Source organism: Gallinula chloropus (genome assembly GCF_964237585.1).
Source record: "Gallinula chloropus genome assembly, chromosome: 1".
NCBI classification, from domain to species: domain Eukaryota; kingdom Metazoa; phylum Chordata; class Aves; order Gruiformes; family Rallidae; genus Gallinula; species Gallinula chloropus.
This window is the reverse complement of record NC_140085.1, coordinates 47,458,246-47,602,424: the sequence shown is the minus strand read 5'-3', so window position 1 is coordinate 47,602,424 and position 144,179 is coordinate 47,458,246. Positions and strand designations below refer to the sequence as shown.

At 39.5% G+C, this 144,179-nt stretch overlaps 1 protein-coding gene across 1 annotated transcript; it reads right to left on the bottom strand.

Annotated features, from left to right (window-relative positions):
- Positions 1-66,146: 66,146 nt before the first annotated feature.
- Positions 66,147-126,376, bottom strand: BRD1 (bromodomain containing 1). Its single transcript, XM_084276375.1, has 13 exons — positions 126,293-126,376; positions 120,743-122,123; positions 107,305-107,461; positions 101,259-101,390; positions 99,216-99,344; positions 98,154-98,466; positions 97,171-97,431; positions 93,515-94,003; positions 78,428-78,563; positions 77,137-77,264; positions 72,407-72,516; positions 70,434-70,588; positions 66,147-67,532 (listed from the first exon to the last, which is right to left on the bottom strand). Exons 2-13 carry the CDS (start codon positions 122,107-122,109, stop codon positions 67,349-67,351), a joined length of 3,561 nt encoding a protein of 1,186 aa, XP_084132501.1. The 5' UTR covers positions 122,110-122,123; positions 126,293-126,376; the 3' UTR covers positions 66,147-67,348.
- Positions 126,377-144,179: the final 17,803 nt, after the last annotated feature.

The following is a 144,179-nucleotide window of genomic DNA, read 5'->3' as shown; positions in this document are numbered from 1 at the left end:
GCAGCTTACTTCCTGATTCTGCCCAAATAAAGTATAAATACATACTGTGGGTGGAGATAAGACACCTGTAGTGCTCATGGAGAAGTGGATGGAGAAGGCTGTGTGGATTACCTCTCAGGGGAAAAGGCAAATCCATTTGTGAGACTGGCTTTGCTCAAGGATCTGGGTGTACTTGGTGGTTAATGAGGAAGGATGTGCCTCAATGAGACTGAGGGGAGAAATAATCTGTGATGTGAGTTGTACATTGTAGGAAGTAATGCAGGAGGAATGACCTGAACTGACAAAGAGTGAGTTCCACAAGGAACCAGATGAGTGCAACAATTACCCAAACCAAGTGTTGGTGCCCAGCGATTGAACGTACTGCTTCTCCTGTCCTGAACGTGCATCTTGACAGGTGAAGCTCAAGTCATAACCGATTTGTGAACATCTGGAGGAGAACAGGAAACTCATGGAACAGGAGAGTAGCATCTACCTGTTAAAGGACAAGGGATAGTAGTTAATGTGAATGCATACATCTGTATGTTGGATATAAAGATGATTTAAGCACGTAGTTGAAGTGTTGGTAAGAAAGGATTTCAGTAATGAGAATACAATGGAATGGCTAGAAGATATATATGTATGTATTGTATTATATGGGACCTGAACATGCCACAAACGGTATCGAATAAGGATTGGAGATTGTATTTGGTCTGGGTGAGATGGACTTTTTAAATAGCAGCCCTCATAGTGCTGTGCTGCATCTTGGTAGCCAGCAAGGTGTTAGTAACACACCTGTGCTTTGGCTATTGCTGAGCAGCACTGGCACAGCATGAAGGCTCTCTCCAATAGTCCCCCCCACCAATAGGCTGTGTGTAAGCAAGATCTTGAGAGGGGACACAGCCAGGACAGCTGATTCAAACTGACCAGAGGGATATTCCATACCATGTGTCATCTGCTCAGCAACAAAGCTAAGAGAAAGGATGAGGAAGTGCAGGGCATTCATTATTTATGGTATTTGTCTTCCAGAGCCACCACTATACATATAGAAGCCCTGCTTCAGGGAACTTGCTGGACTTGCCTGCTGATGGGAAGGAGAGAATAAATCTTTTGGTTTTCCTTTGCTTCTATGTGATGTCTTTTGCTTTTGCTTCATTAAAGTGTCTTTATCTTGACCCAAGAGGTTTCTTCCATCTTATCTTTCTCCTCTCCCTTTCCTGTTGAGGAGGGGAGTGATAGAACAGCTTGGTAGACACCTGACATCCAGCCAAGGTCAACCAACCACATCCCTGCAAAATCCAACTATTTTTACTCGTAGTCAAATCATTGCCATTTAATTATTAGAGAAACACTTTGTTTCACCAGAGAGACTTTATTTAGAATGAGAACTCCCAGGGCTTTGTTTTATATCTCATGGAAATGGAAAATGTGCTCTGGGCTTTGATTCAAATACAATCCATGGCTTACAAAACATATCGCTGTTTAACAATGAGTAATGTGATGGAAAACATGATGTTCTCTAACCAATATCGGTGAATTACAAGATAAGGAAACAGTGATATATGAATCCTCCTTAATCTTATGGAAAACTACAGCTTGATAGAGAAGGATTACATGACAAAAACACGTTATCTGACATTTACCTCTGGTTTATCATAAAATATTTGCCCCTTTTAAACAGCAAGAGTTGAACCAACCTACAGCTGAACAAGAAAGGAGGGAATGAGAGTAGTTCCTTCACTCTCATGTTCAACACAGATATTAAAAGCAGAACATTACTTAAATGGTTTAATTTAAAGTTACTAGTGTCACTGCTTTAAGGGTTGCATTGCGTGTGAAATGCACACAAAATCTTTAATGGCACTTACTGACATTCACAAGTGTAAACGAGTAAATCAAAAAATTTTGTAACAAACACTAAAACTACAGAAGACTATTATTTCATATAGCTATTCTAGAGAAATCTTGTGTTGTATCCCCCACCCTTCATTTGTAAAGATAATTGATAAAAATCTAGCTTTCGCATTTTCCACGGACTTGAACCATTTGTAGTTTAGACCTGTTCTTTGTCTTCTCTGTGATTAATTTAACAGCTAGCAGTTTCTATAACAGCTGTATTAAAAGATTCTGTTGTTCTTCTTATTATGCTTGCTGTCATGAATAAGAAAATTATAATAATAATCCACGGTTAGGGGTAACTCCTCGATATAGAATGGATGACTCCCATTCTTAGATTTGACCATTACATCAAATAACCTGATGGAAAAGGAGGGAGAAGGAAATGCATACAAAAAAAAGTTGGAATTGAGGCTCACTCTGGGGTAATTACAGGAAATAAAACTACTTGCCTGATTTATCAATATGCCCTAGAAAATGCAGGAAAAAAGCATACAATCTAATTCAGTCTCCATTAAATAATAATTTAAGTTGTGTAAAGTTGTGAATACAGTTCCAATATGGCAGAAAATAATTCACCTATGAATTTAGATAGTTTATTTGAAAAAGGTATAATTAAAATTATTAATCAGATTTATAGGTAGTCAGGTAACACTGATGGAGAATTCATTTATTGATAATAATTCTTGCCTTTTAAATCCCGTTTATGTATTTGCCTGACTTGGAACAGTTGTGCTTTTCCAGAATGTGCTTATTACTTAGAAAGGCAAAGATAAAATTACAATGTTATATTGTGTCATTTCTAATTAAAATATGTCAGAAATGCATCATCATGGACTTCATAATACTCAAATATTAATTAATGGCAGAACTTGTGTTGATTACAATGTCCTAGAAAAAGAACTTAGGATGAAATTCAAGTGCTTTAAATGTATTCCCAGGCTAAAGGGTCTATCTAAGCATATGTATTCATTTCTATCTAAAAATAGAGGGAGAAAAGCAATAAAGAGTACAGAATAGATTATCTAGTAATGTCACTGCTATATTTGTATGTTAGTTTTTTTCCCAATTTTATCTGTGGAATTGGTCTGAATATTCACACCAACGTCAGATGGGACTTACTGTAAATGAGGGGATGTGTAATTGGGTTGACTCTTGGTAAATCTCAAATTCAAATAGTTTGTCGTACCTCTTACATGGTATCTTGAGCCTCTGCAATCTGTACTATAAGCTCCTCGAGCGAATGCCTGCTAGTCTGTGTACAGCATCTGGAACAAAGAAACCTCTGTTGGCTCTTGGGTGTTACTATAACATGAATAATAACAATAATATTACATAGAAGGTATCAGCTGTGCTGTGGAATCACTTAGTGCCTGTGGAAGTGAGGTAAAAACCACATGTACGCAATCTTTTCACTGAGGTCAATCAATAAATCTGATTTTTAAAAATGTATTGTGCAATGTGTGCCTGTTTTGATAGAAGAGGGACACTGTCAAGGCAGGAATAACAGAATCAGGTACAGAAGCACTACAGCAAGCACTTTGTACCAACATACAGAAGGATTCAGCAGTAGCTGTTAAGCACACCACAGCAGCACCAAAAAGCCAGCTTGTATTTTCCATACCCAGTGCGCCCAAAACCATGATCACCTACTGCAACTCTGTAAGAACTAATTTGTTCAGGGCATGTCAAATGCAGCTGCAGAGTCAATCAATTCTACTTGCAACTGAAGCTTAAGCTGTATTAAATTCCACCAACACATTTGAAGGCAAAATTTTTTTTTAAAAAAAGAAAAGAAAAAAAAAGGAAAGAAGTATTTTCATTGTAAATTAATGGTAATCTATTCCTGATGCATCTAAAATTGCCACAACAGTCAAGGGAGCAGTGAAGGAAGCCTAGCTCTAATGACAGGTGAGTGATTAAGGTACTTAGAACACTTCTCTGCCAGGAAAGAGTGACCTGACTTCAGTCACTCTACCTACAAGTGTAATTTGAACCTGGGTCTTCCAAGTGTGGGAAGACTGTGCTCCATGCTATTGGGTGAAATTGTCAGGTACATTTTCTGTGGAATGGCAGATCATATTGGGTACCTCTAGGTAAGAGATTGTAATTAAAAAGCAGACATAGGCTCCTAAATCCCTGAGTAATGGAGTTTATACCACACAGCCATAGCCCAGGATTTTGCAGTGGTTAGCTACATTGCACTGTGTATTTTTGGGTACTGAACTTTGATTCCCATGCACTGCATTGTGAACACAAAAATAGAAGCTGTTTCTACTAAACTGCAGAGTTCCTACAATTCTTTACATTGTACTAATAAGTCTTCATGTGTATCTTACCCTGACATTCTCTGAGGATGAACTCACTTTCTTTTTACAATGTTTAACAAATTTACTTTGAATGCATTTGAAACTAAGTGAACTCATCAAGTACTGAATTAAGCAGATTTCATTTTTTTTCCTCACTTGTACTTGTTTCAGCAGAGAAGAGAGTTAATTTTCTTCATAGTAACTCATATGGTGCTGTTTTGGATTTCTGGCCAGATGACCATTGACAACATACCAGTGTTGTCATTATTGCTGAGCAGTGCTCAGGCAGCCTCAAGATCTTTTCTGTTTTTCACACCACCCCACCAGAGAGTAGGCTGTGGGTGCACAAGAAGTTGAGAGGGGACACAGCTGGGACAGCTGACCCCAACTGCCCAAGGGATATCTCGCACTACAGGACATCATGTTCAGCATATAAAGCTGGGGGAAAAGGAGGAAGGAGGGAATGTGCACAGTCACAGCATTTGTCTTCCCAAGTAACTGTTAAACATGATGGAACCCTGTTCCTGGAGATGGCTGAACACCTGCTTGCCCATGGGAAGTGGGGAGTGAATTCCTTCTTTTGCTTTGCTTATATGTGCGGCTTTTGCTTTCCTGTTAAAGTTTTAGCCTTCTGATTCTCTCCTCCATCCCACTGGGGAGGAGAGACTGAGTAGTTGGCGGGGGGCGGGGGGGTAGCCACAGACACATTAAAAGCCACAGACTCATTAGAAGCCAAACTTGAAAACATTACTTCTTGCAGCGGGTTAACATTGACCAGCTGCCAGATGCTCAACCCCCCACTCTTCCTTACCAACAGAATAGGGGAGAAAATAAGATGAAATATCTCATGGGTCAAAATAAAGACCAGGGGGAAATTAATTTGTTCCCAACTAAAATGAATTCAGGTATCAAGAAGCAAAACCAAAAATATGAAACAAAAATTTCTTCCAACTCCCCTTCTTCCTTAACTCAACTTGAAACCTCCATTCTTGACTCTTCAGCCACTGCCCCTCCTGAGAGGTTTCAGGAGGGTGGGGAATGAGGTGTGGTACTCGGTCCATAACAGCTCTGCTTTGCCACGATCTCCCTCTCACACTTCTCCCTTACTGCTGCATGGCTTCTTCCATGAGCTCTTCAGGATAAACCTGCTCCAATGTGGTGAGGACTCCATGAGCTGTTGGTAAGTCTCTGCTCTAGAGCCCAAACCACCTCCTCTCCTTCTCTGACCTTGATACCTCCATGGCTGTTGCACATGTTCCCAATCCCCTCTCAGTGCTGCTGCACAGCTGGTTTTACCCTTTCCTAAACATATTACCACAGAGGTGCTGCCACCTTGTCTGCAGGGTTGAGCTGAAACCTGTAGTGGGTGAGTTGGAGCCGGCTGAAACCAGCTGTGTCTGGCATGGGGCAGCCCCGGCCTCTCCTCCCAGAGGCCGCCCTGCAGCCCTGCTGCCAGTCCTTGGGCACCGACACCCAGCACACTTCCCACTCTAAATTTACCAATGTGGGGTTCTTAGTTTCATCATATTTCATGGTAAAAGCCAAGTGTCCTATTAAATACCAACTTAATTTAAGATTGTTCACTAGTTAAGTGCTAATTTTTTGCCTTTCAAATTTCAGGGACGCAAACTAATATTGAAGAGCACAGCTAAAATTCATTTCATACATGAATTTCTATGTACAGTAATATTTTAATTGATAGTCTTAACTAGAAATACTTTTTTTATGAAACATTTTTATGATTACACTTCAAGAAGTGGTATTTATCAAAAAAAAATTTGTGAGGAAGAAATTAATCCAATGTCAGACCCTGTGGTTCTCTGGAGTAGTATTTAAGGCTCCATTTTGGATGTGGCAGCAGGTTCACAAACATTCACAGTGGCTTTCAGAAAGAGACACATGCTATCTCAGATACACATGAACACAAAATACCTCTTCCCCCTACCCTCCCCAGAGCAGAATGCAGCCCTTAGGCTCTTAACCATTGAACCTTTATCTGGATGGCTTTCGGGAGGCTCAGTTGGAATAGAAAGAGATATCCAAGACTGCCCAGTTCACGTGTGCTATCAATCAGGGTAAAGAAAAAGGGAAAAAGAAATCAGAATATAAAATCAGCCCCATGGGGTTGGGCTAGACAGGTTCCTAAAAGTGGCAGTTACAAAAAACTAGCAATGTTCAAGGTCAAAAAATATTTGCAGTTTGTACCCAATCAAGCAGGTTTATCTTTTTTATACTGCATTTTTCTGCTGTGGGCATATTAAAGTAAAATATTTTCACACTAGTTGAACACTGGCCAGATGCTGATATCCTTATTCACCCGTGAGATACAGACCTATGTTCTAAAAGAGTTCACAGCAGCACTAGGATTAGTGGGCAGAAGTATGACTTAAGATAAGCGTGAGTATCAAAATCCAGTCTGCAAATGTCCTTAACCTCTTTTTGTGTTCTCTCCTAATTTTGCCATTTAAGAAAAAAATCTGTAAGCATACCCTTTATTCAATTTTTGCTAAAAGCAGCGTGCTGTCTCAAAAGGAGGAGATGAGAGAGTTTAAATGGTTCCATGTAGAGGAGCTTATTCAAAACAGAATTTTAAAACCCTGCTTTTCTCAGGATAATAAACTTAAGTGATATTTATTTGTATCATTCTGTAAGCAAAAACATATGTATCAAATTGCCTTGCAGTATGAGCTTCTTATGTGAAAATGATAGGGATATACATCATAAAATAACTACAGGCAGATGAAAGGAGTCTTTTTAAATACTTTTTTTTTCCCTGTAACACTGATACATAGCTGACTTTAGCAAGCAGCAGGTGTTTTCTTATCTTTCCAGGATAATCAGTAAATTGCTTGGATGGTGTATCTGTCAGCTTTGCCATGACTCTTTCAATGTCTGTTGCTATTTCATACACTCTGGAGGTCTTTACTGTAGTTCAGTGTCCTGACAGCTATTGCAACCTCTTCTCATCACCTCTACTTTAGCAGTTTTCAAAAACATGGGAGTCAGACCTTTTATTTAAACACAATCCTCTTTAGGAGAATTAATATTTTTTTTCTTCAGAAGATTAGAAACTACTGGCAAAGAGTGATGCATCATTTAGTTTTAGGACTTGTTTGGGTATTTATTTATTTTTTATGTTGTAAAACCATTATGACATTATAACTAAAAGTGTTCATTTCTTCTAACAAAAGAAACAACACCAAGCCAGGAGCACAGTAGCACTAAGTGCTCATACATGTTGGGATGCTAAAGAGTAAGGGAAGAATTACATTCCCTTGAAAGGAAAGAGAGGCTTCCATGTAATTGCACAATTTTGCCTCACCACAGGTCCAGGTTAGAAGTGCCCCAAATCAGTGCTGAATGACCAAGCAAGCCCAGAACAAGGCTGAACACCAACCCTAACACAAGGTGGGACTATAGGTCACTTTTACAACTTAAGCCAATCTATGATTTAGTTTCTTGCTCTCTCTCAATACCATCCCTTCCACTCCTGAAATCTTACCCTGACCTGCTTTATCCTACAGGCCCTTCACACTTTCCAGCCACCTTTCTTCACCCTCTTTTAGCCCAAAGGGTTACCATGCAACTAACTTCCCAGCAGCTCTTTCTGTCGCTTCAAACAATCACATCACAAGCAGGAATCTTCTAAGCAATACCTAAACAATTTTTGTTGTTTTTTGTAAACTGCAGCAGATGAGTGGCAAGGTGAGCCTAAACATCCAGCTAAACATTCTTAATGCTAATCATTCATCCCTGTAGCAGCTTACACCAACAATGAAAGCTACATTGTTCACATACAGTGTCTGCAGGAGCAAACGGCTGAGCGTATCTTACTTGGGTAACTGAAGTGTAGTATCTCCTACTGTGAACAAGTTTCTGTCTGTTGCAGCCATGGTGTGTGCCATTAAATTAAATAGTGACGAAACCTATAACTGGAAACAGTTTTGAGTAATGTGGGATTAGAGATACATGATATCGATTATTGGTTTAAAATTATTTGCTACAGAAGATTAATAGCAGTATCCAACAAAGCCAAATACTGTAACGATTATTGCAGGACACCAATATTTACAATCAGAAAATCCGTATCTGCCTGTATCTCACCCAGCAACAGACAACGTGAAGTAGGGCACAAAGTGATAATTTCTTCTGAAAAGTGGGTGCTCACTCTGATGAATGGATAACTGCTCAATTAGAAGAAAAACAGTCTTTTCCTTCTACAGTCTATATCAAATCTTCTTCTTGGCTTTCACAGTGAACCTCCTTCCATACTCCTTCCTTTCAGCCTATTAGCCCTAGTTCAGTTTTCATATTTTTGGTTTGACTACCATTCTGGCTCCACCTCCACTGCCCGTGAGGACTGAGATGAAAGCCAGCAAACACAGGTTCTCTCTGCATGTTTGTGGCAGACACCAGAGCAAGGATGGTTCAGTTACTGGGGCATTAGCCTGCTCTACTCTGAACTCTCTGGAGCCTTGTCAAGATGACAGCAAAAATACACTTTTCTGACTGCCCTGTCATCTTGGTGAGGTGGATGCCCAGACTGAAGGAAATGTTGGAGCGCATCAGTCTTCCAGCCCTTGTGCTGGCTTTTCTTTCCTATATGGGACAGCAGGATCTAAGTGCAGTGGAAGCGTGGGGTTGTGTGCCTGCACCCTGAAATGTGCTCATGAGGGGCCCTTGCCTGGAAGGTCAATTCTTCCTGGAATTCTGCAGATCCATGGGCATAGAATGGGCTTTGTTCTTGACTGACTTTAAAACACACACATGAGGGAGCTGGGATTGTTCAGCCTGGAGAAGAGGAGGCTCAGGGGAGACCTTATAGCTCTCTATAGCTTCCTGAAGGGAGGTTGTAGTGAGCTGGGTGTCGGCCTCTTCTCCCGTGTAGACAGCAACAGAACTAGAGGGAATGGCATCAAGCTGCGCCAGGGGAGATTCAGGCTGGACATTAGGAAGCACTACTTCTCTGAAAGGGTAGTCAGGCACTGGAATGCACTGCCCAGGGAGGTGGTGGAGTCACCGACCCTGGGGGTGTTCAAGGAAAGACTAGATGTTGTATTGAGGGACATGGTTTAGTGGGAGCTAGTAGTAATAGGTGAATGGTTGGACTAGATGATCTTTTAGGTCTTTTCCAACCTTGATAATTACGTGATTCTAATCTGATTTCTAGCAACAATTATGTCCCATGGAACTTCAATGGGAAAGGGTGCTTTAAAATATCCAGAAAGGAAGAAAAATCCAGAGATACATAGCAAGTGTGATGCTGTGCGTGATTCAGTTTAGACTAAATAATAGCTGTTCTTATTTCAAACCTTTGCTAACATATATATATGTCTTCTGCAAGTGATTTTCATACACATTTTTCTAATAAAATACGGTTAAATAGTAAACTAAGATGTTAACCAAAGTAATTTAAAAAATATCTTCATACATTTTTGCATGCATTCATAAGAGAAAAATACACTGAAGTGCTTATATGTATATTATATATATATATCACTGTATAATATTTGTTGATAATTTTTCAGTAATTTATATTACTTCCCAGATAAGCAATCAGTAGAAATACATTTTAGATGCGTGGAACTTTTCATTCCAATGGCTTACAGTCTTTTAAAAAACAAGGAACTGCTTCTTGCATTTCATATTTTTCAAAGGGAAGATCTCTCCAAAGCAGGTGTGCATAGCAGTATCTGAGATTTTTGGACACCCATCACCTTGAGGTTATGAACCTTGTAAGTAGCTGTGTCCACATCCAACCTTCAGTATTTTGCTTTAGTAAATAATGACTGGATAAATAATGTAAAGGGCTCAAACAATGGAAATGCATTACTTTTTCTTAATACCGACTTGTGGTTCCAACAGTTCCACTGTGCTTCTCACTGAGATGCTTTACAAATTTGTGTGTCCTCAACACAGCAAAGATTTTTCTAGCACCATTAAACTTCACCCACTTTTCAAACCTCAGTCTTCTTCTTTCAGTATGTTCAGTAAGCAGCAGGATGTAGTTATGATGTTAATATTAAGTTCCACATTAGTTTCATTCATTTAAATGAAACATCTGCCTTACTAGTTAAATAAAGTTCTAATCAGAATTTCTTGCACTAAAATGTTTTCCCAATCTCCTGCAAATCTGAATATCGGACATAAGGTAGTGGAAAGCTCAACTTTCTTTTAGAAATATAAGACACAAAGACAAGTTAGGCTCTCATCTGCTTTTAGGGAAATGATCAAATGTTTTTGAGATGACAAGCAGAGATAACAATGGAAAGTAATTGTAATTTCCAGCTTTAAAATTATTAAACCATTTCAAATATTATTTAAAATACCAGAGAATTATTTTTCTTTCATAGGTACCCTTTTTGCTGAAACAAAAACTAGCTTAAACTACAATGGTGCTGTAATTTATAACCATGGCTGGATCATTAGGCAAAAAGATTGCCTTGATGAATTCTTACAGGCAGTGAAGTAGTCCCCAATTACTCCTAGAACCTGTTTTATTCCACCTAAATGAGCAGATTTTTAGGGGTTGTTTTTTTTTAAAAAAAAAAGTCTACTACTACTTTTTTTCCTGAACATTAAGCATCTGTTTATGGAAGTGGTTGAGACGTCAATGCCTTTCAAATGGTGCAACTGGTCATCTAGAATATATTCAGGTGAGGGGTATCTTTTACATATGCTTGTGGAGGTTAAAATCTTTGTCTACTTGTGTCCAGATTTGGCATTTTAATGGCAGTTGAAGCATGGACATAAGCAGGAGCATTTCTGATACTACTTTTTAAAAGCTATAAAATGTTCAGAAGACCAGACTCAGAACCAATGCAATTGCTTTTTTTTTTCCCCCAGATAATTATTTTAGAACAAATCTGATCTATGAAATTTATTAAGGTGCATCACTTACATTATATGATCTCATAATAATTAATTTTTATTGTACTGGACAGTGATTTAAAGTTTAAAAAAAAAATATCTCCTGAAACAAAAGGAGCAAAATTTATCAGCAATATTATTTTTCCTTTCATCAAAGGTTCAAGCCCTCCATTAGACACTGATTTTTGTTATATCATATGGTATTGTTAGAGGATTCTCCTGGAATAGACTTGTTTAATTAGGTGCAGTCCCCTTGTATTCTTGGGATAGCCTACTAACATTGTGTTGCCACGAGATTGTAAAGCTTCGTAAGACATGAATAATTGGTATGTTCCATTTCTGCACAAATACTTCCAGGTGAAGAAAAATTTACTTCTCTATGTGACTTGAGTCAACGCACAAAAAATTGTGCTCTGCTAAAATGTATGTGCACTCCTCATGATTTATTCCCCTACTCGACTAGCATCTTTTTCTTAATCTCCAATATCTATTAAAATAACTGAGATTTAGTTCATTCCACCAAGAACTCTGTGCAAAGGGATGTACAGACCAGAAATGGAAAAGCCTTGGCAAGAGAAGCTGGTATATATCTTAATCCTCCAGTTCCCGCACAGGGAACTGTAAATACCCAAGGATGTGCATGCGATCAAAAACCAATTGGGCAAGCCAGGAGGTAGCCTTGAGGCAAAGCAAGACTTGTAGCATCTCATTACCTGTCTCACAGGAAAAGAGTAGTGCTTTCTTCCCATTTGCACCTCAGTGTCTTTTTAAAACCTTTTGAGACTCCAGGTCTTGGAGCCAGCTGGCGTTACCAAGCAAGAACAGTTCGACTAACACTCTACTGACAGAGAGCAAAAGACACTCGGTAGACAGAGAAAACGTGAAGCCAAAGGGATGCCCTGGCCTCCTGACAGCTTTCAGAGTTCTTGGAGGCAGTCCCTGTAATTGTTCTCCACCAGAACAAACCTCTTTTAATTTCTGAAGGAACGACATACATAAAAGCTCCCCAAGAGGAAATTTGCAGGGACAGTTTCCACTTTGCATTGTCTTCCAAATTTTCCTCACAATAGCGAACATTTGTCCCCGAGTTTCCCAAATACCTCAAACCTGAAAGAAAATAATCACTAAAGTTGTTGTCACATTGTTTTTCCATTATCGGAAGGGAGAATCTTAGTGGTGCATGATGTGTTTTAAGATAGACATTTACAGAGCTAGCTTCCTACATCCATTATCTCCTCCAAAGTGCTGCTTAGCTCCTCTAAAATGGATGAGTACATTTAGCGATCTTAGGTATATTCATTAGGATTTGAAATCACAGAAATTGAACAACTGTAGTTTTTAAAGCCAGGGAACTCAGGCAAATTATTTAATATGGCTATATGTTGGCTGCTTTGAAAATTCAGCTGTGGAATCCAACTCACCAAAATGCTGAGACGAGTGGGAATAAATGACACAGCACAAACAGAATTAATATTGCAAAACATATGTTCAACAAGTCGCTGTCTAGCTTTAGATTTTGCCATAACAATCAAGAATTCATGACTGGTATGCAAATTTTTCTATAATAGAATCCCACTTACACACAAAATAACTCCTTAATGTACTTTTTACTCAACAGCATTGTTATATATTGAAGGACAGATGAATCATCTCATTGCTTCACAATTGTTCTGCGTCATTTTTTTTTTCTTTTTATTTGTTATACTCCAAATTGCAAGTCTGGTAATATATATCTAGCAAATTCTTATTCTAATATTCCTACAAAAGCTGAATTAGGTTTTAGTCAGAACAAAATCCAATGGATTTGCCTGGACTAGTTCCAACAGCATTTCTGGATTTATCTGATCTTAAACTAGTGCAAGAGCTAGACAAGTTAGCCTTTAATTTGCTTTAAATAATCATAGTCAATTCATCTGTAAGTACTGGCAATCCCACAGGAGGTAGTCATCATTCTTAAGACCTCAAAGGAAGTGATAAATGGAATATGAAAGGAGTGTGTAACAACGTGGAATCCTCTAGGTTATAACAAAAGAAGAATCAAACTTCTTGCTCTCCAAAAGTCTGCTCTTACCAGAAACCATGTAATATGAAGGAAGGAACACCCAGGCAGCCTGGTATAACCATAAGAAGTCTTGATGGGATATAGAGACCCTCTGGAATAAAGGTATAGCCCACCAACCAGATTGGTACATTGACTCCCACTGCTGAAACAATACAGGCTAAAATAAGTATGTTTCTATCAAGCTTTCTAAAACAAAGGTTCTTCAATAAGCAGTAATGTCCTTCTGAATGCTAGTGATGTAGGAATCAGTCTCAGAATGGTTTATCAACAATCCAACAGTGCCATCTATCAGATTTCGCTAGAATGATGTTTTTTCCGTACAGAACACCAATGTGTAATTTTCTGATGCTGAACAACTGAAAGGTTTGAACTATAGAAAGTGTACAAAAGACCAAACCCTGATCATTCATACATTAAATTAAGGCACACGGATTTCTAGCTAATCATAAAGCTATAAGGATGGATGGGGGGAAAAGAAGAAGAAGAAAAACGGGCAAGATTAACTTACCATTTTAAAAAATGTTACTTCTGTTTATTAGAAAACATCAGTTAAATTATTTTTTCAGCAATTTTTTATCTTCTCACGTGACTGCCAAGTGTTTTTCTGGATTTAAAAGTTTGAAATCCTCCTTGACATTTACCAACTAGCAGTCTTACATATATAGTTTGTATCTTCTAAAATAATGAGATGAGGTAACTCCATGAACACACCTTTGTAAACATATTATCTGAAAAATTATCATTAGCAAAAATGTGTCTTCTTTTGTCCTGAAAATGAAGCAGACAGGATAAATAAAAAGGAATCCTGCCACTAAAGTCCCAAAACTCACATAGAATGCAAGTAGAACTCCAGAATGAAAATACAGCTGTGTAGTACTTGACATTCAATTTAACAAGTAAGTTTTCATTTCCTCTTCTTCCTCCAATGAATAAAACTACATTGTGTAAACTCAAAATAATTTATAGAAAGGAAAAGTGCAGGTGAGTCAGGGTACAGGCAATACTCCCAACACAGAAGGGTCAGGTAGGTAGAGATAATGTCATCATAAATAATTTTTTTTCCTTCTTAAACTACCTCAGGGAATGGTGCAATGATACTTTTCAGAAGTCAAGTGGAACTGCTTTCTATTAATCCAGTCTTGGAACTGACCTGTCATAGTGTAGCAGTAAACATAAAAGAGGGTAAAAATCTCCTGTTTAATAAGTACCTAAGTTCTATGGTGCTCAAGGGAAAAGCAAGTAGATTCCACTCCTCTTGATGACATCTATACAACTTGCAACTGGTTGCAACTGTCCATTACTGTACAAGGATGGTCCTATCCCCAGACCTGTAAGCAGTGCAGATGTATAACAAATAGATATGCAGACGTAAGTCCTTCTGTGATGAAGTGGGGTGAAAAATTAGATGTGATTAGTTTTATTCCAGCCCACAGCTCTCAGTGAGCAAATCATATTAAATACTACTCGACAAGTTCTATGAAATTCATTACATAAATTATTCAGTAATAGTTTTCTTACTTTTGCCAAATTTGTAGAGAACAATTAGTAAATTATTAAGAGATAGATGGATCTCTTTTCCAGTTCATTGGCACTTCAACATTCTAGATTGCATGCAGAATATTATCTTTATTAGCAAAATATCCAAAGTTACTTGTAATTTAAACCAACATCTGAAACTTCTGATGAATCATCTATGTTTAAATTGACAGTACTATAAAGGAGATCTCTGCAACTTTAAATGTCGACTATCAAAATAAGAAATCCTTCTTTTAAAATTAGTAGTAAATTTAACTCTCTCATCAAATATTTAATAATAAATGGTGTCATCTGTTCTTTGTTGGGCAATCTCAGCAGGAATCTTGAATAGTCTACTGGCTGGTCTTCACTTGAACACCTGATTTTTAGGCATTTAATACTGGGTGAGAATAGTTTCAACACATACTTTGAAATCACTGAGATGCACAAACTCATAGTTAAATCAATAGTCTTCATTATGAATAATCCAATAGTTTCTTAAAAATCCATATAAAGTGAGATTTTCAAAAGCCCACGGTACTGGCCTAACTCTGCCCCCATTAAAGTCAATGGGAGTTTTATCACTGATTTACAGGAACACTAAAGAAGTAGAAAGAGGGTAATTTGCAAACATCTGATGTGGCAAACTTGGCAACATTAGCTCAGGACTGACTACTTAAAAAAAAGTCATACCCTCTATCTTAAATCCTTTAATGCAAATTTGTTCTTAGCTATTTGCATGCATTTCCAAAGTATGAAAGTGAGTTGCAGAGGCAAAACTACTTTGGACCTATATGTTGCAGTTTGAAAGAGATACAAGCTAAATAAGGAAGCCAAAGTTTTTTTTTTTTTCCCCCAATAATGTCTATACAAGGAACTGTTTGTTGGAACAAGTTTTAAAATCTCTGACAACATTATATTTCACCATATATTTTAGCTGATATCAGAACTTACGTCTTGCAGACAAACTTCAGCTAACACGTGTGCTTTAGCAGTGGTTTAACATCACTGTGAGCCTGTGTTGAGAGCAGAAGGTACCTTGCCATTTGCTTCTTGTGCAGTTGGTTTATGTTATCTGAAATGAAGGACATTGTGGTCACAGAAGGTATTGTTAAATCCAAGAAATACATCTTGAGTGGAAACATTTTCTGCTAGAACTGGAAATGTTCATGAATTCTACCATGTGATTTTGTCATATTCTCTCATATGACATGTTCTTTCATAACAAGCATGAATTCTGTCATCTTTGGGGAGACCACAGCATGGGATTTCAAACTCTCTTACAATTCCTGTATTCAAATTTAGCATAATAGGCATGTACCCAATATGTATGTATATTGGATACATATATGACACTAAACTGAGAGGAAGTGTTGATCTGCCTGAGGGTAGGGATGCTCTTCAGAGGGATCTGAACAGGCTGGACCGATGGGATGAAGTTTAACAAGGCCAAGTGTAGGGTGCTGCACATGGGACATAACAACCCCATGCAGCACTACAGGACTGGGGGAGACTGCCTGGAGAACTGTCAGGCAGAGAAGGACCTGGGGGTGTTGGTTGACTGCAGGCTGAATACGAGTCAGCAGTGTGCCCAGGTGGCCAGGAAGGCAAACAGCATCTTGGTTTGTGTCAGAAATAGTGTGGCCAGTAAGTCTAGGGAAGTAATTGTGCCCCTGTACTCAGCATTGGTGAGGCCACACCTTGAGTACTGTGTCCAGTTCTGGGCTCCTCACTACAAGAAGGACACTGAGGTCCTTGAGCAAGTCCAGAGAAGGGCAACCAGGCTGGTGAAGGGGTTGGAGGGAAAATCATATGAGGAGCGGCTGAGGGAGCTGGGGCTGTTTAGCCTGGAGAAGAGGAGGCTGAGGGGAGACCTTATCAGTGCCTAGAACTACCTGACAGGAGGCTGTAGAGAAGTGGGAGATGGTCTCTTCAGCCAGGTGACAGGAGATAGGGCAAGGGGACATGGCATGAAGCTGTGCCAGGGCAGGTTCAGATTAGATATTAGAAAAAAATTTTTCACTGAAAGAGTTGTCAGGGCCTGGATCAGACTGCCCAGGGACGGGGTTGAGTCACCATCCCTGGATGAGTTTAACAAAAGGGTAGATGAGGTACTTAGGGATATGGTTTAGCTTAGGACGGGATATATACATATATATAACCAGAAATGAGCCTTCTTTGTTAGTCTGTTTTCAAAAAAGACCAACCAAAAGAAAAAACCCAGCCCCCCCAAAAACCTACTAGCTCTGCAGAGACAATTGATAAAAAGAGAGTACTCTCTTAAATGATCTAAATGAAAAATCCCCCTGCAAATGCAAATCCGGAACAACTACAGTGCCAGCACAGTGTAGCAGTCCCATGTTTATAACCAAACACATTGACATTCAATAAACAGCGCTGCATAAAATTTCATCTCCCTGTGGGGAAAATTTAAACTTACTTTATTATTCCTTTGGAATATTTTAAATGAGAAAAAAATGAAGATAAACTGCAGTTGACCCTAGGCATTATAAATGCCATTAAGGCTCTCGCTCTGTTAGGCCCATCTGTTGCTTTTCAGGCCAGCTATTCATTAACCTTATTAGCACCAGCCCCTATAGCCTTGAGTTGACATTTCCCTGGTTAATATGGAAAGCCCATTTCCTAGCACACATGAAGAGGCTGATTAAAGAATTTGTATGAATTGTCTAATAGATGCAGCACGATAGAGAAACAGCTAATCTCTTTTTTTACCAGATCCAACATGAAATTCCTTTCTGTGCGCTTCCAGGGGACTTCAGTGTCCTTATATATTAATATGTAGCTTTGCACAGCTACTGTCCTAATCAAATCAGCAGAAAATCAGTCTTCTTGGCATCAGTAATAATCTCTATCTGCTGCAGCAATATAAATCCAACTGCTATACTATCAGATTTTGTACTAGATTTACTGATGAGCTGAGAAAACAACAGCAAATGCATTCATGCGGTTGACATACCCAGCAGCTTTAAAATGGTGTGAATACAGAAACTGTTTATCACGTTTAACCTATTGATACGAAGGTGACTTGTTTGGCGTTTAGTCCCAGCGCTTCTTCACGCTGGGCATTGGTACAGTTTTTTTACACCCACAGAGAATATTGTGAGCAGTTTAATTTGCAGAGCGAGTTTAGAGGAAGTGTTTTTCCTCTCTCCATTTTAAATTAGGCATTGCAGGCGCAAACAAAATTACATGTATTTCTAAACCTGCCCGCACTAAAACAAACATTTCAGAAAGAAAACAATACGAATTCCTTCCATGTTGATGGTGGCAACAGCTGACATTTCACACACTAAAAAGGAATGATGGACTCCTTTTCTGTGAAGAGGTTGTTTTAAGCTTTTTTTCTGAAAAGCCTGAAAGTAAATGCACTAATGGGTTAAACTAGGGAGGGACAGTTCAGCAGCCTTTCTCAGTATCCCTTTGGCACTTCTGATTCTTCTTGTATCTGTGGCAATACAAGGTAATTTCCAGATAATTTTTCCCCATAAGTGGAATGTCAGGATAATTTATAGAGGTGCCCTATTCTTTCTGACCGGTTTATTTAGTTAGGAGTAAGCCTTTTAGGATTTTAAGGCTAAAATTAAGACTGTCCTTCCTAAAAACACCCAATTCAGCAATTCCACAGTGTAATTAATTAAAAATAAGGTCTGACCTACAGAAACGACTACAATTACTGTAGGTAGAAAGTACTGGAAGACATATAGTTTCCCAAATCTCTTTCACTTTAAGGATGTATTCATCAAGTATTCTACCTCTGTTAATCATTGTGTGTCTTCTCTTGTGAAGTTATCTGTCTCTACCATACCTGTCCTACACCTGTGTAAGGCACAGCTTTTCTTTTCACGTTTGGGCCTTTTTCAACCATCAATAACCCAGCATTAATTGATATGGGAGCAGGAGGGGAAGAATAATAGATTTAAATGGTATAGATCTTATTCAGAACCTAGTGAAATAAATGGAAAGCAATTTTTATTGGAATTTCTACTAATAATGGATAAATCTTAAAGATGCAGTTCAAGTTTGATAAGCACCTTGAAGTTTGGATGCCCATCTCAAAGTTATTGAGTAAATAATCTGAATGATTTTCATCTGCTCAGTTTAGCTAGGAAGCCTAGGAAAAGAGTCTGTTTCTTGAGGCATGGCTAACAGATACAACTGAGGGCAGTCATAGATAATCATTGAGTGTATGGTCTGAAAAAAGAAAAAGAAGAAAAATAACATATTTACTTCACATTCGGTTCAGGATATAAGTTAAGAAATGGATTGAATCTTGTTTTATTTCTGTCATCACTTTTAGTTGTTAATATTATTTTAGTTGTTAATAGTGGGGAAAAGAACCTACAGCATGTTAAAAGGCTTGGTTAGCATTTCAGTGAGACACAGGGGGAGACAAAAAGAACAGTTTCTGTCTGTTCCTCTGCCTTCACTCCTCTGCAACGTGATGAGCTGTAAGCTGAAGCTCTGTAATAGAAAAACTTTCCCAGTTCTGGTGCAACAGATGTTTTCGCAAGTGCTTCGACTCCCAGAGAAGCAAGGCTGGAGATAACTTTATATGCATCCTCATCCTAACAGAACAGCACATTACCCAGCAATCAAGAAGCAGCCTTTATGTGAGATTTCATATAAAAATATAAGATGCCAAAAAAAGAAGTTTCACATCTAGGAAGCTACCATCTTTTTTTCTATGTAATTATTTCCTTTTTTTTCCCCCTGCATATGCAGCTCTTTCAGCTTATGCAGCCCTGACAGTACATTTATCAATTTGCTGGCATGAAGTTTGTGCTTTCCTTTAACTTACATAATGCCACCTCACAATTCAGTTCCTAATACCAAACTTTTTTTATATATAAAACCCTGTACATAGAGAAGAAAAGCCTCCATGCCTTATTCTGTATAAGTGAGCAAAGATAAAATGTAGAAAGACTGAGGAAAAAATACATGCATATTCCCATTTTCAGATGGAATTTTATTCTCCTTCTTCTGCATGCAGTCCTTTGTTCTCCAGCACAGTGAGGCTGAACACGAAATACCACCCAACCAATTCTTGTTAGTGCTGTTAAGAATTACCTGGTTAAGTACTAAAGAAGAATATTGAATAATCTGCTAATTTCTACCAACAAATGAAAGAAAAACACAGAGATCAGGTTTCCACTTCAAAGGAATTGTACACAGAGCTTTGACTTTATTGGAATGTAAATATTTTGGGGGGGGGCATTGGAAGTTCATCTCATATCAGCAGAATGTAATACATGTTTCTGTAATAATCCCTTTGAATGCGTATTACTCAAATACCAGAAAAGCTCGTTCATCGAGAAAAAGAGGAGGGCATGTCTCTCAATCTTAGAGGAATTGAAGAGATGGACTGTCAAGGTTTTACATGTGCAGGGAGCAGGTGAGTTTGTACTGCTGATAGCAAAAAAGCAACCCAATAACAACCATAAAGCTCTTCTCGTGAGCTAAGTTATGTAAATTGAAGAATGCCCTCACTGTCAGCAGGTATATTATTTCGAAGAAGACAGACAACTGTGTTAATCTCCCTTCTGCTTAATCCCTGTCTCTCCACAAATCATCGTGTCGACAGTTTAAACAGATTTAGATGTGACTGAAATCAAGAAAAGGGGATAGTCTGAGGATGCTGGGGCTGATGCAGGCCTCCAAGAGGTAATTTTGTTTGTGGTAGAGAGAGAGCGCAGGAGAGAGAGTAAATCTAACAAATCTAACAAAGCAGCCCTCTGGCCCTGCCCTGAGGATCAAATCCAATTCTACCAAGATACACATTAAGCCCTGTCTATCACAGCTTTGCCCTTGAAAAGACAAATAATGATGAGATTCACCTCGTTGTGCTTGTCTCTGGAGAGAGGAGAAGACAGACATTTAAGGAACCTGCGCTATTGCTCATTTTGAATACCTTTTAATTCTTATTATCTTAGAGCGGGGGTTAAGAAAGAAGTTAACTCTGTTAGTTTAACCACTTGCTGTCCCTTAAGTAAGAAGCAGTAGTCACTAGGGTAATAGAAGCAGTGAATAATTGAAGAAGTGGTGGTCAGCCGAACAGTGGCTCATACATTATGCATCATGACCAAATTATTTGTCAAACTGCAGCTTTTGTATGTCTTCTTTTAGGTGAAAAGGACCAATCTCTACTTACTGCTCTACTGAAAATCGTTGTGGAGAATGTTCTCAAAAGATGGCTGTGAACTGAAAATACCACTAGTACAACTTTGAATATTTAATTTAATCATTTTCTGATGGTATAAAAGTTAGATTCACTCCTATCCCTTCTGTGCCTAGAATCTCTCAAAAGCAGTCCTTTAGCTCTATTTTCTTTACTTGATAGTCAAGTTTTAGATGAAAGAAGTCCTTTTTCAGTAAGGATTACTAGCATGCCACTCTCAAAGCTTTTAAAGCAGAAAATCTATCATTTAATCACTTCAGCTTTAACTCTTATCTGATCAAATTAGCATTTGCAAGACTACACCTAAAGTAACAAAAATAGTCTTTGGAATAATCTTCAATATGAAGAAAATGATAATTACCTAGGTGGTCTGCCTGATCACAGCTTGCAATTCTGTGTCTTAGAAGAAAACCAGAAAATTAATTAGTTAATATTAGTGATACTCTTTGAAGATGAATGGCTATATGAAAGTGCTGAGAATTATTACAGTTATTAGATAGCACAATTAACTGCTACTCATAATTAAAAAATGGAAGTAATTTATCTGAACTAAAGTGGATGCCACCATTTGCAATTCCTTAGGCCAGATCCCCAGGATCTAGATGGTGGGTTGAGGGGAGCACAAAAGAAAATCAGGGCAGATGGTCAGTGCACAAGACTGCAGGGCCCTCTGGAAATGACCAAAAAGGGTACAGGCTTGTACATCCATCAGTGGACAGGAGCCACTTGTCAGCTGGGGACTGTGAGAGCAAAATCCTCTCTGTCTCCTTCTCTCTGTCCCCTTCTGCCAACAAGTCCTGCTTCCCTTACCATCCCTCACCTCCCTTACTGTCTCTCGCCTGAAGAAAGGGAAGAGGTGGGGACACTTGACATAATGGAAACTAGAGCTTGAGTTTGTATTCTCTTTAGAACATTTGCAGTCTCCTCTTAAACCTTCCTACTCAACTTCAGCCAAAATTATTACTGAGAAAGACTTCTGGGTTTGACAAATTAACTTTTTAATGTCAGAAAAAGACTTTGTCAAAAACGGCTCTGACCTATTCTAGATGCAGTAGTTCACTCCCTGGACCTTGAAGGTGCCTCTTTTGGCAGGCACTGCTATGCTGTATTTTAGTATTTTTATCTGTTTGTAGCTATCCATGCTTTGTGTCCTTTGGAATATGTTTTCGTGTTATTCAAACATGGCACTGTGTCGCAATTGCCACCTAGAGATTTATTTTATGTGGCTTAAATTGAGTTTACAACATCTGCTGTAGATTTCATTCTCAGACAAGTTTCTTTACTTCACGAAATATAATTTTTTAATTTCTTAAATGCTTTTGGATCAGAGGGATGAAAGGGCTAAGGAAGTTAATATATATTATAATATTCAAATTACATATAATAATATTAGCATATAATTCAGTGAGAATGAATTGACAAATTTAGATTCCCCTTCTACATTGTGAGCTACCTTTCCTGGAACTATTCATAATTCAGACACATTAGAAGAGTCCTTAACTGTGGTATTTTATGGACTGTTGAATATTCATAATTTAAACTATACATTTTCTTAAGATTGCTCAAAGGAGCTACATAGCGAAATTTCTATTCACTGATTGCTTCATTGTTCATGAAGAATTGCCTGTGTTTGCAAAATCAGGAATGAGCTTCTACTAGTACTTTCTCATCACTTTTAAAATTTGCTTCGTGAAAACGCGTTATTCAGCGAACTGCTTTGCCCATGTATCTGCAAAAACACTCTAACATTATTGTGCAGGTGAAAAGAAATTCCTGATGGCAAGTTTAATTCATTTTCATGGCCACCTTGGACTTTTACTGGTGGGTTGTTTGGGGTTTTTTAGGTTTTTGGGTTGGTTGTTTTTTTTTTTTTTGGTGACAATAAATAACAGAAGTTTATAGGGTTTTAATTTGATTTCTTTCAAAAAGTGTGAAATTTATGAGTGATTGTGTGTTTGTGTTTAGTGACTCAATGTTTCGGTCACTGCACAAATGGCATTGAAAGTCAGCAACAAGCAAAGATGCAGACTCCTTAAAATGACAAAAAGAAATCACCCTGGCAAGGGGACTGGGGTTTGCAAAGATCTGGAAAATTTAGTGAAAATTAAACACCGTAAGAGGAATAGTCTCAAAGGTAATTACGTAACTGGAAACACAGGAGAAAACTGTGAGCGCCCTGTTGCTCTGAGCTATTTCTCTGAAAGAATCTCTGCAGTGCTCGGTACTGTCCTGGGGAGTGGTTGAGGGCAGGGGCCATCTCCTGTTGCCTGTGGTAAATGCAACTCCTTTGGAGACAAGAACAGAGAGGTGGATGTCTGCAGTGGCTGAACCATCATGAGCATTATAGCATCAAACTGCTATGCTTTATAATGGTAGTGCTAGGCAAGCACTACCTTCTGGGGTCATTAGCTACCTTGTGTGCCCAGATGCTCCATTTATAACTGGATGCTGGGGGTGAAAAGATTAATAATGCATCTTTCCAAATGCAAATAATAAAGGAGCTGTCTCTAGCTCAGGACCCAAGTGCAAAAACACAGCTTTGTCACAAAATCTGTTCAGTCACTGGTCATGCTGCCTGCTCAGCCCTGAAAATTGGTCTTCAGGAGAGTCAGCACATGTGACAAGGGGAAGGTGTCCACTCAGCATTACCTCCTGGCACAGCTGGGCCTGTTCCATGCAGCAATGAGAGATTCTGAACTCTTCTGCTACCCTTTATGCCAGGCTAACAAAGTGCTGCATTGAAGCAGGAGGATCAGAAGGAAATGGCCCAAAAGGAAAAAAAACATTAAAGAACACCTTGCTTAAATATGGTTAATATTCACATTACCCATGTCTGATCACAACCAAGTAATGCATTTGTCACCATCTTCATTTCATTCCTCTGCAACATTAGATATTCCAGTGCAATTCTAGCCTGACAGGTAAGAACAAATAGAAACAATAAGCTGGGTATTGGGATATCAAGCCTTGCAGTTAAATTCCTTTACTATTGCCCTTGCCTGGCACTGCCTTCTCTGGGACAGCTGTATTTTATGTACTAAGTGCAATTATGTGCTAGCTAAAATACAGCTTCTAATGCCTTGAGGCTGGATTGCTTTATATCTTAAGTAAAATGTTAATTTCTTAGTGAATATGTTCTTTAATTTTTTAATTAAATGTTTTCCTAGGAAAATTTTTATTCTAACAAGGTACCATGTATGGAACCATTTAAATAAACTCCTTTATCAAAAAAAAAATACTGTCTTCCTTGCCGTTCCCCTTTTCTCATATTTCTAAATTTTATTCCTGTGTTCTGGTATTTAGATAGTGCTGATGAACAAAAAGAAACATCTTAAGGTTTTTCTGTTCAGTCAGATCTGTGGCTGAACTTTATTATGATGTTTGCATTGTTCATTCTTTTTCCGGTTATGCAAATATCTTCATATAGGCAAATTTTAATGAAAGCAAGCCTGTTTCCAGTAACTCCGAGAAGTCTTCCTGCTTTTATTCATTACACCATAGTGTTTGAGAGACAAAGAAAAGAAAGTCATCTAGAAAGCCAAGAACAGAGTGTAATCAGCATGCCACAACTTACTGTGGAGACTCTTCTGGTTTTAAGAAGTGTAACAACTCATTGTAAAGTGCAGGACCCTCTTCACTTCAACCAAAGTCCAGGTGTTTCACTTGAACAATTCAAACTTCAGAGAAGTCATTACTGCTGTCAAGCTGGACAAGCAGATGTACCAAACTACACACATGTGCTCCAGGAAGATATTTGGTGCTGCACGTTTCTTTGGTTTTTACAAGTCTCACCCTCCCAAGGTTATGTACACAAACCATCATCCTGAGAAGTCAACTTATGTTACAGACAGGAAAAATAATGCCAGCATGTTCCTATGCAATAACATTCTCCGAAAGAAACATGACCTGAGTGGAAGACAAATAAGATGACTTGCACTGTAAAGAATGCTCAGGGTAGGAACTGTCAAGTTTGCTTTGCCTGATCCTTCCAGCAGCTCTCAAGCACTGCACTGAAAAATTTGTTCACTGGCATGTCACAGAAATGGGAAAGGAGGCTGACATCCCGAGATCATCCCATTACCTCAGCAACAAGAGCCCAGTACAGTTTCTTAGGGTTAATGAGATTAAGGAGAAAGTGTTGTGTGCGATAGCAAACTTAATATTATCATGATCGCATTGTAGGTCTTAATAAAGTGATAGAAGTAATCGGAGCTGATTTGTGTTCTTGAAGTAATGCTCTTAGACAATTGTAAGACCTTTGATTACAAAATTAGAGCAACACAAAGCCAATATGAAACCTATCAAAGGATTAAAACTGGCTGATAGTTTCATAAATGGGTATGCTCAACTCCCACCTTCAGGAATCTACCTTACCTGCTAGTTTTTTGGTTCCTTGAGTTCTTTCTATAAGCAGCAGAGACAAGGAGAGAGAAACTTCTTCAGAGGTCAAAAATGTAAGTGGCATGCTCAGACATAACCTTAAGAAGAACCCGCTAACATAAATCTGTAAGGAACTTCTGGAGGCTGGTAACTGAAACAACTAAAGTTGCAATCCCCTCCAAACAGAAAAGGCAAAATAAATATCATCATTTGCACCCAAAGTGGACAGCAGTTAGATTTTTAACAGACCCTGTAAGATGGATCCGTGATTACACAGATGCAAGTACTTCCAGAGGACATAAAGTACTTTACTTCTAGTGAACATAAAACTATATGTAAAAGACAAACAATAACAACAGATTACTAATACTGAGGTTGGATATGCTTGCTAAAATGAGCACCGGTGTAAACACTCGGTATGGCTGTGAGTAATTTTTAATGCCTTAGTATGGCCAGAAATGCAGCCACACTTACAGAACAGAAGAATCTTGTTTCCTATTGCTCCCCTGAGGACATGGGCATTAGGACACCTCATCAGCTAAACACAACCTCCAAATGAAATGAAAATGTAACAGTGTGTTCAAAACCAGTCACAGAAACCTTGTTTGAATAAACAGGGTGTTTATTGGGAATAGATAAGGTACCTGTATTTCTGTGCTTGCACTTGGCGGTGGTGCAAACACGTATTGGGATATAGTATTGTCCAGCTCCAAGACCTGCGATATTAGACGGGTGTTAATAATGTAGAAAATGTTTAAAAAAGATCTATTGATCAAAAAATGCTTCTCACAATACACCTTCTTCAGTAACTAGTTTGTTCAGTCTGCCTCAATAAAGGGAGGGTAAGGGGGTCGCATGCCCCAAGTCTCTGTACCTGCATGACAAACAGGCACTTCATAATAGAAGATTCATCAGTCCGGCAGGTAATTCTGTAATGAGATCGAATGATCTAGATGAAGCAAGCCAAATTCAGATTGACTGTAAAGCACTAATGTTAAAGACTAATAAAACATTAAAATAATTTGGTACTGATTATGGCAGACCTATCTCTGGAAACACTTTCAACAAGATTGGTTATTTTTCTAAATGAAACACTCTCGTTCATATGGGAATTAATTCAGAAATTTCTGATGGACTCTGTTATGCAGGAGGTCACAGTAAATGATCACAATGGTTCCTTCTGGCTTTTATAATCTATATGAATCTCTGAACTTGGTTCAATAAAATGAGTACAGGTGCCTAGCTGCAGGCACACTGGATAACAGACTAAGCTTTCTCCTCTTCCCATCAATGTTACATACATTCACAATCAAAACTCACAGCAAAAAATCCATTAAAGTAAATTCATTTTCCTCTTGATACAAAAGGCTGGTGCATCACTCTGAAATATCTGTGTTGACTGTTTTATGTTCGGGCATCTTGGACCAGAAATAAAAGAAAATTTAAGAACATAGAAGAGGCAGCCTTCAGGGATAGGACATAGCTCATCAATTACTGGTACTCAGTTCCAAACCAAGAAATTAACATAAACTTTCTCTCTAAACAGGCAAGAGATGTGAGCACCCCAGTGAGATGACCACAAATCCCAAACTAGGTGTCCAGTCCGGTTGGGATGGATCACTACTTGGTGGTGCCTTTCTTCCTTGCTGACTATTGCATACCATAAGTACCTTGCACAGATTAGGCGTGCAACTTTCAGGTAACTGGGTGGACTAAATGTCATAGGATGTGGTTAACGGTAGGATCCTAATTCTCATCCTCAATGGCTGCCTAACTGGTGTTTCAACTAAAAATACATGTATACACAAGCCAGAAACTTAGAAATCATTGTGACAGAAACATTTAAAAGACTGATGAACCAGGCCAGTTTCAAACTTCAAAATGACACTTAACTAGATTGCCACTCACTAACACACATTCCCAGTGGTTACTCCTTATTCACTATCAATCCTTATCAGTACGTATTCAAAACGTTCAGTCCTTAACAATCATATACTAAATTAGTTGTGACTACACAGTGCCACTGAACTGACACAACACTGTGATTTTAAGTTTTACTCCTGCTATACTCAGAATACCCATATGAGCAAAAATGAGACATCCCTCATATGTGGAGCCAGGAATTTATTTTTAGGCTAAATTACCTGAAACAATTTTTACAATAATTACAATTACCTGAAAGGAGGTTGTAGAAAGGTCAACATCGGGGTGTTGATGACTCGCTATGATAACCTAGTGCCAAGTGGCCTTATGAGCCGGAGGACACTGGGAGAGCGAGCACAGCACCGGCACAGATGGGCAGACATTAGAAAGGTGGGGTTTTCTTAATAACACTTTTAAGGTTATTAACATTGAGACATTTTGGGTTTAATTTTGATTTTTAGTGATAACATTATTGTAACTGGCTTAATGACAACTGTTAAGATTTTAATTAAGCTAAAACATAATTATTGGCTCTACATTTGAGGTGCATCTCATTTCTGCTAATAAGAGAATTTTGAGTTTAGCACTTCTGTCAAAGCACAAATGTCTTCAACTACAGATTAATGAAGAAAGATATGATTCCTCAATGAAATAATGTAAATAATGAAAAAGAGTAGTGAAAAGTCACCCTGTTTATCAGTTACCATAAGTGAACTGTCCTGTAAACCAGCCATGATTAAAAAAAATACCAGTTTTGTAATATGACTAAATGAGCATCAGATCATAGCATCTACGTAGCTCTCATCAAGTTATTCCTCTCTTGTGTGGTTTTTAGATAAATTAATTTACACTGAAAATCTAAATTCATCTGCTAGTGGTCTACAGCCTATTTAAACAGTAGAAGACTTTCTACTGACTTCATTTACCTTTCAATTACTTCTTAGGTCTTAACTCTGTGTACAAAGGGCACCAAAACCAAGCGGTTATTTAAACAGACTTTCCCACTTTCAGCAGTTACTACATGGTATTGCTTTATACTGAACCAGGCAAGCAAAAGCTTTCCAAATAGATGGTGTACACATGCCAGCACAGGCATTATCACCAACCCATTCCCACTCATCTAAAGATCTGGCTGTAGGGATTAAATTCCTCCGAGATACAGTTTGGCTGTCAGTATTCACAACAGCTCTTCCACTGAACAGAAGGATGTCTCATTTCTGCAATGCATGTGAGAGTCAGAGAGAACATAAACCTTGGAGAGCAATGAATGCTGTGGTATACCGAGCACCTTAAGTTCAAAACCATAAAACTCAAGTTTATCCAGTATGTTCTGACATGTCCCTGCAGTGATCAAATGAGAAATCAAGAATCACTAATGGGTCTTTGAAGGCTGTAGAAGGACAAGAGTGTATGAGTACAGATGTGTACTTTTCTGCTAAGTTAGAAGATAATTGTTCACTGGCATGATGAAGGAAACAAATAGCCAGGTGAACTAGAGGAAAGGGAGGAATCCACTCAGCATTTAACATATCAGCATCACAATGACAGATGATGCTGATGAAGATGGAATCAAGACAAACAGCAAAGCATCTGTTCATCACAAGAAAGAAGGCATAAGACAAGATAAGGAATGTGGTAAAGACACGTCCTCCCAAGAATGGTGTATCTTAACTGGTAATCTTGAAGTTCGGTTTTGAGTACAAATAACCTGAGCAATAATAGAAACATTTTAGCAACCAGTCAAAGAAACAACATCTGAGCACTAATTGGAAATGTAAATAACATCCAGGTTGACCAAATCCTTTCAGTTTTAATAACTTTTCACAGACTTAGTTAAAAAGGGAGCAGAATCAACTTTTCACGTCCATTTCCCTAATGATCTTGGATCACTGATGAGAACATGTAAAAGCTGAAAGCTGCAAAGCCTATTGCTTTTCCCATACCGTAAGAAACTGCTGTTTAAACTGGATGAGGGATCGGATGGGTGGGTGGATGGATGAATGGATGGAAGGATGGAAAGAGAAAGAAAGGCGGTATGTGTGCGCATATGCTTACATAGACACAGAACTGCCATGTGCGTAGAAGTGTGAACATGTGTGTATTTATATCAAAAAATGTATTCACTACAGACAAAGCTTAGTTCAGGCTGACCCCCAGGGAATGCACTCAAAAAGGAAAAGGGGGGGAAAAAAATACCCTTTTCCAATGAGAAAGCTTTTGAGCACTCTGAAGTTAGCTGACAAACATCCATTTCAAACAGATTCAAACACTGTGGCATGCCGGAGTAGTAGGCAGTTGTGGAAAACAGGGCAGTTTGCAGTAGCATTAGAAAATCCGATGCTGTGCAGTAGCTACAGTAACATTTTTGAATTTAAGAATCAAAATAAAGAACTTTAAAAAAACCCAAGCAAACAGAAATTAAGTAGATGCAGTACAGCAGCATACACAGCTTATTAAGTCAGTCACGTTTCTGTTTTATGCTGCTATTTTAACCACAGACTTCTGATTTTTAAACAAAGCTCCTGATCTCATGCAGGGTTAGCCTGGATTTTAAATTCTGATAGAAGCAGTTTCATATGTTAGAGAAAACTCAATAGATGGAAAATAGATTGTTTTTCTTCAGTGATTATTTTATTCCACAGATCACGGAGTTGCTAAAGGCAGTGGGACGCTCCCCTGTGGTGCTTTTTGCTTGGTATTTGTCAAGTGAGTTGCAGAATTGTTCATCCGGTACTAATAAACAATCTCATTAATGCTGTCTGAGCCCTGCTGCCTGCTCCAGCAAATCTGTCCAAACCTTCATAGACTAGTCACCTTCACTGCAACACACGCTCTCCTTTGTGTGCAGGGAGAAATCCTCCTCCCTGCCGCATTCCTTATCTCCAGCTATCTCTTCACGGTCCCAGTCATTAAATTAACACAAAAAGAATGATGTATAGAAGCTAGTATACCAGTTCAACAGGTGTATATGGCTTTCACAGATTACAATATACTAAGCAATACAAACAATACAATCAAGGGGACTGATAATTTTTTCTTCCCATATTACTCATGGAGCTTTATTTTTATTCCATTAAAACTGGAGAGAAAGCTGATTTTCAAGCAAAATTTCACATCTCGTTTAAGGGTACCTCAGATCTCAATCCTTTAGGAAAATCACATTAGTTTGCTCTTCTAGAGCTTAGAGCCCCTCCAAAAGCAAATTAGTCTCAGGACTTATTCCTATTTCCTGATTTGACACCCCTCAACCTGGCAAAACCTTGCCCATGTGGACACCACTTGCATGGTGGGTCCCCAGGAATTTCCACTCCAGGTAGAAGGTGAGATAATTAATACTTTTCTGGAGAAGGTTCTTTAACTACAGAAGCATCTAAGGATTTTTCTATCTCTAAATATAAAGGTAGGTAGATAACCAGCTCTGTTTTTTCTAGGAGAAAACTTTTTGCTTTGAAAGTTTAAAACTTTACTTTGACCTTTTTTTTTATTCAGCTATTGTTTTCATTTGTGTAGAGTCTTTATATGTTTGTGCAATAGGCTTATGGTTCAAAAAGATATTTATCTGAGTTATGAGAAGAGGAATCATTAATGACAAAATGACAAGCCAGACTACTCTTATAAAAGAATGTCTGCAGATACAACAGTATTGAAAAAAGTTTTCAGAACATCTGTCCAATGCAAATATAAGATCTGAAGGCTCTGAACCCTCTAGAGTGAACAAACTCAATAAAAGAAACATGAAAATAACAAGAGGTCATTACAGAGAATGTTTCTGCACAGCCAGAAATCTCAGTTCCTGTTTTGAGAGCTGACCTACACACAAAGCATCCAGGTGACAGATTTCTTTGGGATCAGGGGAAGGCATTCAGGTGTGTACATGTCACATCTTCCCTCCGCTCAGCCCAGTCAGACACTGAAATTTCAGGATTCTTCTCTTACAAAATCGTGATGACAGAGTCACTTCTTTCTGACTGAGCTAGAGTGAATTCACAAAAGGTGATAGTTCTTTCTGAAGGAATAGGAAAATAACTGCTTAATGAGGAGCTGGGTAGTATAGTTTTCCCTTCAAACCTTGCTCACAGCATCCAGGGCATCTGGATTTTTGCAGTCTGGCCCGGAATTATTCATGCACATGAAGAAATCTCATCTATTTTATTCTTTGTAAAATACACTTGGCAATTTACTAATGCCAGAAGGGGCTAAGGAAGATGATTCTTTACCATCAGATTCAGGTGCTGCTTCAGAACTGAAAAGTAGAGATTTAAAAGTGGGCTAAGTTTCACTAATGCCATTTCATAAACTTTCCTACCCAATTCTCACCTGAAACTCTGCATCCTGCCCGGCACAGCAAACCAAACAGCTGTCATATGAGAGTGACACTCAGTCACTGCCAGGCCTAGATCCACCATTCAAGGAAGGTGAAATAGGAAAGGCCTTATATTCTGCTATCCCTGCTTTCTAATATCAATTTTTAATTAAAAATGCATAAACCATAATATTTTTGATATAGTTATGTTTTAGAGGAGTAACCACAAGAGTAAATGCTTTCAGTAATTAGTTCTTAATGAATATATGTCTTCTTGAGATAGGAGAGAAAAATTTTAGTGAAATCTGAAATAGCTCTTCAATGCCTAAAATGCACCATGAGATGAATTCACATGCATAAAAAGCCCATGAAGCACTTGATGAACCCCTAGAAAGCAATCCAGTGCAGCCCACATTCTTAACTGAATCAGGTACTTCTGGTGTAATTTGGTCATTACCTGACCGCCTCTTTTATTACACGTGTGCATCACTGAATCATGGAACACAATGATCACGGCACCCTCAGCTACAAGGGGCACTATCTATAGGGAAAACAGTGAATATTTATTTTAAAAGTTTGCTTTTTAACTGTCTCTATCTGCAAAAAAGACCGCTGCAGAAGGGATGAATGGAACACAGGGTTGCTTTTCATTTTATGTAATTGTTAGGCATCAAAGTAAAATAATCCAAATGCATGATTACACTGAGTAACCAGGTAGTCGGCCAGGCTGTTCCAATATAGGGTAGTCCATAACACTCTCCCTAAAGGAGACAGAAATTAAGAAGCCAACTTATCATCAAATAAAACCAATTTATTCCTCACACAGTTTTCTTGTTATTGCCATTGCCCATTTTTGTCTCTCATCATTCCTGCTCATTTTGCCAAATCTAAATGTGCTTTATTTGATCTCTTCTCCTTTTCCCATGTTCTGTCCTTTCTAGTTATTTTCACTCTTTTTATAATATCATCTCTATTCCCTTTTCTTTTTTTTTCTTTGTAATTACAGTCTGAAGGACTTTCTGTGCTCTTCATCTCTTTTCTATATAGTGATTTGTTTGGTTTCTGCAATCTCCTGTCTAAATTTTCTACCCAATCCTGTATTCTGAACATGCACTTCAAGTATTTATTTTTCCTTTTTTTTCTCTGAATTACATTCACCCATGTTCACGCTACAGTGTTCTGCTTCCTAATTTTTAATTCCAATAGACATTAGGAATGTATCACGAATTTGTTGTTAAGACTTCAACCATTTCCTAATAAAAAGGGAAAAAAATATCAGATAAGGAAGTCAAATGCATGACTGAGCAACTGAGGGGAGGATCTCAAATGTACCCTATTAAATATCAGCAATTTAGAAAAAGATTGTACTCTTTACTTATATGCATGTGCAACTGCTTGCATTTCATTCAGTTCTAGATTTGCACATATACAACCTTGATAGCTTTCAAAGCTTCATGTCTGCACTGCATATCAGAGCCCAACACATAGCTCCCTGGTTTTGCAGTGACTGACACGTTTCAATGAGGTGACTCACAGGCAAAACAGCTCAGATCTGGAAGCAGTAAAACTACTGGGCACTGGTGCATTTGTCTAAATAAGCCCCTTCTCCCTTGCACGGTTGAGCCACAGAATAACAGAGCTACCTTTTAGGCACCTTTAGGATGCACACCCCCCCCCCCAGTCTCTCTGACACTGCCCAAAGGTCTACCTAAGCAGCGTGTCTCTATACTCACGATATTTAAAGGTTGAATGAAGTAGAGCTGTTCAGCCTTGAGAAAAAAAGATTAAGAGGGGATCTTTATAATGTTTATAAATATCTTAAGTGTGGGACACAGAGAGAAATAGTCAGCCTTTTTTCAGTGGTCTGTGGGGACAAGACAAGGGGTAATGGCTTCAGGTTGGAGCATAGGAAGTTCCTCATCAATATGCAAAGGAACTTTTTCAGAATAAGGGTGCCAGAGCCCCAGGACAGGCTGCCCTGGGGGTGTGGAGTCTCCTTCTCTGCAGATACTCAAGACCCATCTGAACACCTCCCTGTGTGATCTGTCCTAAGGAACCTGCTTTGTCAGGGGGGTTGGACCTGATGATTTCTTGAGGTCCCTTCCAACCACTGTGATTCTGTGATTCTTCAGCAGCATGGTTGATGGGCTTTTGTAACCTGAAAAGAAGCAAATTTGAACCATACCAACATGATTGTTGTAATTTTTCAGAAGTTTAATAGCATTTATTTTAGTGTTAAGTGTACAGTGAGATTGGTTTATTTGCTTATTTACTAATGCTATGTAACATAAATTTCCAGGGTCCCTGAGAAATATGTGAATCTTAAAATAAGGATGTCTGGGTAACAAGAAATGTATCAAAACTGTACTGAATTCCATCTGGAAAAATATCACTGAGGTACCAAGGCTTAGAAAATGTCTTAAAGAGCCTGTAGCTGAAGAAAATTCACTGTTATTTATCAGGATACCTGAAAAAGTTTAGTTGCCTGTGAAAGTTTATCCAAAGACAAGCAGCCCATCACGTTAATGCAAGCAGGAATCTTTGAAAGCAGTAACAGCTAGCCATTCTGACAGCAGAGGTGGAAACACTGAGCTATATATGCAGGATGAAAAAAACACTGCAGAAACGTGTGGAGAGCCCTTTTGTTCAAGAACTGTGTGGCGCAGCATCGTACTGCTGCGTATGCCGAGTACTGGCTTATCATGAAAGGGAAATGTAATTCTCGTATGTGGTCTCCACTTTACATTCAGTCAGTCTGGTTATCTCTGCTTGAGGTTTAGTTGTAAAATTTTGATGCAGAAGACTGATCCCTTTCTGGAAAATATTCAAACTTCTGCGCCTCAACGTCAAGACTCATCAACCCCATCCGAGGGAGGCGGCATTATTTGCAACATCCTTCTATGTCAGGAAGCTAATCTAGCACATCAAACACAGGACTACCTCCCACACTTGTGCTCCACCACAGTGCTGACTATCATGTAGTGCCTACCCGAGCATAGTATATATGTTATGTCAACACATCACTGCCCCACAGGACAGGAGAATGTCCCTAATTCAGTACTGGCTCGCATAACAGCTGTCTCCTTCTTCACACCAAAGCAGCACAATCACGGAAACACTTCTGTGTGTGGCAGACAGCATGCAGCCCTGATGCTTAAGTATCTCTGAGAATCTACCATTCCTGTAATTACAGTACTTTGCTACCTCTGTGGCATTTTTCTGGTGGATTGACTTTGGTGGCCTGCCAGACACCCATCCAGCTGTTCTCTCACTCCCCTTCGTCAACAGAATGATGGAGAAAATAAAATTAAAATGTCTATGGGCTGAGACAAACACAGGGAGATGCCTTATCTATTACTGTCATGGGTGAAACAGACTCATTTTGGGGAAAATTTATTTTTTTTATGGCCAACTCAAATATGTTTGGATGGTGAGAAACAAATTAAAATAACACATTCCCCCCAGCTCCAAGCATTTTCTCCCAGGCTCAAATCCATGTCTTCATTGCCAACTCTTCTACCCATCACCCTAGCCTTCAAGTGGCACAAGGATGATGGTGGCAGGAGGTTGTGGTCAGTTCAGAACAGCTCGTCCTTGCTGCTCCTTCCTCACACTTTTCCCCTACACCAGAGTGGGTTCTTCCATGGGTTATGGTCCTTCAGGACAAACCTGCTCCGGTGTCTCACTCTCCACTGCTCTGAGAACTGCAGAAGAGTCTCTGCTCTGGAGCCTCCTGCAATCTTCCTTAGACCTGGGTGTCCCCGGGCTGTTTCTCACACTTTTTTCCTCACTCTTCTCTGCCATGCAGCGTACTGCACTTTCTTAACCTTGTTTTCCTAGAGGCGCTGCCATGGTGGTCTGGGGGCTGAGCCGTGCATGGGTTGGAGCTGGCTGGAACCGGTTGTGTCGGGCACGGGGCAGCCCCATCCTCTCCTCACAGAGGCCACCCTGCAGACCCACTGCCGACACCTCCCCATGGACACCCCAGCACAATTTTTTTCATCACAGGAGCAGCGTGGGGGAGGAACGTGCTTGTTTGCCAATGTCTGGATTTGGAAACAAAGACGCGGACAGGTTAAGCGAGCTGCCCCAGAGCTTAACTTCAGATTGTGACAGAGCAACCTCAGCAGGTGATTATAACCCTCTGCCAGCCAAGAATTGCTGTAGGGTCTCTCAGATGGTCTGATTTATGCCAGCTACGGCTGTAGCAGCCACATTACTTCAGGGTTATGCACAAACACAGCTGAGCAAAATTTTCTTGACATTTATTTAAGCATCTTTAGATGTTTTTGTCATTTTGTCCACAACCACAGACAGATATTACTTGAAATGTTGCATTTCATACATTTTCATCCCTTTGATATGTTTAGCTCACTACGAGGTCAGTAGGATGTTGTAGCTCAGTCCTGTTTCTTAGACAAAAAATGCACCACAGCATATTCTGACAAATGTACAACCAAAATTCTTGCAGCTTTCCTTACTGTAATGTCCAAATGCCTTACAGTAGTAAGATGGCATTTACATTACTTTATGTTTTTATATAAACCGTACAGTTTTATATGCTTTTAGCAGTATTTTAGGAACTGTAATTATGTAAATCCCAAAGGAGTTGGATCTGTAGACCTTAAGAGGTGTCTGTAGTGGGCCTGTGCTTATCAATGCATTCTTCAACAGCTCTGACTTCAGTAAAAGCTTCGAACTCAGGTGAAATAATAAGTCAAAGACAAAAAAGGAAAAAAAAAAACATTTAGCTTAGTTGAAGAGAAAATGAGGGGACAGAGGAAAGGAGAGGAAATACAAAAGACCTGCTGACTGTGTTGGTAATTTATACAGGAAGAAGAGAAGAACTGAAATGCCCACTTACCCAACCAGAAGAAATTCCCCAGTTATAGCAAAATCAGCTATATATATATAAAAATATATATATAATATATCATTATTTATATTTACACCTGTTGAATATAGGTGTATCAGGTGGAAATGTGCATTAGGCATGCAACAGAACATCAGAGTTACCCCTACTCTTCACTGAAAGAGGAGAGACAAGGAAGGCTTCAGACCCCCACCAGCCTTCTACACCAATGGCTGCCACAGGGACACAGAGAAGTTAGTACAATGTAAAGCAATTTTACTCCTAATTTGCACCACTTTGTACCAGCCCATCCTCTGGATTGTAGGACCAGCCAGGTAACTGTATCCCTTCTATATAGTCTCTTTGTACTCCACCAGGTCACCTCTGCCACAGCAAATGCTTAGGTACTCACATAACAGAGCATTTTGTCCCTTTGAACTGCTCTGAGAAAAGATCAAAAGCTCATCTAGACTATTCAAAAAACTTATATTTGCTTGCCCTCTGAAACTAGCATCAGTCACGATGCACAGAGAGATATTTGCACAGTACTAGAGCGGTTCAGAAATGTAATGTGGTTGAAATAAGTCTTAAACTCCTGGTGTTTGAATATGTTCAAGAAGATGTACTACAGATTCTTCGGTGGACTTCAATGATCTTGAATGTATAAACTATAATGTTCTGCAGCTATGCAGCTGCCATTTCAAGTATTTTAGCTTGTTTTCCTCATCTAAGATTTACACAAAGCATCCAAAAAAACCCAAATAGAATCCTTGAGTAGTTTTTCCACTGATTAAGTTCTTTGACTAAATCTACATATCGGATAAGATGCCAGTCACTGCCAGAGGACTACAAAAGGTCCTCTCTGACTATAAGCAACCTTCAAATGTCTGTATAATTCTTAAACTGCCCTTAATTGAGTAGCTGGACTGAACTAATTATCACAAACATCAAAAGGTTTCCAGAAATACGGTCATTAAATATTTTTCCTTTTCCCAGCATTAAAAAGGAACTCCTGGCTTTATTAGCATAAGTTTTCTCTTTAATTGGGTACTAATGATGGTGCTTTTTCAAGAATTTTCATAGCTAGTACCTTGGGGTAAGTAAACATATAAATAGGTCTGGCAAGCTTTGGGGCTGAAATCTCAGGTTAACAGCATTATTATAAAGAGGATATACAATTACAACATTAAGTATTTCCTTAAATTAGCTTTGGTGCTTTACATTTCAAAATGACTCATAACATGACCAAAGTCATTAATATATGCACACCATTAAAAAAAAAAGTTTTTTTCTTACTCCTTGAGTCAACCTCTGAACAACCATTTACTGAATTTCAGTGATACATTATTTAAAAATATCCATGTTAATTTATTATTTTTTGCTTTAAAGTGAACTCAAAATGGGGAAGACTCCTCCAGCAGCAGGATGACACCCCTCAAACAACTGGAATGTGGAGAACTCAGAGCAACACACTTAATACAAATTTTGGTTTTCCAGATATTTAATTAAAGGACATTTGATCGCTGTAGTCACAGCTGATGTTTATTGGTACCTTGAGTCCTTCTACACGCTACTTTGCACCCAAAGATTTCAGTGAGGTGATCAAGCTTCTGTCCTTATTCGTGACTTCAATAGGTTCAAACTAGATCTCTTTATCTTTTCATTCTGGTAATGCAGGAGGATATGGAGGAGTGAGGGCTGGTGCTGATGATTTCTGAGGCATGAGGTTTGTTAGTGATGGAGCGCCATAAGCCCTGGTCCTATGCTCTTCCTCAATCTAATGGCAACACAAGTCATTATTCTTTAGAAAGTCTGTGACAGCCTGCTGTCACCAACATTCACAGTGCAAAAGCACAGTCTTACATCAGAGACTACCTCTATTCATGTTCTCAAAACATAATGGCTTCTGCTTTGAGATTCCAGGAAAAGAACTGTTGTCATTTTGCCTGGCTGGGTTCTAGGAGAGGGGGGCTGCAGGGGTGACTTCTGCAAGAAGCAGCCAGAAGCTCTCTGCAGGCCCGACAGAGCAAACACCAGCTGGCTCAAGGCCAGAGTTGCTGCTGACCAAGGTTGAGCCCATCAGTGATGGTCACAGCGCCTCTGGGAATCACATTTAGGGAAAAAAAATCCAAGCAGTGGCTTTTTGCCACCACAGAAGGGAGTGAGAAGATGTAAGAAATGGTGCAGACACCAAGGCCAGTGAAGGGGGAAAGGAGGCACCCCAGGTGCCAGAGAGAAAGATGCCCCTGCAGCCTGTGGAGAAACCCATGGTGGAGCGCGTGTCCCCTCCGCAGCCTGTGGAAAAGGCCGAGCCCCCACCTATGGCCCATGGAGAGGACCCACGCTGGAGCAGTTGGAGACATACAGAAGATGCTGTGAACCACGTTGGATCAAGCCCCTGCCAGCACTTACAGCCCATGGAGAGAGACAGACACAGAGATGAGAGGGAGAGAGAGAGAGATCCACGCCACAGTAGGTTTGCTGGGGGGGAGGCTTGTAACTCTGTGGAGGACCAGGCTGGAACAGTCTGGGCCTGAGAGACCAAGAGACATTCTATGATTTATGACTGCACCCCATAGCTGTAACCCACACCAGGGCAGCTGGTGAAGAGCTGAAGCCCCATGGGAAAGGACTCACATTGGAGAAGTTCGTGGAGGATTGTCTCCCCTCTGTGGGACCCCACATTGCAGCAGCAGAAGAGTGTGAACAGAGTTAATACTGACTAAGTTTATCTTCAAAGCTTATATCTCTTTATGGTGTTTTATTTTACAGGCTACTTAAAATACGTAAAATTTTCTTCATGTAGTGAAAAATTCAAGATGATTCTTCTTGCATTTCTCATCAAAAACTTCACTGAAAGAAGAAAGTTCATCTGAAACATCTAAGAAATGACTGTTGTCTCAACACATCATTAGCTGTTCAGATGCAGAGTGTACACAGACTGATAAAGGTACCCTTCATCAGAAAAAATACAATGAGACTTTCTTTGCAGTGTGGCGTCTCGGCATCTCCAAGGCCACTGCAGACTATTTCCTATGCTATTGGATCACAGGAATGGTAGGCAGAGTTATTCCCTGTCCTATGCAACCTTTACCCCCTCAGCCATGTAAATTTAGATTCTGAACATAACTCTTTTAGGTCATTTTCCTAACATTCCTGTGGAGTTCTTGTTACTACAAACAGCATTACTTTGCAATGATGAAAATTATTCCATTCTAATAAATTTTTACAGACAAAAAAAAAATCACAAATTCTAATGAACTTGCTAAACAAATTCACTTTGAGCTTTTTCACTTTTTTTCTTTTTTTTTGTCTTGAAAAATGTCAACACTTTATTATGACTGAAAAAATCTACTTTAATCAACTTCTTTCTACCTTTGAATAAGGTGCAGCTGTAACAGCTCGATAGACCAGTCTAAGACCTGGAGCTTATTCTTTATAACCAAAAAGTTTGCTCACTGGTGTCTTTGCATCACCTTCTTTAACAATGCCCTCTGGTCAGCTGGCGTTCTGCAGTAGGCATCCAGCTCCAGACAGATGTGGGGAATATTAATCATGCCAGTGTTTTACCTCCTACTGCCCTGACCTTCACCGGGGAAAGCGGAGATCTCAGAAATAGAGTATCTGAAAGAACAGATTAATTTCTGATGAGTCCTCTTCATTTTGGGCCAGATCCCAAGCCAGAATCAATCTAAACACTTTGCTGAAGCCAACAGAATTATGTTATTGAAACCAGTTGAACATCTTTTGCCACAGCAGACTTGCACCCCTCAGGAGTTGATTATAGGCTGCCTGAAATATTAAAAACACTAAACCAGTATATCCATATTCTGTGTAAATGGTAAACTTTAGATCCTTTAGGAGTGAAATTAAAACTGTCATGATTGGCACCCTGGTAATTTCTCTGTAAATAATATTAATTTCATTCTTGCAGGGTATTGATGGATCCTTTTAGCACCTTACTGGTATAGTATTTTGCATACATGAAAATATCCAATCTTAACTTCTTATTTTCAAGGAAGGTTCTACCTTTTAGATCTACAGCAAAAAGCACAAAATATGTCTCTAATACATCAATGACATAAATGTTTACATAATAAATTAAAAACAAATAAACAAACAAAAAAAGCCTCCAAACAATGCACAACAACACACACGCACACACTCAAAACCTCTAAAAATTAGAAATGGGCAATATTCTGGAACACTCTTCAATGTATTTCAGCTTCTGACACTGGCAATGCAAGTATTAGTTCACAGATGAAGAAAATGAAGTTTAGTTTTGGATGAAATGGGGTGAGCTGCTTTTGAAAATGAGCTAAGTGTTAGGGTTCAGGGGCAGCAGGGAGCACTAAGGTTCCCAAATGCCCCAGGTGAAAGCTCAGACTGTATTCATCTACCTGTTAGACTGTAACATCACATAATGAGCTGACACCTCAGAGGAAACTAATCAATCCTTGTCCTTTCAGGATGATCATAGTGACAGGCTCAGTTTTGGAAAGCCACAGACCCCAGCTCCAAACCTTCATGCAATTCTCCAGGCTGGGTAACCCAGTGTGATATCATAGCAACATTTGATTAGCCAAATTTGTATGAAAGGAATACAATTTATTCCAGTGTAAATAATGTAACAGATCCTCACCGATTATTTAAGTAAGCATGATACTGGCAGTCAGCAAGAAGCATTTCTGACAGGGACAAAAAAACCCTTTTAATTAGAAAGTGTACAAGTGGCCTCTATTTTTAACAAGGAATGATCATGAGAGCTATCAGGTCAATAATTCATAATGTCCTCCAAAAGCAGCCACAGCTGGGGCAGGGGCTGGACAAGACGTCCCACTGATGAGCCCGAGCCTTGTTTTGAAGGAGTAGCACTGTCAAAGACAGGAGATCAATAAAACTTTGATGTACAGGACAGGAGAGGGCTGCATGACCAACCAACCAAAGTCACTTCTCAGGACGGACGAGCACCTACCCTCAAGGGAAAACTCATGCACTGGCACCAGTTAACACCTGCCATTAGAGAGTCTCTGCTGTGCCATGAGCCCATGGTCCAGGAGCAGCTCCCACAGTACTTGGGAGTAAAAAAGTGACAGCTTCTACACCCTCTGTTTGCTGACACCCTGTCACCAGATCCCAACTCAGTTGTGGTCCTGAAAGGGGGCTGCTCCACCGTTTCCATGTGGTGAACACATCAGATGAGACCAACATTTACACTCTCCAGGGTGTGCAGATTATTAGAAGCAAGAACACCAAAATTCCTTCTGCAGGGGTAGCTCAGCTCTGCAGAATGACATGAACTGCAGGAAAGGTTTGGAAGCCAGGAGTACCGCAGCCCCCTCTCCCCAGAGTCATTTTGCTGCTGTGGTTGCCACCACCGGAGCTGATGGCTCCCCAGCGAAAGCCGCTCTCAGGATGGCACAAGAGCAGGTTCCCTGTGGGCTCAGCCATGGCCCCGGCTGGAAGTCGCAGTGGGGGCAAACACGTGGGCAGCACGCCTGCTCCACACCAGGCACACCATTTCAACGACTGTGCAACACCCACCTGACCAGCACAAACAAGTCCTGCACCACCAAGGCTTTTGGGCACAGCCTAAGAAAGTCATTGTCACTTATCACCATATTCTCCTTTGTCTTCCTTTGTCAGCACAAAGGCAATAAGTGTCGAGAGAACAAAAGAGATGACTAAAAGTCCTTTTTGTCCCCTTTTCCCTTGCCCACCATTTAACAGTGGGAACCAAGGTTCCATAGGGAAGAACTCCCAAGAGATGTCTTGGAGCAGCAGTATGAACATCCCACTGCATCCAACTCTTGCTTCCCTCAATGTAAAACAAAGTGGTGCTACGGTTTGGGTTTAGAAGAACAAATGCTTTACATGCTGTTCTTATACAAACCTCAGTTTGCAATACAATATTTTTACACAGTAATTAATTTTAGAACAGCTTTTTTCTTTTTTTTTTTTTTAATTATAATTATAATACTTTCTATAATAGCATTTGTGGTACCCTACAAATCCAAACAGCAAGTTAGAAAGTTCATGCCCTCAGAAGTGATCTCTCTTTTAATGCATTTTTATTTTAAGGATAATTTATCTTAATACTGCTCAGTTTATGCAATAAATAAAAAGAGAATATTGATCATGCATGTGTTTACCACAGAGAAATGTTACTCCTTTAATTGTTCTGCAAATAATACAGCTTAGCATGTAGATATACAGACGAGCAGAGTACACAAGGTTATCAGAAATGGGAAGAGAAGAACACTGTAATGTATCTTCAGGCAGTTTAGACTAAAAAAAAGAGCTGCAAATAAAAGCAATTAACACAAATAACTGTTGACTCTTCACATTTTCAAGACCTGAGCTCACGCTCTTATTAAAAAGCAACTGAAAACCTGCTCATTACATAACACCACTTAGGTGAGACCTTTAATTTTTCTGTCAACTTTCTACACTGCTAGGTCTAGTGATGTTTGGCTAGACAGCTGTCAGGCAGAAAAGGACCTGGGGGTGTTGGTTGACTGCAGGCTGAATACGAGTCAGCAGTGTGCCCAGGTGGCCAGGAAGGCAAACAGCATCTTGGGTTGTATCAGAAATAGTGTGGCCAGTAGGTCTAGGGAGGTAATTGTGCCCCTGTACTCAGCATTGGTGAGGCTGCACCTCGAGTAGTGTGTCCAGTTATGGTCTCCTCACTACAAGAAGGACACTGAGGCCCTTGAGTGAGTACAGAGAAGGGCAACCAGGCTGGTGAAGGGGCTGGAGGGAAAATCATATGAGGAACGGCTGAGGGAGCTGGGGATGTTTAGCCTGGAGAAGAGGAGGCTGAGGGGAGACCTTATCAGTGCCTAGAACTACCTGAAGGGAGGTTGTACAGAGGTGGGAGATGGTCTCTTCAGCCAGGTGACAGGAGATGGGACAAGGGGAAATGGCACAAAGCTGCACCAGGGCAGGTTCAGATTAGATGTTAGGAAAAAAATTTTCACTGGAAGAGTTGTCAGGGCCTGGAACAGGCTGCCCAGGGAGGGGGTTGAGTCACCGTCCCTGGATGTGTTTAAAAAAAGGATAGATGAGGTACTTAGGGATATGGTTTAGCATAGGACAGGAATGGTTGGACGTGATGATCTTAAAGATATTTTCCCACCTAGTGATTCTGTAAATCTGTGTGTTGAGTTTTTGCTGGCAGTAGAGATAAAATGAGAAATTACATGGGTAGGTTTTCCTCATGTTTAGATTACCTTTTTTATTAGCTTTATGCACAGTTGTGAGGATCAGGTCTAACCTTCCTACTGGTAGTTCTGAATCAGACCTTTCTTTCATAAGCATGAGATACCAGGGGAGAGTTATTATAGACTATGCTAACTTGATTTCACAACCATCTCTGCCAGTGAAACACGCTGTAATTCAGTAATGCTGCATTCTGGTAAGCTCCTCTTTTTTTTCTTCTTCTTTTTTTTTTCTTTTTTTCCAGAAATACTGGCTGAAATGTGCAAAATATGTTTTTTTCTTATACATGCATAATAAAAAAAAAACCCCAAAACAACCCAAAAAACTGCAGGTGATGTATAGAGGTGAGATAGATTTATTAAAACACTTTGTGCAACGTTTCATAAAACCTTAATGTTCCACAAATGAATTTCAATTGGGATAGTAATAAAGACAATCGTACAAAGTGGAAACTGTCTGAACAGCCATAAATACACATCAGTGATAAACATAAAAGTTTTGATTTGTGGGCAAAATTATTGAAAATCCAGTTTTGTTTAAAATTTCCCTGTCAGACCTGGAAAGTAGGAGTAAAACATGGTGCTAATAGAATGAAGTTTGGGAAAGAGAAATGAGAAATGTGCTATCAGAAAGTGGTACAGCTTAAGGAAATACAGTCTCATACCCCTGAGTAAGCCTAATGTAGATCAAAATTTGAAAGGAGAAGGAACCAGGAAAGCAATTACATCAGAGGGGTGTCAGGCTGATGGCTGTTTGTGATAGCAGTGACTCCTGCCAGGCTGCCTGAGCCATCCTTGTCTGGAGAAAGCCCAGACTACAGCTGCCCAGATGAGCTTTTTTGTTCATTTACACTGAGGATGAGCGTAGGGTCAAAGGAAGGCCTCAGCTAATACAGTTCTGCTTCCTTAGTTTTTGTCCCCTTGTCTGAAGGAGGTGGAGGAGCAAGCTGGATTTCCTCATTTTGGTCCCCCCATCTTTGTTCTTTTAACTAAGCCTGGTGAGAAAAAAAGGTCATGACGGTCTCTGTATATGTTATGCTTTAAAGGAAGCACCTCATTTTGATCCTCAGAAGCTTTCAGTAACTCAAAAAATATAAACAAAAAATAGAAAAAAAAAAGAAAAGAGGAAATTTTTCATCTTATTTTTGTTCCCCTTCTTGCAGATAATTTCTTTTTTATACTTAATTCTGGACTTCTGTTATTTCCATAACCTGAATTCAAGCCTTGGCAAGTTGAGGTGCCCTAAACAGGAGTGAGTAGGCATGGTTTAGTCATTGAATGAATGCAAGTAAATTACAAAATTATATATCTATATATATTTTTTTTTTTCCCCACTAAGGCTAGCAAATGGGGGGTTGTCATTGCCCGGGACTTGAAATCACACTTTAAGCTGGAGGAAACAGCAAGACAACAAGAACTACAGGGCCAAAACATATCTGTGACACTCATGCTCTGCATGGCCTCCTCCGAGCACCTTCTCAGGGACTCCTGCTGCCCATTTGTGAAATCATCTGCAGGAAGACTGAACTATCCCCTAGGACTACACTACCAAGTACACCGTGTTAAACAGCCTGAGTCTTAAAATCGGCATCATGCCTTTATCTTTCATCAGTGCCCCATGAGACAGATGAGCCACTCATTCCCGGCTGCACACCATGGCGATGATGCTGACTCCAATGAAGCCACACCAGTTCTCAAAGGTGAGAAGCTGCGACTGTGACAGCTCTGCTGCAGGTTCTTACAACTCTAGTCAGTCCAAAAGTCCATCCTAAGTGAAGCTTTGGTGGGATCTAGACCCATGCATCTTTTAACCCTGTATCCTAGTGCTTGAAAGCATTACATACCTAACAGCTGTGGGCAACCATGCTGCTGTTATACGCTGCAGAGCTGCACCCAGTGCAGAGCCACTTGAGGGATAGAGCAGTCTGCAGTATAAAATTACTGAAGTGGTGCTTCTGCCTCCTCTTCAGCCATATCCACAAGACCAGAGGAAGGGCTACGTACCACGAGGGGAGTGACTCATCAGGTGCTTCCTACCTTACATCCTTGGAGAAACATGGCTGGACCAGTGGACCTGTATATGATGAAAGTCTGCAAGAAACCTCTGTCCTTTTGGATTTCTTCTAAGTGAGAAAGACCATGTGTAAATAGAAGCAACAGCACTTACAACTCAATAAGTTGCTGAGAGATGTTTTTTAAAAGGTTGTCAGAGGTTTTAATGCTGTGGCAGGGACAGGCTAACATTAACATCCTGCCGTATATAGTTTTGTTCGAGACTTTTGTTTGCTAATAATCTACAGAAGCCATTTAAGAGGTATTCATACTACTAAACAGCCTCTATTCTTTCAAACAGTTTATTTCAAAACTGTCTGCTCAAGTTAAGAGCATCACTGGAAATCATAGAATCACAGAATGGTCTGGGTTGGAAGGGACCCCAAGGATCACAGAGTTCCAACCCCCCTGCCACAGGCAGGGACACCAACCTCCAGGCCTGGATCCACACAAGGCTGCCCAAGGCTCCATCCAACCTGGCCTTGAACACCTTTAGGGATGGGGCATCCACCACCTCTCTGGTCAGCCTTTTCAGCACCTCACCACTCTCTCTGTAAAAAACTTCCCCCTAATATCTAATCTAAACCTTCCCTCCTTTAGCTGTAGTCCATTCCCCCTTGTCTTCCCCTTATCTACTCTTTTAAAAAGTTGATTCCCCTCCCGTTTCTCTGCTCCCTTCAGGTACTGGAAGGCTGTATTGAGGTCCCCCCCCCCACAGCCTTCTATTCTCTAGGGTGAACAAGCCCACCTCCCTCAGCCTCTCTTCGTAGGGGAGGTGCTCCAGCCCTTTAATCATCTTTGTGGGAAAGGAGCATTTTTTTGCATTAATTGAGTTGCCAGCTTTAAGTGTGCCAGGATCCACCCGAAAGTGCCTCGGAGTTGCTTGTGGTGCAGCCCCAGCCACCAGCGCATCACGCCGTGCTTCAAACCTGGTCCCAAGGTTGGAAACAGCAGCGAGAACTATTAAGAGAATAATTTGTGGTGCCACTCTCGGTCCAAGATTGCCATCTTGTGGACTGGGATTGCAGGAGAAAATTTTTTACAGCCTAGGCTTGCTGTCCTGTGATCAGTGGCGAAGACAAATGTTGTGTCTCCTTTACTGCACTCCAAAAAAAAAAAATTGATTATTTTTTTAAAGACTCTTTAATGAATCTTTAAGAGCAAAGTAGGGATGTTAAGTACTCCTGAAACAATCAGAGAAATTGCAGTTTACAAAAAAATTAATAATATCTAATAATAAATATTTTACAGCTGCAATGTTTTACAATTACAGGGAACAGTTTTATGTGCGAGAATTTTCAATATAATTTAATGGTTTATAAATTCAGACATAAAAATTTAATTAAATCTTCTAGAGAGAGAGTGGCTTGGTAAAGAATCTGCTCTCCCAACAGACATTAGCTAGGAGAGCAGCTTTAATACAGGAAAACTGCTCTCCTACTGAGTTACCCAGACAAGTGTGGATTCTTTGAAGAGGGTAGTGAGCACAAAGTATTTTATTTACTCAATGCTTTGATCTAAAATATTTTAATATATTTGCATCCTAGCTTAAAATCTTTTAGAAAGTTGGGGGTTTTTACAAAAAAAAAACCAAAACACAAAACCCACAAAACAATCCCAGAAAACCCAAAACCATTTGATGTTGAAGGAAAGAACGAGTGCAACAAGGGAGAATTTTAAGCACCCTTACCTGGATCAGATAGCCTGTATCCAACATACATATGTGATGCAGCATTGTGTGTAGGGTTTACATAGTTTTACTGTTGCTGCCCTTTTTCAAACTTCCTGCTTTGTAAGTAGACTGTCCTGGATTCTGATTGGCAGGCTTGGAAATCTCAGTTAATCAGATGCTCCCAACAGCAGGACACATCTGGAGAATGTGGGTTCATTATGGGGAACGACGAGCCCTGCTCCCTGCTCTGTCATCTGCTATCAAGGAGACTATTTAATCCAAAGATAAAAGCTAAGAGCATGGGTTTGTGTTGTCCAAGGCCCTATAGTATGTGCAGCTCCTGCTTTGTGCTGTTAATGCATAGCTTACAATGAGACCTCAAGATGCCAAATTTATTTGAGAACCCAATGAGCAGGTGTTGGAAGGGCCATTTGATCAATATGAACAGTACATTGGGGATACATGATACAGAGGGTACCAAACTGGGACACTGATAAAGACATACTGCTTCTCTTTAAACGTCTTGCATTTCATTTCAGGGATACAAATGACAAACAAGTTTGAAATCTAATCACATAGTAGCGATCCAGTAATAATCAATTACTATCAGCTTGATTTGCATTTCATTTACAGGTTCATTTTCTTAAATGGAAACTTTCCTTTAATATTTCATACTGTATTGCAGTAATTTTAAATGATGGATTAAATACAGAGTATCAGCTAGTTAACTGCAAGAGAGTTCTGATATAATTTTTTATAAGATTTTGTATAATAATCACTCATTCTCTGTTAACTTTGCCTCTGCTCTATTTACTTTGCTATTTATATGGTGCAGTAACACACAGAGGAGATTCTAAGTTAACACACAACTTCTATCAGAGAAGTTGAAAAAATGCAAATGCATTCAACGGTTTCTGTCCATAATAAACAGATTAATTTTAAGTGAGCATTCATTTTTACTTTGCAGGTTGAAATTATTTATACCTGATCTCCAGAAGCTTTTGCCTTTCTCTTGTCCAAATGAAATGAATCAAAGTGTTGCTCCACTTTTGGAAAAAGACTCATGTATGCCTCCAAATGGGCATCTGAGACAATCAAAACATAGAGTTTGATGCCTCAATGGACATCAGTACACATCTAAAAGGCTCAGGTCTGTGACAATGTGAACACGGCACTCTCCAGAGCAAAGAACAAGGTAGAGTATTTGAGTCCTTTAAATCAAGCAAGGAAACAGGCACGCTCCCTTTCACCAGAGACCAGGGTGTGAATTTGGCTAACGAAAGGCACTCCTGTGCTGACATAATCACACCTCAGGAGAATCAAAATCACAGACTTCCACTCGGCTGTTGCTGAACTGTAAACACAGAAGAACGGATATGCTGTAAGCAGAATATGACAAAACTAACACTCATCTCTTTTTGGTGTTTGCTATGGTAGCAATCTTGTCAGGTTTATTACTTTGTTCAAATTTTGCAACTTTCCACTATCATCAAATTTGTCACATGAAGTATGCGAGTAGAAACAGGTCCTTCGAGTCACAGTAACAAACATACATCTCCACCTGTGGTATATTTTGACATGTTTATGTTTATCACCTTTCTGTTAAATCACAGTTTTGAGGAAAACATCCAATGTGACACCAGACATCACAAAAAAAACCCCAAAGTGCAACCATACCTATAAAGAATTACTGAATATGGGTAGCTAAAAGGACTATCTACTCTTTAATGTCCCTGGATATATCCACTGACAGATTTTGAAAGCAACTTCAAACACTGCAGGCACAAGTATTTATTCTGCCCCACTGCTAATTACTGTTGCATCAAAGTGTTTCTTCCAACATGAACCATTAACTGAGGCCTGCTTTAAAGAGCTATTTAATGCAACACTACCACACACAGACCAGAGTTTCACTGAAAAGAAAGGAGCTAAATAAATCTAAGGAGCTCCTGGGATATAGCTACTCACTTCCGTAATGTGTTATGGCCCAAACAGAGACCGGGATGTGCAGAATTCCACACTGAATTTAAAATGGTGGCCCTTCTGCCCAGAGAAATACATAGGGAATCCTGCTGCAGGCCACACCTAATAGTTTCTCAATTAAATTAATAGAAAAAGGAAGGCAGAATTACTGTTGGTATATGCGAAAAGGAATCTTTAAGTGTCAAAAGTTTAAGCTGTTACTAGAAAACCATTCAGGTGGGTTTTACTCCTTTGGGAAAAAAAATCAAACATCAGTAGAAATGGTTTAGACATGTGTATCTCAGTCATCAACAGCATACACCTGCAGGATTTTAGCTCTCAAGTGAGGAGACTAAACTTCTCCATGCTGAAATCAATAAGGTTAATGCTAAGGTTCTGCACATCAACAGTTACAGCTTTCTATGGCTAACACACTTTATTCATGTCAACTGATTATTTAAAAACAAAACAAAACAAAACAAACCTTTATTTTAGCACAGATGAAAACCTTGTGCTCACTAGGAGTCTTTTTCATCTATCAAAGCAATGGGGATTTCTTGGGAATTTCTGTATGCACATATTAATCACCTGCTGGTCCATATGTTTGCTGCAGCCACATGCTGAAATTCACTTTAACATTTCCCTTGATTAAAAAAAAGCCACAGCCATTTCTCAAAAATCTGCTTTTCTGGAAAGACAAATTTGGTGTGCTCCACTTAGTTTAATGGGGCCTCCTTATTGACAGGGACACTGAACCATCGCTGTCCAGAAGCTGATGAAACAAAATCTCTTTACAAACAAGCTTTAAGTTTTAGTGGATTTAGAACAGGCTTGAAAAGACATTTCTGTACCAGAACATAAGAACTAAAGAGCCAAAGGCCGTTATGTATCCACACATGCCCATGAAGGACTGTATTTTCAGTCTTTGTCCCTCCCTCTGTTGAAAACTGAGCCTAGGTATTTTTGTACCTACATTGTCTACCTGTGTAAGTATATAATCTTGGTGGAAATACAGAGATAAGTTTAAGCAATGCAACAACATGAGCCTCACCAGCATTACCCACAGGTCTATGACGCTATGGAAATTCTCTGTGACCCGAAGATGAAAAGATATTAATCCTGCATGACAATGTACATTCTTTATACTTTGTTGGTAGATGTTTTTGTGACTCATATGCTGGGCTTTTCTGGGGGAACAAGATTCTGGGCTCCTCTCAATTGTTTTAAGTCACTTCATGCAGAAATTAAAGTTGCAAGGTATTATTTTCCACCACCCTTTTGGGGCCAATAATATCAGTAAGCTGACCCAAGCCCTAAGGCAAGTCAGCTGCATCCCTACAGAATTAACCACTGACCCTGTTTCTGATGGAGGCAGCAGCTGAAGGACAAGGAACTGCTACAGTGTCTGCAAAAGACTTCATACAGAACAGCAAGGTGCAATTACAGTGTTGGTGGCAAAGCACACGTGCCCCTGCCAGAGAAACGTGGCTTAAATGGGGGGATTCGTTCTCCATATGTTGGTGCTGCTGCAGAAGAGAGGTTTTGTCTGTGTCCTGTTCAGGATGGATAGACACCCACATCATGCAACACGCTCAAACAGCAGCAGCTTTGCAGAAACTTTCAGGCAGTGGGTCGGTTGTACAGGGACCACCTCAGCAGTGGCCCAGATGTCTCCAGAAGTAGAAATACAGCGTAGTGCAATGTTTTGCCCTAAATATCCCAAGTTCTGTCCTCCCAGCACTTTATATTCTTTTTTTTTTTCAATAAAAAGAAGTTAATTTCAAAGTCCCAAGTAAACCATCTTTGAAGGGACGATAGTGGCTTCGCACCTAAAGAACCCATAGTTCCATCCAAAGATCACATAAATATTTTAAACATATTCAGAGATCTCTGAGAAGAGCTGACCACCTGTCAGGAATAACAAGAAATCCCTCCAGGTCTTGTTTTGGACAGGAGGCTGCATTAACCACCTGTCTGTACATATGTCTATAGGGACATCTGGGACCAGCTCGGTATGACCTCCATGTTCTTTTTGATTTATTTTAACAGCCAATATGTTATGCTAAAACAAAACTGTCTCTGTGGCATCATCTGTCAAAGAAAATACCTGCAGTATAACGAGCTGGCCTTCGTGTGGGAAAATACACAATTCTTTTCAGAAGTTGTCAATATTCTTGAGTTTCTGTTTAAATAATGGTTGGATTTTTCTCTGGTTGGGTGCAGTTAGAATGGGCACGTTCATTAAAAGGATTAAAATAGGATTTAATATAAAGTTAAATCAAGACTGTCATAGGAAGAAAAATGCAAATTATTATGTTGCTCTCGTTTCTCACTAAACAGAGGAACCTCCTGGTTTTAAGATGTGAAGTATGAAGATGTAAGTATGTAGAAAGATGTTTGTTAAGATTTTGGTGACATCTGAACTAGATTGGTAGGAAGCTTTTTGCTCTCCTTTGTTTGTAAGCCTCCAAAATGTTTCCAGGCACGTTTATAAATCAGACTGAAAATAAGAATTAGAGTTAAGGATAACATATCAAGTTAGGATAAAAAGATTTACACCTCAACCATACACAGCGTTCCTGTTGAGAAGACTTTTATAAGAGTCCAGATGATAGCAAACCCATAATAGTGAAATTATTTTCTATTAGAATTATAATAAAGTGTACTACATGATGTCATTGTAGAACAAAGATGTTCCTGAACTTTTAACTACTCCATTTCAGTATTGCTAACTCTAGTACAGATAATCTTCTTATAAATACTAGTACTGTGAAGTATTTCACAATTGGAAGACTAAGAAATGTGATGAGACTCACTATAAATGCTTATATCAATATTACAAATACGGATAACATCAGGCAGGTGTAAAAATTGTTCATATTAAAACATGTTTAATTGGTCATGTGAAATCCTTAAGCATGAGTAAGTGCAGTTTTTACAGACTAATTTAGCTTTGCTCTTTTCATTTTTTAACACAAAATCCCCTCAACAAGAAGAACATTTATGTGTGCAACTCTCCACCAATTACTGAAATGTTGATGAAAATTCCATCTCATAAAGGAGTTTGCCAGGTGTTTTATTAGACAACAAGATTATTTGTGAATACATATAGATTGAAATTTCAGCCAGAAAATGTCAAAAACTTTGAACCATTTTAACATGTACCATTTCCATTTTCCACTTGGAAACATTTTACTTCACAAACTGCCTACGTTTGTTTTTTAGTTCCCGGCAAGTGGGAAAATGTAAAAAATGGTTTGCATCAGATGTAACAGTTTTAATCACAATGAAATTTGCAGAGGGGACTGGAAAAAAAAACCAAACTGGAAATCTATCCTATCTGTTAGGATAGCAGGTTTCAAAAATGCCACAAAATCCATCAGCCCTTTAAACCTGAGCTGTGATACTATTAGGGAGCTTTTTCCCTAACATCAAACCCAAGCCATCTTGACCATAACTAAAAGCCCAGCAACTTCTCTTCCTACAGAAAAGTTGCTGAAGAAAAAAAGTTTGTTTGGGGTTTTTTAGCTCACTTTTCCCTTTCCTGAATTCTACACCACCAGCAGTACGTACTACTAGACATTTCCCATCAAGCTGAAATGGAATCAGTCCTGTTGTCTGGTAACAGAGTCAGCTTCACGCCGCACGAAACCGCCTGAACAATGAAGATAGGAGACCTTATGCTGCTTTGTCTTTTCCTACCACTGCTGTTGGGAGAATTAAGACAAGGGACAAGAAGGAAATGACTAGCTGAGTAATACTTTTCCGACAGCAATGCCACGAGAACAAAATAGTTTCTGGACCCTACTGGATCTAAACATTTCTCACCCAGTTCTTTCTAAAAATATATGTGCTCAGAAATTTTTTTTAAAAATCCTATTTACATGAGCCTGAATCCTGCAGTCAGACTTGTCCTATAATCTCATTACAAGAGCAGGACCACAGCCATCACCCAGACCAGCAGCATCAAAAACCTGCAAAAATTGCCAGGTGTATGCAAAAAAATATCCTGCAGCCCCTGAGTTGCAAACCCTTGCCATGCAAACCCAATACAATATTTTAACTAAAAAGTCTGTCTTGAACCCCAGAATATTCAGAATATTCTGCTCAGCAAACTGACCTTCTTTGATAAAACAAACCTTTAAAAATGGAAAAGCTGTTTAATACTTATGCCCTAGAGATTTATCATTTGCCAGCATACCTTCCCTGCAGTGCAAGCCAGGATTTAATCCTGTCACACCCTAGGGCTTCCCATGATCTTCTAAATGGTTAACTTTCATAATTTAGTCTCAGAACATTATCAGCGCTCTCTGCCAAAGGGTTGACGTTCCTATTATCTATGTGGTCCTTAGACATCGCTCGTGGTAAGTCAACTCTGTGATTTCTATTGAAGTTGAAGGAACTGCAAACTGCCTCCCATCAGTGGACTGCATGAGTTAAACCATGGCAAACAATAACAAAAAAACTGAGTGAAAGACAACTAATTTTACATGTGATATTTTCATACAAGTATTCCATAACACAAAAAGCATTAGTTTGCAAAAATAAATGCAACATGTCTGTTCTACTTTGCAGAATGCAGCATATTTACTGAATGATAAAATGTCGTAATTACCTTTACACTATTTGTGAATATTTGTTCTGTTTGAACTGCCAGTTGCAGCATATTAACTAGAAACCAGCATCTTTCCAGGCTTGCATTTGTCTGTAATATGTATTGTTTTTAAAAATTTAATACAAGAAATACAATCAAGTGCCTACTTTAAACCTTTTTGTTTGATATGTGTATTTGTGCAGTTGTAAATGTCGTAGCATCAGTCTTAAAAATTAAGAGGGGTTACTTCAGCAGGCCTGTTGGGGTGTGCAGAACAGGATCTAGCTAAATTCTTTCTTGTGCACCGTGTTAATCTCTCACTGTGCAATGGCAAGAGTCCCATGCTGAAGATTTTCACCTCCTTCAGAGTTAACATTTCATTTCTCTCTCAAAGTAGGAAAGAAAGAAAGACTCATATGAAATCTGGAAGAAGAAGGAAGACAGAGAAGACAGAAGGCAAGGCCAAGCCTTCTTCATCTCTGCCTCCAAGCAGCTACTTTTCAATTCCATCCTGAGAAAGACTGTCAGAAATTACTAGGGATGAACAGAGGGAGAGGGAGCATGGTCACGTATAACCCATGTCCAGACTTATCTTCATCTTCGGGCCTGAGGGAAGGGTGAAAACGGCAGGCGCTGCAGTAGCCCCAGAGCAGCTCTGTTCACCCCAAAAGCAGCTGCCCTATATATTTCAACAAAACTTATTAATTAACAAAGGAAGTCTACTGTGCAGGAGGATAAACCTTTCCAAGATATTAGGGTATCTTCAGTATATTTTACCGTACACATCCTTCAGTTCGCTCACATCAAGTGAACTGGCAGAGAACAAGCTTTCTGTCAAAACTCCTTTTAAAACGAATAAACAACTGCAACAGAGTAGAAGAGTCTTTTGTTATCAAAAATTTGGGTCCATGACTGTAATTTTTCAGTAATAAATGAATTTCAGCTTAAAATGTAAGTTTGGGCAAGATTCATTATCCTCTGTCCGAGGGAGAACTATTTAACTAAGGTTATACTCATTTAGTGAAAATTAATTACGTTTGTGAAAGACATATAAGCAGTTTATAATTTTACTGTTTTCACAATAAGCTGGTTTTAATGAGAAAAGTTTTCCACGAGAAAAATGATGCCTACCATAGTTCTCCTACGTCTTTGTAGCATATTTGTACTAAATGAGCAGCTCATCCATCAGAATGAAGTACTCGAATCCCTTAAAGACCATCGTGGTAATTTAGTGCTATCATTTGATTAATAAGCAGTGCCTCCACTTTTCCAAAATAAGGGATTTTTTTGGGGGTGTGTGTGGCTCTTTTTACTACTTTAACATACATTTTGGGAATCATGCTTAACGACCTGTCATCTTTATGCCTAGAGATGCAGTGGTATAAAATGAACTTACATAGAAAGTTAAAACATTCATATTTCAATCAGCACATGAAGAATTGGAAACAGGGTTTTTAAATGAAGCAGCAGAGAATGGTAAAACCCCATAACTTTAAACACAGTACAGATTAATTTAAACTCTCCAACTCCACATGCTTATTATTCCTTTTGGTAGTCCCCAAATGCATTCCCAAGATGCACAGCAGAACTTATGTTTATTTCAGTGCTGTCGTGGCAAATCTGTATAGATTGTGTACTGGGAACAGCTAGTACCAGCAGTCAATACCACAGCAAATAGATTAGGATCAATTAGAATCTGTTTTATTAAAAAAATATTCTCTATGGTACCTCACATGTGCAGCACAGGAGCAGAGATTATGTAGAGTCAAGATTTACAGGTAGATAGAAGGACAAAACAAATTATTGTACTAATGAGAAACTTTTTGGTAAAATCACAGAATTGTAGGGGTTGGAAAGGACCTCAAGAGATCACCGAGTCCAACCTTCTTGCCAAAGCAGGTTCCCTAGGACAGGTCGCACAGAGAGGCACCCAGACGTGTCTTGAATATCTCCACAGAAGGAGACTCCACAACCCCCCTGGGCAGCCTGTCCCAGTGCTCTGGCACCCTCACTGTGAAAAAGTTTTTCCCCATACTGATGCAGAACTTCCTGTGCTCTGACTTGAGGTCATTGCCCCTTGTCCTGTCCCCACAGACCACTGAAAAGAGGCTGGCTATTTCCCCTTCTGTCCCACACTTGAGAGATTTATAAACATTAATAAGATCCCCTCTCAGCCTTCTTTTCTCAAGGCTGAACAGCCCCAGTTCTTTCAGCCTGTCCTCATAGGGGAGATGCTCCAAGCTCTTAATCATCTTCATAGCCCTCCGCTGGACTCTCTCCAGGACATCCCTGTCTTTTTTATACCAGAAATGGACACAATCTTTATGCTGTTTTTTGTAACAGTTTCATTTTTTCATTGAAGCATTTAATTTCAACAGTGGGTTGGGTTTTTTTTTAATAAGGCTTCCTATTTACAGGATGGAGGTTTGGGACAACAGGAGACCAAGCTGAAGATGCACAGGACGCAAATGGGACATAGAGAGTTTGCAGGTGATCTGTGCCAAGTTTGAAGTGGAGTCTTAAATGTGAGTCTCCCATATCCCATGGGATCACTCTGACTATTCCAACATGAGGTTAGAAGACTTCTGCCTTTGATAGTGATGTAAGATGAAACTCAATTGATAAACCTCAAGTGTTTTGTACTGGGTGTAGCTGGAATGGAGCTAGCTTTCTTCACAGCAACTCTATGTTGTTGTTGTGTGTTTTGGATTTGTGACTGAAACAGTGCTGATAATGCACCAGTGTTTTGGCTGTTGCCAAGCAGTGTTGCACAGCATCAAGGCCTTCCCTGTTGTTCCCTCTGCCCCTTCAAGTGAGCAGGATGCAGCTGGGCAAGACTGCTGACTTGAACTGGCCAAAGACATATTCCATATTCTCTTACTAAACTGTCTTTATCTTGACCCAATTTTTCTCACTTTTGCTCCTCCTATGCTCTCTCCCATCCCACTGGGAGCAGGGAGTGACCAACCAGAGGTGCCGGTACTTTGTTGCTGGCTGGGGTCAGCCCAACACACTTCTTTTTTCTAGAAAAACTCACTGAGCAGCTGGGTTAGTGACAGAGTTCCAAGTTTACCAGCTGATTGAAAAACAAGGAATAATTTGGCAGTTGAGGCAGAAATGTGCTCAATTCAGGTCCTAGTTCTGTCCCAAGGCTTCCTCTGTGGCCTTGGACAAGTCACTGAATTTCTGCTGTCTTTGGACAACTCACAGAATTTCTTCTTAGAATCACAGAATCACAGAACAGTTTAGGTTGTAAGGAACCTCAAAGACCATCTAGTTCCACACCTCTGTTGTGGGCAGTGGCACCCTCACTAGGCCAGGTTGCCCAAATTCCCATCCAACATGGCCTTGAACACTGCCAGGGAGGGGGTTTCCCACTCCCTTACCTTTTGCCAGAGATAACACCAATTCCTATCACATTCTCCTGTCACACCTGCATTACTACCAACTCCCAGAAGGGTGTGTGGCACGGTGCAATACCTGACCAAACACAAGCAAGAGATCAGAAGCCCAAGCAGCAAGGTAAGACATACTGTGTAAAACTGAACACGAGCAGTGGGAAGTGCATTTCCCTTTAACAGTGATTACAGGTACCTTCACATCTACCTCATAATGCCACAGACACGTGTATCCGTCCATGCACACGAGTATATGTGATACTCCGTTGATTAGCTCTGCATATGTGACTCAAGTATGGGGCCACCCCTGTTAGAAATTTATCTTGCAGACTGAAATACACGATCTAAAGAGGATTTCACCTCTGATGTCAGCTACAGGCAATATTCATCGGTTGCAGCATGGTTCTGTGTGTGCCCAATGTCTGGGCATGTAATCCCAATCAGAAGGCTGTTTTCCTGAGTTCATTTTTTTCTTCCCATCCTTTGAGGGACAGCTTCCCTCAATCCTTTAGTTTTACACCAACAGGAGGTTTGTATATTTGCTGAAAATTAATGTTAGCAGTGGCACTAAGCCATGTACTGCTTTTGTCTGACTCTAGAACTGTTTTCCCTCCCGTCTCCATTCATATTAATAAGTGGCCATCTAAACCCACAGCCATGCAGCCTCTGATCTTCATTTTATAGTAGATCCCGTGAAGATCAGAAAATATAGTGTTAATTTGATTACACTTGGGTGGATTGACATCTACTGCCAAGATTTCACACGTTCTTTTACTGAAAACAGGACAGCTAAGCAGGCTCACCTCCAGCTTTGCAACTGCGTTTTGACTCTCTGAGGCTGCTTGTTCTTTAGCTGGTAAAGGTACCCATATGGCTAACATTAAAGAGACAGTTGAATACAAGAGCTAATGTGAACTTCAGACCATCCCCAAAACTAATTTTAGAAATCCAAGTAGTAAGAGAGACTTGTGCAGTTCATGAACTACACCTCACCTTTGGACTGATTGAATACATCACTGTCAACAAAAGTAAACTTAGACATAGACAACAGTGTCACACTAACCAAGATTAATGAACATACTGAATGTTAAATAAAAAACAAGGCCAGAGTTTTCAAAGCCAAACCCTTTTATTGCTGAGGTGTTAAAATGCTAATGGTTTATTTTTATGCAAGGAGCTCATATGAAGCATGGGAGATTTGATAGACACTTTGAGCAATCGCAATAATAAGACAGCAGCATGAGCGTGCAAGGAAGGCATACCAAGCTCTGGAAGAGGTGTCATGCGACTGTCTGCTGATGCTATTGTTTCTGACCTTATTTATTTTTATTCTGACTTTAAACTGAGAACTCTGCCCTCATTTTCTATGCAGCCTCCTTTTCCTTGCCTAGAAATTAGGACTTAATTTAACAACAATTTTACTGTGGCATATCAAATTCAGTGTTATTTGCCTTTTTCTATTATTTTCTGGTTGACAGACAGAAAATAATCTGATAAATCAAATAATTCAGTAACATCACTGAGAACAGTTATCTCTTACTGGCATGGGTTTTTATGAGAAGTGTTCTTCATTCCATTCCAGAAGGTCTTCTGAAAAAATAGGAAAAACCCAACCCACAATATCAGTTTATACATTTTTATTTACTTAAAATGACATTATCTTTAATAAACTAGAGTATTATCTAGTTTATCTAGCATTATCTAGTTTATTATCTAAAGTAGCTTACTTATTAAATCAGTTTATTTATCTAAACTATTAGTTTATTGCCTAAACTAGTCGTTATCTTTAATAAACTAAACCACAACCACCCTTGGAAGATTATAAAGAATTATGAAGTAAATAATAAACCGAATGTGAGAGTAACTAAACAAAAAAGAGAGGGAAAAAGTCTGCATATACGGTTTTCTCATCTTGGGAACTATTAATTCTGATGACTTATTCTGGCTTCATTTCAACATATGAATTGGGGGAGAGGGTGAAAACAATTCATAAGAGAATCAGACTTACAAAAATTAGATTAAAAGCTAACCCCAAATAATATTTACCTGCCATGGGGCAGCTTAACAATTGAGTTATGCAGCTCTTGTCACAAAATTATTAAGCTTTGTTTATTTGCCCAGTTAAATTTTAAAGCCCGGTTGCCTCTACCCTACCGCATCAGCGGCCACATGTCAAATCCACAGAAGAAAGTGGATTTCTTTCCTTGCCCATGTGTTGCTGTACTGCATGAATCACAGGGGAAAGGCTGCTGTGCAGAGCACCTCAGCAGGGATTGTCCAAACCCCAGGATGTCCACTCCTCCACTCTCTGCTGCGGAACATCTTCTGAGCTTCTCTGGCTTCATGCTTCCTAACGGGTACCAGTCTGCTGTTAGCAAAGCAGCTGAGGAAGAACAGATTTTTGATGGCAGCACTCAAAATCACAATTATTGTAAGAGGAAAAACTTGTGGTAAATAAAGTTGGGTCTCTTTATTAACTTTGGTTTACAAGATAAAATGATATTATCTGTCTTAATTATGTTAATTGTAAAATGGCACATACAAATGTGCTAGAGAGAAAACTTTAAGCAGGAGCACTTCAGGAATACTATCATAATCTTTAATTATTTTTTTAAATGAGTCCTAATAAAAGAACATAAGACATGATTGGTTCCCTCACAACTTCCTACCATCCCCAAAGTGCCTCATAATTTAAACTAAAGTGCTATAAAAACCTTTGTGGTTCTGAACAATGAAAAATGAGACAATCTTCAGAAGAAGACTAACGGTAACTTTTTGTGTAAATTAGCCAAAGTGTTGCCAGCAGGAGGAAGGAGGTGATCCTTTCCCTCTCCTCAGCGCTGGTGAGGCCACACCTGGAGTACTGTGTCCAGTTCTGGGCTTACCACTGTAAGAGACACATTGACATACCAGAGAGAGTCCAACGAAGGGCCATAAGGATGATGGAAGGGACTGGAGCATCTCTTCTATGAGGAAAGGCTGAGAGAGCTGGGATTGTTCAACCTGGTGAAGAAAAGGCTCAGGGAGATCTGATTAAAGTACCTTCATACCTGTGGGGATGCTGCAAGGACGACACAGTCAAGCCCCTCTCAGTGGTGCCCAGACAGGACCAGAGGCAATGAGCACAAACTGAAACACAGGAGGTGCTTCTGCTTAAACATTCGAAAACATCTTTTTGCATGAGGGTGACCAAGCACTGGGACAGGTTGCCCTGGGAACTTCTGGGGTTTTCACCCTTGGAAATATTCAGAACTTGTCTGGACGTGGTCCTGAGCAACCTGTTCTAGGTGCTCCTGCTTGAGCAGTGGGGTTGGACCAGATGACCTCCAGAGGCCCCTTCCAACCTCAACCCTTCTATGATTCCATTCTGTCATGTTTTTAGCATTTTAGTTTGACCCAATCCTTCACTCATACATGAAAAACCCGTAAGAGTCAAAAGCCCCGTCTCCAAGAAACAGGACTAATCTTGGAGGTCCATTCTTCACTGCCAGATCTACCCTGTGTCAAAGGCCAAAAGTGAAACGCTGCCAGTGTATTTACTCAGTAGCAGTTGCCTCAAATTTACCTTTCCTTACTTTATATCACTCACTTTAGGTCGTCAGGAAAATGGATTGAATGGCAATCATCACAGGTATGATTTGTGGATCTGATGGTCAGCAGAAGGCTGTAAAAAAGCCTTCCTAACAGAGTGGTGTCATCCAAAACAGAGAGAGGTAAAGACTCAGCCGTGATGCCTGTCAACTAACCAGAGCTGTGAAACATAACATTAGGCTTAGAAGATTTTTGAGAAGGAGCCTTTTCTCAACCAGGTTAATTTACCTAAGAACAATGAAGAAGCCTGGGATCGGTTGATTTAAGAGATACTTTTATGAGTTCACTTGGATGAAAGTATTCCTCTTTTCCCCAAAGCCACTGCCAAAGGATTTGGGTGAAACCTGTTGTGTACAGGAAGCCATGCACAGGGCTGCTTGATCCTACTTAGTACCAAAGATGATAAATGTCTTATAGCTCAGCCTGTCATTTACTGACATACTCTTCAACACTTCTAAGGCAGTTGAAATATTAAAAGCAAGTAACTAGCAATAAGCCACACTCAAGATAAAACCACAGGAATTTTAAGGGATCTTATAACAAGAAGTAAGTTGGTTTAATGATCTTTGATTGAAAAGGGAGTAAATGGAACCTCAGGACAAAACCACACCAATTTGTGCATTTTAAGAATAAACCACGAAATTTATATGCCCATTTCTTTTCCCAGTCAGAAGCTACAAAAAGCCTTTTTTCTACACTGCTGAAATCCCCTTTTAGAAGAGTAACATTTTCATTACAGGAACTATTTTCTAATATAATCAACAATGCAACCAAGGCCCATGTTTTTCTCAGCTGGAAACACCTGCTGACAAGCACTCTGTTAGGCATTTTGAGAAGAAAGAAACGTCTGTGGAAAGAAGTGGACAATTATGCAGCAAATTAGATTAGCTTGGTTTGAATTATTTTATGAAGTTGATCTGAAAAATTAATCTTCATGGTTCATCAGCATCTTACCAGCATCTTGTATACATTCTCCCTGTGATCATCATCTGGCAGGGGAGTAACTTCAATTTTGCTTTTCTTCCAAAATGTATAAATCAAAGGACTACTCAAGTTTCACCATCATAAACATGGAAATTACAGAAAGGGCATAAAATTGAGATTGCCAGTTAAGCTCATGTTCAGCCTGACTGTAGCTTGCTTTCTGTTCATCTTTTATCATTTTCCTTGTGCACAGACAGCTATTTACACTGTAAGGGAGAAAAAAGCAAACACAAAAAACCCACAAGAAAACAACAACATAAGAACCCCATGCAAAACGAACCCCAAAGACATATTTTAAATTTACTTTCTAAAGTAATTGCTGCCCAAATGCATCAGCTTGTCCTGGTCTGGACAAAATCCATCTCTTCAATTCCAAATTCTCCCTGTGCTGGGGAGGTAAGAAAAAAACCCTACTGGTATTCAAACAGGACATTTTATGGCTACTTCAAGTGAAGTCTACCTGTCTGTCAAGAAAAATGTGGGACATGCATATAGAGAAGTCACACCAAGTAGGAGGAAGCAAATTATGAGCCAGGATACTGCTAAAAAAAAATTAAAATTCATTATATATATATAAATACACACAACCCCCCCTGACTAGCATTCAAGAGTTTTGCAGTGGTATTTTTCATGGAAGCATTCAACACTGCTCACTAAAGTGCAGACCCAAAAAACCAGACTACTGAAATTGTTCCCAGTTTCATATCAAGCCACTGACAATTACTTTGTGAACTGTTGTTGGTTTTTAAATACCTGTTTGTTCTGAGTGGTATCTTTCCTGTTTGTCCAAGAAAATATAATGAACAACATCAAAAGTATTGGTGAGGTCAAAAGCAATTCCAACTATTATGTCCCCTTTTGTCCACCACTGGGACCTGTTATCCTACCTTAGGATACCTATCCCAACCCTAAAAATAAGTATTTCAAAACTAACTAAAAATTAAAATTCTCCATATCTTTAACAAGACTGATGGACAATTCTCCAAGTGCCCCTTTTTAAATGAGGACACTACTTTAGCACTTCCACAGTTCTTTAGAAAGCCCCAAAGTCCTTCAGGAGCTCATGATGAAAGTTACTGATAAAATAGATAAATTCACAGCCCCTCCTGTCAAATACTGATTTCACAAACAGTTTTGAAGAAGCTTATTGATTCCACGCTGTTCCAAAAGAAATCGTTCAACCTTTAAAAGATGCTTTAGCTTGAATTTACTTTCTCTCCCTCATAGGAGAAATTTTGGAGGAAATAGGTCTTTCAAGGAAGAACTGATAAAACAGGCAACTCACAATAACTGAGTGGTGCTATACAAAAATGTAAACAAGGTAGCTGCAAGGTATTAGGCAGAAGGCAGGCAGTGAATGTTTCCTCCTCTTACATTTCACTTCTGTATTTGTCACAGACTTACGGAGCAACAAGAAACGGTCTCTCCTTGTACCGACAGCCACCTTTACCCACACAATCACACCCCAGGGCCAAGTTTCGTGATTTCCCCTGTGAATTTCCCCAAGACAACCTCCCTTTGCCAGCCTGCAGGACTGAGCAATTGTCTCATCTTGCACCTTTTCTCCTTCAAACGTGAATATTTTTGTCGGGTGTTGCTGTGTGCTTGACTCACACCACGTAACTAGCTCCGAGTTGTTCTCTGTTTATAATGTCACAGAGGGTACCCATAGCAGCACACCTGGGAAAAGAAAACCAGCAGCTACATGGAACACTGAATAAAAGTAACTTGCCTGCCACTGGCAGTTGGCACACAAAGGAAGAGCCGGAAAAATCCAGTTGTTTCAGGTACTAGCTCTAGGGTTAACAATAAGCAATCCCAAAGCTGCCTGCCTGCAGCGCGGACGTCAGAGAAACCTACTTTTGATGAACTACAGATAACAGAAGCAGAAAAAGCCTTCTTACCAGGGAAAAGTTTTAATAGGGTTTTGAAAACACTCATTTTGTGACTGCTGGTGGTCTGTGTGCATTGCTCCCTCTAGTGTAAGAAAATACAAAGTCACCATCAACAAACATCTAAAAAAAATGTAACTGTTTTTTGTGAGGTTTTATAAAACCATTCTGTACCCACATTTCCCCCTGTGCATTTGTAACACAATTTCTCACATTTTAATACAAGGCAAGACAAGCTTGAAGCTGGTTTCAGCTTCTGATCCAGGATTGTCCCTCTTTATTAGCAGGAAATGATCGCACCAGAACGTTGTAGTGAATACGCAGTTTTACACCCTGTGTTTACTGCTGTTAGTGCTCCCCCCAAAAATTAGTAAAACACAGTATATCCCCCCCCCCCCCCAGCACTTATTTACACTCTATTATTACGTTACAGCAGTTAACAGTATTATATAAGAACTTGGTCTAAAATGTAGTGAAGCAGACTGAGATTAATGTGTCTTGTCTGACAACCGTACCTGCTTCGGCCCCAGAATTGGGAAATAAAAGGTCTTTTGGAGCCAGGGCTTCCTTTCCTAAATGAAAATCCCTTATGTGGTATAAAATCCCTCAAAATCACACAACTGACATAGAAGACTGACAAATCTCAGGAACTACTGCAGACTTCGACCCAATCTGCAGAGCCACAAGATGATGCTTGATTTGAGCTAAGAGCACGTCAACAGCTGTAACCGCCGCTGCAACCTCCTCGTGGACAGACTCTGGGAGGAATTCCTGGGATGGGTTCCATCATACTCAAATGAGAAACATAGCCTCTCACGCTGGTTTCACCAAAACACATGACATGGTTCGTCAGGATGCTTAACAAGCTTCTTTTAATGAGTGATGTTTTCCAGCTCAGAGTTCTCTTCAGTGCATAGAGACACCTGTAAGATCAATGCAGCAAGCTGACCTTCTTGGAGAACAGACGCAGCTGTCTCTGAAGACAAACGCCACAAGGAAACTTGGAAGCCTGAGCAAAATTCAAACTAAAGCTGACACTGACAGACGTGATTAAACAAAGTTACAGAATAATGAAATTAAAGCCCTGCTTGTTTTCAAAAAAAGGAGTTTGTTCCCACCTCTCCAACATTGCTACCATCAGAAGCAGTCAAGGACTTGGGAAGCCTTCCAATGAATCATTTTGCAACTGTACTTTTTTATTTTGTTGCAACTTCATAATTTACAGGTATCAAAATTCTTATCAAGTACCAAATTATCATCTTCCTACTCCTACTGTAACTGCCATTTCAGCTTCCCCGTGGCCTGACACATCAAGAAAACCCCAGTTTCTCGCTGGAATGCAGCTGTGGATCATAACCCACTTTCACAGACATGAAACTTGCAGTCTATTTGGTGGAACAAGCCTGGAATACAGTCTGATGCAGGTTATTTTTTTGACGACTCTTAACAGACAGTCCTAACAAATCGTGAGGAAGGGGGTTCTATGTCCAAATATCGCACAAATTAAGCTGCCTTCCCTTCAGAGGTGAGCATGGTTATGTGGCAGGTCCTGCAAGTCATTACACACCAGTTCCACTTAAGGCAAATCACCAACTTTTTGTGGATTTCTTTCCTCACCCTCCTTACCAGATGTGGCTGGCTGTTTCTATCGCAGCCACACGCCTCGATGACGGCCCTTACAGGGTACCTGCCACCCCTGCACCCCCTTTTAAAGCTGTATTTACTGTCAAGACTGAGAAAACAATTTGCTTCATCATTTGCAAAACTTACCCAACTAATCTTTGTCATTACTAGAGTTGATTACAGGCAACTGATCTAATCTAGCATAGCACTAGGGAGAATACCTACCATGCAGAGGGCTCGGTCAGGATGATGCTGCATGCCACAGCAAGAAAAGAGTCGGGTTCTTGAACTACTGCCTCTGTTCAGCTCAGTCATGGAGTAAGGAAATGGCACTACAGCAAAATCTCAGGGGCTAAATTCAGGACAAAAATTAACAGTTGAGAAAGAAATTTTATTTCAAGCTTCTAAGGGGGTATTACAAACAATAGAGAATAAAAACATTAAAAACTATTTAAAAAGTAATTGTCCCTTTAAAATAAAGATTCAAGCAGGTTTAACAATGAAGTATGCTATTCAATGAAGTTTTAAAAAAAGATTTAAAAAGTATTGGTTTTGCTGTATTTGCTAATCCTTTATAAAAAAGCTGGGCATAAATACTTCGTGCATTCATATGCATTATTTGGTGTTTCATATTATATAACTTGGTACAGTATTTAAGATATCACTGCAAAAGAGTTCAAACACAGTGCATTTATAAATAATGGAGTCATTATAAATCACATTGCAAACATACCTTGCCATTTTCATTGTTACAAATTCAGCATCTCAGTGAAGATAGGAATAAAGTAGCTACAACAATCAATATCTTGACTTTATTTTTTTTTCTTTTTAATATAAAAATGCAGTTCTGGAAACCCACCCTCCTTCTTCCCCCTGCCCAAACATAATGCTTTACTTCTTAAAAATAAAAATAAAGTACTAATTCTATATACATCACATGTACCATACAAAAATGTATCCAAAGTTTCTATTGCTACCAAAGTGTTCTAAATTAAAAGTTACATAAATCCCCTCCTTGGAAACAGAAGATTACAAGTTACAAAAAAATCAAATTACACACAAACCATCGAGTTATTTTATACAATTTCCAATACATTTTTCTCCCAAAGCAAGTTGTCTTCTCATGTGCCTGTATAAAAATGCATATCAATATATTTGTCAATTTTATTTTTCATTATAAAGCAAATTAATACATTTTCTACAATAAATAAAGCACAGGGAGGCACACATATCAACAAAATTAAATCAATGGGAGATAAATGGGATATGGTTTTGAAAGAAATAATGTGCTTGCAGGCTTTAAGCCAGGTTTGTTTAAAACAAAAACAATCTTAAGCTATTTTGGGCAACTATGGAGTGTTTTTGGTGATTTGCAAGTGATGTACATAGTATAATTTTTTCTTGATGTCTTTCCCACAAAGTACCCTCCAAAATAATGCAACTTCCTTTCTTAAAATACATATTTGTAATTGTAAATTTACATCAATCTTAAATACGTGGTACTTTGTGCAAAGAGCAACGATTTACACAAACATTCAGAAGTCTTTTTCAGAAGCTACAGACCAAGGAAGAAATGATACAAGCAGCACCATACTGTATATGATTTAGGCAAACATATATTTGATGCCATTTTGATATTAGGCTTTAAGATCTACTAAACACCTTAAGTTGGAAGATGGTGCTTAGGTAACATCAGCTCAGAAAGAAGAAAAGAGTAAAACGCATGGAAACAAAAACCAACTCCCTCCCCAGTAAAATTATAAGAGGAATTAAAGAACTACTTCTAAAATCAGAATAAGTTAAGTGTTGAATATACATTTATGTACAATTATGAACACTATGAACAAGACATTTTAACAGGCTTAGTGGAAAATCCTCCAAACTACAACACAATAAAATCATTAATCAATATGGCAATGGTGATTTAGAAGAATTGCTCAATTACTTCAAGTTTGCAGAACTCAGCCACTGAATCAACAATTAAGGGGTTGTATCTTCAATACATTCTTTTAGACAAAGAGGTTCATTAGTAGAGTTCAAGTCTGTGTGGTATTTTTCATGCCTTGGTAGAATCTCTGTTAGTCAATATCACTGAAGTCACTGACTGGTTCTCCATGGACTCTACTCAGGTGGTTCATAGCACGATCAAAAGCAATTCTTACTGCTTTTCGTATGCTTGAGTTACGTCCTTCCATCATTTTTAACTTGTCTATGGTCTCATCGATCCCAAGGGGAACCATTTTGGATTTGGGAAGCCACTGCCTGTAAGAATGGGTGAAATACATATGTTAAATATAGAATAAAATCAAGATGTTTGTCCAGATATATCAGGACTGCTATTCTGTGCTTCTCATAGAGCAGATCAGCTTTACCATCTTAAAAAGTGATAAAGTTTCCTTTCAGATAGTACTTACTTGCCTTGAATATTTTTAGAACATGGAGCATTCAGAAAGCCTCTTCCACAAAACAGAGAATACATTCAGATTCAATGACACTTATTTAATGATTAAATATTGACTGCAAAATGTGGTTTAGTTTAAGAAGGTAGCAGCAGCAACTAACAAACTCATGCTCAAGATTCACTTGACACAGTATTGTTTCTCTTCCTCCTTTTCTTTCCAATTTGCAGATGATGAATATTTGCCTTACATAAGTTCTGCTTAGTATGCTTTTACTCTGCAGCATGAAATCCTACTAACTCAGTGGTCAGAGGACTTTGCCATTTTAAGCTCCATGACTATCATCAATTTCTGGGAATAGAGAACCAATAAAGAAAAGAAGCTCTACACCCCATTCTCACAGTTAAAGGAAAAGCATTTCACATATTTAATTAAAAGGCATAAAGTAAATTTAATTTGTTCCTATAAATGTTTATCTTAATTCTCTTAAGTTACAGGTGTTCAGAAGAAAACATTAAAAAGTCAGGTAAACTAGAGAATGTCTATTGGAGTATGTGATTGTATAGTCTGTAATCCCAACCCTGCAAAAGGCAGAAGCCATGCTTCTGTTTGAAAACTTCAGTTTGGGAATCCATTTAGAGCTAAACCAACTGCAAATCAGAGAGTAAAGTCTGATACAAAACATTTTATTAAAAGATTTTTTTAAACTATTCAGTTAAAATTATCTCTAGAAATATTAATTTTTATTAAAGTACTAAGCTACATTCCTACCATAATGAGCACATGCACTGGAACAAAAAAAACCCTGCAAAGAGTCATTACATGGATACAGACAGAACAGTAAATAGTAGTAAGATCAGCATGATAAGCAGCAGTCTAACCATCATCAGTTGCCATACAGATCAGAGGCAAGTTTTAAGAGGGTATTTCTAAATGAAAGCCAGCCAAGCCCTCCAGATGCAAGTGGAAAAGAAGAGACAAATGTGACTACATGAAAAGGTGACAGAAGCTGGTATCACAGACTGAGGATGACATTTACCCTGCAAGTGAATGAATGTCAGACATGGGCTCGGGAGTGAAAGAGACAAAAGTAAATCAGAGTGATGAGTGCTAAAATAATCAGGATAAAAAACCATTTCATAGAATCATACGGGTTGGAAGGGACCTCAAGAGATCATTGGGTCCAACCCCCCTGCCAGAGCAGCTCCCTAGCTCAGACTGCACAGGGAGGCATCCAGACGGGTCTTGAATATCTCCAGAGATGGAGACTCCACCACCGTCCTGGGCAGCCTATAAAAGAGTTGGAAGGGGTGGTGAGGAGGAGGGGAAAAGGACTGGAAGAAGTATTTTGCCTTTCCTATATAATCTATGCAGAGTTATCCATTACAGGCAGCAGACAGCTTTGCACAACATTTTGAAGATTTAGGACCATGTACATAAGGTGATGAATCAGAAAGATTTAAGCTGTACAAAACTCCCAAGATCAAGAGGCAACTACAACAATTACTACGAAAAGTGGCTAGGGAAGAGCAACCATTACACTAGTGATACCAATGAGAGAAAAATGAGCAATAGAATACTGAGTATGTTTAAATTTGGGTGTTCTCCATGAACCATTTGGAAATGTTTTTTCCATCCTGATCATTTTGGCACTCATCACTCTATTTTACTGTTGTCTCTTTCATTCCTGAGGCTAATGTCAGACATTCATTCATTTGCAGGGTAAATGAATGTTCCATTTAATTAAAAAACACATTGAGGATCAGAGAGAGCAAGCAAAAACCCTGTGATTATGCAAAGGATCTGCAGGGATAGAAAAGCAACCATCAGTTCTAAATTTCAGGCAAGTTACATAGGCGACAGCATATTGGGACAGAGAGCAAGGAGAAGGGCAGCACTACCAGCCATCACGTGTCATCAGCTAAAGAGGAAAATGGTATCTGAAAGTGTAAAGCAAATTCAAGAGTGAGACTGAGATACAGTCAGATTTGAGGCTAACATGACCTGTGTCCAGTCCCTGGAGAGGAGTGGGATTAAGAATAACACAGGAAAGAAACAGAAAAGCTAATGAAAGGCTGAAAAAGAGGTAGATGAAAAGCTTCTGAATCTGGCAAAAACCAACAGCCAACCAAAACAACCAACCAAAAAATCCCCTAGTAACAGTGACAACAACAACAAAGCTAGTGGAAGGGGAAAAGAATGTCTTGAGTGAATTATGCCTTCAGGCTCCAACAGGGTATTGCTGATACTGAAAGAAATGGGGAAAGAAAAATTTTCATGGACAAAAATTGGAAAGGGCTAAGAACTTCAAATGAGACTGTTAATGAAGCGTTTAACTAGAGAAGTTAAAAATGTCAAGAAAATGCACTTGAGTAGACTGGGGGAAAGAGAATTGTTGTCATGTGGAAAGCAGTGACAAAGGCTGGTACACATAAATATTGAAGACTATTACTTTCTCTTTTTTTTTTTTTTAAATCTGTTTAGCCTAAGAAGCAATTTTATCAGGTCAATAAATGAAGCTAGCTTGTAAATCAAACCATAAGACTATTTAATGACTTAGGTTTTTTTCTTCCAAACTGAGCATAAAAAAGTATCTTTCAGGGATGATACATCCTGGTCCAAGAACAGATTCAAATATGAGTAGCGTTACAGTTGATACTTCCATATGAGCAACGTCAGTGCAAAGGTAATGTTTTCTTTTAGACTAACTGTATAGGCTTTTAAAAAAGTCAACAGCATCCAACAATATATCTCAGTAACATACCAACTTCTTTTATTGTCAAAAAATAGTACTAAGAATAGCTTCTCATCCGATTTGGTCTGCATTTGTTCTCCAATTTTCAGTACATCCAGAGGCGGCACCGGTATAGTAACACCATTGTGATGGCCAGCAACACGAGGCATCTTAGGGTCAATGATCTATAAAAAAGAAGAAAAGGACAGTTCCAATTTTTTAAAACAGCATCATTTATTTTAAGGAGGCATTGCAAATAAAGCTAATGGGGAAAAAAAATCATAAACTAAACAGCCACTGCATATAAACTGGCTTTGTCTTGCACACATAATTTCTTGACATAAGCTGAATAGGCACAGTGGTTGATCTAGTTGAAAAAATTCTCTCTAGTGCATTTTTCTTCAAGTCTGATCTGCATTTCACTTCCGACAGCTTTGCAGACTGAGAAGCAGGTTTCAGCATGAGAACGTTGATCCAGGAATTCTAAAAGCTGTGACCCTCAAATTGTGGGTTCTGCATTTCAGATACCTTAAAGAAACAACCTATTTCAAGGTATAAATATTTGTTTCTGCGAAACACAAGCCCCACTTTCAAAATCTGGAGCAAAACACACCATCAGGAAAAAAAAAATAAACCAGAAGTCACTTTCAAATGTCTCATGTATCCAGTTAAATGACTGTTTTTCAGCAGAACATGCAGCTACAGTCACAAATTCTTTCTAAACAAAGGTTGGGGAAGGGAGAAAGATGCTGCTAACATTAATCAGGCTGAAAAACTCCTTTGTAGGTAGATCACACCATTATCAAGTGCTCAGCTTCCACCAAAAAGAGAGGTTGAGTTATTCCATGCATGTTCCACCCATCTCCTACCCTACAAATGCCTGTTGTTTTTCTAGCATCCATACTGGCACCAATGTTAAACCTGAGTAAACTGGGAACTATGGGAACAAAATCAACAGAAAACTAACACTGTGCAGAGTTTACAGAAATCAGGAGAACTTCTCTTGACTGAGGTTTAATTCCTCAATCAACTCATCACACGCTCAGAGAAACACCTTTGTGGACATGAAGGAGTGGGCAGAAAAGGAGCAATCAGCTTAAAGCCAACACTAAAGCAAGAACACCATTCAAGAGACAATCGAATTGTCAGATTTTTAGCAACTGACCCAAGAGAATTTGAGTCACTCACTGAGAGCACTGCTTTTAACCTGACCCTGTACTGATTGCACGTCCCCAGTACACATATATTAAAACATTTGACATGATTGTACAACCTATTATATTATATAAATCAAGCCACTGTGTATGAACTAATTCTATAACCTCAAAGGCCTGAAGCCATTCATTCACATCTTCCCTGCAAAACCAAGGCCTTTTCAGCTTCTCACACTACCCCACCAGTGTGGAGGCTGGGGGTGCACAAGAAGTTAGGAGGGGACACTGTGAGGCAGCTGACCCTGACTTATCAAAAGGGTATCCCCATACCATATGACATCATGCTGAGCATATAAAGCTGGGGCATGTTTGGAGTGATGGTGTTTGTGTTCCCAAGTAACCATTCTGTGTGATGGAGCCCTGCTTTCCTGGGGATGACTACCTGCCTGTCCATGGGATGTGGGGAATGATTTCCGTGCTTTGCTTTCACATGCAGCTTTTCCTTTGCCTATTAAACTCTCTTTATCTCAACCCATGAGTTTTATCACTTTCACCCTTCTGATTTGCTTTCCCATCCCACTGGGAGGAGGGAGTGAGCAGCTGCTTAGTTGCCAGCTGGGGTTAAACTACAATAACAGGTATTGCACATCTCAAAACTGGGTAGGGTAATAGAGAGATTAATGACTCAACATCTGAAATTCCATTAATTTTAAAAACTGGATGCATGGTAAAGAGGGCAGAATAATTCACCTTTATTCAACCTGAATGGGAATTTGTCAATTACCTTAAGTTCATACACCAATATTTTCAGACCAGAAAGAGTCTCACTAGCATGCTGATGGTACTTACCAGAGCTGGGTAAGAAGGATATCCACTGCATTTGGCCCATACTACTTTTAGAGGCTCAAGAACAGATGTTGCAGCATCAGTTGAAATCCACATACTGCTATGCCCAACTTCTAAGAACAAATAATAAATTACAATGTTAAAGAATGAGGCCTCAGAAGTATCTTCTACAGTTCCTCCTCATTGTTATTTCATGATCACTGGAATCCAGATAACAATACAACCTTTCATGCACATACTGTAAAAAGCAGGTAATACTCAAAACAGTTCTTTAAATGATACTAGTACTTTAATCCAAGCCTACAGATAAAGAACTATTTTTAAGATACTTATAGAAACAGCGTATCATAAACCACTTTAGTTCTAAGAAAGCAAACACTTGCTAAATTCTAATAATCCTTTCCCTATGAAAAAGTTCAAAAGGAAACATAGAATTATGGTATTCCAAACAACTAGTTTATTTTGAAGCTACAACAATCAAACAAGCCTGTTAAAGTGGTGATGGCACTTAAGATGCTAGTTGCACTGTATGTTTCCAAAATGTTGGATATCTGTAGTAGGATTAACACCTAGTAACTTGTAATGTTTGTCTGATATACCTTTCTATTCTTATGTTTAAGTTCTGATCTGCATTTTAATTTCTATTTATTTAATCAGCCCTCCCTGGTCTCTTTGCCCAGCCCTTTCTTGCGGCAAAGTTCAAAAAAAAGACACAGCTGCAACTGCATTTTCTTCCTTCTCTAACAGAAAACTGAGTTTATGTTACTGCTTGCTTCTACCAGAATCTTCCATTTTCTTCTCTGTTGCTCCCCACTGCACTGAAGCATGGGACAGGTTTAAGCCTTTCAGTCAACCAGAACCACCACTGGCCTCCTAGACACACAAGGATATGGTCAAGAGACTTGGCAGAATACATTGAGTTATCCCCTCAAGATGGAACAGAGGGTAGAAAAAATAGGAAAGTTCACAAGCTGAGAAGGCACTTCTTGTGTGGTGAAACGTGGTACCAAAACATAATTCAGAGATTGCAATTGTGCTTTTTTTTAGCAGTAAGACAATGCTTGATAAAAGTAGCTGTCTACTTGCCAAAATAGAATTTGTTACTCATTTCTTCACAATCTGCTCCCATTTTAAATGGCCAGTGCTTATTTATGATAGAATATTTTCTAAGCTTGCAGGATTAGAAATAGCAAGGAAAAAGTGTTTAATGTGACCACACACACAGAAGGAAAATAAAAAACAGAGGTCAACTATTCTCCACAATATATCCTAAGTCAATTTTCAGCCATAAGCTAATTCATTCAACTATAATTTATTTTTAATCTATAATTGTGTCAACATTTCGAGAAAATACCTCACTGGGAAGTTTTAACAACTAAGTAAAATCAGTTGTCAAAATGCAAGAATACATAACAACTTGCCCCCACAGCATAAAAAACATCAGATGTTTCTGAAGCTAAAAGTTGTTTTTGAAGCTATAAGTTGTTATAAGTTCCATTATAGGGATGGATATCATAGGAGTAAGAAGAGAAACAAATGCAATTTTTCCAGTGTCTTTAGGATCTTGAACAAGTATCCTAAAAGAAACAGGGATCTTTGCCATCAATCCCACCTGGCTTCAGAGAGGAGATCTTTAATTAGTGGATAATGCACAGTGGTGTTTTCTTCTCCCCCCCACCCCTTAAATTAATTAAGGGAAACTCCTAAATCTGCGGACAAATCCATGAACACTGAGGACATTTAAGCCACCCAAGAGGCAGCTGTGGTAACTGCACTGTAGATGGATTGCTCTTTAGCAGAAACGCCCTATGATGAGGTGACTACATCAGTGGACACAGGAAAAGTTATGGAAATAATCTATCTGGAATTCTGTAAAGCCTTTGACAGAGTTCCCCACAACATCCTTCTCTAAACCGGAGAGATATGAATTCAATTAGTGGACTGTTTGGTGGATAAGGAATTTGTTAGATGGTCTCATCCAGAGAGTAGTTGTCAATGGCTTGATGTCCAGATGGAGATCTGTGACAAGTAGTGTCCCTCAGCAGTCCATATTGGGAGCAGTTCTATTTAATATTTTCACAAAAGACATTGATGGTGAGAGGTTGAGTGCACCCTCAGCAAGTCTGCAGATGACAGACAGCAAGCTGAGTGGTGCAGCTGACATGCCAGAAGGATGGGATGTCATCCAGAGGGACCTGGAGAAGAAGCTGGAGAAGCGGACCCACGTGAAGCTCATGAGGTTCAACAAGGTGAACTGCAAGGTCCTGCATCTGGGTTGGGGCAATCCTCATCATTGTCAGAGGCTGTGAGATGATGTGATAGAGAGCAGCCCTATAGAAAAGGACTTGGCGTGCTGGTGGACAAGAAGCTTGACATGAGCCAACAATACACACTCGCAGCCCAGAAGGCCAATGGTATCCTGGGCTGCATCAAAAGGAGCCTGACCAGCAGATCAAAAGAATTTATTCTCCCCCGCTACTCCGCTTTTGTGAGAGCCCACCTGGAGCACTGCATCCAGTTCTGAAGTCTTCAACAAAAGGACATGGAACTATTTGAACAGGTTAAGGTTTGGGAAGGGAAGCAGAAGAACACATAGCCACTTCTGCACAACTTCATAGCCTTATAAATGAATCCAAGACCTACAAACCTCAGCACATCACTGTACACAGCAGCTATTAATGAAAACCACTCCTAGAATGTGTCTATTCATCTTCCAGTGCTCCTGCCCCCCCAGGACAACAAACCATTGTATATAGATAATTCTGTCTGAAAACCAAGAAAATGCTACTAAGCCTACAAGTCCAAGCCCCAAAAGTCAGATGTGGTTCTGAGTCACTTAACACTTCAATTCATCTTCTGTATTTCTATCTCAACATAATCGTCCAGACACTTCTTGAAAAATCTACCTTTAAAATCAGTTAACAGTAAAACCTTGAGCACTTTAAGGTTAATTTCAAACTGTTAAAAATGAGACACCTTAGGGAGAGAGCTGAGAGTTACAAAGTTGAATAGGCAGGTTGATGAAGAATGAAAAGACACGAGAGGCACACCATGTCTCCTCCTATACAGTAAGTATTCCTGGAACTCCTGCTGAAAGCATCCATGTAAGTGTAACATGAAAAAAGCTTGCAAAACATATTTTTCCATCGTAGTCTTAACTTGTCCAGTACCCTGAGTGGACACAGCATACCTCAGTCTCACAAGTCAAAAATGCTGAATGTGGCAACAGTGTTACAGAAAACGGCATGCCCAAACTCGCATGCTTGGCTTTGTGATTTCAATAGCATGCTTCCAACACCGCTTGTGTTTGAACTAACACACTTCAGTGTGCATGTACTACAATGATTACATCCATTTATCAATGCCAAACTGCATCCCATAATAACTGCAGTATTACAACATGCTGTGCCATAGGTTGTGAGACAGCGTCTTGTAATTAGAAACAAGATATTCCTTGGACCTAAAGACAGCAGAACTATAAGTACTGTGTTTATTTCTGAACATTCTTTGTCAGAGTACCTGCTTGAGATACTTTTCCAAGAATGAACACCACTAAGTTTCTTTGTAAAATCTGGGATTTTGCTAACAAATCGTGGTAAAATTCCCATTATGCACAGAGTGTGAAAACTCCTGCTTACTTCCTCCATTTGACTGAGGTAGAAATGTGCAAAAGGCAGTTGAAAGAGCACAAATTAGAATACAGAGTAATATACAAAATAATGGGGTCAAGTACCATTTACTCCTTCTTTAAAACAGCTGTAGAATGTGTCTCGAGAACAGAGACAGAATCTAGGAGAGCTCTGAAAAAACGGGTACATGAATTCTACCTGGAAAGTGTTAAATGTAAGATTACCCAGGATACACTAAGAAAAGCAAACAGAAAAGGTTAAGTCCTGTGTAAGACGTTACCAGATAATAAAAGACACTAAATCTGAGAGTAATGAAGCAGTAGCTGAAAACAGATTAGCTGCATGAAAGAAAAACAAAACTAATCAGACAGGGAGGAAAGGACAGACTAAGGCAAACAAAGGCTCAGATAAAAGCACTAGAAAGACATGAAAGAATCCTGGGACAAGGAACACTCAGGATGAGGGGGAGAAGAGCTGTAAGGTCAGAAACTAAAGGCACTGCTAGACACCAAAGCTGATGGGTGGGAGCACTGCATTACACAAACAGGGCTCTTAGGAAGAGATGACCTACTTAAATCTTGTAATTCAAATATAATATTGAAGAGGTAGAAAGCATACCAAGAGAACACAGTTATCTCCCTAAAATTTTGTAACTTAGTATACTCTACATTCCTATAATTTCCACTTCTTCATAATTTTCATATTTCCCTGAATTAAAGAAGACAATGTCTTACCTGCCTGTCAATAAATACATTTATGCAGAGCAGTACGAGTGTAGTAAACCCTAGACCACAAAGCCCAACAAAGAAAAATATTGACAGAACAACATGTTCAGGCCAAGTTTTGCTGGCATTTCTAGACTAGCTTGATCACTTTAAATACCACTTATTAATAACAATAATAAAAAAAGAAATCAGGTACTATTCTTTTATATTCGAAGTCTTTAAAGACTCACAAAGCAGAATCGAGTAGTTCCTGCTAGGGTATCAACAGCATTTTTAGAATACTTAATGTATTTGAGCAGCAAAAATAAAACATCTGCCACAGAAACAGACAAAAATATAGCTATACAATTCCATTAACAATACAATTATTTATAGTTACCAGCGGCAATTCTTGCTGCTTTGGCATAGTTTCCATTTTCAATGCACGATATCAATTCACTTCGGTCTTCCAGTGTGTGTCTCCGTATCAGTGCAGGTTTACCTTTGCCACACTTCGGTAGGTTGAAACTACAAAAAGTATTAACATTAAAAACATTACTTGCTAATTGACATTGTGCACTATAAATCAAGACTTCGAAAAGCCATCAGTACAGAGTAAAATCAGAGCAGCAAGCTCTAACAGATTGTATGTAACCAACGCAAACAAGAACAAAGCGAAAGCAGCCCCAGACTGTTTTCATACTCGGAATTGCCTGGTTATCAGCAGGAGACAAACAGCACACAACTGCACCTCAACTGCTGCACAGGTTATACACGAATAAACTATTGAAGCTGCTTTCTCTCCAGTGTTTTGGTGGGTATCAGCCAGATGAAAACATGTTCCCTCAGCCCCAACAGCTTCAGTACATCAGAAAGGCAATTATATTCTCTCTCATTTTTCACTAACAATTCAAGCCTTTCCATTGTGGAACGTGTATACACAAGAGATGCATTTTGCTGCTGAAAGCCTGTTTGACATGAGTGCACTAACACCATTCCCTTGAACAGTTTAATGATCTTGAACACATGAATAGAGCTGCTTTTTTTTTTTCCCTTTTCCTCTCTAACAGATTCACCCCATCATAGCCCAGGACTGGAGACAGCTACCCTTTATCCAGAGATTAGGAAGATGTGCACCACTAGTGATGGAGAAATATTTATCAGTGGTGGCAGAGGTGATGACTCTGACAGTCCTATCTATAACAACAGATCTCCTAAAGAAAAGGTCAATAGTTGGTATACAGGTAATACCATCCCTGCAGTAATCCAAATCCAAGACTGATAATCTATAGTTACACAGCTACTGAATTTACCTTCCCTGAGTATAAAACTCTGCTTTGGAAATTGATTCTCTCCTCCCCTCACCAAAATAAACACACCTAATTTTAATGCTCTGGATTAGCAAGGCAATTACAACAAAATACTATATGCACAAACATATGTGCATATCTATACAGAGCAAGAGAAGCATAATCAAGTATACAGTGTAACTGCCTGGACCTGCCATAACCTGAATTCAACGAAGACTTACTAGAAATCCTAAAAGGTGTCTCAGATTTGACACACAACTGAGAGAATTGCAATGTACTCCTTCTTTTTCTAACATTCGTGCAATCCTCTGATGTGGGTCACCAGCAGCATAGAAAACATATATTCAGTCTCAAGTTTGTATTTCCGATTTACAGTTTTACCTTGAGTTACACAAAAGACTGTTACTAGATGAAATACTAGATTCTGATGCACAGCGGCGACGAGGTTCAACTTTTCTTCCTGGAGTATCATCTAACGCTCTCTCTTTGCTCCCATCTCCAAAACCATTTGACAGACCTACAGCATAACACAAAAATAAACTGCATCAAACTGGAAACCACACCGTTTTCATTAACAACTTTTTGCATTCACACACTGTATCATTACTGTTCTCTACTTCAAGTATTTTGAAGTGATGCAAGAGAAAGAACTTGAACATCAACAAAATATTTCATTTCAAAATTCAGCATCATAAATAGGAGGCTCCTGTAGTCTAAATTTAAAAGATAGGATGGAAATTTGGGTAGCAAGAAAAAGGTGGAAGATTATAATATGGGAAATGCCAAATGGGATATCAAATCAGTCACTGTATGTAATGTTTCCAACTATTAAGACAGGTTGCAGAAGCTGGGTAGAAAAAACACACCAAAATAAGTTACTAATCAGGTAGATTCACAAAGTCAACACAAGACTCCTTTGAATACAATGTTACAATGGTAAGCCAAGAAAGACTTAAAATCCTTTTCATCATCATAGCTTTTCCATTTTAGTAAATTCAGACCAACATAATAATTTTTTTTCTCTCATCAACAATCAGTAATACACACACACATATTACTGGTTTTGACTATCCTTCCCCTGGCACAAGTTTACATACACCTGAGGATATTTTAATCCCATAACTGTAGTGAAAACTGATGAGTTACCACCAGTCCTACTCTAGGTTTGCTAATTCACAAATTGTGTAGTTCTTATTCAACCATCTCCATATTTGACTAGAGAGATGAAGGTTTATGATAGCATTTTGAAGACTTTCCCAAAGTGGGTAGGGATGAGGAAATAGGACTTTAAAAAGAAGAAAAAAAAAAAAAAAAAAGAAAAAAAAAAAAAGGACAATCCAAAATAGACTTCAGAGTATCTACAGAAATGAGCTGGATAAAGACCCAGTACTAGCCTGTGATCAGCTACTCCAAGCTGTAGACTGAAAAAAGAACACAATTTTAACACAAATCCAACCCTGAACATATTTATTTCCTTACAATAAAGTTTTTACTGAAGGCATATGACCTGCATGCTTCTCATAATGCAAGAAAAAGCTATCAGTTCCAGCCATCCTATTATCAGATTCTCAAAGGTCATCACAATCATTGTTCATTCAGACACAGTCAAATAAGCTTATGTCATTTCACGTGCCTCTCCACAGAGCATTATTCTATAAGAAAATTATGGCAGAACTCCCTTTATGAAGTTGTAATTCTTACAGTTTGTTTGCTACGAAGACCTCTGCAAGGAACACTGACAACTAAGGAATCTGAGCTAGCCAGTTTACTTTGTATGATCCAGTTGTATTCCAAAGCATTTCCACACAGTGATTTAATGGATTTCGCCCTCCACTCCCAGGAGACCTTCTGTTTGGATTATCAACACAATTTTAGATTATTTAAGAGAATAGGGAATATTTATTCAGTGGTCTGGAAGATTTACAGATAAGCATTTTCTTTCATTGTCATTTAGTTGACATTGTAGAACATTCAGTTCAGAGTGTTTTTGCTTGATAACTCCTGTGTTTGCCTTTTATTTCCTCTCCAAGGGGAAAAAAAAATAATTGTAAAGGTTCCATTTCTTGAGTGTTCAGGCACCAAACTACGTGCTATTGATTAGTCTTGTTCTCATTCTCAGCAAGTCAGTACAAATTAAGGAGGACTTCAGTCCTAGACTATGATGAAAGACCTGTCAAAACAGAGTATACTTTACCAGAAACCTTAAATTCCCCTACAAGCTATCACAGTACACTTCACCTAGAATCTGAAATGAAAAACTGAAAAATATTCTGCAAAGATTAAAATAATAATAAAAAAAGGATATTTTTGGTCTCTGAAAATAACTGGGTTTGATTGTTAGATACCCTGTCAGGCCTATTTTCCAAGTGAGGTGTATGAACTGTTTTGTTTTCATTCTGCCACAAGCCAGAGACACATTACCCAAATTATCATTCAGGCATGTAGCCAATATAAATCAGCTATCAGCAGAAACAAGTGAGATCATAGCTTAAATTTTTAATGTAAAGGCAGATAAAGTCACTACTGGTATCAGAACCAGAGCAGAGCTCAGGTTCCAAAAGAACTAGGGAAGTGGAAGGAAACATCTGTTTATTCTTTAAGAGTAAGTATAAAATATTTAACTGTATGTACACCAAATATGACTCAGCTAAGTATCTCTACCTACACTGGTCCTGGATGTTTATGTCTCTCCTGGACAAAAGAGAATTAAGCAGGAGTGCCACATCTTGATTGCTTTCATCAGTTTATGACAGTACTGCCACCGAATTGGGACATTTTGATGCTCTCAGTACCTTGCAATGGTTTCTGCCTGATTGCTGATACTGAGAAACAACAGACATAACCTACATCACGTGTTTAATGGCTCCTTTAATGGCTAATGTAGGTTTCTAAGATTACAGTACTCAACATTTTGTCAATTTGTGGAATAGTTACTAAGAGGGGGGAAAAAAACCCCATCAAACCACTTTTCTAACAAGTAATATGAAAGTGAAAAGAATTTAGAGCTGCTCAGTCACATTTCTCTCTTGCTTGCAAAAGTATGAAAAATGCAGAACGTGCAGGCTACCAGCAGGAGTAATCTTCCTGTACATCAAGCCCTGAATCACATGAGCTTATGCAACCTATGGGCCTCAAGTTTATACTGTCCACTTTCCAGAAAGTATAAAGAATAGGCATTATTTTAAGAAAGATAACCTCAACACTTATTTTAAACAACACACCCTCATACCTAGTCAAAGATGCAGCAGTTTCCAAGTGACCTTGCTACCTGACAGAAAAATTCTGGCAAGAAAATGTAAGTGCTTTACGGTATCAATGATGGGGAAAAAAAGAAAAAAAAAAAAGAAAGAAAGAAAAAAAGAAACAGATTATTACATTTACATACTATAACTGGAAATTTGGGTTTTTTTAATTGCTACAAAACTTCTCCCATGAATCAAGAAACAACTAAACTCCTGGAACTAGTAGAATAAGAGATATTAAAGATCTCTGTTTGCTTTAAGGAATTTGCATTTTATTGGCTCAAAAGATATTACACTAAGAAGGTCAAATAAAATCCTGGGAAAAGAAACTCATCCTGCTTTTGCGGATTAGTAGCCTGGGTAAGCCTTCAACAAACCTGCATGAGCCGTTTACATCTTCCAAAAGCTCATGATTTTATTAGATCAACTGAGCTTTCTCTACAGTCTCAGTGAGGAACTTTATCAGGTCAGGTACTGAACTTCATACATAACCCCTACTCACCAACATCCCTGATTAAAAACAACCTCCATCAAAAACATTCCAAACATCAAACTAAAACCTTTCAGCATTGGATTATTCCCTTTTATTTTCCTGTGTCTTAAGCTCTTTAAAAAGCAGCCTACTCTCAGAGGCAGAGCTTCCTCATTAAAAAAACCAACAAAAACAAAGGGAAAAAGCACTGCCACACAAACAAAAAATCTACACCCCCTCAACAGCCAAAGAATTTGCAAATATTGAAGTCTGCTATGGCAGGGTTGCTGCAATTTCTAACCATCAGCTCTAGACTTCAATTTACATACAGTTTACTGCCACATCAATCACAGCATATAACACATACAACTTTAAAAATAAACACTAACAAACAACTGTAAACTAAGGGAAGCAAGCCAAAGAACAGCTTGATACTTTTTCACAGGTTTCCCACTGTCCTGAAAATTGTATTTATCAGGGAATGTTTCAATTTTTTCCTCAACAGAAGCTGTTTGTTCTCAAACTGCCATTAAAACTTCCACTGACTACCTATATCAGGCAAGTTAGAATCTTGTTGCCCATATTAAATTAATGGAAGCAGGAAAAGATAACTCTGGAAAGACAGCAGAAGTTGGGAAAAAAAGCAACAGAGGAAAAAAACCTCAGGATAGTCAAAGGCACAGTGTGCTCCATGACTATCATCATACCTTGCAGTTCTGCTGAAATAAAGCAGCAGAACTCGAATACAATTATTCTAAAGCAATTAAAACTTCATGATGCATTGCTTGATGCAAATCAGAAGCATACCCAAATGTAAGATTAAGTGCTGTAGGAAAACCACAGCTGAATAGCTGAGAAATAATGAAAACTGATAAATTAATTACAGCCACTAAAATGTGGGAGCATTCAAAAAACAACTGCACACAGCACACCAGCACTCCTGTAACACTACTTAGGTTAATTTTACCAAGCAAGGACTAATCAAGTCCTGACTTGTGCACTTACCCAGCACGAGTAGTATTAGTCTTCATTAAAATATATGTATTTAGAAAAAAGTGTAATTAAAATTACATAAATGCACAAAAATAGGTAAGGCATTTTTTGTACATTTTTACTCCTCCAGGGAAGATCAGACTGGATTTTGGGGAAGGGAAGAGGATGGAGATGGAACATTCTTAACTAAGCTGCTCTCTCTTACAGAGCATGTTCTGGGAATAAGAACGCTGGGACTGGTAAAAATGTGCGACCAGTTTGTGTCACATATACTACAACATGTACAACTTTATCACTTACGGAAATGGGGCAATATATTGAATGAAGAGCATAGTTTCATATATGTCAAAGACTTCCTCCAACAGTGTTCATATTTTTTTTGTTTTAAGGATGGCTGGTGTCTCCAACATGATCCAAAATAATTACTTCAAATGTAATTGTCTTTCTGCGTTCCAAAATGATCATTTAATTGAATTCCATTCCAAGTTGAAGATAACAGAAAATAATTAGGATCCAAAGAGATAAATACCCAGCATGATATTAGTTAATATGAGAACCTGGAAGACAGTGAAAAAGCCATTAAGTCTCTCTGACAGGAAACAAGAGCTTTCAAATAAATAAGCCACCCTTACAGCAGCGACCAGAGACAGTGAGAATGATACAAGCGTTCCAAGTATTCTAACACTAATACTCAGCTAAAGTTTCATAAAAGGGCAAAACTAGATTAAAGGTTTCACTTTCACTCTGTCCTCCTCAAAAAAGAAAATATATTCAAGTCACAGAAAGCATAGAACACAACCTCCACGTGCATGATATGCATCAAGAACGTGATTCTGAAAATCCCTCAAGAATAAGGAGGGGGATGACCCTAATTTATTTAAGAGGATCTATACATACAGGTGTGCACAGATGGCATAAAGGAATAATTTAAGGTAATAATCAGAAGCTCTGTATTTTTATGTGTGCAAACCCTGAAAATGGGTGTATTGCAGTAATAGGAAGGCATCCTGTGTCTTTTTAAAATGTGAATCTTAGAGTAAACCTATAAATGTCTACTTCTAACAGTAATATTTGGAGAACAGTAAGAATATTAGACACAATCCTTCCTAGAATACACAGAGGAGTATCTGAGCATGTCAAAGCTTACAGTTCTTAAAACAGTCTTCAGTATGCAGACAAAATGGGAGCCAGTGACTCACAAAGACGATAAAGTTTGGTGTGAAGAGTCCCCTTGGAAATAAAGCTTTTAAAAATGCTTAAAATTTGGTCATGGCCAAAGATAGCAAAGAAAGCTTAGCGTGAGCCCACGATGTGGCACCTACACAGTAAACAGCAGCAGCTTTCAAGAGCCTAAACAGAAATACTTCATCTTTGTTGGTCTGAGTAACATAATGAATACAGTTTGGTGGCTCACCGAACAGTTTGATATGTTTCAAAAGAATGTTTAAGAATTCATCCTATAACTACTAATTTTCTTCTAAACCTGGGAGAACTGTTTCTGGCTACGCTGATGAGAGTCTGTGAAAACAGCTGAATCTGACTTGCACAACAGGAAAGAAAACTAATCATCATTTATGACTGCAGCTTTCACAAGGTAAGGATTGCCTGTTGCTCTGTGCACTGCAACGACAGGATCACTGTACTGTAGGACGACTGTTCAAGACATTTGAAAATACACAAGTGGGAGGCAACAATAGTGTAGGAGTAGGAAAACATTCCAGAAAAATCTGAAAGGGAAAAAAGAGCATACAAGAGAAATGTTTCTCAAAAACACATCGTAAAACTTCTAGAGAGAATATCAGCTGTTCCAGTGATACAGAAAAAAATGATGACAGTAGTAGTATAGTAGAAAATACTATTAAAAATTGCAAGCACAAAACTTGAAGGCTTTAAAACTAATTTTATAAATTGAATTTTTAGTCAGTTAGTTTGTATGTCATTAGTTTGTATGATTTATGACATGTAAAAATGCAAACAGATGATTGTAAAAGTACAAGATTTAAGTGCCTGAATCACACGTATAGCAATGCTATGTCATTTAGGATCCAAGAAAGTCAGTAATATTTACAATCATTTAACCACTAATTGTCTTGGCAAAGACTACTTAGTAGGATTTAAGATCAGAATCTTTTTTTCCAAACATTTTTTTCTGAATTATTCATAACTCAAACAGTAAAGATCATTTGAAAAAATACTTTCCTACACATTTTCCATTTGAAGATTTCTACTTTATCACCTACCAAATCTTGATATAAATTAAAAGAAAGAAAACTTAAAGTTATTAAAAACTTCAATCAATAAAGATTATTTAATACTCAAAGTATATAATGAAATAGCATCTAATCAATATACTGCATTAAGATCCCAGTGCCTAGCAGTTTTTCAGAGCTGCCCAGCAGGACCTACCAAGGCAGGGAATTCCATTTCCTAAATGGAACTAGCTTCTTTTTCTTAAATTACTATCTAAAGGATTTTATACAGAGCTTTTACCAACACAATTTCTTTTTTGAAAGTAAATGTTTCCCTGTAATTGTGAGAACACAATTGCAGGGTATGGCATCCAAAGAAAAAGAAACACATAGACAGGAGAACTTCAGAGCTCTCCTATGTAAGCATGTCCAGCAATCCTACTCTATTAAAAAGAAACAATTTACTGTTTGCCTTTAATAGTTACTTAGAAATTTCAGTTCTTAATTTGTGTGTAGTAGAGAGAGCAGAAACTGAAACTGAAGTTGGTGCCTGAAAGAAAGATGAAGGCAGAAACGTTTACCAGAGATCTGCCTCGCCTAAGATGACATACAGGACAACTTGGTAAACTCCAAGTCCTTGAAGTTACACAGCTCCTTTTTTGGACCTAATTTTCCAGGCCTTGAGAGGCATTTCACACAGGGAGTTGAAAACTTCAAGTGACTCTGTATGAAAGATCCCAGTGCTTACTATAGTCATAATCCTTCTGTAATAGCTTGTGCTGTACCTGAGGAGGTGCACGACATGAATCCTTTGGAGACTCTAGCAAAAATTAACAGTGCTTACAACCCTAAAATTGTCTTTCTGGCTTCAATGAATGGAGCAGCAAAGACAAGACAAGAGGCTTCACTGCTCATGCAGCCAACCTGACAGTGTCGGAAACTTCCTCAAGTAAGATAATCAAGGGCCCATTAAACACCAACCCAGCTTTGCTATTTTTAGGCAGCACAGCACTGAATGCAAAGAGTGTAAAGTAAGGCTGACTTGCATATGCACATCTTTGTATCTAATCAGATGAATCTGTAGTGTTGGTTGTGAGACAAAGGTTAGTTTTCAACATCTGCTTTCATCTCCAATTTTTTTCCAATGACATGTTGTTACAAAGTGATTTCTGAGTGGCAGCTGTATTATTACAGCTTTTGAAGGAGGGGGAAAAGGGTAAGTAAACAAAAGAAGAGGAGAAAAAAAAAAGGAAGGGGAAGAGAAAGGAAAATTAAACCGGGGGTGCATATTACATGTTAGGATAGCACAGCCTGGCAAAATTCAAGTGACAGCATGACCAATGTGCACTGTTTTGGTACCAACAAAATAAAAGCAACTCACTTCAAGTATGTTACCTGTTCTTGAGTAATTTTTTTTAAAATTTATTTGTATAGGATACCTTCTTACTTGCATACTTCCTCTATGCACACTGAAGAAACCACATCTGGGTACTACATGGGCAACACAGAACAGAGCTATCAATTAAGAATATCCAAAAATATTAGACTGCATGTATGATGCAGTAAAGGATTACATGCTACCATAATTACTCCTTATGCAGCACCCTCCTCTACACATGTAACTATACAATGTATTCTCATCCACAGGGACAAAATGAAGAAAAGGGGAAAAAAGAAAAAGAAGAGATGACAAAACCCACAAATGTGGTGGTTTTGCCCCAACCAAGAGCCAGGCACCACGCAGCCCCTTGTTCTTTAAGAGGGATTGGGGGGGAAGGGGAACTGAGGGAGGGGGAAAGGGAGCGAGAAGAAAACCCAAGGAAACAAAACCTTGTGGGTTGGAATAACGATAGTTTACTAGGCTAGCAGAAAGATAGATACAGTAACAACAACAGGACTTCATAGCAAAACATATGAAACGGGTGATAGATGATGCAGTTTCTCACCGAACCACACAACTCAGGCCGTGCAGCTCAGAGCCATCCTGAAAGTGGACTGTGCCCAAAATCGTCCTGGAACTGCCTCCTTCTCCCCCCACCAGTCCCCCTTTTACACTGAGCATGATGTAATTTGCATGGAGTACCCCCTTGGCCAGCTTGGGTGACCTGTCCTGGCTGTGTCCCCCTCCCTTCTCTTTAGCAGGGCAGTATGAACAACTAAAAAGCCTTTGACTGCTTGGCAACAACTGAAAATATCAGTGTGTTATCAGCACTGCTCCCATCCTGACTCCCAAACACGGCATTCCATCCACTGCTAGGAAGAAATTAACTCTATCCTAGCCAAAACCAGGTCACAAACACACACAGACACTTTTGAGACACATTCATCTTGCAGTCAATCATGCTGTGGAAACTGTCTCCCTCTCTCCCAGTCACAATCGATTGTGCCCTAAGTCACTGGTATTTTTTACTTCCAGGTTCAGTGCCTGAAGTTAGCGTTGGAGTCACCGGATTCATTTCTATGATCATCCACCTCTTAGATCTGTAGGACATTATGTGAGGACTGGACTAGATGACCTTTCAAAGTCCTCTAGTACCCAGACTATTTCATGATCTTCCAAACAGGAATTCAGACTTTTTTAAAATACCTCCAAATGAATCCCACATTCCTCTGTTTAACCATGTGCACCGCACAGAAAAATTATTGTTAAATGCCACACATTAAGCACACAAGGGACTCTGACATTTTATTTTTTAGAAGGCCAAGAAATGAGCTAAGCATTAAAAAAAGCCAAAAACCTAAACAACCCAACCAAACAAAGAAAAAACAAACCCACCCCAAAAATACCCCGCAATGCCAGAATACAGTAAAGGCTCCACAATTCCTAAAGGATCAAGAAAAACAGAAGGGCATCTAAAAATACTTTTATTATTACAGAAGATTCAGTTATACTAGTCTAAGAAAACACAGCAGTTGGGTGCTAAAAATTAATCTCAAAAATAACAAAAACAAATAATTTTAAAGAAATTAACAGGTTTAAGACCCCCAAAAATAATCTAAAAATATAAATGCATATTTTAAGTTATGCATGCGTACACTTCACAAGCTTTGAGAAAGGACAACCCCCCTCATATATCACCAAGACCACTCTTGACTGCTGCTCAAAATTCCCTCTAACTATATAGGAAATAAGCAAAGGATTTTAAACGGTGGGGAAGGTAATACTATGGTTCTTTACATGAAATAACCCAAAAAGGAACATTTATTCTCTTTAATGTCACTGCAATTGCTGGCTGGTATAAAATGTTTCCTTTCCCCTCTTTCTGCCTTATGCACTTTATTCCACATGTACTACAAAAGAATCCTCTTTCTCAAAATTTTTCTGAAAATTAAAATGGTAAAAATTTTAGTATGACTGACAGAATTCCTGTATAAAGCTTAAGCAGTCCAAATTAAAAAAAAACAAAGAAATGCAGCATAAAGTTTTTTTGTTGGTTGACTTTTTTTTGTTTGGGGTTTGGAGGGTTTTTTAAATTTTTTGTTTGGTTTCTTTTTGAAATTTTTCTCCTTAACTTGGCTGATTTTCTTAGTGAGTGGTTAAAATCTCTTAGTGCTCTACCATCCCATTAACCCCTTCCCCCATCACCAAAACCCCACTTATCCCCAAACTTGTCAAAACCAAAGAAAAACACACTACCACATCTCTCCCCCCACAACAGTTTAGATACTGCTCTAGTCAAGCTTCACTTTTCTCAGCTTCTTTGGTACTTATGGATTGCTGTGCAGCCAGGTTTTATCCTGATAGCCAAGCAGCTGAGCTCCTGTAGTCCCCAGGTTGCTACACTTACAAATTTAAGAAACCGGGTATAAATCCTTTCAGGCCTTTACAATCTCCAATGCTTTGTTTGCATATACACCTTACAATGTTTTATGTTCTGAAACTCCTGAAGGCAGACAGCTGAAGGTTTTGGACATCACTAACAGCTTCAATAACTGAATTTTACATCAGATTTTACGGGAAACAATCACTATGCTTTAAGAGAAAAAAAAGAAAATAAAAGCTTCAGTCAAAATATAAGAACTCTGTCAGTAGATTTAGTCAAATTACTGCAACTTACTCAAGAATATACACTATCATTCCTGTCTATGTTAACTACAGTCATTATTCCTATGTGTTTTTTCACATCTACTTTAGTTTGTTATCTACTTAAGAGGACACAGGTTATGTTGATAGATATGCATGTTTTACTTTAATTTCTTCCATTTGGAGAACGGTAATTCACTGCTGCACATTATGAAGCTTCACTTTTAATCATTGGCCTGTGCTCCAGAGAGCCAAAGATTTCACAGAATCACAGCATGGTTTGGGTTGGAAGGGACTTTAAAGATCATCATGTTCCAACCCCCTGCCATGGGCAGGGTCACCCTGCACTAGACAAGGCTGCCGAAAGCCCCACGCAGCCTGGCCTTGAACACTGCCAGGGATTTATGAGAAATCTAGTATATATGAAATTATGTGAAATGCAAGTGGAATTCATATATGGGCTACTCACAAACAGTTCTTAGGTGCTGTCAAACATTTTTTGTAATGATAGTGCAGAAACAAAGTCAACTTTTCTCAAAAGCTGACAACTACACACAAAGTACATATTAAGAAATAATAAATTCTCCCACTCCCCAAAACCTGCGTTTTTTACTGTGTTAAATACTTTAACTCAGTGATCCAAACTACAAATATTTTTTTACATCTATTTCAGGGCTTTCCTTCTGTGTAGCTGGAAGCAAGAATATTAAGTAAATTGTTTGTTTCACTGACATCTTCTATGACTGCTAACTAGCCAAGAAATAACAGAAAACCCACACACTATAATAATCACTATTTGCAATCCTAAATTGAAATGATTCCTTTGGGATAGTATATTCTGAATACTTAGGTTCTAATTAAAATAGACTGTACAAACACAGGAAGTCTGAGTTACTATCCTAAATTTACAAAAGATTAATTAGGTGGCAGATAATACCAAAAACAACATGAAAATTTAATCTGGATCTAATCTAGTATTTTATAGTACTCAAAAGGTATCTCACAGTCATTTGTTCCAGGAGTTTATTTTACCAGTACACAACTGATACAGGCAATTTTAAATGCGTGGTAAAATCCACCTTTTATCACTTAATCAGTTTTATTTTTCTCAAATATAATATTTGCACCAGCTAATTTCATGATGAAAAGGATTAATCTTTGTAACAGTAGAGCAAGATTAAGTATACAACAGATATTTTGAAAAGGTCATTGAACTTGTCACAGCAAAGATTTAACATGCCTGAACGTCAAGAATCATCCATCAGTGTCTGATAGGATCAAAACTTCCTAAGTAAAACAACTTATCATCTTTTTCAAAATGCTAGATACCTTATGAAACAAAATCAATATTCATCAAGGATGTCTTAGAAATTTTTAAACACATCTTTCCACTACGCAGTTGTCGGTTTCCACACAGAAAGTATGGAGAATGATGTGACTGACATATTGAGCTGTATGTGTGTGTGTGAGATAATGTCCTAATAGAACACTACGAAAATAAAACTTAGGGTTACATGATACGACTGCTTATTTTTCAAACAAAGATTCACATAAAAAGGGAGGTCAGAGTGAACTGCTTGCACTCCTCGATGGAAGTCTAAGCCATGTACAACAGTCCCCTATTTCTTTAAAAAGCTACTGCTTCAATGATTATTTTACATATGAAAACCAACACCACATGGGACACCATACTTACAAAGTGGTATGCCAAGGGATCCTTTACATGCCCTTCTTGAAACTAACTGGTAAGCCCACCAACTTCAAAGTAATTTAAAAAAGCATAATAAAAGGCAGTCTATAAGAATAACAAAATATCAGACAATGTAGATGCAGTTTTACTTAGCTAATTAAGCTTTAGAGTCTTCCTTTGAACTTCTTAGTGTAAGAATACATATGATTGACATGAAAGGGGGAAACATTAAGGAGACTGAATAAGGTGAAGGACAACAAGGCATCCTTAAGCAATGGTAAAAAACCCCCACGCTGGAAGGAAAACAGATCTGACAGTCCAGCTCTTGACCACTGTAAAATGTCAATGCTTTGTTTGTAAAGCAAAGTCCTTTTTAAAGGACTTTTTTCCTGTATCCACTAGAATTGGGGGTATTCAACATTCACACCAGTCAGAAAACTGCTATGATAAATACTCTTCAAATACAGTGATTGTTCAGGAAGTCACTAACTCACAAAAACACAGTAGAAGCCTGAAGGCATGCCTTCTCTATCATGGTATGGTTTTGCAGAGAAAAAGCTCATGTCTGCTGAATTCCTTTGAATAAAACCCAGCATCTTAGAAAACATCTGAGCTTTGTGCAGGCTTCCTGCTGAACAGTAGCTCAAAATAGCTTCCAATTCCTTAAATTAGCGTGGAGCCACAAATTTGAATATAACATGACAAAATCTCTAATGTGAAAGCAGAATATTTAGTTGCAAGTAGAAAACGAATCACAGGATTTGATAAACTGACAAACCTGTGTGAAATGTGTATATTTATAAAACCCCATGTACTATTAAAGAATAACTTGGACACCTTAAGGTGAATTTAATGGATAAACTGTTTCAATTCACATGCACGATTTCTTCCTGAACAAATAAAATCTTTAAATATAAATTCCCTCTAAGGATTAGTTCTACATAAGTTAATTCTGTACATTATCTTTGTTACTTTCAGGAACTGGCTACACAATTTTTTTATGTTTAAAAATCAGCCTTTTCGATTTTATTCCTATTTCTAGCATACATGTTATATTAAAAAAATCCACTACTCCAACCCCTACTAATTCTGAAATGGGAAGAGTACTAAAATTAGAAGAAACCCTCCATAATTCCTTGATCTGTGGTGGGTTTGTTTGGGTTTTTTTTTGTTTTTAGATAATTAAAGCACATATGCCCCACATACACCTGAACTCTACAGAAAGAAAACAAACCAACCAACAGGTTTTAGAAGTATTCAGAAATCTTCTTACATCCATATGCCTATATAATAAAAACATTTTCCCCCAAAGAAACAATTCACAATGCCTAAGATAAAACATTTGAAGGTATTAGTACTAATTCCTAGTGTGATCAGGCACAAAATGATTCACTGCACAGGGTATAGAAGACAATTTGTATAAAGGTACGTAATGAAATTACTTACATTAAAGACTGTTAAATTTGAGTATTTGGAAACCAAAGCTTTTTATGTCATTAATGAAGATTAACTGATTTCTCACATCACCACATGATTCCTACTTCAAAATGAGTCAAAGCACAATATCAAATCTATATGGTCTTTCTAAGGTATATGAAAAGGAATGGAAACTGGGGCTTTCCATGAAGGCAAAAGAAAATCCAAAACCATAAAGACAGCCCATACAAAATCTTACTTATTTTCTCATGCTGGCATTACAGTAATTTTCATCCTCATTTGACCGTTAGAAAACCAGTAACACCACTGTCCAAAAAAAACCCCCACAAAAAACAAACAAGAGAACCCCAACAAACAACCCCACCCCAATCAACTAATCTCGACTCTCCCCCACCCCCCCCAAACCACACAAAACCCCCACAAAACATACAAACAGCTTCTGGAACACATCTTCACAACAAACCTTCAAAGTAAATTCCTCTCTCTCTTTCATTCAAAGACACAAACCCCCCCATGTGCTTTTTTCATACCTGCATATGAGTTATCAATGTGAGAACAAAACAGAGACTTTATTTCAAGTCATATAAGTCATAGCAATAGCTATGGACAACGTTCAGGGAATATACTGAAGTACTTTCCTTATGCTGCTGTTCTTCCCCAGAGAGGGTCTCATTCGAGCTTCTCCAGTCAGTACAACTAAGCTTTGCTAAGAAAAGGTGTAATTAAGGTCTTGACTGTACTGCACCAATGTATCAAGATACCTGTTTTTTTCAAGCGTTCTTTATAGAAGTCTCATTAAGAGTGCAGTCTTACACTTAGATTCTTCAATACTGGTTAAAATTTTAAGTGCATAGACTAAAGAAAGGGAACACAGGAGATGCCATTACACTTCTGAGATTTTAACACTTCCATAAAATACATGAATATACAAAGCACCTCATACACAGCCATCAGTTTCATAATGTGAAAATATGCTTGGAGTAATGCTACAGCAAAATGAAGTCATACATGGAGGATCAATTTTCCATGTAAGAGTTCTAGTTTTGGCACCGTATATGAAGTTTCCATGTAATTAAACACGGAATTTAAAAAAAAAAAGCAAAAAAAAAAAGCAGCTGATTCACCTTTCCTATTGGTTGCAACAAAAGGAAATGGAAAACAGCTTTATTAAAAAAACCCGCCCAACCATACATGTAGATCTGAAGATTCCTTTGCTGAAGTGAAAACTCTAAAACTCAGTTCACTAATCTGTATAGGGCCAACACAAAAATGAATCAGTCATTTTCCTAATTGTAGGTCCTCAACTATGAGGAAAAACTGGTCAAGTTCTAAAATATGAAGATTAATGTATGTTAAAAAAACCATAACAAGTATGTTAACTTTTGAGATACATCCATTCAAATAATTTTTGTAACATTTACCTGTATCCAAGCGCTTTACAGGGGACTCATCATCAACCTCAGAATCTCCACATGCACTCCTTGATCTTTTCCTTGGGTGCAGAAGTGTCTCCAACCTTGGAAGGACTACAGACAAAAAGGTTTTGGTCCCTAGCTGTGGAGAAGTTGGCTGGGTTTCAGTGTTCTTTGCAGACTTTTGGGGGCTTATACTTTTCGATTTGCAGAAGAGAATGGATGTACGTCTGTTTACATCAGTTGATGACTCAGCTACAGCAGAAACAGTCGACTCATTGAGATTACTGTCAAGTAAGTGTTCTGGAGTGTGTCCATTTATTTCTTTCTGAATGGAAGTGCTATATAATTCATTATCAAATTTTACTCTTTTGTAAAGCTTACTCTGCTCTGGATTGAGTTCTACTGGTTTGAGTGTTGGTGGTTCTGAATTAGTCTCCAAGTTTGAAGGAAGAGGTAATGCATCTGATGGTTCAAGTTTAGGGGGAGATTTATCTCCTGAAAAAATTATAAATAGAGTGTGATTTTTGAAAACCTGCAGTTATAAATTCTATTATAAAACTCACTATAAATGTGCAGCCCACCAAATAAATTGTTGTTTGGAAACAAAGCATAACATTTTAAAAACAAACCTCGTCTAGCAACAATCTGTCCTAGTTAGTAATTCCTACTTTTATACTGTGAATGTAACAGGGATAGAAAAGTAGGTGTTTATAGTTGGTGTTAACAATTTACACCTGGATAAATACTTTTTACTTGTCATGCAGTTATGTTAGTTTCATTAACTAAAAACTAAGATACCTATTTTTTTAAAATAGAAAGTTGGGGTAGTGGATGATTATTTGTTAAATGCAATTACACTGCCATTCAAGTAAAATTTTGATGGTATATATTCTTATCTATCTCACCTTATCAATATTCACCTTACCTGCCTAAGACAAATTTTATCAGATAAAATTTAAAAAAAAAAAGTATTTGTAATCTGATCTACTAGAGTAAGGTAAAATGTGTTGTAAAATTTACAGAAAGGCAACATTTTCAAAGCTGTTTCACAGTGGTGACTAGAAGTTTTATCTACCCTAAAAAAAATTTAAAAAGGAAAGAAAAAACCCAAGAAACCACCCCAGAATTCTTGCAGCTTGATTAGAAGCTAGTTTGCAAATATAAACCTGATAATTCAGACTCATAGGAGAAATCAGAAAAACCACCCTCTACCATTTTTTGTTTCCTTCTTTCCTTCCCTTTTTTTCCCTCTTTTGTAAACATGATTATCTCCCAGTTCTTTCCAGTAATTCCGTGCTGGGAAAAGACAATGGAGATACACCTTTGCTCATATAAAACTAGTTTTACGTTTTTAATCCCAAGTGATGGGAAAGAAAATAAATATTCCACTGTTGCAGCATTCCCAAATACAAGAAATATTCCCTAACCCATACGTAACACCCCAAAAAGATGTTAAAACCCTTCAATCTTCCAAAAGTGTCTTTGTAAATATAAATTATCAAGAAAAAAAAGAAGATTCTTATTCTAGAGTAACCGTATGAGACGAACATGGTATGTATGGTCATCTTTTTCTAAGACATCTAAAAACAAAGGTGTAAAAAAACCCCGAGGGTTTAGTAAATTAACTATTTTCTCTATGCTTTTTTGTTTCAGCAAATGCTTACTTGGAAATCTGTGAATTCTAAGCACAAAAAGCTCTCTGCCTTGCTGTTTCAGGTTTAATTAAGCAACAGCATAGTGCTTATTAAAACATATTGATAAAGCGTGGCTATGCTCACCTCCTTTGAAGGCATACAAGTAGTAGAATTGGTAAATAGTATTTCAAAAGGCATTTAGAATGATTTGACATATAGCCAGATAAGTGAATTTAAGTATCACCAATTAAAAAAGCCTGTAGTTTACAATGTAGAAGGTGACTGTTCTTTGTGAACAAATTCTGATTTTCTTACAATTAATTAGAAAATAGTCACAAAAATATTTAAGCACAGAAATGCACTTGAGAAAAATTCAGACACTGAAAAGCTGTATTTCATGGGGTTATTTTGGTACCAGATTTTTCACATAATTCGATCACATCCTTTAGAAATCCTGAACACAGGATTCTACTACTTCACTCATCTTTCCATATGGAAGTATGTTTTCTCTACTCCTCTAAATACCTATTTCAGAATCAAAATTTGAATTAATGAATAAAACTCTTCACTGGATCAAAATTGTAACAATGCCAATCAACCTTCAATCATGCTCTTCATTATCCTTTTTTTAAATGTATGAGAATAGCTACTACTAACTTCTGGACTATTTTTGCACAAACTGCTGCAGTGAAAGGCTGTGTTATAAAAATGTTAAGCTACAAGTAAAAAAATGTTAGTGTACCCATTATCTGCCAGAAACTGCATTCCTAAAGAACTCAATTCAGTTCCATCATCACTTGATGATTAACCCCCCCCCCTAAAAAAAACCATCAACAAAAAGCTACCAAAAACCCACCTCATAATTTTTTTAAAAAATCATTAAGCATTTTAAGAATACTTAATGGCCTCAGAACAAGGTAAGGATGCTGATCCATGTATATTTTTCCTGCTACTGTTGTTCAAATCTCAAGCGTTATCGCTGAAAAGCATTCTTTTAGTCACACTAAGAATTAAACACCCAAGCTGGTTGAATGGCAGTTAAGGACAGTCATTTTATTGACTTCACCTTCCAAAAATGGATAAAATCAAGCTACACCAGACCCAGACAGTTTTATGTATCACCATGCTTCCACTTTCCCTTGAGCTCTTTCCTCCTCCCATTCACTGCACTTATGCAAAACAAAATATGTCATCTAACTCACCTAAAGAAAAATTGGTTAGCTTTCTGGAGAAGAGCTGATTGTGAAACAGACTCAATAGAATATATATATATCTTTTTAAGAGACCAGATTTTAAAATAAGCTATAAAGACCTCCATAATTGATTTAAAAAGAAACAAACAAAAAAAATATGCAAATACAATATTCAACTGAAATATAAAGCTAGGTCTTTCTTGTATATTGGTCTCATTGAAATCAGTGGGAATTAGCCAAGGGTAGATGTGGTTCTGAGACCAATGTTTTGAGGAGGAAGAGAAGCACAAGGGTAAAGGCTGGTTAGATACAGCTGACTTTATTCTACAACATGAAGTTTGTTAAATCCTATCAATAGTTAGATTTAAAAAAACAAAAAAACCCCAGAAACCACCCCAGAAACACAAACTCCAAAACCACCCAAAACCACAAAAAAAACCCCCAATGAACCCCAAACCACTCCAAACCTCCCCTCCACCCTCCCCAGAGGAGAAGAAAACAAAATCGCTACAAAAGATGGTACAATGGCCAGAGCTTTCAGCACCAGTGACTGAGGCTCAAATAATCCTAATACATATTTTGACATTTAAGTGGATTTCTGAAAGTACAAAGATGTTTTCCACTTGGGCATTTCCAATTCCTTTTTATGAGATTCTTTGTACTTCAGTCTCTTAATGCTTAATTTTTTAAAAAGTATTTTTGTGATTAAGCAGCTATTTGTGCATTTAAAACTTAAATATACTTCTTCATTTATTAAACTCTCTAACCCACATGAGTAAAGCACCTGACTGAAGAGGTTCAAAACAGTACTGATCTAAAAAGTTAGAAATCTTACCTTCTTCTTCTCCATCTTGTTCTAATGCTGCACTTTCTTCTTCAAAGCTTCCAATACCTGATTCTATTTGAGGAGCTTGGTTGTGTTGTTGACTTAGTTTGTTGCGAATAATGCTGATTTCTTTCTTTAACAGCTTTGCTCTTTTGCTCCTTGACCCACTGGATTTCATTGCACAGGTGAGATCAAGTTTTTCTAGCAACTCTCTCAGCTGTTCTTCCAAGGACATATGGGCTCTGTTTGCAGGATTCAGTAACCTATCCACTGAAGTCAAAATATGTATCATTTAAAATGTGTTAGTGTTTCCCCAGAGTATTTCTCAGAATAACAACACCAACAGGAGGGGGAAAAAAAAATCATTTGCTAGAATTTAAGTGTCATCAAACAGCTACTCAGATTACAATTTTAGTACCTTCACCATTACCAGTGAAGAAATGTTGAAACAATTCCTGCTATATAATTACTGTTCTTCTTGATCAACATTTTACTCAAGAAAACTAAGTAGTAGAGCAAAGAATTAAAAGGTCAGAAGGAAAACATAATTAATCCTTCCAACTCTAACAGATTATTTCCTTCTTGTCAAAGAGAAGGGCAAGATTATGATTATAGAAAAAACATGTTATTTTTTCTCCTTCACTGCCAAAACCTCAGAGAACCAATGTGTATGTCAAAAGAATGTAATTCCTAATATTACTTTTTAAAGTGACTTTTTAAATTCAGTAGATTATTTAAGAATGTACTTCTGTTTATGTGTACTACTAGTCATTACCCATGACTTAAAAGCATATACAATCATGTGAGAGCAAGTGCTCAATTTAAAAGCCTAATGACAGATCTAGCAGAACAGAAACACTTGCGTCTTTCAAGTAATGGTTTTAACGATGTGTGATCTAGTCAGGAACTGAACAATCAAACATCTGTATAGAACGTACACACTGTGTGTAATAAAACCCAGAACTTTTAAAAATAATCCAAAAACATCTTACCATCTTCCCAAGAGAAAGGCTGGGGTGACTCAAGTTTAGGCCGTTCAGGTAAGTGCATTCCAGTTTCATTATTAAAACCGATTCCTTCAGCATCTCGCCTAGCTTGCCTGAGAACTACACCTCCTTGATCTCTTAACCGCACTGCAGCTCTATAGAATATTGTATCTTTTGCATTGTATTTCATACAGTTATCTATGATAAGATTGAAGTCTTCTTCAAACTCACTGAGGTTTTTATAGCCTTGAGCATCTAACCGTTTTCGCATGGTAGAGAAATCCATAGGATGTTTAATATGATCCAAATAGTCTGGAACCTTTGAATAAATATTTAAAACACAAATGGGTAAAGTTATCTCATTACAGACAAAGTAACATTAGTTATTAACTGATCCGCATTTTTTTCCAAACATGTTTTACAACACCTCAAATCAAGAACACCAAAACGCAGCTTGGAATTGTACATCTTGGTATTAGAAATGTTTGCACACCAACAGAAGCTTCCATATCACAATGTTCTGCATCTCAGGTAACAAGTTTGACCTCTACTAACAGGTGCTGAAACCACATATTTTTAGCACTTTATATTACATACATTATATAAATGTATTTATATTTATGCACACTAATAAATGTATATATATATATTTATATTTAAGTGTATATGCACATATATAAGCAATTTACACATGTATACACGTCCACGTGTTATTTACACAAGACCTATATACATGTTTGTGTGCATACACACGTGTACACTCTTATCTAGTTTACCAGTAAATGAAAAGAATTTCACCTACAATTAAGGACACACTATCCACAATTCAATTTTAAAGGCACCCTTTGAGTTTGCTTTATCATCCAAGTATTTCCCATAAATTGCTTTGGTATATGGGCATAAACATAAAGAGACTTTCATAGTGCTAAGTCATAGCTCATAACATAAATTATCAGAATAAAGACTAAAAGTAACATTTCTTGCAACTCTGCATGCAATGATTTGTCCTTGTACTGAAGTGCCACCCAGTCATATCTAAATATGAGATAACAACAGCTTAAAACATACCTCTTTAAGGTTCACTGGCTGAGCAAATATACGAGCAGAATCCTTTTCCTGCAGCTGATCCAGAACTGATCGTAGAAGTACAGTAAATGGAGTAAGCTGAAGTTCCATAGCAACCTGCTCAATCTTCACCTAAAGAAGTAAGAATTATCCAATTCAGCATTTTCCACCAAGATAGTTTTAAAGGGGTTTTGCGATAGCAGTGAAATACATTGTTTCATATCTGAAGTAAAGTGTATATATACATTTAACTCCAAGAAAATAACTTAAGAAACCAGAATCAACATCATCTTCAAATACTTCATCATCCTTCAAGACTTTTCATTATATTTTTACAATATTACAGCTACTTGATATTTTTATTTTCAGGCCATTTGAAAGGTTATCAACACTGAAACAGTCCTGTTATGGAAAAATTAAACTAACACCTCAATGGAGTGTGTGTATGCATAATAAACAAGTATACACACACACACACACAAATGTCAAGCCACTCTCCATGATATTTGAAAAGCCATGGCAGTCAGGTGAAGGCCCAATGACTGGAAGAAGGGAAAAAATTACATCCGTTTAAAAAAAAATGGTAGAAACGAGGACCCCAGAATAACCTGTCAGTCTCACCTCTGTCCCTGGGAAGATCATGGAACAGATCCTTCTAGAAGCTATGCTGAGGCACACAGAAGACAGGAAGGTGACTCTAGACAGCCAGCATGGCTTCACCAAGGGCAATGGAGTGACTACATCAGTGGACAAGGGAATGGCAATGAGTGTAATCTATCTGCATTTCTGCAAGGCCTTTGACACGGTCACCCACAAGATCCTTTTCTCTAAATTGAAGAAATATGGATTTGATGGGTGGACTGTCCGGTGGATAAGGAATTGGTTGGATGGTAGCACCCAGAGAGTAGTTGTCAATGCCTCGATGTCCAGATGGAAATCCGTGACAAGTTGTGTCCCTCAGGGGTCTGCACTAGGACTGGTGTTTAATATCTTCATCAAGGACACAGACTGTTGGTTGCAGATGACATCAAGCTGTGCGGTGCAGTCAACACACCAGAGGGACTGGATGCCATCCAGAGGGACCTGGATGAGCTAGAGAGGTGGGCCCATGCAAACCTCATGAAGTTCAATAAGGACAAGTTTAAGGTCCTGCAGGCGGGACAATCCTTGTTATCAATAGAGTCTGAGAGATGCTGTGATCGAGAGCAGCCCTGTGGAAAAAGACCTGGGGATATTGATGGATGAAAAGCTGGACATGAGCCAACCACTGTGCACTTGCAGCCCAGAAGGCCAACTGCATCCTGGGCTGCATCAAAAGAAGTGTGGCCAGCAGACTGAGAGGGGCAATTGTCTCCCTGCACTCTGCTCTGCTGAGACCCCACCTGGAGTACTGCACCCAGCTTTGGAGCCATCAACACGAGAAGGACATGGGCCTCTTGCAGCACATCCAGAGGAGGGCCACAAGGATGATCAGAGGGCTGGAGCACCTCTCCTATGAAGACAGGCTGAGGGGGCTGGGCTTGTTCAGCCTGGAGAGAAGGTGGCTCAGTGGAGACCTTATAGCAGCCTTCCAGTACCTGAAAGGGTCCTATAGGAAAGCTGGAGAAGGATTGTTTGTAAGGGCATGTAGTGATAGGAGATGGGGTGATGGCTTTAAACTAGAGCAGAGTACATTTACATTAGACTTCAGGAAGTAATACTTCACTATGAGGGTGGTGAGGCACTGGAACAGGTTGCCCAGAGAGGTGGTGGAGACCCCATCACTGGAGGCATTCAAAGTTTGATGAAGCTCTGAGCAATCTGATCTCGTTAAAGGTGTCCAGGCTTATTGCAGGGGGGTTGGACTAGGTGAACTTTAAAGGTCCCTTCCAACCCAACTCATTTTATGTTCCTGTAATGATTTTGTAGATTTTAAATCGTTTATATGAGTGCATGCACAAACAGTGCAGTGAAAAAACTGCAGTGTTGCAAAAACTGCATCTGAGAACACATAAACTTATCTCTTCTTCAGCAAATATTCACCAAGTTAAAAAGTACTCAAATTACCTGTTCTCTTTTTAATTTTTCACGCTTACGTATAAGCTCAATCAACAAACGAGCTCTTTCAAGATCATGGCGCAGCCTCTGCCAGTACTTCAGTTTTTCTTTTAAGGCTTGCATTTCTTCATCATCTTCTCTCTAAGGAAAGATTCAACAGTTTTTCATGATTTGAAAAACACTAACCTCTTTTTAAAAGCTAGTTGTGTGCAATCAAAGAATATATTCACGGTACAGAAGCAAACTCCTGTCTTACAGTTACAGCACTTAGCCATAAGCTTCATACTGCAACAAAAGAAAGCCTCTGGTCAGGGTATCTTCTATGTTTACTCAACAAAAATCTATAAACTGGAAAAAAATCCTATGGTGAACACTATTTGCACCAAGAAAAACAATAAAGCAAACAGCAACCTAGCAGAATAACAAGCTGCAAAATAAGATTTGGTATTTTCACGTGAAAATGCAAGCCAGGTGAATGATCAGCAGCAGCTTCTTCAGAAATCCAAGCCTGATAGGAACAAATTCCTGTGCTTAACAGAGTCCACCTCCCCCACACCCAGCAGAATTAGGACACACTTGTACAGAGCAAGATCATTACCACTTCTGAGGGCAGAAAGTGAAAAGCAGTTTGTTGAACAACATAGGAACTTCAAGTGGTACTGCAAATGGGTAAAGCAGTAACACAACCTTTCAGTGAATGGATGAAAGAATTTAATTCACACTTTTTTAGGGAGAAGTAGTGTTTGAACACTTGGCAATATTCAGTCTGATTTGTACATACAGAAAACAGAGCCCTTCTTTGTTTCTGAACAGAGCAGTCTGGTATAAGTACCAAGTGCACAAAAGAAACATTTGCTTCAGAGAATAACTGAACTTAAAATCAGTATTTTATGGAAATCTCAGAAAGATCCAAAGCTTGCAAGTAATTAGCATAATGCAATATACACTCAATTAAAAACACACAATAATTAATTAAAAACTAATACAAACAGTAAGTTCTGTAAGTTACAAAAAACGTAAGACAGAGGAATAAAAAAACCCTGGCGAAGTAGATGAATAACTAACATCACATTCAACGTGAAAACCTTAACAGAAGGATAATTTGGAAATATCTTAAGTCCTTTAAAGGAAGCTTATGCAATTTTTCAGACAGAAGAGTCTAAAAATAGGATTGCGAAACTTGGAAGTTTAAAAAAGTATGTAATACATACAGGATTCTATGCTCTGCATTGTATTTTATTGCTCTATACACTGTAAAATTAAAGGCAAGTACCATTGGAAGCCATTAATTTGGTTTAATCAAATATCTAACTTCAGTGAAGTTAAAAATCTGTAACTATCAATTATGTTTGTATTACAATACAGCAATCTGGAAACAACAGTTTGCTCCTCTTACCACTCTCTCCATATCACCCTCTTGTATGTGCTCCCTCTCCCCCCCCCCCCGCCAAACGATACACAAAAAGAGGACCCAAAAATTTTAGCTAGAAACTTCTGGTTCCCTTTCCTAATGACTATTATTACTGACTGTACTAATTTCTTTTAAGGAGTTAAGTCTTGACTTCAACACATAATAATTAAAGTGTTATGGAGCAGAATACTACCAAATAAATTTTGACAGAATAAAGATTATCATGCAATTTTTCACTTCTTTAAAATTCTTAGACACTCACTGATTCATAAAGTCTACAATGTCACTAACCACTGGTCTCCTACGCCCCTTCATCTCCAAGTACATATGCCATGTGTGGAAAAGCAACCTAACTGTTAACTGACATAGCTATATGTTTTTTCCATAGTTTTACTGTTTTTCATGACCAAAATTAAGTTGTGGCTCTTGCTAAATGTGGAAGTTTTGGCCTCCCTTTGCTTGCAGCTTGCATTCAGAGTCCATTTTTCTGCCTTGTGTAATTGCATAGTTCATCAAACTGGGGAACTATCCCTGCAGACAGCAAAGTCAAAAAAAGCCATGCGAGTTTCAGGGTGGGTCATGAAATATAAATACAGCAAGAAAAAAAATAGTTACTTTGTTACATCAGGTGTTGGGATAGCTCATCAGAGATTTAAGTATTTGGCAAAATCTGAAGGTAAAGCAGCTCTTTTTTTTAAATTTCTTTAAGTTCAATCAGTTGTTCGACCAATTTTGTTCCATAAAATAGGCAAGTAAGTGTAAATCTGCAGATGTGACCCAAAATGTCAACACAACCTTGCTTGGTCTTTTTTTGTGCACACACATACTGTCTTTCTGAATGTTACTTATCTTGGGGATTAACAGAAAGTCTCCTGAATTTCTGACACTTCAAGGCAAAGTACTGTTGGAATGCATGGCTATAATAGCAGAGATAACCCCCCTTTACCCTACCCTATTTATTACCTGATATACAACATATACCTTTATTAGCTTACAAGATCCACACCAAATGAAAAGAGGGTGATGTGCTGGCTTCCAATACCTAAATAGCAAAAACTTGCATGAAGAGATCCTTTCAAAATACGTAAGTTTTCAAAAGCTTTTCTGTTGAGAAGAGTTTCTATTAACTTCCTGGTAAAGAAATCTTCTTCCAGATCTTTCTGTAACAAAACTAGAAAGTTTCTCCTGGTGACAACATAAGAAAAATTTAGGAGAAGAGTCTGGTATTTCCTGATGTACTCGTTCTTGCTGAACACTATTATCTATAAGAGCTAAAACTGACACGTTTATCAAGGGGAAAAAAGAAACATTTCTAAGTCTACACCCTGAACATGCAGCCTACATGCTGAAGTCGACGCACTGAGAACTGGTCTTCGGCTCCCTTTCCCACCATGAGTATGGTACCAGTCTCCATATGCTGGCAGGAATACTGTCAGTGTACCAACAGACCACTCTTTGTGCCAGATGTTGATGTGTGGGGACACCCTTACTCCCTATAGGGACTGTAACGTAATACGAGCCAAACAAAAATAGAACTAATGAAATCAGATCACAAGCGATACAAGTAGTTTTATTTGAAAAACCCGATGGCACTTGTATGTCAATCATTCAAATCCATTCAATGGTTGCAATGTGTGCTCTTAACCTTCAATGCAGGTATCACCTCAGTCACCAGCACCTTGTACTTTGTTTCTCCAAATGGAAGTTTTACACTAACCTCACTACAGCAGCAGCAAGCTACTACACTTAAATTTCATGCCTGGTTTTTATTTGAGGATTCTTCAAGTACAATAAAAAAATAAATTAATGGGGATATGAATGTATTAAGAGTATTTCCAATACCCTCCCTGAATTTCTAAGTGGAGAAGTGACAGTATAAACCATTCTTTCAGAGAGTTCCTTGTTTCTGCAGACAGATGGTGGGGCAGTATATAAGCCAAGACCATCTTGCACCATTTAGAACTGTTAGTTGATACAACATCACCTTCAAAAGCATATCACAGCTACACTCTGAAATACTTTCATTATGAAGCAATTCTAAACCATGAAGGCTTCCCACCCTGCCAAATTTGTTGTTGTGAACAAACGTTAGAGAGAGATCAAACCCCACCTTCAACTATGCATCTTGAAACCATCTTCAGGGTTTTGGTTCCTCATCATAACATCTCTTTTCAGTTTAAGTAATAAAACACATAATTTTTAAAAATATCCTCTGAATCTGACAATGAAAACATACTTAAGCTTCTTGACATTCTGACTTCTCACATAAAATAAGGTGAAAAAATGTTGCTAACTAGGACAAAATGAACAAAATAACCCGCGTCTCAAAAAGTCTGAGGCATTTCCACAAATATCTATGCTACAGCTGTTTATTAAACGCTTCATTATGGTCTGCCTTATACTTGGAATAATGAAGGTGACTAATGCATCAAATGCTTTGTGGTTATGACTACTTTACAAAGTATTATAAATAGATGTTGAAGATGCTGTACTATGAGCACTACCTATACATGTTTCATCCACAGAATCCCTCTGAACATCAGAAAACACTTCTTCATTTTCTTTTTCTAATGTGAGAGTGACCAAGCACTGGCAGAGGTTGCCCAGGGAGGCTGTAGAGTCTCCACCCTTGGAGATACACAAAAGCCATCCAGACATGGTCCTAGGCAACCTGCTTTAGGTGGTCCTGCCTAAGCAGTGGGATTGGACCAGATGACCTCCAGAGGTCCCTTCCAACCTCCACTGTTCCAGGAATGATTAGTTACTTTGTTTTCATTAAAAGCTAAGAAAAGAAGCACAGATCATACAGTCAGGAAACAATGTTGACCATAGTATTTTTATTACATCAATTTATTGCTTAATCAGCAAATAGCAACACAATTCAAACAAGTAGCAGTTCAACTTTAATGGTGTGTCCTGGTTTTGGCTAGGATAGAGTTAATTTGCTTTCTAGCAGCTGGTGGAATGTGTTTGTGAGTTAGGATGGGAGCAGTGCTGATAACACCCTCATGTTTTTAGTTGTTGCCAAGCAGTCAAGGACTTCTCAGTTGTTCATACTGCCCTGCTAACAGGAAGAGGGGGAGAAGCACCCAGGAACCTGAGAGGGGACACAGCCAGGACAGGTGACCCAAACTGGCCAAAGAGGGTATTCCATGCCAATTACATCATGCTCAGCATAAAGAGGGGCTGGTGTGGGGGTTGAAATGGCTCCAGGATACGTGGCTTTTGGAGACAGTCCAATTTTGGGGTGGCTCTGAGCTGTGTGCCCTGAGTTGTGTGGTTCAGTGAGAAACTGCATTGTGTATCACCAGTTTTGTTTATTTTGCTATAACATCCTGTTAGTGTTCTCTCTCTCTGCTGTTTCAGCAAACTGCCCTTACCACAATTCACAAGGTTTCTTTTGGGGGTTTTTTTGGGCTTTCTTTTCCCTCCCCTTTCCCCTCTCCCCAGTCATGTCCCTCCCAGTCATAGAGAGCAGCTGTGTCGTACTCTGCTCCCAGCTGGTGTAAAACCACAACAAGGGGGGGAAAAAAAGAGAAATTTAATATAAGTAAATTATTATAAGATGCATTCCTAAGTTCTACAGGCTATTTTGCAGGAACAATTACAACAGAAAACACACCTGGAGAATGTAAAGAACATGGCCAGCTACATTTTCAGTGCAATTAGAAAAAGTAGGAAAAGGTAACTGAGATGCCATGAGTTTCCACACCATGATGCATCAGAGCATTTCAAGACTTACATACACGGATCCATACACAGAATTCAGAAAAGGATTTTTTAGTTATTTTTGAAGCTATCCAGTGACTTGAAAACAAAACAACAAGAGACCTGCCAAAATCTCTAAAGTCAATGAAGAGCTGTTAAGGTTACAGAAACTGGAGTGTCTACATTAAAAAAAAATAACCACAAAAAACCCCCCAGGAAGCAGAAGAGTACCCCTTTCTGAATCTGACACATCCAGAATTACTGTTTTTCTGGTTTTCATCAACTCTGACTCATAAGCGTGTATGACTTTACCCAACCTAGATGCATTTTGGATAGGATGAGTGCTACTTGAACAAATTATCAGCATAAATTTAGTCTACAATCCCACGTCAAAAGTGAAACCTGAAGTCTCTCGTTTTCTGAAGGTCTTTGAACTTCATCAACTTGTTCTTTGTTCTATAATTACAGAACAAGGTGGGCAATAAAGATCTGCATTCAAAACCTGTAAATTAGCATGTCTAACCATTCCTTGGCAAAAAGTCCTGGTTTTCTGTTATGTGTCAAAGATGACACTTCCTTTGCATCTTTTCGATTAAATTAAAATAAAACATATCTTATCTTATGAACTCATAGTACACTGAGGAATACCCTAAATACTGCCTAATGAGCAATGGTACGACGATAATTTTTGGGACAGCATTTTTGTGAAACACTGAAGCAAAACGAAAGAATGCACACATTTTTATTTTCTTTTCATACCTCACAAATTAGATAATGTCAGGTCTCCAACACCTGATATCCAATATGAGGTGAAGAATTTACTCAGCACTCAATAAGAGAAAGTTTTTACTCTGTGCTGTGTTTCCTGGTTAATTTTTTACTTTACAAAATAGAGAAGTTCAGATTTATTTATAAGTAAAAAAGTGTGACACGTACCTGTTGCGTGTTTCGTTGTGACTGTAAACTGGACTGCAGCCTTCTCAGCAGAGGAACACCATTCCTAGACAGCCTCTTAAGCAGCCAGTAACTGTGCACCCGTTCAACAAACTGCTTCTTCCGCTGAATGGCCACCTGATTCATTATCTTATTTAATCTAAAATACGGAAAAACTGATATTGTATTTTTCATAACAAAGCATAAAACATACATTTGCCTATGGAAGTTAAACATCATATATACATGAAGGCATAACAACAGTGATCACCACATTACTAATTATTCTTAATTTCTTTCAGTGACATCCCTTTTTTATGTACAATTATTCCTGACCAGTAGATTACAAACCCAAATACATCTGCCTAACACTGTAGTTTCTACCAAACACATTACGGTAATTTATAAAGCTAAGGGCATCGGTTTTTAATTTATCATCATTTCAAGAGCAATGGCAGATTAGGACTGAGAAGAAAGCTTTATGTGCATTTTGGAATTCATACCTAATTGCAAATAACATCCAAAACAAACCTCTAAACCTCTATAAAAGTTTTCAGATCATTTGCTGGCATCTTCACCCAGAATTAGCAGTTTGTTTTAAAGATAATTTATCTTCAAGCTTTTTACATAAAAACATGCAAGAAAAAGCTTGTATTACTCATCTACTAATATTAAGTTTTCGGGAAATAAAGCAAACAAAAAATGTAAAACAGAAGAACACTTATGATTTTACCTCACATGTATGATGAAAAGATCCACACAGAAGAGGCACAAGTGGATGATACAGTTAAGCAAATTATCTTGATTAAATAGTATTTGTCCAACCTCATTCTTTTAACAGATGCAAGTACTGTTGACATGTTTACAAATACTCTAGGAAATTGTTATATGAAAATCACACACAACAATCTTGCCTCTTGCTTTTTTAAATAATGATATATTAAAATGTCTGAGTCTCACACATGACACTAACCCCTCAAAACTTACTTTCAAAACCAAGTTTATCTGAAACAGACCCTCAACTCTCTGTGACTACAGGATCTTGAAATCATGGCCAAAAAAAGAAAAAAATCTAAAAAAAGATGAATGTTGAAGAATGAAAGGTTGTGTCTTTGCACGATACTGCCAGGATTTGCCACTGGTGGCATCCCTTGCTGAACTACGTAAGATGCACCAAGGCACCTATCACTGGCATTTGCAGGGGGACTGTTGACCCATTTGGGGGCTGGGGTGATTTGGAGAGAGAGAAAGAGAAAAGTCTTTCTCTGAGCTGGATGTAAAACACAGACAGAAAGGATAGTATCAATGAACAGAAATCTGTTAATTCTTCACTCATAGAAAGATTCCTATACATAGCAATGGATAATAGTAGATTTATCAGAGATTCTCCACTGCAATTTAATACCAGAATAAGCATAATTAAGTAAGTGCCCGATCTGTAGAGCGCCAACAGAAGGCATTTAAATACAACTCACAAACATATACACTTATTAGTATTCTTCTGCTTTGTCCCTTTTATTGTTAGGCATAAAAACATTTTCTCAGGAAAGTGATGGAAGTAGTCAAATACCTAAACAAAATTTAAAGCTCCAAGTAAACTTTCTGTAAAAGAATTAAGATGACCCAGGAAACTGGAATGATATTTATCAGACAGATACACAAACTAGTCTACTCAGAGTTCACCAAAAGTTGTTTTTTCTGGGCTGTGTCGCAGGTAAGGTACAATAGGTCTGCTCAGTGTTATGGTAACTGTAGCTAGAGAGATTTTGGTCATCACAGAGTAAAGGCAGAGCAAATACAGAAATTTCTTCAACATCCAGTGCCATTGTGTCCTTTGGTTCTTCAGTGACATTTATTTTTAATGAATAACTGAGCCAGTTAGGCATTTTTTGAAAAAAAAAATAGCTTGACTTAAAGCTTAGAAAGCCTGCAGATGGACTTAGGACTATCTTGTAAATCTTTCACTGAAGGCAAGAGGCAGGCTCCACGAGACTTGCTCAATCCAGAACAAGCCTTGATGTGACCGTATTAAACTTCAAACACAACAGAATTACAATTAGTCATAGAATGCAATGACAATCAAATAATGACTTTCACATCTCTCTTGGAAGAAGCAAAACCTACTGAAGCAAGTAAAAAACCCAGAGCCAAATATATACCTATTTGGAAAGACCAGAGAATCGTAATTTAACATGAAGAAAGGTGCCTTGGCTTTATGCCCATCAGATGTGGCAAGACTAAGCAAACATCTTTAATTACATCTTCAAGTATATTTGCCCCTTCACATAACAAACCATTCTATTCATGGATAATTATAATAATAAAGTGCTAGCATAAGCATATGAAAGATGTTGACAGAAGATACTTCCAAAATACAAATAAACAGAAGGTAATTTGGAGTGCAGAAACAAGGGGTAGGAATCTATACCTCTCTGCCTTCCCTTGAAATAAAACCAAATACTGGCTGCTCGTATTTCTTTCAGACGCCCGAATTTGGTAGTGGCAACATACCATCAATCACCTATAATTTCTCAAAATAGAGGTCAGGAGCTCTTCACATGGCAAAGATCTACAGAGCTTCTACACCACAATCTTACCAGTATAATGAGGATGTTACATCTGTTGTTAAGACACTAAGAACCCACTAACTACAGTACTGTGATCATGTTTTTCGTTAGTCAGACACTTAAAGGTAAGCCTTTTACTGCCTCAAACTTTACGTTTTGACAGAAAAATAAACCATTTTGTGGAAGTAAGACATGAATCATCCGCTGCTGTAGAACCCTAGAACAGGAGGGGCACTGATTTTCAATCTCCCCCACCTTGAAAGTGCTACCGTACCATGAAAGAGGTTCTCGCTCGCAGAGGTACTTTCAGCTGCAGCGAGGCTGAACACAAGCTTGACATGAGGCACACTGGTGGTTGCACCAGGCTTGAACAAGCTCCTTTCTGCTGAGCCTGAACTAAATTTCTGAATGTTCAAACTATATATTCAAACTAGAATTTTTAAATACTTTGAGGTCTTAAAGGAGCTTGCTACACACATTCCACTTTTTTTTTTTCCAACAGACATACTTTAAAAGACATTATTTAAGAATAAACAAAATTTCTGTATTTGAGGCAGGTAAGGGAGAGCCATTTGAAGACATTTTAGCTTTGCAATCCAGGATCTGACTTGCACAATACAAGATTTAACTGCTACGCTACACTGACAAATCCCCCACGCAGCAGCAAAGCTTACAAAACTTATGTCACCTCCCAGAACTACACAAAACAACGCAGCAAAGGCAGTTTTTTACTAAGGTATTGGTCCACCATAGAACTTTTTTGATGTATGAAAATAACAGGAAAGAACAGCTTTCTGTAGCACTTCATTTTCTAATGACAATTCAAGCAAAGCACTGGGAGAAAAAAGAAAACCCCTGATATTAAAAAGCACATTAAACAGAAGTGTACCAACAGAACCTGCGCTTTCTCGTCAGGAAAAAAAAAATAATAAAAAATAGACCAACTTCACTGCAATGAGCAATTTCATTATATATATTTTTTGATTGCCAAATACGTGCAAGACCACCACTGAAGACAGCTTACAGAGAATGTAAGAACATCCATCTGGAAGATACTACCAGAATTACTGTCGTCCCTACTGAGGGGGAAAAAAACCAACTGTATAGGGACTATACAGAAAGCAAGCAGGGAGACAAGAAGTTTTCTTGCTGTCCAGGTTCTGCATGAAACAGATAGTTTCTTAAGCCAGAATTCCCAAGGATCATCCTGAAATGGACCATGTTACGGGCTAAAGCACTTTTCTCTCAACACATTTAAACAATTAACACAATCAAGCTAAACCCAGAGCAGAACAGTTCTTACACTGTTAACTCGCGGCAACCTGACCTGGTCTGAAGCCTTAATAACAGATCAGTGTGGCTCAGAGCATGTTTAACTTAAATCACTGGTAGTTGAGGGAAAAGCAAGTACAGTGAAAGAAGAATCTGAAATATTCTTGAAAAGGTGGCTGTGTTTCCATGAAATTCAGTAGCTGTTGTTATATAACCGGTCCTATAAAAGAGGCATTGGGTTTCAAGCTGATGACCACTGCAGCCTCCTGATGTTTTGGCACCATCAGTCACACCCCCCTCCTGCTTTTTTCTTTTCTATTTTTTTTTTTTTAAGGCTACATTCCAAAACTACCCAGATGTCAAAATATTTTTCAGAACTATTTGTGCCACAGGCAACTGAGGAAGGTGGTACTGCTTCCATTCCCCAGCCCCACTTGTATCCAACTGTAAAGCACTGTGACAGGCACCGCAAACGCGATACAGAGGTATCGTACAATCCCCTGCTTATCTTTCTCAACAGGAAAGGTGCCTTTGCAACTGAAGCTTTCAAATAGCACCTGCAGCTCCCAGCCTGAAACCACAGTTTAGGGTGAAGTATAAATCATGGCATTAACACTGTGCTGCATTTACAAAAGCAACAGAAGTTTGAGGAAACTGGTTTGTTTTGGAAGGGCAAGACAAGAGTCAAGTAATTAAATTTAAAATAAAAGTTAAATTAATTTTTCTCAAAGCTGTTGTATATTATCAGACGATCTACACTACCCCACTCCTCACACAGACAGATTTGATTTATAATCCACCCTGCAAAGGGTGATACTCTTAATGCACTGGTGAAAGCACTCAGAGAAACTGTGCTACTCAGTCTGGTGTTTCCTCATCTTTTAGATAAAGACATAAAGTGATTTTCCCCAACATAAGAGAACTGTTCTTGCCATATTAGCAATCTCACAGCTTCCTTCTTTACTTATGACTGCCTTGCTCTCCCAGTTTCAGATACAAGTCACTGTGGCAACTGATTACATGAAAAAGTGAAACTGGATTTTTAGTGGCTGTGTGACAGTTTAACCTTAGAAAGCCAGTGAAAGATAGCGAGCCACTTTATTAATCATCACTAACCGCTCCACAGACCATACATGCTTCTTCAACACCACAAGAATCGCTCTAGTAATAGAATATATGAGGACTTCCATAACACCTCTCCTTTCTCAAGTTTTTTGAAACACAAACTGGAGTGAAAATTTCTTTAAGTACGTGATTTTGCCAGTAGTACTACAGTAACTCAGGCAAAAGGAAATTATATGAATTTTTTTTATGTAAGATTAAGTAAGATCAAATACCCATTAAAGTAAGTTTTTTCCTATGAACTAAACCTGGTATTTTAGTTATACTTGTCCTGAGCCTCCAGTTTCATCAACTTGCTCTTTTCAATCTTCCTTTATCCAATACAACTGTGTTAAAGGTACATACAAAAAACTACCGAAAGTAAACTGTACTCTGCAAAACTTTAGGGTCAACTAAAATACCAGTTTCTCTTGACCCAAACACGAACAAATTATGTTTTAACTGAGCAAATACAAAGACTGTAGATATGTTTCTAAAACCTGTCAGAACAAAACACTAAAAAATCTAAACTGAACAAATAGCAAAAAAAGTAAACTGAGTTTCAAGGACATCTGAATTTTTAAGCCTCACTCAACAAAGTTCCAAAGAATCAACCAAGAATCACAGGAAGTAAAAGAAGACCCAAAAATGACAATTACTGTAACCCCACTGGCACTAACAGGAAGGGCATTAGCAGAAAAACAGAATAAAAAGCTATAGAAGTATATCTTGAGAACGGGAATTCATTTTGGAGCCTTGCCAACTACTCCTCCAAGCTCTGTATCCAAACATTTCAGCTTTCACAGATGAGAAAGCCTATTTGGATAGATGACACCACGCTCTTCCCATGCTGAGCCTTTGGCAGCAACTGCCTATCAGTGTCTGTAAAACTCACCTTTCAAAATACTTAAAGTCCGAAAAAAAACCATAAAACAAGAAACAGTGGAGAATTCTCTTGGTGTCTGTACATTATCCCCACCCTGAAGAGTAAGTTCAGATTACTATATGACTTCTTAATAAAACAAAACAAAAACACACTCACCCCAAACCAAACCAAAACATAAAGCAAAACACAAAACACAAACCCAAACCTTTTGAACAGCTTTAAATGCAACACAGGTAGATCAACAGCTATGTAAAGAATTTAGTCTGTCGGCATGCCTTTATTTCCTTCTGTAAAAGGGTACGGTTTCTTTTGCAACCTGCAGAAGTCAGTTATGTACCCAACAAGGTACACGTTAAGTCCTGAAAAGACTGACCACTGTTTCATTTAAACTTCCGTGCAACATGAGCCTGCAGAACCCCCACGTGCCAAATGCACACTTTCCTAATTACAACAGCTTTCCAGCTTTGAATGAAAGGTTTGAGGAAACAGGATTGTCCCGTTCCCAAATCACTTCCCTTACCAGCCTAGCACAGTGTTTAATCACCTTCACAGTTACCCTTTTTGTATGTTTTAAAATTTTTGCTATTGAAATTGCTTTTCCCTGCTAGGTTGAGAATCCAACAATTCACCTACTAAGAAGCCTGAAAGCCCACAGGTTCCTATTATTTGTTCTACATTTATTATTATTTAACTAATATTTATTTTTAACTGGACACATAGCAAGTGCTTTTTTTCTTGCTTCATATGACTGAAAGCAAGCATCAATTTTTCTACTTGAAGAAAAACAACTAGCATATTTTTCCTTGAACAGAAAATTAGAAGAGTTAAGAAAATGCTATGTTATTTCAGTCAAGTATCTGTTAAGCAGGTTACTTTGTTCCTCTTCCAATAATTAAATTTGAGCTCTTCCAAAGCTTTGGATATGGAAAAAACAAAATCTCACCCTGTCGTATTGGAAAATCTCCTTAGTCTTGTCAGAAAAAAAAGTTACATGCACAGTATTATGTATAGGAATTGGCAGAAGTAAATCAGTCATGACTTTTCCTTAAAATAACACAAAATATTTTTCTGTGCTTTTTTTTTTTCAGTAGTCATAACCATACCACACATGATTTTGAAATCTAGTATCAAAAGGCTAAATTCACATCAGCAGATAAAGTATTAATCAAAAATCATCCTTTTATCTGTAATAAAAGAAAACTCAGTATATATCTAATCATTCTTGTGCACTCTGTAACTTGATTAAGTAAAAAACAAACGGGAGAGCCTTTCAGATAATGTGGTCTGAAAGAAGACACAACACCCTGTAGAAGACACAACACCCTCTAAACACCACCAAAAAAAAATAATCTAATGAAAGTTCATCTAACTGGTGAAACTCAGAAGTACTGACAAATAAAAGCTACATGAATTATGCTCATCTTGGCTGCATTACCACATATAATCATTGCAGACCAAAACCTTTAGAGGAAGCACAGAATACTAACGATACACCTCACAGAGATATCTAACCTAATAACCTCTGGTTTAAGCTTCTTTGCCATGTACATACAAAACAAACAGAAGACAAATAAAAATTCTATGTACAACAAATTCCTATACCCATCTCGTAAAAAGGGCATATTTAAAATCCAGAGGATGGAAGCACTATTATGTTTGAGAGGTAAAATCACCCCTAGGACATCAACCAACACATGGCTTTTAATATCAGATATACAACTATCTTACTCCTTATTTTACTCAAAATCCACTTTTACAACCTATTAAACAAGTCAGTTTCTCAAACACATTAATTAATTCTTATTTAATAAGCCAATCTGTCAAGCAGAAGTAGCTTCCAAAGCTAGGGAATGCTCCAGTAGCTCTTTTCTTGATTTGGGTAAATGATTGATTTTTCTTAATGTAGCAGAAAAGTCAGGATGACATCAGCAGTAGCTTCCACATGTTGATCAGAAAGGTTTTGATGTCAATCAGTCTTTCAAGAGACATCAGTGGATGATGACAGCATCCTCTTGCACTTTACCTAGGTGATTCCATCATCTAATTATTAGGTACATCCATAAGCCATACCTACATCACACTCTCCTGTAATTAAAGTATTTCCACATAATTCTGTGACAGTATACATATATGTATATTCAACAATAATCAGGTAACAGACATTAGCCTGGATTTATTCAGCTTTCCATTTTTTTACAGCACTGGCAGTAGGATTTTTCAATGGCTTTTTAATGCTGAATTTTAAGCAGCATTTCTTATTATTTTCCTCCACCAACTTTCTAAAGGTATTAAAAAAAAATCCAGTACCTTAAAAAACATTACAACGTAAATCCCCCAAAGAAACCCACAAGCCACATACACGATAGGAAGCATCATCTGTGAATACAGACTAACAGTATCTCAAAGGCCCTGTGAATGCTCCTTTTTAATTATGTTTCATCACTTTCTGTTCATTTATTTTTCTGGTCTTCATTTGAGAGATAATCAAGACTTCTGTGTTGAGATAACAAAGACTACATACAATTATTTGGTAAGAAAGGTCACGATAATCCAAAATGAAGCACTACTTTTCTGTCTTGAGACATACAGTAACAGAAATGCAGTTTTACTGACCAGAGGAACATACTTTCTAATAAAAGCAAAGGTCAATACAGAAAAATCAGTTAATGTGCAGGACACAAATGCTGATTTCTAAAGACAGCTGAAGATGTTTTTTGTAAGAGCCTCACCAATTTTCGCTCTCAGTTATCTGCCCACTATTTACTTTTGTGAGTATCTTTTAATTCTCTTTTGATAATATGATTCAATACAACTGATGCACACAACAAGGAAGATAAGTGTAATGCCTTGTTCCTACTTATAATGAAAGTGGGGCTTGCTTTGCTTATTTTTTGCTCTCTGTACAAGCACTGCATTTCAAGTGCTTTCTGAATTTCAGACACTACAAATATACCACATAGAAACTGAAACAGAAGATGAAAGCAAATATTTATATATATTTAAATATCTGCCTCCACTTAATAAAGCAATACTTGAATGAATGGTATTATAAAACATATTACAGTGTTTACAGTGAAAATATTGATTAAATATTTTATATCATATTCAATTTCCACACAAGTATATAGCCACAATATCTTTAGTTTCACAACATTTTTTTAAGAACATGAATATTGACATTGGCTTTGCTTTTCACCAAGCAATCAGACTTTAAATGCCTCACACACAAGATCAAGAGACTACACCAAAACAATGTTACATGTACTAAAGGATCAAGCACACAAAAGTAAGAGAAACCAGATAGGTAACGCTGCAACTGTTCTCTTTGTGTATGTATCCATCCTACTCACTGGATAAGGCAGCTGTTAAAAAGGACAAGGATGAGCAGTAACAGGAAAAAACAATTAAAAATCCCCAAGAAATGCAGCAGAGACACAGCATAAAGTAAATAACGTAGACAAGATGCTAGATTTAGACTGGCAAGTCAGACCTGAAAGTTAGCATTTCCTAACTGGACCTGCAATTTAAATAAAACACTTTTCTTAGGAAAAAGAAAAAATATCCAGTAGGCAAAATTCAACCATTAGACATCAGTGGAGTACAAAAACTGCAAGAACTTTGCCACTGTCATCAGCCCAACTAGCTGGTGGCAGCAGGAGGCCACTTCTCCGGTCACCATTTGCCAACAGGTGCAGAAACTGTCTGCTTGTCCCTACCATACAGAGGTACAGTTTGAGGGAGTGTCCCTCCTCACTTGCACCCTCCACGTAACACAGCTGCTCTGGCAAGTAATAACCAGACACACCTAAGACTAAGCTCATTTCTGCCTTTAAATAAAAGGCTTGTAAAAGCTGACAAACGTAAATAACATTCTTCAATAGTTTTGTATTTAAAAAAAAAATAAAAATAAAAGGCATTTCCTAGTGAAGAGACAACACACTTCTGCAGCCAGAAGGCCCGATGTGAATCATGTATGTGTAAGATGTATGGGACCACTGGGGAACATTATTCAAAGTGCTAAGCAAGTTACTAAGGAGTCAGCCCTGATGTCACCTTAAGGTTCTACACATGACCTGTTGCATCTTCGGAAGCGGGTACAAACCTTCTAAAACACCTAGGTAAGGTAACAGCACAGACAGATGTTAAGCTTTTTTTTAAAAAAAAGAAGAAAAGAAGAAAAGAAAAAAAGGGGGGAAGGCAAAAGAAAAAAGAAAAAATAAAGAGCAGCTAGGGAAACAAGCACTTATTCCTTATCATCAATGGTTAAAAACTTCTGATCCTAAACTCTTAAGCCAGTAGTTCCCAGATGTCTGAGAGAGCATATAAGAACATTACACATTACCTACAGGATGACACTATCTATGCAATTTAACAGCAAAAAGCTTACAGTATTAGGACATTTGTGGAAGAAATGCTGGTAACTGAGAAGTGCATGGCTCAAAATCATTGCAGGCACTAGCACAGAAACGTGACCTACAGATAAAATGATGCAGAAATTCACAAACTACTTAATATTTTGCAGAAATTATGACACGTGATGCTCTACACCAGTTTTTTTAACATATCCCGAACATTAAGGAAGTTATTTAAAAAAAACAGGAACAGCATAAAACTCTTCAGGCACTACAGGCATTTCTTCAAGCTTCAGCAGGTGTGCTCTGGGAGCTAACTATTTTCTTCCTCGCTATAATCATCAGATTTCTCTACTTCTCCAGCTACTAACCCTAAAGAACCAGGTAAACATCAAGGAAGCTTATAGTCTAGTTATTAATCAGCAAAGCAAACATCTCCACACAGGCCTCAGTTTCCAGAGATGTTGAAAACATGTTCATTTCAAATTCTGCAGAAAAAAACACCAGGGTTTAAACGCTGAGCACACACATTTCTTCTCCGATAATTTAAATAGCTTAATTGCTCTTCTGTAAGATCTCTGGAAAGGCAAATCATGTTTCAGCTCCAAGGGAAAAAAAAGCACATTAAAAAACAGATTAAAGGGATCATTTAAATGAAGACTGCTGCACAACGATCCAAATCATTCATTATTAGTTTATGGGTATGTATTTAACATATACACACACATTTTTCTAAGGGGAAATTGGAAAAAAAAAAAAAGAAGAATACCCAAATAAAATTACACAACTGAGATCTGGGTATGCAGCATAATTCTTCTTCCTTTTAATATGCCCACTTCTGGTTTGCTTTTAAATCAGTTATTACTTTTTTAATTCACATTACAAAGAGTACTTGAGCAAGACTCTCCTTCAGATGAAGGCAAGCCACTCATAATAAAGCTCAACTTTAAAACAGTTTTAAGTTGTGCCCATTTTTTTCACTTCTGTCACAGAATATAGGAACTGTACTTGTATCCAGTAACAGGAAACCAAGCATAAACAGAAGAAAGCTTAAACTCTCAGTCTTGAAAAGAAATGTAGTCATTATTAAAAAAGAAAAAAGTCTTTATGTTACTGAGCATCTAATGACACTGCTTAAAAAAAAAAAAAGTAAATCTGATGTTAGTACCTTTCTAGGATCTGGTTTTCATCAGTTACCAGTGGAAAGAACTGCCGAAGGTACAGAGGACATGCATTTTAATCCTCAACTCTCACTCAGTTCACTTTCTTACTTTGTCTTAAAAAAAAGCAGAACACACTAAACCAGCTATCAGGATCGCCCTAGTTATGACAAATCCAAATCCTTTTACACCAACTCCCCGCCCTCCAACAGTACCTAAGTAACCCAAGTTGCTTACTGTCAACTTCAGCTTTTCTGCAGCATGTCACTAGACAAAAATACCATTTCACCAAGCAAATCACAGCAGACAACAATGCAACCAACCTGATATTTGCAAACACCACACAGGAGCTAAAGGCTGCTTGTCAAAGTCAGTCAGTAAGTAGCTACTTGTATTAACAAAACCTATTACAAGAAAAGGCTGCAGTTTCAAAACATGTATTTATTTAGATTAATTTACCCAGCCTTAATTGTCTCCTACCTCAGACTTGGGAGTCAGCTTTCAAAAACAGCATGCTGCATAAAACAGTACAACTATTTTAAGAGCCCTTCACTGAGCATTCAGAGTCCTGTCACAGCACAACGAACCTGCACCTGGAAGTGGTTCCTGTTTGGAGAAACGTTCTGAACTACTGTTCTTAAATCAGGAAGAATTTAATTCAAGGGCTATACAAGCATATGGACGTTGCAAATGCCAGAAATGAAACAAATACTCCACAAAGACAAGCTTGGGTTTAGTCCCAATAGTCCATTTTGCACTTCTCAGCCCAGTATATTAGGTCTCAAACATTCAGTAAAGCTGGAACTGTTCCTACCCCACAGCTTTCTGTCATTGCCAATATCCAAGAACCTAATTATCTCCACTGTTGAAATGCATTATAACTGTTTATCTGAAACAAGTCTGAAAAGACATGCTACTGTTCTTTTAAATTAAGATATAGCCGACAGTTCACAATGAGTTGAAATAAGGATCAAAATCTTCATTCTGTTTCAACTCTATTACTTATGAAAACACGACTTGAAACATCCCTGCTATCTGATGCATCACTTCTCTAGCCTGCCCAGATCTAAAGCTATCTGCCAGCCCTCTGATCACCACTGTTAAAATACAAAAATATGGCATGTGAAATAGAAAAAGTTATTTCATTTCTGGCATTCATACTTTGTATTTGCATAAGAAAAGCTCCTGCAAGACATGCTAATATAAAAATTAACTGAAGCAGAACTTCTTACAAAGAATCTATTAGTAAAAGCAAACACATGAATAAAACTGTCACATGCATGAGTTATTTTTTGTTCAAACATAAACACTTCAGTGAAGTTACAGGAGAGATATTTGATAGCATCAACTGAATTGCAGAGTGCATTCATTTCAGGTTCCATGACATTAGCCAACTAACTTAACATCACTTAACTTGCTAACTTCTCTTAAAAAAAAAAAAAGAGCATACAAGGTACCGAATTCATCCAAGTCCTGATAAACACTATTGCATTTACAGAAGAAAAAAAATGCAGATTTTGGAAAAAAACCTGAAAATTTACTCTGCCCCAGAAAGAAAATACTTCCTGGAGTGTTTCTTAGCACTACTTGACCTAACAGTACTAGTTCATACTTCATTTAGGTGAAATGAAGAAGATCCAAGTCCTCTACTGCAAATGCAATTTTCAAGTTGAGGTTCTTAAAAGTAGGAAGAGAAGTTCAGATTCTCATCTTATGGATACAGTTAACCTGGAGCTTGGCTGGTTTTTAATATGAAGATCAGCCACACACGTTATTCGGAATTCAGGAGTTAGTTGTCAAAAGCACAGTGAATGACAAAAACTGAACACACAGTATGATTTGGTCTGACAAAAAAAATAAAGTTTCTGAAGACAAGACAGAGCCCTTGACCACTTACTAATTTCTCTGGGGAAGTTACTGCATTTTTAATGCAATTTCCCAAAAGTACAACATACATAATTTACATTAAACATGTAAGTACAGCCTTTAAGGTAAGCATAGAGGAAATGCACACAAAATTTCAGGTTGGCATCTAAAAGCATCGATTTTAATATTAAACAGGTAATTAAGTAAAGGTTTCTCTCACTTGGATGGTTTGCTTACCTCTGAGGGGGGATATAAGGAGCAGATACTGTTGGCATAACCGTACAGGGTTCAACCACTGTTTTCTTGGCCTTTTTTGTCTTTTTTCTGACTTTGGATGTAGACCTAGCAGTTCTGACTGATCCCTCCTTTCTACAAACACCGTTTTTTATTTCAGCTTCTCCATAAATATTTAGAGGCCTCCGCGTGCAACCTGGTGGAGTATGTACATCGCAGTAGGCAGTCTTTTTTACAGAGAACGTTGTCCCACTGCCAGTTAGTTCTTTCACAGGTTCCATTTTCATATACAGACCGGCCTTTTGAGCACATGTCACATGGAATGCAGTATAGCAGTTCGCTTTGTGGCACTGGATGCAGGCACCAACACCTTTCTGTTTACAGAGGTAGCACGTTAACTTCCATCTGGCTGGGGGAATGTTCCTGACACCATCAATTGGCTCAATAAAAACCGTATTGGCAAATCCAACTTCTGGAATCCACAAAGCACACACAACGTGTCCCCAACGATCATCATCAGTCTTTTTAAAGGCACCTCCCTTGTTTGGGCACAGCACACAGTCTACAGGCCGAGAACGGGACTGCAGACAGTGTCTACAGAGCCACTGGCCCTCAGGTATATATGGCACCCCATAGCATTCCTGATGTACTGCTAAATTACACATATCACAAAACAGGATTACATTGCTGTTCTGACATTCACCATCCATGCATATACAACACACCGCATCTTCATCAATTAAAGACTGATGATCACCCTGTTTTTGGTTCTCACAATAAGACTCTTTTTCAAACCTATCCATAAGGAATTCAAACATATTTTGGGAAACAACTGAGACTCCATCGCTTTTCCGCTTCTCGTTTATTATTTCTAACCAGGCATAGTCCTCTTCATCCATGTCATACTCAACTTCGTTATCGAGTTCTTCTGCTGACTTCTCAATGAATTTGTAATAGACCGGAGGTCTCCGAGGAGCCGAAGGGGGACTGTACTCAACAATCCGTACTTTTGGTTCTGGGAGAGGAGTTGTTGTAGCAGGTATGCCGTGTGAGCTGGGAAGAGCTTCATTTTTCTTTTTCACTTTGTTATTTTTATGCCGCTTGCTTCTTAGACAAACCGGTGGCCTTTCACTGTTTTCCTTATTGCTGTTGCATTCGCTCATTTCCTGGGCTGTAAGATCATCTTCTAATATAATCTCTAAAGGATCAAAGATACTGATCCTATGCAGGCGACCTTCAATTTCTATTTCAACCATTCTTTGAGCTTGAGCGTACGTCAAGGTTTCTCGAGTGGGGGAGTGCTTAATACTGCATGGGGAAGAGGAATGCCTTGCTGCCGATACTCGATGACATCTTCCTTTTCTCCTCATTTGGTAATGTTTACCTAAAAATCAGAGCAACAGTTAATACAGTGAACTCCTAACATTCATATTATAACATCAGTTTTATCACAGCAAGAAAAAAACCCACCCTCCAGATCGACAGCCCCCAACCTATCTACTCAACTAAGGAAAAAAAACTCCAAACCAGTGACCCTTACTTAATAGGACTGCTCACATTATTTTATATAAACCTAACCTAATAATAAAACTCCTCAGTAACAAAATCCTTTATACAAAAGCCCTACAGAAGAGTTGTTTCTAAGACTGAGGAAAAAAAACCACACATTTCAGAAGTGCCAGAGGAAAAGAATCACACCTGTTGTTACATTGTAAGAAAACCTTTAATACAGTATTTCCTAATACCTTTTAAGGGTACCTGCAGTTGGAATTTACTTCCTCCAGATCTCTGCTCAGAACTACTACATAGTTGTGAAGGAAAAACAAGTTTTCACCACAATGTTTTCCAGTGTAATTTGAAATAGTCACCTTAACAGCTCCATTACTAGACCTATATTTAAAGGTTGAAATACACACCTTTGGTAAGCCTGGGTTTGACAGCCCTTTACTTTTCTAGTTTTCTCAATTCTTTTTTCAATTTCTTTACAAAATGGCAAGAACACAATTGAACTTGCAGTGCCTGATATGGTGCAGTATGAACTGCAACCAGGAAATATTCCACCTGTAAAGCAATTTGACTCCAAAGCAACTGGAGTAGATAAAAAAAATCTTCGTGTCTTTAAATCCGATCTCAAACTCTCCAGATATTTTCAAGTTTAACACCTACGGGAAAAAGACTGTTCCAAATACCATACAAAAAGATAGCTTTTTGTGTATACACACACAGCCCCTATGAAGCACCACAACTAGGATAAGCATGATTTCAATCACAAAATTCCTAATGAAAAGCTTCCACACTTACACCTTTTGACATTTCAGTACTGACTGGGTTGTTGGGTTTTTTTTCCCTGTGAGGGTTAAAAATATAAAACCAACTGATAAGGTCAAGTTTAAAAGTTCCATCCCTTCCTTCCGAATACATCATTAATAAAGAGCAAAATTCAACCTCAGCTACAGAAAAGACCCCTCTTTTAATCACTGGTTTAAAGTGTTCTTAGGGCTCCGCTGAGTCAGAAATTCAGCACTGGAAGTCAGTGTTCTGTATAAGTTAAAATAAGGCAACTAGTCAAAACAGCAGAGAAACACGAAGATCAAAACACAATTATCATTAAAGACTAGCATATCTGTTTCAAGAAAACAACAGCAAGGACTGGAGCAATTACATAAACAACTCCGTGCAGACTGCCTTTTGCTTAGCCTATGATGCCAATCTCCAAGGTGCACCTTCAAAGTACTGAAGGACTCCTTTCACAAGAAGACTAAATAATTTAAGCAGCTAGCACTAAAGTTAGTTCTTGTGAGGGTCTATCAGCTCTCACAAACTGACCTTGTTTTCCCAAAGAAATTAAAAAGATGAATCTAAGCCGTTTTTTACTGCTCATGCAAAAATTATGTCACTCACAGATCTTTCACACAAGTATTCTTTAACTCTTTATTACTTGTTTTTATAGCAAAAAAGCACAAAAACAGACAACAGTCAGTGTTTAATCATGACAGACCTCTGATCTGCTCTACATAAACAACGTTTTAATAAAATAGGCTCCACATCTTAAAACAAGTTTGGAAGAAACAATTAGTAATTTAATTCTGTTAAGCAACACAGGGTTAAATCATTCTAACTTCTTTGATTTCTTAACTGCAGAAAAGTTTAAACCACTGATACTACTACAGAAGGTCAAATAAATGGAAACAAAGACACACAGATAATTTAACTGAAATTAAGTTAGTTTCCAGTTTCACTATAGATTTTCTAATTCAGAGGCCAAAGGTAACACAGTGGCTTTGATTTGTGTTTATAGTTGCTATCAAATAATGAGGTATTCTTCAGCTAAAACATACAGATGTATATCAATGTACAGCAGATACACAGATACTACAGATCAGAATAGGGTTTTTTTAAAATATCTGTCTTGAATTTAGTCACTAATCAAGAAAAAACAGATCATTTACATTATGTTTACTTCACACGATTGCACTTTAATCCTCTGTGAATGTAAAAGTCTGTACTTTTTTTTAATGTCCTTTCCTACATGTGGGCTGCTTGTGTATCTGTTCACAGTGGCTTTTAAGGACAGTGATTGTTTTGAACAAAATACTGGGGGAGAGAAGAGAGGTGGGCTTCAGAAATTAAAAAAAAAAAAAGTGCAACTTGTCCATACTTCACTACCTAATTTAATCCAGTAACACAGAAAAACATGTTTCCAAGCTCTCCATCCTGCTCTGTTCCTGGGTTTCTTAAGCATGGCAGCAAGCTGGCAGTAAGAACAGGAAGAAAATACTTAAAAGCACAAGTGATCTTGCTTTAAGATTTACGGCTACTACCATAAAACTGAAATAAACCGTATGAACCAGAATGATAAAAAAAAATGATTGAGTTAGCCACCTTCCCTGTAACACTCAACTGTAAGTAAAACTATATTACGTAGCAAATCACAGTCAAAGGCAGAACAGATACAATGCAACGAGTGCAGAATTGGAACTCGGGCCAAATTTCACAGAAACTTTGTGTGAGCAACTTAAGAGGCTCCGAAAGCCTCAACAATGTTTTGTTTCCACCAAGTTCTTCTTGTCTACAGAAACGTGCTATGAATATTCCCGAGGAAGACAGCATTTCTGCATAGCAAATTCATGACTGGCAATCGATTCTCTTTCCCTAGTTAATTACCGGACATCTTTCTCCCCACCCCCACGCCATCCTGTAGAGACACAGGAGCACAGAGCACGGGCTGAAGTTTGGAAGAGTAAACAAAGGGAGTTTCCACCCAGTTACTAAGAGATAACCACACCAGCAGCAAAACGAAGTTACTCTGATGAACTTCTGTTAGCACTTTCCTGCCTCTTAAAACAACTCAAAAGACCGCAGGAAATAAGAATAGGGAAGTTATCCGCGGCTTTCCCCTCTCTCAGTGTTACAGCAGCAGCTTGGGAAGAAGACAGCGGGCAGCAGGCGCTCTGCCTCACGGCCGCAGAGGCGCACGAAGACAGCGCGGGGTACGAGGGGAGAGAAGTACTTTGTATCGACGCGCTGGGCAGCTGAAACCGACGGGGCGAGGGTGATGACGTACGCAGGCTTTCTGATCGCGAACCCCCTCTCGCAATTCTCTGTCCCCGGCTACCTTCCTCCTCTTCACACCGAGCGCCCCGGGCGCCCCGCTCAAGGGGAAGGGGAGAGCCATTCCCCGCGGACAGCTCGCATGCAGACCATTAGAAAGAGAAAAGGCACAGGAATGCTCGGCGGTGCAAGACAATGCGGGAGGGCGAGCAAACAGCGCCTACGCGCATTGGGGGCGGACACCGCCCCCCAACTTCGTCTGAGGAGCCAGAGCGATCCCCCCCCCCGGGCAACGCGCAGCCCCGGAGTGCGCGCAGGCCGGCCGAGGGGCCCGCGGGCGCCTACGCGACGCGGGATCACCAGAACCGCGCTCCCCCCCACCCCCCCGAGCCGGCGGAAGACCGCCCCCGCCCCTGCCTCCGCCGCCAGCGGCGGCAGCGCCTCCCCTCCCCCGCGCCCCCCGGGATCGCGCAGCCATCCCGGCTACCGGCAGGGCTCCGCCGCCCCGCGCACGGGGCCTGCCCACGGGCCCGCCCTCGCCGGTTCTGCGCGAACACTTCCTGCCCACGCCCAGGGAGCCTCCAGCGTGCACACACCCCTCCGCGCCGATGGTTCTTGCCCGGCCCCGGCATTCCCCCCCTCCCGGCCCCCGGGAGGATGGTTCCTGCCCGGGCCCATCATCTCCGGCCCTTCCCAACAGTCACCTCCCTCCCCTCCGCGAAAATACTCGGCCCACAAATATGGCGGCTGACAAAACAGCTCGATCGGCGCCCTCCCCCAGACCGCCGCGCTCGGCTCCCCCCCGCGCAGCCTCCCCGCCCGCCCGCCTCTCTCTCCCGCGCCCTCCCCCGCTGCCGTGCCCAGCCCGCTCTGCCCTTCCCCCCCAAACCCCCCCCCCACTGCCGCCGACGCCGGTCTCCGTCTCGCCGCGGCGGAACCCGCCGGCTCCCGGCCCCACAGCCCCCACCCGCCGACCCCCGCCACCCGCCCGGGTTCACTCACGCTGTGGGAGCCGCCGAAGCGCGGCTGACAGACCTCCCGCTCCGCCTCTGCGGCCGACGCTGCGGCCGGTTTAATGGCGGAGGTCCCGCCGGTGCTGCCGCCTGTCCCCGCGTCCGGCAGCCGCGGGCGGGCGAGCGGGCGCTGAGAGGGCCGCGCTACCCGCGACGGCGACCCGGCGCTGGGTGCGGGGCTGCTGCTGCAGCCGGGCGCGGCGCATTCGTGAGGCGCGGCGCAGGTCGCCGTCCGGCTGCGGGCTCGGCGCTCAGCTCCCGGGGCTGAGAAGCTCCCCTCCCCCCTCGGCACAAACAATGCGGCTTCACCACAGCGCTGCGCCGACGGGGGGGGAGGAGAGGGAAGGAGGGAGGGAAGGGACGTGAGGGCGCCAGGCACCGCCCAGCCCCGCCGCCGCCGCCGCGGGGCGGGGCCTGCGCGCCGCCGCTCACCCGCTCCCGGATGGCGGAGGGCTGGGCGGGCTGGCACCAGCCGGCACGGGGCGCTCCGGTAGGCGGGGTGGGGCCGGGCTGGGCCGCGCCTCGCCTCGGGGGACAGGGCGGGAACGCGGCGGTCGGCGCAGCGCGTTCCCGCCTAGGGCCGGCCGGGCCCGGCGGCAGCCAGGCCACCGAAAACACTGAAACGCCTCAGCGCGGGGTGAACGACACGGGGGCGGGACGCGGGTTGTTACAAAACCAGGGCTGGAAACTACAAGCGGGCGGTATTTATTACTTCTCTGGGGGAAGTCCAAGCCCGAGCTTTGGACGTACAAAATTTGCTTGAAAGTTAGCTCTTTCGCGGCCCCGGGGCGAGGCCGCTGCTTTCAAGTTCACTGATGCTAGCCTGACACTCTGACAGAGCGAAAGCAGGGCACTTCCAGCTTCGCCTGCGAAGGACGCCCTTTGTTGAGGATTATTTTTAGACAGCCATTACAGCCATATTCGAGATCTGGAGGATTTTACCGCAACACGTTTCTGAGAGGCAGCTGCACCCACATCTCTGAGCTAGTCCAGCCCGAGACAAACACTTGCCTTTGCCGATCACACAGAACAAGTCCAGTGTGTAGGAGAGTGCCAGGGGTCACGAGTAGGTAGGATTATCTTTGGCCGCCTGTAACAGCCATCCACTGAGCAAAGCTTCCCTCAAACCGACTTACCAATTCATTCTTATGTTTGCTCTAGTGCTGTTGTGTTTGCTTCCCTTAAACAGCGGTTAGTTCTGCAATTAATTTATGACTAGGAAATCAGAGATGGGTGCACCTGTTCTTACTTGTAGAAAGTAAATTAAGGTCCAGAGAGGGTAACTTTGCTAAGGAAATCCGGTAGAACAGGCCAAGTACTTTCCAACTCCTTCTTCCCCATCAGGGAACATCCATCATGCTGATCTCTTAACTGAAAAACAGCTACTTAAACAGCTGAACTTTGTGCAGTGCACTTGGTCTAGAACTAGATCTTGAGAATCTGACAGGCCCAGTAACTTCAATTTCCAATTAAAAAAAAGATAAACTGTATGAACTGTTGAGGCCACCTGGTAATTTGTGTACTTGTCCATGAGGAATTACTCTCTAGTTATATTGCTTATGCGATGCTGCCATCAGCTTCTGCAGTCTTACAAGATGCCAATTTGTTAATGCTGTTGAACTCAGTCTGTGATATTAAAGAGGGAGCGGCACACTAAATCATATGCCTTGGTGCACAAAGTATAAAAGTGACTGGAAATTATAAATGTTGTCAGGAGACTAACAATAATAATAAAATCTAATTTATGACAGCAAGCATGTTATCTTCTGAGTGATAATGCACATGTTCTATCTGATCTGCAGCTGTACGAACATTTTATAACTGGAGACAACTTAGCCAAAGAGAGCTTGATGGTGTCCATACTCTCACGTGCCTGGTGCACACGTAAGTCTGGCACTTCTCCAGTTTCTTCTTTCCGGCAGGTGGAGTACAGCATTCTGTAGCTGGACATCCCTCCAGTAGTGCAGTGTTCCTTACTGGTATTTGCATCATTTAACCACCTTTTTGTAGTTTAAACTCATGCTTTATTCTCTCTAGTAAGATCTACTTACATGGCTTTTTCCTGAGACTCATCTTCCAGCTCCGCCTTGGGCACATTTGGTAATAACACTCCATCTTTAAGGTGTCAGGTCTTAAACTTCACACTGATAAAAACAGGAAGTGGCATGTCCAAAATGGTTCCATTAAAAAGACAGCAGCACCACCACCGTCAATTCCTACAACCTACTGACCAAGGACTCAAAGTACAGCCTGAATCAATCACAACAGTGCGCTGCAGTGCCAGGACCTGACCTCTCAGCAGATCTGAAATTAAAAGCTTCTGCTCTACATCAGCAGAAAAGCCTCCCCACACCTCAGACTCTATAGAATTTCAAAGAACCACTGAGCTTAATTTCCTAGTGCCCATACTGAAGATGGTGTCTCCACCTCAAGTTACTAACACAGAGGCAGGATTCATCAAGTGCTTGAGATCCTCTTACTCCCAGTAAGAAGGTACGAGAGGTTTTTGCTGTCCAGGCTCTGGCACAGAACACATGTCGTTCTTTGAGATGGTACCTTTGAGCAATGGCACAAAGATCAGGGCAAGCTTAACATCAGGGACCTTACACTTCCAAATCATTTCTCACTGACCTTATGACAGTTTGAAATCAGGATCCTCAACCCCTCCACGTTGAATATACTAGCCCATATTGTTTCAAAGTAACGTAGCATTGTCTGGGCCATTTGATCAGTCCTCAGCACATGCTTCTACAACCTCAGAGATCATGTTTCCCTTGCATTTTTCAGCTCAGAAGTGCAACTTGGTGCCTCTCAACAGTATCCTTTCTGGTTTTGGACATGGAGGATGCAATTCTACTGGGATAGATATGACTTCAGGCAAAAAATAACTGGTCGTCTGAACCATAATATGATGCCAACAGGACACTCCCCACTTTTTTGGCACTAGTTCAACACGTGCATGGGGCTTCAGTCCCAGTCCATCAGAATCTTTACAGCCCCTACTTGGCAGCACCAAGGTTTTAATGAAGTTGCCATTGCTGACTCACCCTGCATGGAAGACTTCCACAGAAGGACCATCTCCTGCCTACCAGCTTTCACCCGCATTAGTTATCAAATCTGCAAGAGAAACACTTCAAGAAAAGAAGGATCATGTAAACAAACACAAGCACTATTTATCTGCTTTGGCACCCTCCTCTCCTTTCTCACAGAATCAAACTTCGTGAGACACTTTTCTACGTTGCTAAAGTGTATCACCTACACAGCAACAACTTGGCTTTACATGTTTAATGTAAAATCTACTCAGCTGTCCTGAAGCACTTAAATATTGGCAGCGCTGCTCATCTTCCCTGGATGTAACTCTGTATCCCTCTCCTGATCTGAACACCTGGGGAGGTGAAGGGACAAGAGAAAGGCAGAGCCCACTCCACACATTCTTTACAACGTGTGAGAATCTCTCAATTTCGAGACAGGTTTTGTACTGCCATAACGTGTGTGGGTCTTCATCCCGTCATGATGACAAATCTGCCCAACCTTGCTAAGTCATGTGATGCCTTTTTGATACCTCAAACCAAAGTTTTCAAGTCTGATTTTCCCACTATACAGTTTACACCTTTAGACTAATCTACACATCATTAATATTCCACTCCAGAACATGGTCTCATAAGATACAACATTACAATGGTCCTCTCCTCCTGCAAGGGGATGCTTTTTGATCTCACTTACTTCATCATTCGTGGTATATAACACTGGCAAAGTACTCATGGGCATGACTGTGCAAGGCTGGTTGTTCTCAAACCTCACAGAGCCAGAACAGCATGCACTGTGGAAAAGATGCTGCAACCCTATCAAAAGATGTGTTACAGCAGTGTGCTGACAAACAAAACCACAACTATGTATCTTCAATCTGCGAGGTGGCGTACTGCCCCTCCACCTCTTCTGGCTGACCTTTGTGAACTACTGTACTTAAAGACAAGTCCAGGTATCACTGATCCACCTCCTAGTTACTGTCAACATTCTGGCAGAAAGGCTTTTTTCACCCTAGACGGAGCGGGATATGATATCCCCTCCAGAATGGGGATAAACCTCTGAGCTTCAAATATGGAAGACAAGTGTTGGCCGTTTTTACCCCTACGTGTTTACCAAGTATTTTTCTTTTTCTCTGGTTAGGAAGAATTGCCTGTATTTTCCTTTTCACTGCTCTTAAGTTTTAACTGTATTATGACAAAAGAGTGAGTAAAGATAAAATAACATTGGTGTTCATCCATGTTCAAAGATTTTTGCTTCCTACAGCCTCACTATTTCCTACGTGTACCATCTTTCTTATCCTCAAAGTGGTTCTCAACAAAACCAGTAAGACCTTTTAGATCTCCAGAACAGTTTGTGTTGATCCAAACAAAAGATCTTTGCCGAAACGTGAGTTTTGAGACTGACTAGCGCTTGTATCAATGCCTTTTATGGTCCCGGTGAAGACAGAGTCCTTTTATCATCAGAGCTCCTCCACCAGAACTCAAGCTGTATCAGTGTGTTTGCTGAAATACCTCAGTGAGTTGCATCTGCTAGGCAGTCCTATGGAATGTTATCTAGAGATAACACTTAAAGACCATTTGACAGAGTGGTCTTTAAGCTGTACAGCTGCTGTGCAAAGGCCCTTACCCCAATTCCATTTTAAGCAGTTGTGGAACCACTGCTTGGAATCACCTACTGCAAGAAGAGTTGTGTGGACTGTCACTTGCAGACAGAAAGTTATGTGAAGCACTTGGAGGAGATATTTCCTGCCTTACTTACCCTTCCACTATCTAGCATGAATCCTTTTAACATCATGTACCTTGGGGATTTCACCATTACAAGATGCTCTCTACCCCGTGCTCGTAACTGTTGCATGATGGAAGGCGAAGCTCACCCCTACAGGCACTGTAAAGATTAAAAAAAAGGATTAAAAATAATAATTTGGTATTAGGATATACATGAAAGCATATGTAAACCACACTGGAACAAAACAAAACAAAGAAATCCCCAAATTACAAAATACTACAGCAAAAGCACAAAGCTTGCCCATCTACTCACCTGTAGGTCTTTTAAATAGCAAAACCTGCTATCTACTGGAGACTATTTAACTGAGCACAGACCTTTGAAGCAGAGTTATTTACACTCTCAAGTATAATTATACTGTTTTTTTTACAAAAGAGCAGACAGAGCCATAAACAAAGGAATAATTTTCCCCTTCTCTCCCATCATTGCCTCTTTGGCATGCCCCTCCAGCATCCCTACTTATTAGCCATCATTAGCTTAGCTGACAAAAGAAGCTGCACATTTAGAACTGGAGTGTCTGTCAATTCACACAGCATAACTAACTGAGCCATGTTACAGGCAAAATGTCAGGGGTAATGGGTAGGAATCAAAAAGCAAAACAGTAATTGCTATGTGAAAAGTTCTAAAAATACCATACTTGCACAGCAAAGAATAACAAAACATTGTAGCTGAACAATTTACCTTGGATTTTTACTTCTTGTTTTCAAGGCATGTTGAGAAAACCTCAGGAGCCAAATTTATAGAAAATTACTCCAACAAAAAAGCATCTATTTGAACTAAATTTTTTGGTCAGACAGCCACAGCAAAGGGAAAACAAAGTGCTCTCCACACAAATAGCTGATACACAATGTATTTCTCAAATCAAACAGCAGAAATTTCATACTTTCATTTCTAATTTTTGTGATTGTTCTCCTCATCAGGTGTGGATTTCAGAAGATACTTTGGTTAGCACAAACTCAGGTAACTGCTTAAGCAAGCAAAACCCACGTAAACAATACTACTGCAAACAGATTATTGCTTTCTTTGATAACCCTTTCCTGCTCTCTGATCCTTTCTTCTACAATGAAAAGGATACTTTATACATCCTTCATCCAAGCAAAGAAATGTTACTCACTGTCTTCATAGATTTTAATAATACATAAAGTTTGGTTTATTTCTTAAATCCCTTGGAGTGACTTCTCTATTCTTACTTCATTGCTGTCAGTATCAAAGCTTGCAAGTGTAGTATGTGATGAAGTATAAACTCTGATTGAGTTTATACTGGTTTTCCTAGTTAGGTCACCACAAATACGTATCTCCAAGAAACAATCTGCAATATTTACAATGAGTTAATACTTCAGCCATAGTATAATTAAGTTATCAGCAATGAGACACAAATCCAGTCTTAATTACTCTTCTACCTCTTCCTTGTTCATTCTAGAGGACAAACTTGGTCTGCAGATGATTAAGACTGTATGCAATGGAAGAAGCTTTGCTGTTAGAATCCCTAGTCGATTGCTGCAGAAGAAATCCCAAAATAGATGGGCTCATTCAGAATTAAAACCTTGTCTCCTCATTTACACAGGGAAGAACTACAAAGCAAGGCAATATCCAAATCTGGGGAGGAAAAATGAAATGAAAATATACATCAGAAGCAAGACTTAACACATGACATGCAGGAATAGTCCCCAAAGAAGAGATGCAGCTCAGCGTCCTCAAACTCATGCATATATAAAAGTTCTGATGTATAATATGGTTTCATAACACAGAGAATCTCACTAACTTATTAAAAAAAAAAAAAAAAGAGCTAGAATAGGACCTTCAAATTAAGCATTCCTGAAAGATGTATTCCAAGACCATTCTCCCTCCACATACTTACCCTTTATGAATAAATCCTGTGAACATGTGCTCAACTCCAAGTCAAAAATCACTGAGGTACACCCCTGATGTGCTACAAATCCAGGATGATAAAGAGATTAGACAGTTATGTTGGTAACAAATGAGGTAATTAATATAAAAGCACAAAGGCATCACGGCTTGGCAGTGAATGCTGTCTAAAGTTGCTCACAAATACTGTGTAATTGCTCATTCTTTATTTTCTAACCACCCAACTTGACACCTTGGATCTGATGAGCAGAGCCAAGTGTCCACTGAAGTTAATGGGGTACAAGCACCCTGCTATCTTAAGTGTTCTTAGAAATCGTACCCATGTGATATTAAGTTAGATATCCAAATTTAGTGCTTCTGACCTCTATTTTAACATTTTGATCATTAACTTGATGCTGTCTAGATATAGGGTCCTGGAAGAGGCTGGAGCGTACACAAGGAGGATCATTTTCTTCAGTATATACCTCAGTGCACACAGAAGGCAGCAATTCTTTGTGCTTGACTTGAGAACTGTTATTTCTTGATACAGTTTTTTTTCTTCATGATTTCATATGGAAAACACATCACTGATGCAGAAGTTGCTAGAGGTGAAGCCAAAGGTTTAAGTGATTCAGTAAGGAAAATAAGCCTATCAGAGCAGATTTTAAAGAGAAATACATTAACTGCCCAATTCTGCTTAAAACAAGGTAACAACAGCAAAGTGGTTAATACTCCTGACACCGTATTGTCGTTATGCCATTATAACATCTAGTATTGCAAAAGGTACACAAGCTCAGAAAGACAGAACACCACTACCTTATCAATGTTATTTTTACTACCAAGAGAAAAAATGGGTAGAAGGAAGCAAAAAAAAAAAATCCACCCAAAAGCAAACAAAAAAATCAGATTAAGATGAGCAGCTCAGTGACTGGAGCTGTGGCCACAGAACACAACACTCTGTGCAGCAACTGAGCATCCAGCATCATCTAGTAACATGTAACATAATATTGTCAGTGACATAGGTATATTGAAGGCATATTTTAAGTTCTGTTACAGTAGAAAGGGATACAGGATTCAATCTAGGTTCCAGATGGTTTTAGGCTCTTGTTATAGCCCCCCTGGGAGCCTCCTGAGTTCGATGTGCACCTCAATACTGAGAATGAGGGTGATAGCTGGTTACTTATGACTATGGCAGTGACACTTCCCATCTCAGAACCTGTAACACCATTCTCCAGAGAGCCCAGTTTCTTTGGGAGCATGCTCTCTTAGCTTTCTGATGTTCTACAAAACATAATGGGGAGCCAGAAACTTGCAGGTTGGTCCAGGGAGAAATAACTTCAGTAAGAAATTTCTCCAGTGAGAAATTACTTTTTTATATTCGTTTAATATCAAACAACTTTTTTTATTCGTGCCAGGTTCAGTTAAACATGCAAATAAAAATGCTTATTCACAATACCTGAAACAGATAACAAGTTTATAAAGGCATAAATGGGGGAAGTGAAGGATAAAAATTACTCTTCTGAAGTAAAATAAGAAAAATCTTTGTTTCTTCCTATCAAGATGTCTTGCAGAGACTTTCAGAACATCTGTCTTGTCAAATGACAACATTCTTCCACATACTTATACCAAAGACCACATGTTTTATGGAGAATCTCTATCTTTAGACTATCCATACACCAACACTGCTACATTCACCACAAGCTGGCAGTCTGGAGCCTTCTCTAGGAATTGCAGTTACTTATGACTTCCTTTGCCTGCCATCAGATCACCACCATCTCTTTGTTTTATCCTTCATATTACTCGGTTGGTTGTGAGAAGAGTTTCTGGCCCCAGCTTTGCTCAGATTTTTAAGACCTACTTTCTTAAACTTCCGGTGGTTTGGTGGTTTTGTTTCTTTTTTCTAACAGTAAGAAATTCCAGCTATTTCGCTCAATGTGTGATATACATCTATAGATTATATACTGAATCACTGGTTCTCAAGCCACTTAGAAGATAATTTAAAGAAATAATTAACTTTCATTACTCTCAGCCTTCACTAACCCTTAACATTTTCAGAATAGGATGTATGAAAAAACAGAGAGGTACATACCGAAGAGCCACACAGTGTGTTGCACAAAGTGAATTTCCAGGCTTTTTAAATTTAACATAAAATTTTGTATGACAAATTGGGAAACTCTTCAAAGTCATAGCTTTAAAAAAAAAAAAAAAGCAGTTGAGTCACATATCTTACTATCAGGCTTTCTGTAGTATGATGTGTAACTGTAATTTCAAGTAAAATTTAACATAAATGTTACAATTTTATAGTTCTCTAAGAGATGCTTTATGAGATTACTTACCATGTAACAATAATACATATGTAATCACCATTATTTCCTGTCAGTAGAATTGTAATAGAGGCTTCTAACTAAGCCCACACAGCTCTAAGTCTAATTAGTAGATTGGGCCAAGACCAAACATAATTTTAAAGTAAGTTTGATTCATATAAATGCACTCTGTAACAGTGGACACTGGGTGAGTCAAAGTAACTTCACCTCAAACCGTTTTGGCCTCAATCATGTATAGTAGCAGTTCAACTGTATCAGTGAATAGACACTATAAAGTTTAGAAGTTATAACAGGGAAGAAAGAAGAACTGCCAGCACACAGTCTAATAACTATTTTCTAAAGATTTTAAGTCGCATACAAATGGGAAAAAAACCACAAACAAAAAACCCCATCCCCTCAAACAAAACAATAAAAAAATCCACAAATGAACAAGAAATCAACCCAAAACAAAAGCAACAACCAAAAATTTGATATGAGTTTTCCACAGGAAGCATTAACCTTAACAGATAATTTACTTTACATCCATTTAGACCACAACAGTACTACAGAAGTACAAACACAGTAGAACAATGTTAGAGATCCCCACTACTTTAAATCAAAAAGCTATCAACTGATTTCTCCGTACACCCACCAAAACATTTGCCTAAATCTGTTCCTCTAAAGAAAAATCAATTAACTGTGAAAACAACACAGATCAAAAACTAAGTACTTGCTTAAGTACTATTTCTCTTAAGACTGTCTTAACTTAAAACTGCATTGTTTCCAAACCAGTGCTGTCAATATTTTTCTCCTGCTTCCACTCCCAAAGGTAAAATACAAGTTATTATGACCAGTGCCACTGAAGAAGCAGAAATCCATGACTGCCACTGGGAATTTGACGAAAAAAACGTCAAAATCTCACCAGATCATACTTTTACCCAGCTCCCTACAGAAATCACATACATTTAAAAAAAAATAAAATTCCTTACACCCCCCCCCCCCCCCAAAAAAAAAGCACAAAACCACCCCACTTCACCTCCACCCCACCTGAAAAGCCTGGATCTCTCAGTCCACCTCACAACCTTGACTAATCTTTCTCAATTAGAGAAGGCAACCACCGACCCACAACATCAAAACTGGCGGAGCTTTATCCAGAAACATTCCAAGATCTCAAGCACGTAGCGGGCCACTGCTTTGCTGAACTGACGCAATGCACATCCTTCATCCCTGGAACCGCCTTCGCTGCCATGGCTGCACAGGGGAATCAGGCTGAGGTGTCATGCGAAGTGACCTTCCCGAGGCAGGCAGCACAGAGAAACCGAGCCCCGGCCCAAGTCGAGAGTGCATTAGACCCCGAACACATACCCAGGAGGGCCTTTTGAAACGCTAATACGCACAGCGGGGATTAACCTCCTGAGAAGGCGAGCGCCGCGATCAGACCAGCAGCCTGCCCGCCCTCCTGCGGAGCGACGCCCACGAAGGCCTCCCCTCGGGGCTGCGGCCTGGGGAGGCTGCCTGCCCTTCCCGGTGCCCCCTGCCAGGCACCAGCTCCCCGCGCCGACCCGCCCGCCTGGTCCCGCTGCGAGGACGGGAACGGTCGCTCTGACCGCGGCCGGCCCCGGGGATGCCCGGAGCGCCCGCCCGCGGTCTCCCGTGGAAGGCGCTGCCGGCCGGGCAGAGGCCCCGGCAGTCCCTCGAGGCCTGCGGCGCCGCAGAAGCCTCCAGGCCGGCGCCGCCCCGCCCCTGTTGCCCTCGGGGCCGTGGCAACCGCCGCCTCCCCCCTCAGCCGCCCCACAAACAAAGCGGGCGAAGGCGAGCGGCCGCCCGTTTGCGGCGAAAGCTCGCGTCTCACCCCGGCCCCACCGCGGAGGCGCCGCGGCAGGACGCCCAGCTCCCTGCAGCGGCCGCCACCCCGATTCGGATGCGGGCGCTGAGCGGCCCCACGAGCATCGCGGCCCCGGGGGCAGCCATTTTGCGGCCCAGATGACATGTTGCGCGTCGTGCGTGCCGCGCACCGCACCGCCCCCCCGTGCCCGGCGCCTGCGCACCGCGCCCCGTGGCGGCCGAGCCGGGGCAGCCTGCTCAGCGCCGCGGCGGCGGCGGCGGCCGGAGACAAAGCGCCTGGCTAATGAATGGGACGGTCCCGCCCGGCCCTTCCTTTTAACTCCTTCGGGTCCGGCCGGGCGGCGGTGGCGATCTCTGGCTTGCCCTGCGGCGGCCGCCCGGGGAGGTGAGTAGCCCCGTTCCGGCACCGGGAGGGGGCCGGGCAGGGCGGTCCGGCTTACCCTCCTGTGGTGTCCCCGTCCCCCCCCCCCCCCCCCCCACCTCCACCCCGCTCCCCTTCCGCCGCCGCCACCGCCGCCGTCGGGTTTTGCCTCAGCGGCGCCGGTGCCTGCGCGGCCGGGGCCCCGCGCCCCGTGCCCGGTGGCGCCCCGTCCCGCCTGGGAGCGCCCGTAGGACAGCGCCGCCAGGCCGGGGAGGGGGCGTGTGGCGGCGGGGCGGCGCAGGAATCCGGGGACTAGGCCCGCGGTGCTGGCTCCATTGTCTGCGAGGCCCCGGGAGGGGGCCCGGCCGGCCTGGCGGGCGGGGGTCGTCGGTCCCTGGGGGCTTGGCGCTGGTCCGGACCGCCCGGCAGGCTTTGCCGCCCCCCGCCCCGGGGGGTGCCCGGCGAGGCGCTGGCCGCGCCTCGAGCCCGCCCGGCATTGTGCGCGGCGCGGGCCGGGCCGGCGGTGCCGCCGGGGCTCCGCGCCCGCTCCCACCTGGCGGGGCCGCGACGCCGGGAAGCTGTGGGAGCCGGGCCCGCGGAGAAAACGGTGACCATGTGGCCGCTGCCATCTCGGGCTAAGATGGCCCAAGCAGCCCCGGGGGCGGAGAGCCCGCCGCCCCCCGCAGCGGGCGGCCGTGTCTCCACCACGCAGGGCTCGCGGCGCGGGCCGGGGCTGCGCGGCGACGGGCGGGCTCCTCGGGCGCGAGCTTGGCAACCGAAAAGCCGAGGAAATCCCCCAAAGCATACCCCCTTCCCCGCCCCAACCCCCCCCCCCCCCCTTCCCCCGAGAACGCGGCACACAAGGCGGGCAAGCTCTTGCCGGTGGCTTTGGTAAACACGGCATCTCTTCCTGTGTGGGGTGAAGTTCCCAGCCCCGTCCCGCTTAGGCTCAGGAGAGGTGCACATGGGGAAAACTGCGGAATTTAACTTTCCTGTACCGCGCTCGCTTTCTACTTGGGATGCGGTAATTCAGCTTAAAAATACCTCCTGTAACTTGGAGATCTGCGCTCAGGCAGCTGCTGATGGTAGGCACCGGGTGTGTTACGATGCTTACTGGATTTCAGAGGCTGGCTGATACACCTAAAACTGTCTGCTGCACAGGGAGTCTACTAAAGCTGTAAAAACGTTTCTTAATGCAGTGAAAGGCAGAAGGTCTCTTTTGCATTAATGGTGTTTCTAATTATTATTGCTAAGTTTAGTAGGTAGTGTTTGGCTTTGCAGTGTAGGCAGAAAAGTCTTTCCCTGATCCTTTCTCCCTGATGCTATGAGTTAGACACAGTCATGTTTTGTTTTGGGGTGGGGGGTGGGGGTATCTTTGGGAGATTTCAATAATTTAGGGTGAGATATCATACTGTGCCTATAATGCCGAGCAGAGAAAGACTTTCAGGCCCTCATAACATAAACATACTTCTCAGGCTCTCCTTATGTGTTGTCTTGTGTAGTGTACTGTGCATATGCATGTGTCTTGCTTTTCAAGAGACTGAGCGCAGTTCTTTTCTTGTAAAGGTTATCGTCAGTTATGCAACGTTTCACTTAAAGCGCAGACATGCACCCTTGGGAGGATGTTTGTGGAGTACATACAGGGGGTTGATCAACTATCCCCAAGATACCAAACTGCTACTAGAAAGCCTATTATTTGTACAAATGCTGAGCAGGGGCATTATACTTACTTATGGTGGAGAGGGAAAAAAAGAAGTCTTCATTGTATATTATAAGCAGGAGAAATTCTGTTCTGGAGTCTTACAGAGTGCTGTCTGCTAGTTAGAAGACCAACAGGCAAGGAGGTGCTGCAAGTTGTTATATATGGTAAGATATCTGTCTACTTTGGTACTTAGGTTGCTGGTATCTTCCAACTTTAACAGATATCAAATTATTTATTCCGTGGAAGTTTTCCCGAGCAGGCAAATGTAAGACTTGATTGAGAATAAGTAAAATGAAAGTAAAATGAAATACCCAAACTAAGCATCTCTGAGAAGTTTTCTAAACACCTGTACTTTGGAGTCACTGTGACACTTTCACTGCTTCTCTCTGTAAAGCAAAATTGTGACAAGCACTGCATCCTCAATGACAGCATGAAAGGCAAAGTGTAGAATAGTGGAGGGCTAGACAGGGTAATGCATGCTGTCTTTCTCTTACCTTGACTGGTACGGCCTCTCTCTGTTTGGTGTTTCTACCTGTTCTGCCTCGTTTGAAACCTAGACTGCAAACGTCCTGAGCAAGAACTGTGTTTGCTGAACAGCTATAGTGTCATGAGGTCATGGGTGGTTAGTGCAGAGGGGCTCTGCTTCAGTACACATAATACACTACTAAGGCTTACAGCAGGTCCTTTGGAAATACAGGAGGGCAATGGAGTTTCACACATTTATTTTAAATCGTCTATTCACACAAAGGAGAATAGTCTTCTATCAAAGAATCTTAAAGACAGGGTTCTACAGAAGGAAAGTCTGGCAGACTCTTAGGTGGTAGGGGAATAGTTGCTGGTTTATGTGGCCTTTGAGCCCATTGTATTTTTTTTTTCTCCCTTTTTTTCTTGGAATTTGTTGTCCGCTGACTTTTAGAACCCTAAATACAGTAACTATTCCAGTTACTAGCTGGGACCCTAGATATTCTTTTGTTGTGTGTCTCAAGTTTGAATTAAGGAATGCAGATGACATTTCCTAACACCTTGCTGCATTTCACAGCTATTCAGGGTGAAGACACTGTAAGAAAGGATTTAGTAAATCCTGTCTTTCGAGGCTTTCTTTCAATTTGTAGGAGCTCTCATCTTCAACATGAGCTTATTGTGCTGTGGGGTTGCTACTGTAATGTACTATTAAAATAATCGTCTTTATGCAGATAGGTGTGATATGTTTAGATAGAAAACAGCATTACCTATGGTTTAATTGGGCATTTTGCACAGTATTGACCATAGTGTTTCACTCATCATCATGACTGTCTCCTTTTTTTGTTTTCCCTAAGTAGGGACGATCTAGGTTTTTTACTAGTATTGACATTAATTAAGGTAATTTCTATAATATTATCTCTTCTAGTGTACACTTCCAAAACCGGCCTCACCAAAACAGTGTTCTCTTGTGTGGCAGATGTGCATGGTTTTCTGCACAACTTTTGTCTTCTCTTTGCATTTGCTACTGGCATTATCACTCTCTGTCGATCCACAACTATGGATGGGATTGTTTGATTTCAACCAACTACTGGAGAAATTACGTTGTTTCTGTGGCCCAAAGATAGCATTCAAGTGAAATCTAGATAGTTTAAAGCATACACAACAGGAAGGAAGAATAGCTAAAGCTTTTATTGTTGAGTTCCCCCCCATTCTCCCCAAAGTGGGGGAACTTACATTCTGAATTAGTGTGAAGCATAATTTAACCATGGTGGGGGTTGGGGGTTTTTTGTGGGTTGTGTGTTGGTTTGTGTTTAGTTTTTTATTTGGTTTGGTTTGTGCTTGGTTTTTTATTTGGTTTGGTTTTTTGTTTCAGGTTTATTTTGTGGGTTGTTTTTTAATAAGACAAAATGTAACATGATGGTCTGTTAAAGCAACAGCATGGAAATAGCTTGATTTTTTTCAGGTTCTTATTCAAGTGTTATAATTTGGAAAAAAATTGTGTGTCTTTTATATTGAACAACATATGGAAAAGTGAAGTGTCAGTCTTCTCTGTAACCTGCATTAAACTGATTTTTGGTGGATCTCGACATAAGAAATACGACAGTATTGCCATAATCTTTATTCAAACTTGCAATCTGTGTGCTCTGTTTAGCTAGTAATGCAGACTTGCCTCCCTTCCATCTCTCTCACCTCTTTCCCTTCCCCCTTTGCTTTGTAATGACCTCTTTGAAGGTTTGGAGGGTTACTAGTTCACTGTTGGAGCTGTCTAAAAGCTTGTTGGATTTTCTTTTTGGTTTTTTTTTTTTGGAGGGCTTTGGTTTTGAGTGCTGTCTGCCAGTTTACCTTCAGTAGTGTCGTACAGATATGTTTTGTATATGTATATATACATATCTTGCTTCCTAGAGAAATTTTTGTGCTGAGTGCTCAGATTTTCTGTACATTTAGTACAAAAGTCAGTTTTATATTTTTGGTAGTCAGTAGCTTGAAAAGTTATGAGTGGGAATAGGCTTGGTTTCACAGCCATGACATATTTTTGCAATACTGTTCTGCAGTTCTTCACAAAATGTGTGGAGAAAGGTATTTAAAATTGATGTATTTGTTACATGTGACAATGATCGAAGAATTTGCAGCACTCTTGACCCAAATAAGTTAATTTAATTAGCATTTCAATCATTACGCTGCTTACCTGTTGCTGTAATTCTGTATGCTGTTTTATGAATCGCTGTTTGACTAAAAGAAAATCAGCTCAGATCCAGCTAAAATGACTCTTTCCTTGTTACTCTTCTCACGAAAATGAACAATTAAGAAAACCCAAACGTTAATTTGAATTGAATGAAACACTTGGCCTGGCTTGAAACTGTTTTATAGTCATCTTTAACAAATGAAAGAGTGGGACTAGTGGGATTGGAAGGGTTGCTGGTTTTTGGTGTTGTGTTTTTAAAGACATCGGGGAGGATAAAGATGCATTACCTGCCTGTAGTCTGATGGCTCTGGCACTTGCAAGGAATGTGGGAGAGCCAGGTTCACTTCCCGGCTTTGCCTGAGGAGCTGAATCCACATCTCCAGAGAGTTCCCTGGCTGCCTCCCCTGAGTGCCCTGTGCGGGTGGGTCCCTGTCTCCCTGCCTGACACCCTCCTCCCTGTATGCATTATTTAAATGTTCGCTGGAGTAGGGACAGCTGAAGAGTCTCATCTTAACATTTAAATTAGCCAGCTGCACAGCTCTGGAGATGTTTTCGCTCGCTTAAGAGGGAGTAAGGAAGTATTTTTAAGTGAAAAATGTCAGTAAAAGAAGTTACATATAACTCATTCTGTAATGCACAGTAAGCCAGCAGTCAGGGCTTTCCATGTTCCCCTCCTCAAAGGAAAAAAAAAGTTTATATATATATATATACACACCAACCACTGTCTCAGTCTGAATATGAGCAGTGAGCCCTGACTGGTGGGGAGAATGCTTTGTTGATTTAACCCCTGTTGATGCTCGATCCTTAGGAAGTTTAGAAAAGAGGACAAAACGCCATCCTGACTGCTAAGCATTGCAGATCCCAGCGGGTTCTGCATTCAGATTTGGAGTCAAAGTTTACTTTCTGGGTTTTATGAGATGGTGAAAAGATTTCTTGGTTGGTTGTTTGTTTATTTTGTTATACTGGAGCACTGAAACAGCTGAGGCCTCTGCACAATGACCCTCACTTCTGGATAACCACCGGGGGAAACAAAGTTGCAAAATTCAGAAAATACACTGTGTGATAGACTGTTCTGGTCTGTTTTGTTTCTAATTCAAAATATCTGACTTAACATGCTCCACTTGCAATCGTTTCTTTCTCATACACAGGGACTGATAATCTTGTGTTGATCCCATGCTACTATTGCATGTTGATTAATGCACAGGCTAGGTGCAGTGTGTAATCAGTATGTTCAGCTTGTGAGGAGGTGTAACATTGCCAGAGGAAGCCTGTAGTGCACTGAAAGGTGTCAGCAGGCGCCTTTGAAATCTTGCATGTGGTGTAGACTTGGTTTCATTCATCATGAGATGTAGTCATCCCAAAGCATAAAAAATTTTACTTCAAAATCTTTTCTGTACTGATCAGACAGGAGGATTTTATTTATTTTCTTTTGGAGCTCTGGAGTTGAAAGTGTCTTAACTTTTCTTGACAATTAAGAGGGCTTGGGATTTTCAAAAAAGGCAAGAGCTAGTCATGTAGGTCTAAGTCCTGGAGCTGTCACCTGAAGAGAAACTTGAAACATCCTATGACTTGCCACTGTGATAGTTAATATGACTAAAACAAATTATTAAAAGGAAATTACTTTTTTTTTTTCCTTAGATAAAATCATCATTAAGTTTGAGTAGCAAGTATTTAACTTCAAATGAAGCCGCCTGTGTGCAGTGGGACAGATGTGTAAGTGTTTGTTTGTTTGTTTGTTTTTCTCAGTAACTGGTGGGCAGCTTGTTTGTTTTGGATTTTGTGTCCTCGATTGTTTTTACTAATTTAGAATAATCCAATGGATAAATGCAATGAATAGTTGTATGCCTGTGCATTGACTTGAATGGAGTGCAATAATTTAGCAGGAGGTTTGTATGAGTGCCTGAGACTTAAAAATTAAATTTGGAAGCTCAGATATCTTTACAGAGTTACAGTAACTAGTTCATGATTTGTGGGACATTTCTTACTGTGTGGTAACATCTGGCATACATACATCCTTACCCTGTAGCCTGTCTCTTAAAAAGGGGGGGGGGTAATTTACATGTTACGCTCATCCTGTACTCAAATTACACTCATTCAGATTTTCATATCCTCACTTATAAAGTAAATTTTAATATTTTCTTCTAGAGTTTTTGTCTGAAACATTATATATATAAATATATATATATTTTATATGTATTCAGTTTGAGCTGTTATATACAGATTTTTCAGAAGCCTGAGATTCCTGACTAAGATGCAACAGAAAAAAAAAGTTCATATGTAGATCAGTATTTATATGTAGATTTAACAATTAATGTTATTCTTGTGTAGTGTTTTGGAGCTCTTAGTTTATCTCCTTCCCTCCCCCCC

Bases quoted from the DNA above. Each gene is read 5' to 3' on its own strand.
- BRD1 (XM_084276375.1), bottom strand. From the start codon at position 122,109: ATGAGGAGAAAAGGAAGATGTCATCGAGTATCGGCAGCAAGGCATTCC. The intron at 78,564-93,514 runs GTAAATGTTACA...GTTATGCTGTAG, and splicing joins TGTAAAGCGCTTGGATACAG to GTCTGTCAAATGGTTTTGGA. The intron at 72,517-77,136 runs GTAACTATAAAT...ATTTGTTCTTAG, and splicing joins AGCAGCAAGAATTGCCGCTG to AAGTTGGGCATAGCAGTATG.